Below are 139347 nucleotides of genomic sequence, written 5' to 3' on the forward strand. Positions count from 1 at the left end.
CTTGGCAGCGGCAGCACAGTCTCTGTCCCCAGAGCTGGTCCTGGGAGAAGCAGCCCTGCCCCAGGACTGCTGTCGGGACCCGGTGTCCTCGATGAACACTGTAGGCTTGTGGAGTCGAAATGAGAGATTTCATTTCTACCTTGACAACATACTCTCCCGTTCGTTCCAGGCCACGGAACATTTCAGATGTCCCTGCTACTCAGGACGCTGCATTTACAGCTCTGCAAACTTCTAACATGACGTCTTAGCGCCACCTCCTGGCTAACAGGGGACCTGAGTTGCTCTGCCTCCCTCGCAAGTCCACCAGCAGGGAAGGGATGATTCTCCAAGAAACAGGCTGAATCTCACACAAAGGGTAGCAAAAGAAGGTGTGTGGAAAAAGTGTAATGCAATTCCACTAGGTGACAGTATAAAACCAAGTCAAACTAGGGTAAGCAGTGAGTTTTTCAGAGAAACAGGATATAAAAGGTGTAAAAAAATACGGTGGATGTTTAAATTTTAAAAAAATTATTCTAGTAAAAGACACACTGGATGAATCTCCTTCAAAACACTCCCCCTCACTTCAAATACACTCATTGCTCTGTTTTTGCCACTTTCTAAAGCAGGTTTGAAAGTGCCCTTTCGAGTGTCTTTAATTGTGCTATTGTGGCTGCCTCAAGGGCCCATTCAACTAAAATGTTCTCTTTCATGCTCATCTTGACTTCGGAGAGAAGCCAGAAGTCACACAGTGCCGGCGAATCCCAGGGAACATGGCGGATGAGGACACAGTGCCCTGTTTTTATTTGACATGCATGACAGAGAGCATTGTCATGGTGGAGGATGAAACTGCTCACTTCTCAGGCTTTTGTAGGCATATCATTTATTTATTTATTTATTTTTATTTTTTTGATACCAGGGATCGAACTTAGGACCTTGCGCTTGCGAGGCAGGTGCTGGAACCACTGAGCTAAATCCCCGGCCCTTTATTTTATTTTTTTTGTACCGGGGATTGAACTTGGGACCTTGTGCTTGTGAGGCAGGTGGTGAAACCACTGAGCTAAATCCCCGGCAGCATATCATCTCTTAAAAGCTCTCATAAACTCTTGTAATATTCAGAGTTCACTGTTCTGCTCCTGGGTCTGAACTTAGCACACACTCCCCTCAAGATCAAAAACACAACATCACCTTGTTGTTGGATCTTTTTTCTGTTTTTGGTACTGGGAATCAAACTCAGGGCCTCGTGCTTGCCAGGCAGGTGCTGTGCTGCTGAGCCACATTCCCTGCCCTTGATGTTGAATCTTGATTCATGTGCTTTATTGCACAAGGAGAACTGGGTGATTCCCATGGAGAAGTCTGCACCTTGGGCTCAGGCTCATAACCACAGACCCAAGTTTCATCTCCTGTGATGTCCTTTAACCCTGGAATCTGAAGCAGCAGGATGGAGCATTTGTGGTCCTGTGTGAATTAGGTTGTTGCTGCTCTCCATGACCTTAACCACAGGGCATAGAAACACTGCAGTCTCCCCACTGCCTGGGGGTTAGCCCGTTTTCCCCCAGTAGCCAAGATCACCGCCCCAGCCAGCCTGGCAACTGCTTCTTTGCCTGTGGCTCTGAGGCACCAGAAGCCCAAAGAGCCTTGGTGGCATCTCAGCTTCCAGCCATTCAGAACCGCTCTCTCCTGGCAGACACTTGCCTCCCTTTGGAGCTAAGAAGGTTGGGACAGTGGTTGTGACAGGTCCACTCCCATGTTCACTCTCTGGTTCCAGGCCTGAATCCTGGCTACAGGAGAAGTGGCCCTGTACACACACGCCGACAGTGCCCTAGGAGAACTGGCCCTTGCCCTGCAGGCCTGGCCCTTGTGGTGCTGTACCTGGTCTTCCAAATGCCATCCCACCCCGACCTGGCCAGAGTGGTGGAGAGCATAGTGCGATCAGTAGACCCCACGAGCATGGGCCACAGCCACGCTTCACTGTCTGGCCAGTGAGCTCCCTGATGGAAGCAGGGCTGTGTGGACTGCACCCCACGGTGCATTCTGCAAGTCTGAAGATTATTTCACAGAAGCAGTGCAGGGTGAAGGCAAGTCTATATCCAGAGAAAGTGTCAGGTCTGGGAAGGACAAAATACCGACCCTGCTCTAGCAGCTGGCCAAGTGCAGGAGTGGTGCTGCATCAGGAACTCGGTACTAAGATTAACTAAGTGAATCTACACACCTCTTCCTCAGATTCCCTTGCCACCAGTTTTCCAGTCATGTTCTTTCCAAGTCCCTGACTGCCTGGCCACAGCCCATGACTGGGTATACGATTGCACCTCTTGCTTTATTTCTTGTTCCAAGCAGAGGCATACGGCTCAAATCTGTACATGCTCTGCTTGAAGGAGTTCCCTTCACGACTGCCCCTCAGGCTCATCCCAGGAAGAGGTGCAGAGCTCTGCTCCCCATGTTTGGGGCCGCTCCCACTCTGTGCAGAGCCCGAAAGCTGGTTCTCATGGAGTGGGAATGCAGTACGCCTCACAGTCGCTGCCTCCTTCAGGTCCCCGAAGTTGACACTCATCTCTGCAGTCCCTCCAGGATGTCCCTCACTGGGCCAGTGGATGAACCGTGGTCTGTCCAGATAAGAGAATGTTACTCAGCACTAAAGGAAAGGAGTCACCAAGTCCTGAACAGACAGGGAGGAACCTAGAATGTACGACTAAGAGAAAGAGCTAGGGGGAAAATCCCACGAACCCAATGATGACATTCTGTGACATTGTGGAGACAGTGGAAGCACTGGTGGGTGCTAGGGGTTTTGGGGAGAGGGCTTAACAGGAGCCAGGGGATTTGTTAGGGCAGTGAAACTGAGGTAGGATATGAGAAATAAAGGTAGGTAGAAAGGAGACAAGGAAAGTCAACGTTTTAGGCTTCTCTTACTATCTTTAAACATTGGGACAGATTCCAGCTCAGCTCTGCTGTGGGCACTCCTCAGGGAGGCTGAAGTGCAGAGTTTAGCAGCCCGACGTTTACCTTGTCTGCATCTTCCTCGTGCAAGACCAAGGACACCGAGGCTGGACAAATCCTGACAGGAACTCAGCGGCCAGCCTTCACAACATCCGGTTCCAGACTTCTGGGGGCTATGCCTAGAAGTCTTCAAAAGTAGAATCACTCCGGATCCCATTTAAAGCAGGGCCCTGTGGACCACCTTATGACAGGAACAGAGGCGGCCCCCTTCTGAATAAGGGCTCGGAACTGAAGGTGGCTGATGTGGAGGAGGGGTGGCCTACGAGGAGGGCAGCCAAGGACAGGGACAGCTGAGCGGGTGCCTCCCCTGCTGCCCTCCTCCCCAAAGCCAGCCTCCTCCTCGGCCACATTCCTCCAGGTCCATGACTCCCTGCTCCACCGTGGTCGCTCTCCTCTTCCTCCTCCTCAGACACCCGTTATAAAGAATCCACTTGTCAAAAACAGGCTTTTTGAAAGGAAAGTTTATTCCAGTAAACATGGACTAAAGTCAGGAAGTAAAATCAGGAGATTCTAGCAGCTAGCTGGGAAAAGCCGAGTTCATCAGATCCGTGTGTGGACGGGCTGACATTGGGAGAGAGACAGTGGCAGCTGCCTGGGAGCGATTTCATCCGTGAGGGGATGGGACAGCACCGTGAGAGCAACACTAGCAACTGACTGGGAAAGGGATTAGGCTCGTGTAGGTACTGAAGGGGCTGAGGAACCTGCGTGAAACAGTTATGAGTTGGCCGCCCGGGGACGGTCTGCTCAGGTGTGTGGACAATCCCTGGACTTCTGCAGGCCAGAGGGCTGTGTTCTTGGCTTTGAGTCTATTCGCTCTATTTCCTGAGAAGCTGCTGTTTGCTGAAAGCCCGTCTGCTTTGTCCTGTTGGTTCAGGCCAGGCCTGACAACCCGACTCCGTTGCCATCTTCCGCCTCCTCCGGCGTCTCCTCGGTGGTCCCGCTCCCCCTCAGCCCACTCAGCGTCCTCCAGCGGAATTCCCTCCTCCTGGGCGGGCCTCCTCTCTCCAGGGGTGTCTTCCTCCCCATCTGGTCCTCTTCCTTCCTGGCTCTCCTCCGGTCGGAGCCCACACGCGGAGTAACATCTACACATAGATTACCTTTTCCATCCTCGCAGGCTCCGCTTTCTCCATGAGCTCGCCTTGCCTTCATTACCCTACCAAAGGCTTTGCTGAGGGGGGTGCGCACGCGCAGAGCAGGAAGACGGCGGGCGGGGCGGGCCGTGACGGGCGAGGGGCAGGGAAATAGGGGCGGGGCCAGGCGTGACGACAAGGCGAGGGGGCGGGGCCAGGCGTGATGACGGGAGGGGCGGGCCGTGACGAGCGAGGGGCGGAGCCATCCGTGACGACGGGTGGGGCCTGCGCGGCGGGCTGCTGCGGGCCTTGCGGGGTCAAGGTGCGTCGCCTCCCGGTCGGTGTCTCGAAATTGAGAGCACTGCGGAATCATGTTCGTGGCGCGCAGCATCGCGGCAGACCATAAGGACCTCATCCACGATGTCTCCTTCGACTTCCACGGGCGGCGCATGGCCACCTGCTCCAGCGACCAGAGCGTCAAGGTGCGGTGGCGCCTGCGGGCGGCCGAGGTGGGAGGCGGGGGGAGGCCGCGCAGGGAGCGGGGCTCGCCGCCTTCAGGGCACGATGCAGCCTGGGTCCAGGAGCCAAGGCCGGCGCGCAGCCTGGCGCCCGACCCCGCCACGCCAAGGGACCCCCGCCTGCCCATTGTAGGGTCACGGCCGCACCAGACCGCACTCCGGCCACTGGGCTTTGCGCCTGCGCGCTCCCGGCCTTGGGCCCCGCCCCGTGCGCCTGCGCGGTCGTGAGGCGGGCCCTGCGCTTTGGGCCGGGTGTGCTTGCGCCTGCGCAGGTGGGGCCTCGCCGTGCTCTCGCCGCCGCCGGGCCCGCTCGTGGTCGGTCGCGGAGGCTCCCCTTAAGGTGGTGGGTGCGACGGCACCCGGGCGTCTCTGGCGTCGAGTGCTGCCCCTTCCCCGTGCCCCTCACTTGGCAGGTTCCGGGCCTGCAGTCCAGGGGTTGAGGTTTTTCGCAGGGCCGGCGACGTCTGTTCGGCCCCTGAGGATGGGATGGGACCTGACAGGGTCCAGGGCCACCGTCGGCGCTCCTGGAGATGAAGCCGAAGTGCGGGCTGTTTGAGTTCTGGACAGCTCCGAAATAACTACGTCTGAAGACAGTTTTTTATTCTTGCATTTAAGCTGAATTACCAGTGTCCCGATAGCAGCAAGGTTTCGGTCGAAAAGCCCTGGTGCTTGCCCCGTACAGGTCAGCGTCTGCGACGTCTGTGCGCGGTCAGCTGCCGCCCGGCCCTTGAAGTGCATCTGCTGCCGGGAGCTCCTGATCCCCTCCCCTCCGAGCCGCCTTCCTCTTTATGCTATTCTGAGACTTTGCTTATTCTGGGTACCTCGTATCCGTGGAATTGTTGAATGTTTGCCCTCTGTGTCTGATTTATTTCACTTTGCATGTTATTGTCAGCGTGCATCCGTCTTGTAGTATACATCAGAACTTCATTTCTCTTTGAAGCCCAGTAATATTTTGTTTGTATTGAGCACATTTTGCTCATCTTTTTATCCACCCATCCTTTTTGGCTATTGTGAAAATGTCTGCAGTGACATTGGAGTACAAATATTTTTGAGTTTCATGTATCACATTCTCTTACGTAATTGTAAGTTGGGTGACATGAACAGTATGTATGTTGATAAAAGAGCTCACACTCTATATGACAACTTGAGATCAGCTTTATTGGAATTTATAAAGAGGTCATATGAAATAGGTTTTTTTAACTGAAAATAACAAATTATAGATGTTTATATTTAATTTTTGTTTTTCATTATTTTGTGGCTTACCGTCCACTTTTCATAGTGCTTTTTCTTACATGTATGTGTGTATGCATACAGATTTTTATTTGTGCATGTGATGTACTTTTTTAAAAAAGGAAACATTAGCCGGGGATTTAGCTCAGTGGCACCGTGCCTGCCTTGCAAGCACAAGGTCCTGAGTTTGATCCCCGGTACCAAAAAAAAAAAAAAAAAGGAAAGATTACTCACAGGTTTATTGTGATGGTAACAGTCGTTATTGTTAATATTTTTTGATATCCTCTGTTCTTTTTTTCTTTTTTCTTTTTCCTTTTTTTTTGTTTGGTTTTTTGAGACAGGATCTCACTAGCCCAGGACAGCCTCAAACTCACTGCGATCCTCTTGCTTCAGCCTCCCGAGTGCTGGGATTACAGACCTGTGCCACCATGCCTGGCTGTTGTTGTTGTTGTTGTTGTTGTTGTTTTTAGTGTTTTAAATAATTGTCGCAGCTGTATATTCATATATTTAAGCTTTGCATTCAAAAATTTATTTTTTTCCCATTGTTGCTGCATTGTCTTGCTAATTATTCTGAAGGGATGATAACGTCTTTTAACATAATGATAATTAATGACATTTAACTAAGCAGACTATATATTTTTCCTTGAGACAGGCTGACCTTGGATTTGCAACTCCTCTGCCTCCCTCCTGAATAGATAGTTACACCTGTCCAGCACTGTACCCAGCTTTAAACGTTTTGATTAAGAATTGGCAAATTGGTGTTTTTGTTTTGGCAGTGCTAAAGATAGAATCCAGGGCTTCCCACGTGATAGGCAAGCCTGTAGCACTGAGCTGTACCCCAGTTGAAACATTTTATGTTGCTAGTTAAGGGTATTGATTTCCAAGCATTGTTCCTATGTTGGGGCTTATCATTATGTTTTTAAACAAGTTCAGTGGGCTCCTGTTTTGTAATTGTAATTTTTTTGCAATAATAAAGTTCAAAGTTTTGATTTAACTTTTGTCACATATGTGGGTTGACCTGTGTTATTTGTGGGTTACGTATTTGTGAATTTGCTTAGTAGCTAAAATTTATGTGCAATCTCAAAGTGAACCCATTGTTCTGCCACCATCTACAAGGTGTGGAATTCCAGTTTGAGTTTCTGCACACTTGTTATCAGCCATGGTGGAACAGGGTGGCATTCTGTCTTATTTTTACTTTTTTTTTTTTTTTGGTACTGGGGATCGAACTCGGAACCTTGCGCTTGTGAGGCAGGCAATGGCAGCACTGAGCTAAATCCCTGGCCCCCTGCCTTCTTATTTTAGCATATACTGTAAGCACATTCTTCTCATGGTGGCTTAGTGCTATGAGTTTTGTTCTGTTGGTAATTTTATAGCTTGAAATGGTTCCCAGGTATGGGGTGGAAATGTCTGCCGGTGTTCTTTAAGCACAGGAGAGCTGTAATTGGCTCAGACCTCCTGTGTCTCCTGGGCCCATTCAGGCATGAGTTAGTGTCTTGGCCACAAGGTGATGAACCAAAATACATACTGGACAAGGTGCCTTGAAACATGCAGCAAAGCAGTGTGTTCTGCAGCTCGCTGAACCCAACCCTCTACCTGCCCTGTGAAGGATGTTTCAGTAGTCAGGGGCCCTGGATAAAATGACACCATCTGCCGCTAGAGTTGAGAGGCTGTGGGTGTGGCTCAGAGTTCTTGCCTAGTGTGCATAAGGCCCTGGGTTTGATCCCCAGTACTGGGGAAATACTAGGAAATTGACTGTGGATGTAATTGCCTATTCCTTGTCAGAGCTTGGTACTTGGATCCCTCAGTGCCTGGCTCAGTGTCTGACACGTGTAAGGATCTCAACAAATATTTGATTGAAAAAATATTCCCTTATGGATTGTATTTTGTGAGTTTTATGTTCCCTTCTTTGCTTCTGTACTGATTCATTTTGGGGGTTTTTGGTATCAGTTTATAAGAATTCCTTATATAAAATACCTGTCTTGTTTTCTTACAGGTCTGGGATAAAAGCGAAAGTGGAGATTGGCATTGTACAGCTAGCTGGAAGGTTAGTATTTTCACAGTGATTTTAAAAACATTGAGGCCGGGGATTTAGCTCAGTGGTTTCGCTGCCTGCTGCGCAAGCGCAAAAACCTGAGTTCGATCCCCGGTACCAAAAACAAAACAAAACATTGAAATATTGGGGCGGGGATTTAGCTCAGTGGTTCCACCGCCTGCCTCGCAAGCTCAAGGACCCGAGTTCGATCCCCGGTACCAACAAAAAAAACCAAACAAACAAAAAAACCGTTGAAATATTTACTGTTTGATAGTGTGAAAGACTTACTGATCAGTTTTGAAAAGTTTATAAAATTTATAGGCATTTCTTTTTCTAGAAAGATATTTTACATTTTTTTCACTATTAAAGTAATAGAAATACATGTCAAAGAATTTGAGTGTAAGGAAATCTGTAATTCTCAATCATTCTGGCATAACTATTCTTAGTGTTTCAGCCCACTTCTTTACACATATACACACACACATGCATACATACACACACACACACACACACACATGTGTGTGTATATATATATATATATATATATTTTTTTTTTTTTGGTACCAGGAATCAAACAGGACTTCACGCTTGCCAGCCAGGTGCTGTGCCACTGAGCTCCATCCCCGGCCCTTTTGTTTCTTAGATAGCCCCCACCACCCTACACACTGCTTAGGACGGGACCTAGGGCCTTTGCGCTGAGCTTTATCCCTAGCCCTTTTGCTCTTTTATTTTTTATTTTGAGACAGAATCTCACTACGTTGCTTAGGCTGGGTTTGAACTTGCTACCCTGCCTCAGCCTCCCAAAGTGCTGGGATTACAGGCATGTGCCACATACCTGGGTGTATAGTTTGGGTTTTTTTTTTTTTGTACTAGCAATTGAACTCAGGACCTTGTGCTTGCCAGGCAGGTGTGGAGCCACTGAGCTAAATCCCGGGCCCATTTTACTTCTTGATTTAAAAACAATACCTTTACTCAGAATTTTTTTGCACCTTAAAGACATCAATTTTACTGTTTTTATTTATTTTTGGTTTTTTAAGACAAGATCTCGCTGTGTAGTCCAGGTTGGCCTTGAATTTACTGTGTAGTCCAGGCTGGCCTGAAACTTTCAGTGATCCTCCTGGCTCAGCCTCCCAAAGTACTAGGGTTTCAGGAATGTGCCTCCATGCCCTGGGGGTCATCAATTTTAAATGTGTGGTTCAGTGAGTTTTAGTGAACTTGAAGAATTGTGTGTCTTGTCACTACAATCTAGCTCTAGAACACTCTCCTCAACTTGGAAATTTGTCCTATGCCCATTTGCAGTCAGCCCCTATTTTTGCTTCAGGCCCCAGCAACCACTGAGCCATCTTCTGTCTCAGAGTTTCATCTGTGTTAGGAACTTTCTGGATTGTCCTTTGTGTCTTGCTGCTTTCCTGTAGCATGCTTTTGAGGTTCACTCATGTTGTTATATATCAGTAATTTGTTCCTTTGCAGTGCTGATTCCATTGTATAGGTGCCACATTTTTTTGTGTGTACTCATCGGTTGATGGACACCAGATTATGTCTGGTTTTTAGCGATCGTGATACTGTTGTGTTAGTCAGCTTTATGGTGCTGTAACATAATATCTAAGAAAACCTTGCAGACAACCTCCTGGCTGGCAGGCCCTGGTTTTGGGGCCATGGTGAGGTTGCACCTGGTGGCAGGGGTGTGTTGGGGACCAAAGAGGAAGTGGAAGGCTTTCCAGGGCACAGCCCCCATGGCAGGAAGGCCACCCGCAAGGCCTCAGTCCTTTCTGACCACCCCCGAACCCCTGTGAGCAATGGAGGGCAGTCAGGATCCACACTGTGGTGATGTGAACATGTTGCATGGTTTTGTGCAGACGTGTTTCTATTTCGCTTGGGTAGATGCTGAGGAGTGGAATTGTTGTTCATTTTAAACTTTTCTTTTTTTGTCACACTGGGGTGGAACCCGGAGTTGTCACACTGAGCTACATCCCTAGCCCTTTCTTTTTTTTCTTTTTTTGAGGCGGAGTCTCCCTTTGTAGTTCAGGCTGGCCCTAAACTCATTATGTAGCCCAGGCTGGCCTCGAACTCACTGTGATCCTCCTGCCTCAGCCTCCTGAGTGCTGGGATTACAGGCTTGTGCCACCATGCTCAGCAAGCCCTTTCTTATTTTGAGACAAGGTCTTGATAAATTACTGAGTTGCCTGGGCTGGGCTGGAACTTCGAATCCTGCTTCAGTCTCCCAGAATGCCACCATGCCTGGCATCTATTTTATTTTATTTTAGGGTTTTTTTTTGGTACTGGGGATTGAACTCGGTACCTTGCGCTTGTGAGGCAGGTGACGGAACCACTGAGCTAAATCCCTGGCCCTATTTTTAGTTTTTTGAGGCAGGGTCTTCCTTTGTAGCTCAGGTTGGTCCTGAACTCATTATGTAGCCCAGGCTGGCTTTGAACTTGAGGTGATCCTTCTGCCTCAGCCTCCCGAGTGCTGGGATTACAGGTGTGCACCACCATGCCCAGCTCTTTGCATCTATTTTTTTTTGTACCGGGGATCGAACTCAGGTCCTTGCACTTGCGAGGCAGGCGGTGGAACCACTGAACTAAATCCCTGGCCCCTGATTTACATTTCTTTAATAACTAAGATTGCTTATCTTGTGCTTATTTGGCTTTCATATATCTTTTTTGATGCATTTATCCAAAATTTTTGCCCTTTTAAAAAAATTTAAAGTGATTCATGTATGAAATTATTTTAAACAAGTGACATTCACTTCATTTACAGTGTTATACAGCTGTGACCTGTTTCTAGCGCCAAAACATTTTCCTTATTTCAAAAGGAAATCCGTACATTTTGCTACTTACACTACCATACTACCAGCATATTCCAGAGTACTTGGTATGTCTTTAATGGCTCTTCATAAACACCCATAAATGTGCCCTGTTTTGAACTGTTTTTTGTGATGAACATCTTCATGTGACCCTTATTCTTCACTTGATCTTAGCCAAAAGGCTGAGAAGTGATGTGAACCTTATTCTTTAGATTGCAGGGTTTTTTTTACACAATGAGTATTGTCTTATTTTTTATCATTGATTAAGTTTATTGGTACAATTTAGATATACATTATGATCACATTCATGTGGAATCTGTACCTGTACATATCTTGATTCATATTTTTTTTTCATTCTCTTCCCCTCTCTTCTACCCCTTGTCCCCTTATTTACAAGAGCTTGTTTCCATTTTATCTGCCTTTTCTCAATGCTTTTCTTTTCCCTTTCTTTCCCTCTCCTCCCTCCCTTGTGCCCCTTCATATTTGAACCTTTTCTTCCCATTTTACAATATCTGTTATACATTTTGGTTCTCATTTACGCTTTTATTTTCTCACACCAGAGAAAGTGGTATCTACACACGTATGTCCAATTTATTTCACTTAAGAGCATGGTCTCTATGTGCATCCATTTAGCTAGAAATGTCTCAAGCTCATCCTTCTTTATGGCTGAGTAGTACTCTATTGTATTAAAAAACTCCCACATCTTTATCTGTTCATCGGTTGATAGGTATTTGGGTTGTTTCCAAGATTTAGCTATTACAAACTGTGCTGCTATGAACATGGGTGTGCATAGATCACTGTAATATGCTTTTAATTCTTTTGGGAAGATACCGAGAAGGGGGATAGCTGGGTAAAATGGAACCTCCATTTTTCATATAAATATATGAAAAAATGTTCATCACTGGTCATTTGAGAGATGCAAATTAAAACAACACTGAGATTCCATCTCACTCCAGAAAGAATGACTGTTAGCAAGAAATCAACCAATAGTAAATGCTGGCGGAGCTGTGGAGAAAAACCCTCCACTGCTGGTGGGAGGATTTCCACTGTGGAAATCAGTGTGGAGATTCCTCAAAACACTAGATTGCAATTTATTGGGAATGTAACATTTAACAAAACTTTTGCTTAGTGCATTTTTTACCTAATAGCTCTATATAAGTAGAAATTGAAGTAAAACAAACTGGACAAAATGGTGAAAAGGGTGTAAAGTTTATCCATGATTGGTGGCATTGTTACCATATGGAAGTTATTGAGTTGCCAGAGTGTTTTCATATTGTTCAGTGTAAAACAAGTTAGATGAACAGAAGCATGAATGTAACAGGTGGGAACATCAACAGTGAGAATGCTGAAGCTTTTCTGTCTTCTTTTCAGCCCATAGGCAGAGTCGTAGAATAGGAGCTGGGCATTCTTGTGTATAAAGATGATGGCGGAACCTGGCAGGTGCTCCTCCTCCAGTAACGATGAGGCTGTGACCGAGTGAAGCCGCCACGTGTTGAGCATGCATCCTTTACCCCACCTGCCTGACGCCCTAGCGTGGTGTGTGCGGTGCTCCTCATGCCCCTCTGGTCTCCTGCCTCATGGGGAGCTGCAGTTCTTGCCGCTATTGCCCATCCCAAGGCACAGACTGGTGTCTGTAGCCCAGGAAAGAGCAGGACTCAAGATGTGAAGTGTTAGTTTCGTACCCGTATAAAGTTGAAGAATGTGAGTTGGGGACTGTGCATGTTCTCAGGGTGCAGGGCTATGGGCTCCTCACATGTACTTCTTCCCAGCAGCTCTTGTCCTAGAGGATCACTGTCTAACCACCCATCAGCAGGCTCCTTTAGCACTGTGTGCTGCTGTGGACTGTGGAACTTTTGAAGCAGTTATGATTGTTCTCTTACTGTGGTGCACTCAGCTGGTTGCATGCTAGGCAGGTGCTTTTCCACTGAGCCACGTGCCCAGCCCCAAATATGTAATTATTCTTTGAAGCATAATACTGTACTACTTCTTTATTGACTGGTAATACACACGCCACAATACTTACCTGCTGGAGTACAGTTTAGGGAGGCTGGTGGTATAGTTCAGTGGTAGAGCACTTTGCTAGCATGCACAAGACCCTAGGTTTGATCCCTAGCACTGTGGATCGGGGGGAACTGCATAAAGTGTACAGTTAGAGATAGTCATGATGTGTACTTATCACCATTCTGATTCCAAAACATTTTCATCAACTTAAGAGGAAGCAAGCCCTGAATCCATTCAACTGTCACCTCCCATTCCCCTGTTGCCCTTGGTAACTATTAATCTACTTTCTGTCACTATGAGTTGTGAAGGATATAATTTGAGCTAATCTGATTTATTTTTGTTAGGCTATTTCTTTTTCTTTCTTTTTTTTTTTTGGTACCGGGGATCGAACTTGGGTCCTTGCATTTGCACAGCAGGCAGCGAAACCACTGAGCTAAATCCCCGGCCCTGTTTCTTTTTTTTGAGACAAGGTCTCAGTGTGTAGTTCAGGATGGCCTAGAACTCCTTATAGGTCCATGCTGGCCGTGAACTCACAGTGATCCTCCTGCCTCAGCTTCCCAAGTCCTGGGGCATGCACTACCACACCCCACTGGTATTTTTATAGAAAGAGCTTGCAAGGAAAAAGGTGGAGGACCTGTAGAATGTTAGTAAGCTTGGTTAAGCGAGACTATGAGGCAAGTCTCCAGCTAGGTTTGTCTCCATACAGTGACTTTAACTCCACAAGGGCCACATCCTAAATACTGAGTATCTTCTAAAGTTTAAAACTTTTACTTTTTTATTTAGATGTTAAGTTGATCAGCTTTCTCCTCACACAAGTAAAAAAATACCTGTATTTTATTTAAGTAGAACCTTGAATGTGTGACGTGTGAATAAACTGAGTTTTGTTTGTTTTTGATTCCCCAGACGCACAGTGGATCTGTGTGGCGTGTGACGTGGGCCCATCCTGAATTTGGACAGGTTTTGGCTTCCTGTTCTTTTGATCGAACAGCCGCTGTGTGGGAAGAAATAGTCGGAGAGTCGAATGATAAGCTGCGTGGACAGAGTCACTGGGTGAGCCCCGTGCAAGTTCTGGGGAGGATCTCCGGTGGTTTGGCTTCTCTTTCTTCCCTGTTTTGCGCCTGCTGAATTTGGCCTTGGGCCTGAATGGTGCTCAGGAGCACTTAGAGCACTGTCTAGTTAAAAACTGGTGACAGATCTAGAATATATGCTTTCTATCTGATTTTGGTATATTTTATATGATTTTGTATGGTAATTAGATAACACTTTAGGCTCCCTCTAAAATCTTCAAACACTTATTTTGCTGATTTGTGTGTGTGTGATTTTGGTGGTCCTGGGGTTTGAACCCAGGGCCTTACTCATGTTGACCACATGCTCTGCTGCTCAGCTACCCCAGCCTATTCTGTGGTCACTTTTCCATTCTGGGGAAATCACGCTCTCCCTCATCTGTCTCTGCTTTAAGCTCTGGCTCTGCCTGGACTGGATGATGGATTCTGCACAGCAATGTAGCCTCTGTGCCCTCAGTTTCCTTCCTTATCTTGAAAGCAAAAGAATTGGACTGAGTTATCTTTCAGGCACTTCCCAGCCTTTGTTTCTTGGCAATACTGGGATGTACCATGGAGCTGCATCCCCAGCCCTTTCTATTTTTATTTTGAGGTGATCTCACCAAGTTGCCTGGGCTGGCTTTGAACTTGGAAGGAATCCTCATCCCTCAGCCTCCAAGTACTGGGGATTACCGGTGCCCAACCCTGTCCAACTTTTTATTATTTTGAGACAGTCTAAGTTTCCAGGTTGCCCAGCATGGGCTTAAACTTCTGATCCACCTGCCTCAGCCTCTCGGAGTGCTGGGATTACAGGTATGTGCTACCATGCCCAGCTCCTAACAGTTTTTTTTTTTTTTTTGGTACTTGGAATCAAACTCGGGTCCTTGTGCTTGTGGGGCAGGCGGCAGAACCACTGAGCTAACATTTTTATTGAAGACTTGCCTTGTGTGCACAAAACGGTATGCGCGGTGAGACAGGCCCCTCCTCCCTGCTGCCTGGTCCCTTTTTGACAGTGAGCCTTGTGTGCTGTCGGGTCAGGATGGCTGAGCGGCCTTAGGTGTCAGACTCAAGCTCCACTTCCAGTATTGGTGTGCCATCATCTGGCTGTGTCTGCTGTCAGTTCTTTTGGATACGAGCCTAGGAGTAGAATTATGATAGTAGGCAGTTGTGTGTGTGTTTTTTTAAAATTAATTTTATTGGTACATTTTAGGTATACCTTATGATGACATTCATCATTGGACATTTGTACCTTTACGTGGTGTATCTTGGTTCTTATTTTTCCCCCTTCCCCTGCCCTCCCTTCAACCCCTCCACCCTTTCCTATTTACAAAGACTTTGTTTCCATTTTCTCATGTTAATTCCATTCCCCTCTTTCCTTTCCCCTACCCGTTCCCCTTCCCCTTCCTATTTCACATTATCAATTACACATTTTGATTCTTATTTATACTTCTAGTTTTTCACACCAGAGAAACTATTTGGTATTTACACATTTGTCCTATTTATTTCACTTAAGAGTATGGCCTCACTGTGCATCCACTTAGCTATAAATGTCTCTAGTTTCTCGTTCTTCATAGCTGAGTAATACTCCATTTTCTAAAAAACCACATTTATCCAGTTTCCAGTTGATGGATGGCTGGGCTCTTTCCAAGTTTTAGCTGTTACAGTGGCAGCTGGTGTGCCACTGTGAGCATGGGTGCGCCTGGCAGTGTGTGTTTAACTGTTTCCCACAGTGGCTGCTCCACTTACCACCCACCAGCAGTGTACAGGGTTTCAGTGGACACTGAGTGTGTTTGGATTTTACGTTGGTGGCTGCCCTGTGGGTAGAGGTGGTGCCTTGTGTTCCTGACGGGGTCTCCCTAGTTGCTAGTGGTGTTGACCGTGCTTTCAGTGCTTGCCGGCCACGTGTGTGGCTTCTGTGGGGAAAGTGCATTGTTCTTTTCTTTTTCTCGGTAAGCCCCAGATGTCACACGCTTGGCAAACACTGCGACTAAGCCACGTCCCTAGGCTTTCTTCTGTTTTTTTTTTTTATTTTTTGGTACCGGGGACTGAACTCAGGACCTTGTGCTTGCAAGGCAGGTGGCGGAACCACTGAGCTTCTTCCCCGGCCCTCTTCTGTTTTCTTTGGAGATGAAGTCTTTCTGGTTTCCCAGGTTGGCCTTTCATGGTGATCCTTCTGCCTCAGCCTCGCAAGTAGCTGGGATTATAAGTGTGTACCGTGACACCTTGCTCTATTTTTTAATCCAGTAATTCTTGCTGGGCATGGCAGCTCATGCCTGTAATCCTAGCACTCTGGACGCCGAGGCAGGAGGCTCGCTGCGAGTTCAGGTCCAGCCCGTCCCTGTGTTGTCCAGGCTGTTCTCCACCTTGTGGGCTTAATCTGCCATGCCTCCTGAGTAGCTGGGACTGCTGGTGCGCACCAGGACTGTCTGGCTGAGTTAATTTTTGTGTATACCACGGTGTAAAATAAGGGTTCGTTGGATGGTACAGAGTTACTATGTGGATGTGCAGCTTTCCCAGCACTGGCCTCCCTGTCACTTGTCTTGGCCGCTCACAGATGAGCTGGCCGACTGGAGGGTTCCTTCTGGCTCCACTCCATTCCCTTGGCCTGCATGACTCACTGTTAACAGAGTAGCTTTGTAGCTTGAACGCTGTTCTTTTACATTTCTTGTCTTATGTGGGGATGAATTGGTCCGATTGCTTTTGCACTAGGGGTTCCTTGTGGCAAACACCTGCTTCTGGAGGAGAAGGGAAATCCATAGAATTAGGCAGTTTCAGTATATTTATTTGTATTTAGTTAAATCAACTGCCATTAGCACATTCATGTTCATCAGTGATGTCTGCAGACAAAAGTTGGCTGAGACACTTTGAAACTTATGTGGTATTGTTCTTTTAATACTGCGTCTCCTTAGGGATTTTGCTAATTACAGGCAGTAAAGTGTTTGAGTTCTAAAAATTTTTTGACATTCTCGGTCAAATGTTGTTCAATCTAGGTTTCAGAAAATGGCTTTAAATGTGATGTTGGAATATGTAATTATCACAGGGCCAGGTAGTGATAGGCCAAGTGTGGTTAACTGACATTTGTGCTTGAGAAGAGTTGCAAGTTTTCTTTTTACCATTAAAGGTCTTGAGTCATTTCATTGACTGCTTGCAGCATGCTTTGCATGACAGAGCTACTTCTGTGAAAATGCTAATATGTTCTGGTTTTATGATCATTCTTACATGCAGGAGTTTCTTAAGGCAGACTTTATGCCTTCAAGGCAAGAATTACAGCTTGCTGAATTGTTAGTGATTATTATGTATGTGATATCACTTCTTGGCCTTTTGGCTAAGGTCAAGTGTATTTTGGGTTTTTTTTTTCAAGTGTATTTTGTATGTGATATTTTTCAGGTACTTTGTAGGAAGTTGAGACCTAGATGAGTTTTAAACAACCTACTCAAGATTATGTGCCTAGTAATTAGTGAAGGACTGTAATTCTAGAACCTGTTGTCCTTTGACTCTACCAACTGTTCTTTTTGTATGTAATTTAAGTTATTAACTTTTTTTTCAGGTGAAGAGGACCACACTGGTGGATAGCAGAACATCTGTTACTGATGTGAAGTTTGCTCCCAAGCACATGGGTCTCATGTTGGCCACCTGCTCAGCAGATGGAATAGTCCGGATATATGAGGCACCTGATGTCATGAATCTCAGCCAGTGGTCCCTACAGCATGAGATCTCTTGCAAACTGAGCTGCAGTTGCATTTCTTGGAACCCTTCAAGGTAAGCTTATGTATCAAACCTCTGATGCTATGCTGATGCTATAATCCTAGTAAAAAAAGCTAGTAATTTTTAAGGTAAGACTTTTTCTCAAAAAATGCCTTCTTTTCTCTCTCTCCCTCTTTTTCAGACAGGGTCTCACTGTGTAGTTCAGGCTGGTCTCTTCTTTGTTCTTTGTTTTTTTTTGGTACCAGGGATCGAACCCAGGACCTTGCACTTGCGAGGCAGGCGAGGTGCCACTGAGCTAAACCCCTGGCCCTCAGGCTGGTCTTGAACTCACTGTGTAGCCCAGGCTGTCCTTGAACTTGTGGTGATCTTCTTGCCTCAGCCTCCAGAGTGCTGGGATTACAGGTGTGTGCCTCCATGCCTGGTAAAAAATGCTTTCTTAAATAATGCTTTCTTAAATAAAATATATTATCTAACATAAATTCCCTTATTTTACTCTGTGATATTTTGTCTTTGTGAGAGGATGCCAGCCGTTATAAATATTTTGATGTGAGCTGCTTTTTGTATGTATGTACTAATGTATTCGTAAACAGATTTATTCAAATACAGGCAGATACATAGTAATACATACAGGTAGACACAGAACAACAGACATGTGTAAACTCATGCATTTTCCTTTTTTCACTTACAAATACCTTATGGGTATTTTCTCATTTATGTTTCTAGCCCCTTTATGTCATTGTTTTTTGAGTTGCTGTGTGGGTTGTGACCATATACATATGCCAGTTACTTTTTCTTGGTATTGGGGATCGAACTCAGGACCTTGTACTTGTGAGGCAGGCGGCAGCACCATTGAACCAAATCCCTGGCCTGCCAGTTACTTTTTATTTAACTATTTCATAAAAATTATAAGAATCACTTGATGAAGAAAAAAATTTCAACCTAGAAGAACATAAAAGTCAAAATTCCTTCGGCCCTAAAACAAATGCTGTTAATAGTTCTGTTCTTAGATTTTAATTTTGGTACTCAGTATGATTGATTAATATACATACATATATATATATATTTTTTTTTTTTTGGTACCAGGGATCGAACTCAGGACCTTGCGCTTGCGAAGCAGGCGGTGGAACCACTGAGCTAAATCCCCGGCCCAGTATTATATTTCTTAATGATTTGTTTATACCACTGGCTCTTGCTGTGTTTATCTTTGAACAGTACTCATACTCATTGACATGAAAGATGACTGTAGCACATTTATAAAACTTTATACTTCCTATGGTATGACTAGTAGATATTTGTGGTAATGTTGATAGTTTAAAATTTTCAAATTTATATCTATTACTAATTTTTAAATAATGGTTCCTCTCATAAAAAAGAAATAAGAAGGGCTGGTGATTGAGCTCAGTGGTGCTGTGCCTGCCTCGCAAGCGCAAGGTCCTGAGTTTGATCCCCAGTACTGGGGGGAAAAGTTAGCTTATTTTGCTTCTACTTTACCTTGACCGTTCCATTTCCTAGTATTTGTTGTATTTCATGTATGCTGGCAAGATTTATTTTAATAACATTTACATCCTATAAATGTTTAATATGTGTATAAGTATTTTGTCTTTGAGTGCTAGTTGATTCTAAAAGTTAAGTGGCAAGCAGATTTACATTGGATTATGTAAGTGTTCACTGTAGATGTGAATGTAATCATTTTCATCAAAACTTTGTTGTTTCCAAAGAAAAAGCTGGTGTTACCTTCTGATGGATGCTTTTATAGATGACTTGTTTCCCAAAACTTTAGTAATAAAGAACCAAAACTTACTTTTTCGATTACCACCTTTTGTTTTTAGCTCTAAGAGGTTAGCAGATCATAATGCCGAGGCCCAGGGTTAAGGAAGGGTGCCTTGTTCACCTGGATGCAGAAGGCAGAGGAAGTTGATAAATAGGTAATTTGATGTAAAAACACAAAACCATTTAATTCACCGTCCACGTTAGGAGAACCAGTTCCTGATTACCTTTGCCCTTTGTGAAATGAGGTTGCCTGTGTGTGAGTCCTGAGAGGAGGATGAAGGGAGCCTGACTCCCGGAGGCGCAGTCTTCTCTGCTCTTCTTACACCTGTATTTCTTTCTGTACAAAGCATTGAAAACCTTTTTGTCGTGAAGTTGGCTTCAGCAGGGATCCTTTTATTTCGTAGATAATGACCAGATCTCTCAGGAGGAAAAGTTGCTAAAATGTCTCAGGTATTTTTCTTTAATTATTGAATACGTTTTGGAAGAAAGTTTCCTTTCTAGCCGTAGAAAACGTGGTCCGAGTAACCAGAAGGGCGGCGTCCCGGCCCTCACGGCGACATTCTCGGGCACGCGCTTCGGGCACGCGCTTGAAGGCGTGACTGTGTGGGTGCGCGGCAGAGACCGGCTCAGGTGGGCCTGGCTGGCTCGCACCGCTTCTGCCCTGGACTTCAGTGTCTTGGCTCCTGGTGTACAGTGTGTGTTCCTGTTTCCAGCTCCCGTGCTCACGCGCCCATGATCGCTGTAGGAAGTGATGACAGCAGCCCAAACGCCGTGGCCAAGGTTCAGATTTTTGAATACAATGAAAACACCAGGTCAGTACTGCTTCAGTGTTCGTTATAGCTCAGAATTGCATTTAATTTTAAAATATCATTCCTTTGTTAGCTGAATTGTACCTCATTCGTTGTATATTACTGACTTCCTCTGACTTGCCAACTTTGATAATGTGGGGTTGAAGAGGAGAAGGAGGTTGATCTCCCACTATGACCCATCTTTCAGGGGAAACAAAAGATAATACGAAAACAGAGGGATGAATTTTAGGAACTGACCGATGTGGGTGGTGAAGTTTCTATCTGGGGGAACCTAATCGAGGAAGGGTTAGGGGACCAGGATGGTTCACTGAGAGAAGGACCTGCAGTGAAATAGATGTTAGCCCAGGAGCAGGGGCAGCTGGCTGCAACAGCAGAGGCGGAGGGAGGGAGTGTGCTGAGGGACAGGTGGGCTCCAGGAGACCTGGAGTCCAGTGTTGTGAGTGGGAGTGAGGAGACCAGAGGGGTACGTGCACTTGGACATGAGCAGAGTCTGGTGAGGAGTCCAGGTGGGCGGTGATGATGGCTTTGGAAGAGAATGGCGGAGGTGGAGAGTAGTGGATCATTTGAAATAAGAAGTGGTGTCCAGAGGATCTGGTGATGAACTGGAGCTGGACAGAAGCCTTCAAGATAATGCAAGTCCCATGCGCTTGTGTAGGTAGCAGGGTACCTTCGTATGTGTTAGGAATTTAGATATCATGAGTAGGGGCTGTGGCTTTTACATCAGCACTGGTTTTTTTTGGTACTGGGGATTGAACTCGGGTCCTCGCGCTTGCACAGCAGGCGGTGAAACCACTGAGCTAAATCCCCGGCCCAACATCAGCACTGTTTTGTAAATGAAGAAACAGACCAATAGAGCAAAGTGACGAGTCTGAGTCTAGTGTACGAGTCAGGAGCAGGAACAGTCTTTTATTCATTTCTTAGTTTATTGTCATTCAGTTCCTTCAGATACAAAAAGCTTTAAATAACCCCTATTAAAGTACATAGTTTGTCTCAGGTAAGGGAAAAAAAAATTCAGGCTTTTTTTTTTCCGGTACTGGGGATTGAACTCAGGACCTAGTGCTTGCAAGGCAGGTGCGGCGCCACTGAGCTACATCCCCGGCCCCAAAACTCAGACTTTTTGAGCAGCACATGTGAGCTGAACTGCAGGCAGAGAGGAAGCAAGAGCAAGACCCCCTGGGCATGGTGCTGGTGCCTGGGAGGAGAGACAGAGAGGCACAGGCGTGGGGCTGCTCGCTGGGCTTGCTCTCTTCCTGCCAGCATTTGGGCTTCTGAAGGTGTAGTGCAGCTGCCTGCATTTACCCGAGGAAGACGCTTCTGGCGGCTGTGAGGAAGTGGGGCTGAAGTAGGGAAAGCGCAGCCTGTGTGTGGACAGAGGGCCATGTGTTGGGCAGCCTAGGAGGACCCGTCCAAGCGTGCAGTACCTCTGCTGTGTTGCCAGCCGTGTGTCCAGGAGTCCTGGCTCCTGGCAGCTGAAGGGGAGATGCTCACTGGCACCATTCAGCTTGAGGACTTCGGGACACTGGGTGGGAAGGTCTGTGAAGGGCAGGTGTGTAGAGTAGCTGCCTGGCAGTGTCCCAATCTCAGTGGGCTTCAGTTCACAGTCTCTGGGGTGGAAGTTGGGCCCCGTGGGGATGTTGTGTGTCCTTTGGTTCTTCACAAGGGCATGATGCCTGGGGGTGTCCTGGGGGGTTGTGCAGTCTGCCTCATTGCTTCTATTTCTTGCTGAAACTGGCAGGGGCAGATTCATCCCAGACCCTGCCTGCATGCAGGGTGTGTGCTCTTCCCCTTCCTGTGACTGGTCTTGGCAGTGGGGACTGGACTGCAGGTGATAAGTGTAGGAGTTTTTGTGAAAGTAAACTAGAAAGGTTAAGGTCCAGGTGTATCATCTGAGGGGCTTATTAAAACTCAGAGTTTGATTCTGTGGGCTTGGGGTAGGGGCAGGGGTTCTGCCTGTCTCAGAAGCCCCAGGCTGCCAGGGACCACACAGCAGAGACAAGGGTTAGGGGAGCTGGTCAGTTGATGGCACAGGAGAGGCCAGGGAGGGGCCTCAGGAGCCCTGGTGCGGTGTGGTATTCAGAAAGGATACCAGGCTGGGAAGTCAGCCCAGCGGAATGATGGGTGGGCACGTGGGACACGTGTGTGTCCTGCTGCTCGTCCCATCCCTCATACTCAAAGATTCCAGAGAACCTAGTAGAAAACTCAGGCGTCCCATCTCCTTCATTTCCTCTTACTTTCTGTTTACTGATCCATTAGTAGGATTTAGGGTTACATTATCAGAGCAGGAAACCTGGGAAGTGATATTAGGGTTTTCTGGTGTGGCTATAACAGATTCATACGAACTGAGTGGCTTGACCCAGGGAAAGTTGGCTCACTCGGCTCTGGAGGCAGAAGTCTCATACCGAGGTGCTGAGGGCTGTGCTTCCTGGGAAGCCTCCTTGCTGCTTCTGGCCTCATGACTTCCTTGGTTGTGGCCGTGTTGTCCCAGTCTCTGCCTCTGTCCCCACCAAGCCGTTTCTCCTCTTTTGTCTTTCATAAGTCACACTCCCTGGACTTGGGTCCAGGCCCCCGCAATCCAGGGCTTTGTATCTACAAAGGCCTAAGTCACAGGTTTGGGGGTAGTTCTTGGACTCACCTTTGGGGGCCAGTATTCAGCGCCCTGCAGAGGTAAGCACTACTTAATAGTGAGCAAGCAGTATGAATTGATAGAGTTTTGCAAACAGTATCTCTGAAAATGTTACTTTTTTCATTAGGAAATATGCAAAAGCTGAGACTCTGCTGACTGTCACCGACCCAGTGCATGACATTGCCTTTGCTCCAAACTTGGGACGGTCTTTCCACACGCTGGCAGTTGCAACCAAAGATGTAAGAATTTTCACGTTAAAACCTGTGAGGTGAGTTTTAGAGGTGACGAGTTTGAAATACTCTTGCCTCCTATTATCTGTGGAAGAGAGAATCGCAGTAACTGATCTGAAGAATGGATTCCTTGGGGGACATTTTATGTATAACCATGATATTTGGGGTGGGGAGTTGAGTGAAAAGGTGATACATGTGGTCTGTCTCTCTTTTTGTTCGGGGAGGTACTGGAGTTTGAGCCCAGGGCTTCTGCACTGCTGACCTACATCCTTAACTCTTTATTATTTTTGAGACAGGAACTTGCTGAGTTGCCCGGGCTGCTTGGCTTTCAGTCCTCCTGCCTCAGCCTCCTGAGTGCTAGGATTACAGGCATGGACTACCATACCCAGCTGATGTAGTCTCTTAATTGCTTATTGAGGCTTCTAGAAACGATGATCTGGATTCTTTAAAAATAACTGGTACTGCCCGGGGATTTAGCTCAGTGGTTCTGCCACCTGCCTTGCAAGTGCAAGGACCCAAGTTTGATCCTCGGTACCAAAAAAAAAAAACTGGTATCTTATAAAATGTTTGCTTAAGGAAAAATAAACTATCATTGAGACATTCTTGTAATTTTGCATTACGAGTTTCAATTCTTTTTCTTTCTATTCTTCCTGATGCTGTTCCTTTTGAAATTAATTTTCTCTGATTTTTAAATCTTTTTTTTGTTTTTTGTTTTTTGTTTTTGTACCGGGGATCAAACTCAGGTCCTTATGCTTGCAAGGCAGGCGGCGGAACCACTGAGCTAAATCCCCAGCCCCTGATTTCTAAATCTTGAATGGCAAATAACTTCCTTTTGATAGTCAACTAGTTAAGTATCATTCATGGGCTGGGATCACTGAGGGCCTAGGGATCAAGTGAAAGATGCGAATGACACTGTTATAAAATGATGTGAGGGCACCCGAGACCATTTACATTTCTTTCCCCCTCTCTTTTTTCCCCCTTGGTGCTGGGGATGGAACCAAGGACCTCATTTATGCTAGACAGCCACTGCACCTGGAGTGACACAACTTTCTCCATAGGTATTGCTTATTCCTTGGGATTCCTCAGAATATATTTATTTTTTAATTTATAGGAAAGAACTCACTTCCTCAGGTGGGCCAACAAAATTTGAAATCCATATCGTGGCTCAGTTTGATAACCACAACTCCCAGGTCTGGCGAGTGAGTTGGAACATTACAGGAACTGTGCTGGCATCTTCAGGAGATGACGGCTGTGTCAGGTTGTGGAAAGGTAGGGTGCTTTCCATTTCTCCTTGAAAATTTTCATCTAAAAATATAAGCTCTAAAGTATTTTGAGAAAATTATTTTTATAGTTACTTTAAAATCAGTGTCTTGTATTTGTTTTGACCATTAGTTTACCTAGATCATAACAGTTAATAACTAGTTGAATTGTTGTTTAAGTTTCTCTGTGGAATGAAGCAACTTGCAAAACTTGTGTAATTGTAGTAACTGTATGGCTGTGTTCGGTGGTGCATGCCTGTAATCCCAGGTGTTCAGGAGGCTGAGGAAGGAGGATTAAAGTTCGGCCAGACCAGGCACCATAGGGAGACCTTGTCTCCAAATGAAAAAGAAAAAGCTGAGGAGTTGAATGCTCTTGGGTTCAATATCCAGTTATCACCAAAACCAAAACAGCCCCTAGAAACAAAAGTAAGGCAGCTGTAGCAGAACATGCAGTGCCTCTGATGAGATGATACCATTTACTGTATGTGTACTTGTGTGACTGCTCTGTACACAGAACAGGACTACAGTCATGTGATTTTATTAGATGATTACTTTCCATGACCAGTCCTTCAGTACCTTCCTCACATCCTGTCTGTAACTCCAAAGTTCAAGAACTCTCAGGCGCTCAGTTTCTTCACGGCCCTGCACTGACCCGGCACTGGGTCCAGTTGGTGGCATGAGTCCCACTTTCCCATGGGGGTTTGTCCATCAGGCTTAGACGTCTGTGCTTGTTTTATACCACCAGAGTGGTTGGGTTCCACACACAGCTTGCAAAATTACAGCCATGTTAGCTTGTTTGCCCTGAGCAGTCTTTGTTTCCCCAAGTGTAGTTGGGGAAGTCCTGCATGCCTGCCATGTTCAGGTGTAGGCTGCGGTAGAAGTACCAGGCCTTCCTTTCCTTAATGTATTTTTTTTTTTTTTTTTTGGTACCGGGAATCGAACTTGGGAGCTTGCACTTTTGAGGCAGGCGGCGGAACTACTGAGCTAAATCCCCGGCCCCAGTGCAGTTTTGTTTTAAGGGTTTTGCTGTGCTCTCTGCCTCTGAGGCTTAGTCAGGACCACCCAACCGCACCCCAGCAGGCTCCCTAACTTGGGTTTGCCTTCCAGTACCAATTTTACCTTCAAAGAATGAAGCCATACTTTGAGGGCTTATGGATAAGCCTTTTAACCCCCACTGGAAAGGTTTTATTACCTTCATCTGTGTCCAGAGAAAGGCACTCACATAACTCAGGCTTTTGTAAGCAAGAGGACTTTATTCTAACACAGATTTATCAGAGTAAAGGCAAACATTTTGATTTTAACTTCAGGATGTGATAGGTGGTATGTTAGAGTATTGTCTATACTAATATGTATCTTGTAAAGAAGGGAAGTGGATGGCGAAAACTAATTTTTTAAAATTAGTGATCTTTTAGACAGGTTTAAAAAAGTGTCTTTCATGTTCACCTGGAAAGGAGTTGTAGCCTCTGTCATAGTGGTAGGACGATAGGGGTTTGTGCTGCTGTGTGTAGGTCAGTTGTGTTAACGTATTTGATTTTCCTTTCAGCTAATTACATGGACAATTGGAAGTGCACTGGGATTCTGAAAGGTAATGGGAGCCCAGTCAATGGGAGTTCTCAGCAGGGAAACTCAAATCCTTCCCTAGGTTCAAACGTTCCAAATCTTCAAAGCTCATTAAATGGATCTTCTGCTAGCAGGTAGGCTGTTTGTGGTAAACTAGAAATGATCTTTTTAAATGATTCTGGTAGTCACACTAAAGGCATGTTACTTGAATTTTAAGATGGAGTGAAAAAATTCATATGTAATTTTGACATTAGATTTTAAAACTTCATCTTGTAAGCTCTCATAATTTTTACAGGTAGGTTGTGAAGCCTTTAGAGTCTGAAATGTAGTGGTCTGTCAGTAGAATTATTCCTTGCTTTTGTTTAAGTTCTGCTATATTTCGGCAGCAGTGAGAAGGAGAGGAAATACGGTTTAAGAGGGTTTAGTCCTACATGAGCATTAAGGTTGTCAGTGCTTGTAATGTGGCCTTTGCATCAGGTCAAACAAATTTTAAATAAAATATATTAACTAGTGCTTTATAGAAGAGAGTGAATTAAATGAATTGGGTTTTGTGTTTAAAATGTTAATGGAGGTTATAAAAGGAAATGATAAAATCTAAGATCTTGATTTTTGGAATATTTAGCATATGTTAGATTGTTTTTCATAATAAAGAATATTTAAAACATCTCATGTAATGTAAAGTCATCCTTTTGTTTTCATATTCAGGTTTGAAATACGTGAATTTGTAAGATAAGATTATTAACTTGCCTTTGGAATAATTTGGAAGAGTTCAGGAAACTTCAGAAACATCATAATTGTCCTGTGTTTATTGTTACCCTAAGTGGAAAAAAATTGTATTTGAAGCTTCAACTGCTTTTATACTGTTATATATTTATAAAGATGTCTTGTTATTTGATTTTGAAGCTTTAAGTATTTGGATCCGTTAAAACAGTTTCAGGTTGCCATACAGGATGGCAGGTTATACAGATAATTTCAAGAAGCAAAGAATACTAGGGTTAGTTTTTTTAAATGTGGCTTAGGGTGCTGCCTGTACTGCGTATTTCCTTTTGTACATAGCTGTGATGTTTTGATCTGTATGTATTCTTGCTGTGCCGATGACCTCTGTGTTAGATCTGTGATGCATTTTCCCTTCTCCGTTTGTGTTATGTCCTTTAACAGAAAGCACAGCTGAGCACAAGCTAACTGGATAACTCTGCTGTTTGCTGCTTGTTGCATGCACACAGGAGTGGAGAGTGAGCTCCTCTCCCCTTCCCCAGCGCCTTTGACCTCTCCCGAGATAACCAGCAGCCGCTCACTACCAAAGCGCAGTCCAAAAGGCCTTTAAAAATACAGGGGAGACCTTTTTTTTGTACTAGTCAGTTTATTGACACTATTTGAAACTTTAAATACAAACAGAGAGGCTTTTTGTGGAGAGACAGTCACCAAAACAATTTTTTGAAATGTTGCTGAAACTAACTTGGGTTTAAAAATTAAAAGGATCGTTGTTGTCTTTATAAGTAGTTGGGAGGAGCTAAACTATCATTTTATTCCATTTGGAGGATAGAAGTATATTTCTTTTGTTTTCTAAAACAATAAGCCAAAATGATGAATTTTTATAATTTTAATTTGAATATCGAATAAATATTTTTCATAAAGATTGTTTTGAGTGCTAATTTGTTTATCTTTTGTAGAGTTGTTTTATATATGATATTCTATACAGCTTTGTCACTTCTTTGTAATATTTAAAAAATATTATTAAAAGAGTGGATTAGTAAAGTAGTACTAATATGAAAGTAGTTTGTACAGTTTGTAGCCAAGTGGAACATTTGATATTGTTTCATTTACGATTTGGTAAAGGAAAATGGAAACACCTTTATAAGTTTTCAGTTCATATTCACTAAAGAGATAAATGTTTCTAATATGTGCATGTATGTATTTATGATGTGATTCCACAACTTAAATTTTCCAGCAAAACAAATTTGGAAACATAAGAGAAACAGTTAAAATTTTACTGAATGTGTGCATGCAAATTAACTTAGCATTCCATGGCTCAGGATTTTCTTTAGTTTGCTGTTTCGATGAATTCCTATACTCTAAAGTTCTGACTCCGACAAAGCCATAAATCTTCACATTTGCTAACGTGTGTGCTATTATGGGTAAGTTATAAAATGGCAGAATAATAGTGCGTACGAATTCTTTGAGCCTTTTTCTCATCCAAATCTGCAGTCATTCTGAGGTTCTTGCAGAGGAATGAGTGTGTTCCCGGTTGCACTCTCTCAGCAGTAGGTTGCTCACCAGCCGTGCTGTGCAGAGTGTGCATGGTCCTCGGCGAGGTATGTGCTGAGAGATGCCCGCTGCCTGGCAGCGCAGCAGAGTGGATCTGGGATCACAGCCTCCTCACCTGTCTGAAAGATTGGAGAATGTTTCAGATTTAGGAAGTGGATGTCTTTTCTTTGTAATATTCGTACTGATAATTTTTTTTGACATTTTGAGTTTAACAGATTGTATTTCTTTCTTTCAAATTTCTATATTTGCCTAAGCAATCTTGATTTGAGCAAGGGTCTTGATTTGTGCTATTATGTTCGTTAGTTTTGGCATGAATATACTAAAGCTTTTTTTTCCAGCATGTGTTTTCTTCTCTTTGGTTCTCTTTGTATTTACTACTTTTCTCTTTTTCTTCTGTTTTTTTTTCTTTTTTTTTTCCTGTTGTTTTGTTTTGTTTTGGTGTTTTGTTCCTGTCTTCATTGTTTCAGGTATTTCTTTCCCCCTCTGGACTCCCCACGGGCTGGATCGAGATGGTCCAGTTATGCCCAGCTCCTTCCTCCTCCTCCTCCTCTGCTAGAGCACTCTTGCGATGCTGACACTGCCAGCCTCCAGTATCCTCACCCTCGCAGACGATGCCTCTCTCGGCCTCTTAATCCCTTACCTGAGAATGAAGGGGTTTAAAACACTGATCTGACACCTAAAGGCCTTATGCAGTGCTTGTAAATGCTTCATTCCTGGCTGCTTTTTGTTTTTCTTCATTTTCTTTCAGAAGACTTCTTTTTATTTAGGGTCTGTCTTGCATGTATTACAACGGAACAGTGTTTGGATCGTAAACTTGTTTTTGCGTCTGCATCAAAGGAACATTGGCTTCCCAGTTGATAACCTTTGATGAAACGAGATGCATACAAGTAACATTTGATGTAAGAGTTGCGGAGTAGCTGACTTGAAAGTGCCTGTTGTGTAAATGTATTTTGCACTGTTAACACAGTCTCAAGTTTCTTCTGCTTTGTCATACTGGGTAATGTGAAACCATATCATGGAGTTCGCCCTGCTTTCCAGACACACAAATGTTTCTGATTTTTACAGGTAATTGTCGCAAGTGACTGGTATGTAAGATCAATCCTGTGTATAAAGCAGCAAAACACAATATGGATATTTTTGTCTTTTTTCTTTTTCTTTTTTTTTTTTTTTTAAGGAAATTGCCTTTCATTACTACTTGGAATGACTTTAAAATTTTGTAATTACTGTCCAAGTAGGTTAATAAAAAAATAAATTTTAAAAGTTACAAATCTGTTGCTTTGTAAAAGTAGAATTATTTTAAGATAATTGGTAAGGCTGCTTTTATCATGTCACAAAAACAAGGCCCAGACAAATCTGGAGAAAGCAGTTCCTTTTGATGTGTGTCTGCCTGTGTGTGGCTGTGTGGTACTGAGGACTGGACTTGGGGTGCCGTACTCCTGAGGGCACCTCCTGCCTTTTCATTTTGAGACAGCGTCTTGAGACTTGCCACTTGGGTCTCAAATTTTCAATCCTTAGTCTCACGAGTAATTAGGGATTACAGGCGTGTGCCAGCATGCTCGATGCATTCTGTTTAAAAGATAGTTAAATGTGAACCAACATGTAGAACTGACAGACTGACTTTGAATCTTAGTCCAACAGTAGAATAATTATCTTCTAAAATAGTTTAAAGTTAGAATATACTTGATACTATGGTAAAACTGTTAAAACTGTGGGGGTAGTACTATATTTCATTCTGTTAGCAATGTCAAGGATTTAGCTACCAGGGGTGGAACAGTGTTGTATTTGTGTCCAGTTAATCACAGAGGTGACATAATTGTCCTTACCACGTATATTCTAATTTTCATAGATACCTTTCCTTAAATACTGCCTTATGCCCAGAGCTGCTCAACACACAAAGTATAGAAAGCTGATAAGCCATATCATATTAATTTTACTTTATGGAATACTTGAATTTTGTTGTGTTTAATCATTAAACTGTTTTGTCTATAAAGTTAGCATTCCAATGTAAAATGATTCCTTTCCAAACCTCAGGGGCCTTCCTTTTGTTAAAGGACTTGGAGATGTTTGTTAGTACTAACTTAAGGATTACTGTAGCTCAGAATTGGCAGTTCATGTCTTTGAGTTTCACTTACTGGAGCCAGAATGAGGTAAGTGGCACCACTCCGCAGTTTAATTTAGTGAATTCCAGGCATCCACTCTCTGCAAGATGCTTCTCTGGACGCTGCTGTGTAACTGATGGTAAGTCAGGCAGTCAGCATACACATTGATTGTAGTGGGAGAAGGCATTTCCAAGATTCAAAAAGGTAACAGGAGTTCCACTTTGTAGGAAAAGCAGAAGCTGTAGTAAGCATAAAAGCTGTTGATTGACCTGAGCTGGCAGGATTTGGAAGGGATGTGGGATTTCAGCAGTTTGAGTAATGGAGGTAGAAGGTAAGGGAGGATAAGGTTGTATTCCAGGAATAGGATGAGCGTCTGGTGAAAGAGTAGGGTAAATGTAGGGAACCAGTGGGATGCTGATGTGGAGTCATGCCTTGTGACCACATAGTGGAAAGCTCTGGATGCTGGTGGCTGAGGTGTACTACATAGAGCACTTGGTCAGGCGAGGCTATGGGGGATGGTTGATTCTGAGATGGGTAGGCATCACTTCTAATTCCCTGGAAGCACCCCAGCTATGGGGCAGAGATTTGGAAATCACAATGGCAGGTCTTTCCTGTTGGCAAGGAAGGATAGATACTGTGGTGTAAGATAATAGCGAATATCTGAGTAATGAGCCAGTGCCTTTAGATACCTTAGGTGAGTTAACTGCTAAGATCCTCACAACAAACCACAGAGACAGATGCTAATTGTCCCTGTTTCACCAATGAGGAAGCTGGTGGTTTAGTGCTGTTGCCAAGGCTGCAGTTAGCAAGAGGAAGGGGGAGCCAGGACCCAGACTTGGCAGCTTGGGCCCCAGAGCAGGCTCACTGCCTGCTGCTGCTGGGTTTACATCTGGGTTTAAGTCTCAGTGGAGAACCCGCCAGGTTGCCAAGTGTCGTGGGGAAGAGCCCTGGTGTCTTGAGAGGAAATTTATGGAGCAAGGACACTGTTCTGTGAATTTCCTAGGGAGGCATAAAAGAAGCACCTTCCTCTATTGGGACTAAAGAACAGTGTGGACAAGTCCAGGTTGGCGAGCAAATGATTTTATTAGAAGCCACTTACAGAGGCAGGCAGCCAAATGGGAGGCTGCACTACCAGAGTTGTCACCCACCCCCTTCCAAGCTTCTGCTTATGTAGGGCTCTCAGTTATGCAGGAAAGACAAGAACCAGAACCCTTGTACATACTCCGTTCCCATCCTTGTCGAGAACTCTGCTGTTCTCAGCAGAGTGATGCGTGGTCTTCTGCTGCAGTCTGGCACAGCCTGTGCACCCGGTGAGGTCCCCTCAGGACAGCTGTTTGAGTGGTGGCCCCCTGCCAAATGATGTTACCTTGGCTAGAGCTCAGAGTTACAGGATGTGATCCCAGGAGGTCCTGCCCAGGAGGAGATGGGGACCTCAGTGTGGCCCAGGCAGGTACTGTGACCTTTGTGTCTAGATGCTCCCCCACTGAAGCCGCTATCACAGGTGGGGCTTTTGTAAATGGATTGGATTTTGGGGCTATAAGTGACTTGTTAGGAGGTGGAGTCTAGGTAGTTGGAAGAGGGGGCTCCGTGTGGGCCTGACCCAGAAGGGTGTGTCTCCCTTTCTGGCTCTTCCCTTGACTGCTTCCTGGGTGCTGTGAGATAGATGAGCAGTTTTTCTCCACTATGCCCCTGTGCCATGCTGTCCTGCCTTCAAGCCATCAGACTCCATAGTCCTCTGAAACCTCAACTAAGCCAAATTAAACCTCCTTTAAGTTGTGGGTGTTGAGTGTTTTTGTCCCAGCAACAAAGAAGGTGACAGAACAAAGACATTTCAGGATGTGTCGGAGGCACAGGCTGATTTACTGAGCAGAGTTAGGGAAAATAGGGAGAGGACTGCAGCCTAAGGAAGAGAAGGGGACACAGCTCTGGTGAGATGACACTACCCTGGCAACAAATGGAAGGAACTGCTTTTAAGTTGGGATAGGCTAAGGTCTGGTTCACCATTACTTCAGTTCTGGTTTTGCTGGATGACTCCGAAGTCTTAATTCTTGATGGGCGATTCCATCTCCTTGAGATGACCGTTTCTGCATGCGGCAGCCTTAGTTTTTGGGAGGCTCCTGCTGGAACCCAAGGTGAACTTACTTAGGTTTAGGGCAATGACTAGAGACATGTGGGTGGTGCTCACTGGTAATTTAATGTTCCTGTAAATCTCTTAGTGTCAGTCTTGAAGGGGGATGAACATAAGTCTTGTAAATTAAGGGTTGATCAACCTCCCATTGCGTTTTTAGACATCCTCCCTAAGTGATTTAACATGCCTGTATCTTGAGCAGGGCTGTGATCAAGTTTTAAGGTAATAAAGGAAACATATAAAGTGAAGGTCAAACTTTGTTCTGGTTTTAGTTATGTATTGGGCATCTGTAGGCCCAAATGAAGTCACTATTTTTAGCAAAGTGTTAGTCCCTGGCTGCCTCAGAAGAAAACACAAATCAAGCCTGTAATGAGTAACGGTACGGGCTCCGGAGCTCACTTCCCTTCGCCCCCACGGTGGTCTGTCTCAGGAGTAGTCGTCTCCCTACAGACACACTGAGCTCCTTCCAGAGCTTCCGGGTGATCGGCAGCTTCACAGGTACACACATTTTAGCCGTTCACTTCCAATTTATGGCCCTCCGCGTGAGTATCTTCAGGGGGAATTTGGAGGCGAGCTGGTTTTCCGGCCTCCGATGGGCAGGGATGGACGGGCCTCGCAGGGGCACGCCGCTGGGTGTGACGAGCGCTAGCGCCCGGCTTCCCGAGGAACAGCTGGTGCTGGAAGGCGACCGGGAAGGTCCCACTGCTCCCGGCGACAGCGTCCCTGGGGGCGGTCGGCGGCCGGCGGAAAGCGCGCCCGAGCGAAGCTGGTCGAAGTGTCAGGCGAGCGGGACGCCTGCGCGCGCCCTGACTTCAAACTCAGCTCGAGCTGTCACCGCCAATCGGCGGCCCCCGCTCGCACCGCCCTTCGCGCTGCCCAATCGGAGGCCCACACTGAGGCCCCGCTCCACAGCCCTGCCCTCAACCCCTGCCGCGAACGGACGTAAACCCGAGGCGCGTGCGGTACAGCCTGCCGGAAATGCCGTGGTGGGGGCGGTTCGCGCAGGCGCACTCGGGTGCCGCCGGGAAGGCCCTGCCCTCAGCGTGTTTCTCCGTGTTTCGCGGCTGCGGCGGCCGTGGTGAGCGGCGGTCTTGGTGCGCCTGGAAGGGTGAGGCGTCTAGGCGCCCGGCTCGCCCGGGCTTGGAGTCGCGTCGCCGCTCGGCTCCGGAGTCCGGGCCGGTGGCGGTGGCTGCGCACTGTCTGTCCTCTGGAGAGTCGCTTTTCTGTCTACGCGGCCCGGGAGAGACGGGTTAGCTTGGCGCTGCGGGGTCCGTCAGTGCCTCCTTTCCGCTGTGTCTTCTCGCTGCCTTCTCCTTTATTCTCAGCCCCTTCCTAGCCGTCCTGCCTACGGTTTCCTAATGAACAGAACGCAGAACCAGACACGAAGATTTAGTCACTCTTTTGCTCTGCATGAGTTCCTTTTCCACGCGCTGGTTTGGAGAACAGCTGTGGATGTGACAGTATTCCCATTTACGGCCACTCTTCTGAGGTCTTTCTTCTGGCGTTTTCATTGCTTCAGAATCAACCTTTTTTCCAAGTTTCAGTTCTTAGGGCAAACCTAAGGTAAGTTTAAAAAAACTTTAGGTAAGCCTACCTAAATGCCTGCTTGGTTCTGCAGTATTTATTAAAGTGCCAGGAGTAAATGATGAGTATTGGGAGGACTGAGTAGGTTTTGGGTTCCACAGTATGTACTTTTAAATATCTAATTGTATACGTAGACTTACGCTTAACAACGACAGAAGATATTTATATACCCAGAAGTGTTAGAGTAAATATTAGTAAAACTATGTGAAATTTGACATCATTAAGGACATAGCAAGAGAATTCGAAACATGGCTATTTGATTCAAGTATTTTGTAAGAAAAGACTTATTTGTCTTCACTTTAAATGGCGTGAGAAGGGTAGATAATCTGATACAGAGGGATGTTAAGGAATTTTCCCTTTTAGGAAAGATCTAGGGATGTGGTTTGTCCATGATGGTTTAAAACAGGGTGATCCTTTCTGAAAACAAGTGGAATGAGGTACTAGATTGCATATTGAGAAACCTAGTGGATTGTGTGGCCGTTGCACCCATAGCAGTAACTATAAGTGCATTCTGTGATAGGGATTTTCAGCTCCCTGAGGGGACTACCTTATTTAATTTTAATTGATAATGATTATGTTGCATGAATGATCTTTGAATGACATCTAAATTTTCTTTGGATTTGAGCCTTTCTGAATAGGAATAACTATTGAATTCAGTGTATATTTTAATGTGGTTTATATGTCTATAAAAGGAAGAATTTTTAATTACAAGGCTAGACTTGGGCAGGCTAGTTGGGAGACTTGTTCAGTAGTGGCTTTTTTCAGTAGTTTTGATTAAAAAGTGCTGGGCAGGGCTAGGAATGTAGCTTAGTTGCACAGTGCCTGCCTGGCAAGCACAAGGTCCTGAGTTCGATTTCTGGCCCACCCCCAAAAAATATATATAGAACAAAAAGTGCTGGGCTGCAGGCATTGGGAATACAGTGGGTCTCAGTTCCAGAGATAAAGTTGAAGTTAGGTGCGTTAGAAATTGCTAATTGAGAGAGTGGGGGAGATGAGAATGGTCCTCAGCGTCCAGCATATAAAGCCAGTGAACTAGGGATGTTGTGGTCCAAGACTAAAGGTAACAGGAAGAGCAGGTGAAGGAAAGGTGACAAATTTGGCTTTGTGACCTGAGAGGCATTCGTGGGTAAGGTAGTTGTCAAAGAGCCACTTAGAAATAAAGGTTTAGAACTCAGGCTGAAGTCTGGGCTGAAAGTGATTTAAAGGTGAAGGAGGTGGCATTGATGCACAGGAAAGCATATTCTGGGGCCAGACTTGCCTGATAGGAACCCCCTCTTTCCCTTGCCCTCTGTGGCCTCAAAGTCTCTTGATTCCCTTTCTTGGCCTGGCTTCCTGAATAGTAGGGGTAATGGCTACTTTACAGATTTGATGCAAGGATTACAAAAATTACTTCTTCTGTTTTTTTTTTTTGGTACCCAGGATGAAACTTAGGACCTTGCGTTTGTGAGGCAGGTGTGGTGCCACTGAGCTAAATCCCTGGCTAGATTACTTCGTTCAACACATACTCCCAGGTCCCTAACAGCTACTGAAAATCTGTGGGTGAACAAGGTAGACATTTCCCTAGCAAACTGACCCTCTGAATATAGGTACCCCTGAAAAAAGGTAAAGTCAGCGAGGCCACTCAGTGAGAAGGTTGTCATTCCCTCTTTTATTTCACAAATACTTGAGTACCTACTATGTGCTAAACATTGTTGTAGGTATTGGGAACCAGTGATGGACAGAGAAAAGGCCCTCGACGTTTGTTCGTTTGTTTTCAGACAAGGTGTTATGATGTAGTTCAGGCTGGCCTTGAACTTGGGGTTATCCTTTTGCCTCAGCCTCCCAAGTGCTGGGGTTGCAGGCGTGCACCGCCAAGCCTGATTTAGGCCCTTGCTCTTAGAGGGTAGTTGTTTTGGTGGAAGAAGACAGACAGGTACAAAATGAACAGTGGTAAGCGCTGGAGGAAATTAGAATGCTGTGATAGATGGTGGTTGGACCTGAGCGCTTGAGGGGCTGAGAGATGAAGTGGGAGAGGTGACAGGGCCTCCCGGGTCTCATAGGGCCACTATACCTGATTCCTAGGCCATGGTCTGCTTGGCTGCTGGGTGGCAGGAGCAGAAGCACAGAGACGGGCTCTCAGTTGGGGAAGGTGTAGTGGTGGAGACCTGTAGACTGTTTCAGGGTGTGTTTTGCCTCAGTACTCCACTACTCCAGTAGATGTGCTTTGTTTGGCAGCAGTGTTTTGATTGCGCTTAATTGTCTTCATGTGAGGTCTATATTTCCAGCTGACCTCACTGCCCTGTTTTCCAATAGTATTTGAGCCTGAAGGCATTTGAATTTGAGATCTCTAGGGTGCCTGACATAAGCTGCATGACCTAGAACTGAGGTCAGAATCCTCAGTAGCCCTAGTGATGTGGGAGGAGCAGACAGGCAAGATGGAGAAGTAGCAACTGGAGTGTTCTCGTTCTCCTGGACACTTGGCTGTGCAGGACGAAGAGAAGACGGAGACAGGAGATGCAGATGACCAGTAGCCCAGGTTGTTTTCTGGCTTCTGCATCCTGATGTGGGAAAGTTTTGAGCATGTTTGCAGAAATCCAGAAAGAATGATAGTTAGAAATATGGAAGAGAGGAAAATCTAGGTGTGTCTGCATTGGAAGAGGAGATGCTTATTAATTTAAAACTGGTGATGATTTGCTGCATATTGACGTAGTTAGAAAACGTAACATTTACTCACCCAGCAAACGTGTTGAGGGCTCCTTCTCGCTTGTACTGCTTAAGGAGTGCAGTGGTAAGTTACAGTAGGCAGAGCTTAAATTTGGGAAAAACGTGAAGAGGCGAATACGCAGCTGCTGAGAGGTAGTTTGCACTGTAGAAGTAAGAGGCACAGCGCTGGTGACCACATGCACAATGATGTGAAGAAGAGAAGGCCAAGACTGCGAAGCTGAGCCTCAGCCTGCCTGACACTTCCAGGGACAGCAGGGGGTTGGGATGGGTGGGCAGAGTGAAGGGAGAAGACCACAGCCCCCGTGGGCATCAGGACTGGCTTTCACTCTGAATTCGTTGGGAAACCCAGCAGTGTGGGAGGGTGTGAGTGAGGGAGGATGAATCACTCGAGGTGTGGAAGCTGTGAGGCCTGGCAGGTTCTGGATGCTCATTAAAGAATGGGTTTCGGGTTGTGGCAAGGGATTTGGTGAGGTGTGAGAGTCTGAGGAGATCAGTGATGACCCTGGTATTTGGCTTAAGCAGGTAGAGATTGGTGTTGTAATCCCTGATGGAGAAGACTGAACGGCAGGCTTTTTTTTTTTTTTTCCCCCTTCAGTGCCTCAGGACTTTGGGTTTGCAAGGCAGACTTGGTGCCACTGGGCTAAATCTCCAGCAGAGCAGGCTTTCTTGAGGTAGTGGAAGCTGGTACAGTCAAGGCTTGAGTTTTATGCACTATGTGAGGCGGTGCCTGCCTGTAATCCCAGCATGCAGGAGGCTGAGCCGAGAGGATAGTCAACAGAGAACAGGTGGGCTACATGGTGGGTTGAAGGCCAGTCTGAGAGCTTCTCTCAAGGAAAAAAAAAGATAGTTTTAGGTGCCTGTTAGTGTCTAAATGAAGATGACTTGGCAGGCAATTGAGTATCTGAGGTTCAGGGGAGAATCCCAGGCTAGAGATGTAGATCTCATATGTTATTTAAACCTCTGACACTGAAAGTAGCCCTGGTGGGCAGGGAAGGTAGAGAGATGGCAGCCCAGCCCTGGAGCTTTCCCCTGGGGGAGGGGGTTGGTCCAGGAGATGCGGACAAGGAAAGCAGCTGCTGGAGAACTGGCAGCTGGATCTAGAGAGAGTGCAGGAAAGTGCATCTGAGTGCACTGTGTAGGTTGAGGTAGCTTTCTAGGTTCTGGCAGCGGGGAGGTGAGTGTGACTTTGACGCGCACTGTCTTGGTGGGCAGTGGACGGAAGCCTGACGGGGCTGAATTCAGGAGGACTTAGCCGACAGCACTCCCATCGTGGGAAGAGGCAGAGGGAGGGCTCTGGTGTGCTGAAGAGAGCCCCTTGCTAGAGTGATTGTGGGTGTCATGGAGAGAGGGGTTGGATCAGGCGAAGAGTGGAGAGGTGAGCTTCCAGTAGGAGCAGGGACCCTGTGTGACCAATCTCTGTAGCTCCTTAGTGGTCTGTGAATTCTCTACTTTATTGAATAATTAAATTAGTCTGTACTAGAAGAAATCTATTAGAATAGTCTTACTCTGGGTTGACTGTCAGTCCCAGTGACAAGATGATAAATTTATTGTTGGGTGTTGTTTCTCACCGTAAAGCAGTGAGTTATTCTGAGACTTTCCTTACCTCAGTATTTGCATGTAATGTTCTCTCTTAGAAATGTTGCCAAAAAAAAGTTTCCTAAGATTATTAATTTCCTAAAATTATTGAGACTTGTACTTAACCACTTGAAAAGGTTTTATAGTAATGTTTGATTTATAAAAATATCTTTGTTATTGCAGTGAGATGGAAGATTTTCGAGGCATAGCAGAAGAGTCATTTCCAAGTTTTCTAACCAACTCATTCCTTGGTAATAGTGGGATTTTGGAAGAGGTCACTCTTTCTTCAAAGCTTGGCTTGCCTGTTGCTGTTTCCACACTCGCGAGGAATAGAGCCAGTACTGGTAACAGGTAAGATCCCCAAACCTCATGCCCAGCAGACCTGTGTCTGCAGGACAGGAGTTGGGGCTGGGACCTCTGGGATGTGGTTTCTGCCTCCCACTCTGCTTCTTTGTGTATCTCTGTCATTCTCTCCTCTTTCACTTCACTGGTTGTACCTGCTTTCTTATTCCATGTTGCAGAATATGGCAGCACAGACTCAGAAAAGACACTGAGTCCATTTGTAGCTACACAGGAAGCTAATGAATGTCCCTTAAGGTTGACTTCCTGGATATCCTGAAGCCAGTCCCTGTGGCTGTGGCGTGGGGCCACTGGTATGTTTGGAGCTGTGCCAGGGCTTTGTGCTTCACTGGGCTAGCTTGGCTCGGCCTCCTCCAGCTCTGCCCTGTCCTGTGCTTCTGAACTGACCCAGCTCTCGCTCTGTTAACCCTGAGTTTCCCAAGTCAGGCTTCTCTTTCTTAGGAGCCAAGCCAGTGCTTATTTTTCTTACTATTCTTACTCTAGCTTTATAACGAGACGGTTGTTTGGTTAAATGTACCTTATTTACATCAGTTCAGGTGTGACATGTGCAGTTCATATGTCCATACAGGCAGGTAAATACCTGCCCCTTCTCCATCTCCTGTCAACCTAACCATGTGAGGATTATCATCTTTGCCTTTGGGACCAAGGGGTTGCTAGTTCTTTTAGCCTTACAGTGTCTGTGGCTGAGTTGATGCAGATAATCATTCCATTGCTGTCCACAGTTTCTGTTCTTTGCACAGAAGCTGATTTTTTTTTTTTTAATTCTTTCATTGGTACATTTTAGATATGCAACACATTTACATTTATCATTGGGTGCTTGTACCTGTACATGATGAATCTTTGTTCTTATTTTTTTCCCCATTACCTGTGCGCCCTTCACCCCCTCCACCCTTCCCTATTTACATAGATTTCGTTTCCTTTTTTTTTTAAATTTTCTCATAACTTTTCCTTTCCTTTCTTCCCTTTCCCCTTCCCCTCCCACCACCCCTACGTCTTTGGACCTTTTCCTATTTCAAATTATCAATTATTCATTTTAATCATTTTAATCCTTATTTACACTCTCAGTTTCTCACACTACAGAAACTATTCGGTATTTACACATATGTGTCCTATTTATTTCACTTAAGAGTATGGCCTCAATATGCATTCATTTAGCTATAAATGTCTATAGTTTCTCATTCTTTATGGCTGAGTAGTACTCCATTTTATAAAAAAACCACATCTTCTTTATCCAGTCTCCAGTTGATGGGCACTTGGGCTGCTTCCAAAGAAGCTGATGGTTTTGAACACTGGGGATCCCGTTTGTCTTTTTTCCCCTGGAGGTTGGTGAATTTTAAATGTACATAATTTAATTTCAACAATTTTGTGTAGGTATCCAGATACCCAGACCTCCTACTTAGTAGAGGGGAGGTTCTCAGCTCCATCCGAGTCGTCTCCCAGTTGCTGCAGTGATGCTGACCCGAGAGAGAGATTGCAGCTGAGCTTCCAGGGGGAGGAGTAAGTCTGTGCCTCCCTGTGCTTTGTGGAGTGTCAAGGGCGATTGTATCTCTGATGAATTCTAACCATCTTTGTTTTCTTCATACATTCTAATCACATTTTTAGCTCTTTAAAACATTTTTTTCCTGACTCTAAAAATAATATATGCTCATTGAAAAAAGTCGAAAGCAAAATTATTAGGAAGACAGTAAAGTCCTGTGACCCCACTAACTAAAAGACAGCCACGGGTTACACTTTCATTTATCATATTCTTGTGCAGATATGTATTTATGTTTTTCACAAAATAGGATTACAGCTGGGGATTTAGCTCAGTGTTTCCGGCGCCTGCCTTGCAAGCACAAGGTCCCAAGTTCGATCCCCAGTACCAAAAAAAACCAAAACCAAACCAAAATAGGATTACACTTATGTTCGTTTACTTATGTATGTATGTATTTATATTTCTTTTTTTCTTTCTTTTATTGGCGGGGGCTGATCAGATCCTCAGATACCTGTGAGGGGGAAATAATGGAGAATAAAGAGAAACAGAGACCATATTCAAGGTACAAGGGAGACCTGGAGGGGCTGGCCTCTAGTGGACAGGCTTAACAATCTCTCTGGTGAGCCCCCTTTCATTAGCAAGCGGGAAGCATAGGGGAAGGGGCCGTGCATCATTCATGTAACAGTAATGAAAAGATACTTTGAAAAATAGGGAACAAGTTAAACTTTTACAAGGGGAATGTGTGAAAAGGGAACAGGTTCTTCCCCAAACCCAGATGTCTGCCCAAATTAATAAAAGAGCTAGTATTCTTTGCATTGTCCTCAGCAGATGTTGTCCTGCAGTGGGAGCACTGTGATTGCAAGCATTCCCCACACAGCCAGAAAGCACACGGCTCCATTGAACAGAGTCTGTGTTTCACAGTGTCTTTATCCCAGACCTGGAGTTCATTAATGCTTTAGCTTGGTATTGAATTTAAGAATAAAAATAATTTTCACAAAAGTTTGAATGCATTGCTACGTTGTGAGAAGCCTGATTCTATTTGGTACTTGATCATTTGTATCTGAGCTAATTACTTTCCTCTGGAAACTTAGAATCCCAGGTCCTTGTGGGTGGGGTGTCTCCTTTATTCACCTAATTCTAATTGGCATCAATCTGGAGACGTGTGTGTGTGGTTTTTTTTTTTTTGGTACCAGGGATTGAACTCGCGACCTTGTGCTTTCGAGGCAGACGGTGGAGCCACTGAGCTAAATCCCCGGCCCGAGATGTGTGTATTTTAGTTCTAGATAATTATTGTTACTTTGGGAATTTTCTTCCAGTTTTCTCACTTTCTGGAAGAGAATTTTGGATTGCCTGGGCTGACCTATTTTAATTGTGTTTTTCTAGTTTTTGTTTTAGTGCAAAATGACAGTGTTCTTGACAAATTTCTAATTTATTTTTAACCTTTATTAAATTACTTGGCAATCATAATTTTAGTCATGACAGCTGACTTTTACTTTTTGGTCTTTTATTTTTTAATAGCCCCTCTCTTTGTAGATGCAATAGCTACTTGAATATTTCTGAGGCATCAGATTGGAATTTTTCACACGTGTATAAGTTCTTTCTTGCCTTAGGTTATTTGTTTTGTTTGCCCACCCTTTCTTTGCTGTCTCTTGTTTGCCCTTGCTCTGGGGCTGTGGTCCAGGTTGGTGTGTGGCATCCCCAGCTGCCGTGCAGGTCTCATTCCCACCGGCGTGGAGTACATCGTGGGGAGCCATTCGTGGCCCATGTGGCTTGAGAGAGAGCTTGGGAGTCCTGAGCTTATGTGGGATGCTTTATTCTTTGCAGTGCTTGCTTCTGCATTGCTCCTCCCCCAGGCGTGTGCTGGTGTGCAGCACAGCCTTCTCCCACTGCCCTGGTGGGCTCAGGCCCTCTTCCCAAAGCCTTTGCTTGGTCTCCTCCTCTCCACATGTGGTCGTGAAACATTTATGCAGCTCCTCCTGGCAGGTTCATTTTCTCCTGTGCTTCTGGGCCCTTCCATTCTTACTGTGGGTCATGGCTTTCCTTTTTTCTGCATATCCTGTCAGCTTTTCAGGTCTTGAACCTGGGGTTAGTGTGAGTGGGGCTGCTGATCTGTAGGTGGTTTGCTGTTTTTTTATAGACTGTCTGACTCATAGAAGTCGCTCTTGCCACTTGACTTGAAGCTCATGACATATTTCAAGTGTTCGTGGGCCAGCAGGAAGCCATACTGTGGTTCTGAGAGAGTCAATTTGTCTTAGTGGTGATGGTGAAGGTAGTGACCTGTCTTGCACTATCTCCTCTGCCTCTGTTGTCCTAAGTTCGTTAATGTTCCGCGGTCATGCTGTATGCTTTTCTCAGGGAAGGACTGTAAAATTTAGAAATCAAGCTGAGTGTCCTGATTTATTTTTTATCCCATGTCACCATCTTGCCTCCTGTTCTCTTCTCTTTCTGTCTTCTGCCAAACATGACTTTGTGTCCATTTAGAGTCAGCCCACTCACCCCTGCCATCTTTTCCTAGAGTAAATAAAACGTTCCTTACTTAGCCACGAGTGCACCTTTAGCTTTAGTCTGTGGCTTTTCACATACTACAGCCCCAGTAAAGAGGTAGAGAAACCAGGGAATAAATTGTCCTTAGGGCTGCAGAGTTGGCCACAAGCACAAGGGTCGGGACTTGGGCGCCACGGGAGGGCTGTTTGCACTTTCCGCATCCAGGCTGACTTGGGGCCTGGCCTTGGCATCTGTCTGTCAGGGCATGCGTTTGGCACTGCAGGCTTCTCCCTGCCACTCCTCCCCACCCTCCTCACCCCTGTGAGCTGCAGGACCCGGGAGCAGCAGGAGTTCGGGGGCGGGGGGGGAGTGTCCTTAGGACATCATCAGTTTCATTTTCTGACTGGACCCAGAAATGTTTCTTCTCACAGTGTCCCTTTTTTTTGCTTTTAGAGTGATGAAATATATAACTGGTTAGTAGATATTTTATAAACTTATCTGAGGTAAACAACATTTTGCCACTAATCTGTTCTCTAATAAAAAAACCCTCTTTCTAGAAAAAAGAACAATACGGAAAGTCCACATCTGTCCCATGCGGTCCTGAAACTGTCGTCTCTTCAGAGTGCAGGACCAGGCATGGGAGAGCAGCCGGCTGACACTGCAGCCACGTGCCAGGCTTCGGCTGCTGCAGGCAGGGCTTCGCCTCCAAAGCAAGCACCAGGTCTGAACTACTTGGAGTCATTTCTGATGCATGTATTTAGATTTTGGTTTTTCATTTTCCCTTCTTTGGACTGGTGTTCATCTTATGCTGTCATGTATCGATCTACCTAAGGATGTCATATGCACGGTGCTTTATAGGAAAGGGTCTCCTTGCTAATCCCTTAGCAGGCTTGGCTCACTGAGACCGAGGTCGCCTTTCCTCTGGAAACTGCTGTCAGGTGCCCACAGCACGCTGATGTTTGAGACAAGCTGCCTTTCTGCTACACCTTTTACTCTTCCTCCCACTGATACATTTGTGTTCCTATCGATAGAGTCATTTTTGTAAATTCTCCAAGAAATTATTGGGTTTTTTGGTACTGGGATTTGAACTCAGGACCTTGTGCTTGTCTCAAGCGGTGGACCCACTGAGCTAAATCCCCTGCCTGAAATTATTGTCTTTTGTTTTTTGGGGTTTTTTGGCACTGGGGATCAAACTTGGGTCCTTGGACTTGCGAGGCAAGAGGTGGAACCACTGAGCTAAATCCCCGGCCCCCCGGAATTATTGTTTTTTAAGAAAACTAAGTTGGATATTTCAGAAATACTCCAAACTGAATCATTTGAAAAATTGCTATTAAAATTAGATGTAGAAGTTGAGGAAGAGAGAGATTACGAAAATGTGAGGAAGGTTGTAGAGAAAAATGCAGTCTTCTATTCTCTGATTCCTTATAAGTAGTTTACATTCTCTTTAATTTTTTAAAAGAAATCAAAACTGGAAATTGAAAAGTACATGCTTTTGCTGTATATAGCAATGATATATATAGCAGTGACGTACATAGCAATTGACATATATAGCAATGATAGTGTGTAAGTCCAGCCTGCAGTTCAGTACTCAAAAGACCTTGTGTGGTCATGCTAAATAATGAAATAGGTGGAATGAATAAACATTTGTATGTTTTAATTAAAAAGATTTAAGGAGTACTTGTGTTTCTCTTAATTAACAATGCTAAATAGGTATAAAACTACAGATACCTGTACTGGTATTAGCTCTTCATACTTACAAATAACAAAAGAAAAATAGTTAAATTGTACTTTATCAAAATTGCAAACTTATGCTTCAAAAGGCACCACTGAAAAAGTAAAAGGACAAAGTATGGGAAAAATAATTTGCAAATCAAAATAGGAAATTGAAAATTACATGTTTTGGGCTCATATAGCTGTAATATGTAATTCAGCATTAGTTTTCCTGGTATTTTAAAATTGTAGACGTCATTGTATTTCTTTATATTTTAGTATGCATCTTGAAAAATAGGGACATTTTCTCACATGACCATAGTGCTGTTAACAGCTGACAAACATAATTCTTTTCTTATCATTTCGTGTGGCAGACCTTGGGCTTGTTGTACTGGGGTCTGGGGAAGGCCGCATGATGTTATGGTGCCTTGGTCCTGTCTTGTAGCCGCACCTGTTAGAACCTGCAGGTGGCTCTCTCTGTGGGCTTGTCTGTCTGCTCACTGAAGCCATCAGTGCTCTGCCTTCCTTCCCTGCGTCCCCTGCAGAGTCTTCATTAGTGCATGTGTAGGTGCTGTGGCATGTGTACAGACTCTCCGTCCCAGCGTTTTAACAACTGAATGGACTACTAATGGAGTCCTGTGCCATCATTTGAAAGTACTTCTATTCTGTTTCACAATAAAAATGTTCAGTTCATTAATTTGCAGTTCATAGGTATTATTGGCTATTTAGCTGATAAAATATTTTCTCAGTTTTTGTTTTTGTTGTTTGTCAACAGACTCTTCTGCTGACTTTCATGTAAGATCCCGGATGAATAATCAGGAGTACAAGGTAAATGTTTGTATATTTGTTACCAGTTTCTGGGTTGTCACAGGGGTGGGAAAGTTCATAGTTCACATCATGCATTAGTTAGTATTAGTTGAAAGTCTTCTGCTTGTATATAGCAGAACTACAGTTGGTCTAGCTTCAGCAGAAGTGGGAGTTAATCTCAAGTAATAAGAAGGCTGAAGGCCAGTGCTTCAGTGCCTTGGGTACTTATGAGGCCTGCTTAGCACTGTCCTCCATAAGTGTAAAACTGAACTGAGGTCCATGTTGTGCAAAAAATTGGCATATGTTCTGCAGTCTAATGCTTAAGCTGGTCTGAATTGTTTTACTGTGTGTTTAATATTAGTATACAATAAAAGTGACACGTAGAGGGAAAGGGCTGTGAATGTCCTTGTACATTGTTGGGTGCTCTTCATTGAGTAAATCGTGCCGTTCAGCTCCAGAGCACATTGTAGATGGAGAAATGCTTGCTCCTTTTGTAGCCTTGTCCTGTGCTCTGTGGAGGAGCGAATGTGCTTCTTTTATACTCCCTTTTATTTCTTTTAGGTTGTTGTACCTGATGCTCAGAAACATTCTGAAGACAAGACTCCGAACAGTGACTTCAGCCATCTTAGCTTATTAGAAAATGAGAAACTCGTGTCCTTGACAAGCGTGGAGGATTCTTCTGGTACTGCGGAATGACTCGTGTTTCCCTAGTCCTTGCCTCGCCACTCCACTGTGTGTCACAGCTCTGTGGCAGTAGTCATTATGCCAGCTTCTGGATCACATTTTTCTTCTGCTTGCTGGCACTAGGATGGCCACTTCTGATGAGTGAATAAGATTAAAACATGTATTTCTGTATATGAATCCTGATATGATCATTCTTATTCCTTACTTTGACATCATTAAGTTGCAAAGTGGCCACCTGAAGGTGCCGCTCGTTGTAGGAGCAAGGGTCTAGTTAGCCTGTGCTCTCTGAGATCCCTCAGCCAAGGCCAGGCAGGAGACGCATGGACAGCTCAACTCGAGATTGTATGACGCAGACTTCAGTAGTGCAGAAATGTTCCTCGAAATCATGGGGCTGATGGTTCTGACTGAGGAGGGCATCCATGAAGCTTTCTGGGAAGAGTCGTCCTGGCTGGCTGGAGCTGTGCGATAGAAGGAGCCCCAGCAGTGGCCCTGCCGTGCAGGCCCCTGACCGTGACTGGAGACCAGCCAGTCTGGTTGCATGGCAGCCTCATGCAGCCACAAGAAACCCAGAAAGGCAGCGGTGCCAAGTTGCTGAAGCTCTGAGAGCAGGCTGATGAGCTGAGTGGGATGAAGGAGTCACGTCGTTCAGGGCAGGTCTTACTGCCAGTTGAGTTTCCACACTCGTGGGGTGTGGACTGTAGATAAGGAATTACTGATGTGAACTTCAGAGACCCTTGTTTCAGAGGCTAGATTCTTCAAGGTGAATTGTTGAGCCAGGGATTATGAGCATTAAGGCTCCTACTGTTGACTGCAAAGTCGACTTTCCACCAGTCAGGAACGCCCAAGTCCCTGCATGTCATGGAGAGTTCTTGCTCAGTCTTGCCTTCACTGAGCTCTGAAAACCACTGCCGTGTTGTCTTCTTCCTGCCTCCTTTCCCTCTTCCTGTGATAGGCTTCTTTGTCCTTTTCGACAGCGGTAACTATTCACATCTTCTGAACAGTCTGCCCTTCTTCCACTGATGTGTGATGCTGCACTTACTGCACCCAACACAATGTGCCAGGGTCTGTTTCCACCCTGCCCTCCTGGCACGGTCACTTAGTCTAGTGAGGGCTCATAACTCCCTGAAGTTACAGTCATTTCCCCACAGCAGATGCAAAAACACAATCGTACCATTCATTGACCTCATTGACCTATTTATGTCTTATCAGCCTTCTTGCTTAAAAATTATACATAGGTCTGTTCCTACTTTAAAGCCTGTCCTAATTTTTCTCCACTTTGCGATAGATGATGACATTAATGATGAAGAGTTTTATGATGATCATTTGGAGTCTTATTTTGAACAATTGGCAATTCCGGGAATGATTTATGAAGATCTGGAAGGACAGGAATCTCTAGAAAGAGATTTTAGGTTATCTACGAGAAGTCCTAGTCAGGTATGTTCCAATGTTTATGATATTTTTTAGAAATTTGACTTTATACTGTTGGTGTTACTGGATGTTAAAATTAAATCTTAAGCCCTTTGTTTCTTTAGATTCTATTTTTCCTTGCTGTGGATTGATAAGCAGAGCATGTATTTCCTACTTCTTATTTTCCCCTTGCCTATAGGAAATGAAAAAAGGATAGTACAGTAGACTTTATATACTTTATCTACATTAGCATTTTTTGTCCCTCAAGTATGTAGAAGTTGTAAACATTTTATGATAGTTTTCCTGTACAAAAGAACATTTTTCTGCATAATCACAGTTTTGTTATCTAGCTTTGATATAGTTTAAATTAACTCACAGGCCATACTCAAATTTCCCAGTTTTCCCCAAAATATTTTTAATTTTTATTTTTTATGATTCAGAATTCAATCAAAGATTATATCTGCCCGTGATGGTCATATTTCTTTATTCCTTTAATTTGGAATTCTTTCTCGACATTAAACAGTTTATACAGTTTAGGCTCTTTGATGTGTAGAATGACCCATAATCTAGACAAATCTGATTACTTTTTTCCCCTGGCTGGATTAGATAAACATTTTGGCAGGAATGCTTGTGGTACGCAGTGCTGCCGGGCGCCCCTGCTGGAGGGCCCTGCTCTGCTCCGCTCCACCTGAGTCCTCTGGGCAGACCCTCAAGCTCTGCTGAGCATCCTGTCCTCAGCAGCCCTTCCCGAGCTGGCTTTCCTTTACCCCTGAAGCCTTGTGGAAACAAGATGTCCACCCCTGGCCGCAGTGCTGATTCTTCTGCTCTTCTGTGTTTGTTACCTGGCAGCCCTCAGTGAGCAGACCTCCTCAAGGCCCACATTTCCCTCCTCAGTGTGTTTAATTTTAATTGAACAGATGGCTACAGCTAAGATGTTCTTTCAACAGGCAAATGAAAACAGCAGCTTAAGATGTAAAATTCAATCGGAAGATAACAGCACTCTGATTTCCCATGGCTCAGAACTTTCCAGAGCGACTCACAGAGAGACTGAGGAAAGCCGTGTTTGTTTATCTGGGACCAGTAAGTGTTCACATATGCTTCCTTTCTTCTATGTTTCATGTTTCCCTTTTGCTTGCTTTTTCTTCTTGCGCTAGGGATTGAACCCAGGAAGTGTTGTATTATATCCCCAGGCTGGCCATGAACTCGTATCATCCTGCCTTGGCCTCCTAAATAACCCTGACCCTTTTTTTTTTTTAATGCAAAATTCATTTCTTTCTTGATAGGATTTCATATATTAACTGTCTCTTCAAATCTTTAGACGGTCTAAAACTTCAAAAGAGCTGTTGATAATTCCTGAGTTCCATTTACCTCCTTGGTTAAATTTGCTTCTGTGGTTGTTATTTTTCTGTGTGCTATTGCAAATGAGATTGTTCTCTTTATTTTGTTTTTTTTGGTACCAGGGATCGAACTCGGGACCTTGTGCTTGCAAGGCAGGCAGTGGAACCACTGAGCTAAATTCCCGCCCTTGTTTTATTTTTAACATAGATTTTGAGTAAATTGCTATTAGAAATATTGCAGTATGTACAACTTGGGTTGAGTGTTAAGAATGGTTACATTCTGTGAAGACATTTGAGAATTAGAAACTAATTTTCTGCATGGCAGCAGTTTGCCATGTTTATGGTCTTTGGCCAGTGCTGCTTTTTTCATTTGCAATTTCCTAAATTTGTCATAGGAATGTTAAGTATTAGGTTTATATAAAATAATTGGACTGGCAAAAACCATTTATTACATTACTTTATGCCAAGTATGACATTGTGCCATTAATTTTTGTTTTGGTTTTCAGCTCATTATGTAGGTCCTGGAGATGGTAGGATGCTTGTAGACAGTGTGTTTCTGTTTTCCCCGAATACTTGCAGAGTCGAGAAGGGAAGGGCAGACCATACCAAAGTAAGTTTAGATTCATTTTCTTTAAATTTTCTATGAAAAGGAAAAAAGATTTTTGTGTTTCTATGATATGTTTCTTTAAAAGTAACAATTACTGTTGACTCCTGAAAAATACAGAAGAAATATAAAAATCACTACTGATAATGTTTGTATTTGTGTATAAATATGTTATTGCTAAGATTTTGTTAAATATATAATTGTGTATGTTTTCTTTAAACATTTAATGACTTGGATTTAGATTATTCATTTAAAAGGTTCTTTAGCCCAATATGTAGTCATTAAATAAAAAGCCAAACTAGTCATCTTTTACTTTGCTGAAATGTATTTCTCATTATTTCATCTTTTTATGTTAAGGACACCGCGTTTCTCCTAGGATTGACCTGTGGTGGTCATCTCTGACTGCCTGTTCATTACACTCTCCTTGGCAGCACTGTGCCCCAGGACTGTAGGCTGGCCTTTACTCTCTGGGGGAGCATGTGGTTCCTTACGGATGAGAGGCGGTCATTCCACTTTCAGTGCTCATGACTCTTGTGATGACCTCCTTGTTTCAAAATAATGTTGTGGTTTACAGGTGCTTGGGTTAGGACTTGAATATATCTTCTTGGGGGAACACAGTTCAAGACACTAAAGTGTCTTATTCAAAGATGTATCCATTAGGGAATATAAAACTATTGGCATTTTGTCCCATACCCTTACATCTAAAACTTTATCTTTTATATAATAATGTTGGCAAATCACACCAACTAATAAATGATGACACTAGGATTTGAACTTGTCTTTCTTACTGCAAAGCCAACATGCTTTCTCTTATATGGAACTCCCTGCTTTTAACTTTTGAAGCTGCTGCTGAGGCTGTTTTTGTTATTGCATGTCTCCTATGACAGTGAGGGCTGTTGTTACACCTCTTGTTGGCACTTCAGACCACGAGCAGCTGGATGTCTCAGACCAGTGAGCTTTTCCCCAGCAGTTGTTATTTTAGGAAAGAACCAGAAGTGCCATTTCAGACAGTGCTGGAGAGCATCATAGTTTTGAAGCACTGGCTTAATTTGCTGTCTGATAAAATAGTTACTGGCTCCTTAAGGGCATTGATAGTATCTGATATTTTACTCCTATTAAAAGATGTGAATAGGGCTGGGGATTTAGCTCAGTGGTTCCGGAGCCTGCCGCACAAGCGCAAGGTCCCAAGTTTGATCCCCGGTACCAAAAACAAACAAAAACAAAAAAGATGTGAATATTTGTGTTTTCAATGGCTTTTATTCTTCCCAGCTTTATGAGGCTGGTGGCCACACTAATGGGCTTAACCAATTGTAGAGACTTTATTGGTAACTATAAAAATTAAATGTGCAGTTGTCATCCCATAATGCAGTAGACAAAGAGAAACTACCTTGTCTTCTAAAGCTGATGTGTATATTTGCTGTGAGCCCATTTTAAAGTTAGATTTTGGTAAATTGTGTAATAATGGTTCTATATAGCCTAAAATACAGTAAAATACTGAATAGACTCTTCCTTCATATAATAAATGTCTTATATCAAGTGCATAATTTTCCCCATAAAATTTTAAAATGAGTTTTGACAAATACAATTTTTTGTTTCTCTGTTACTGATTTTTAAAGGAGTGTACGAGAGAGGATGTTCTGGTGCAGAGTCCTCGAGTTATCACTGCGAAACTTCACCCCATTTGCTTCCATGACATGGACGCTGGCAGAGGTGGTTCTGACCCGGCTGACTCTGTAGGACAGGGGGCAGAACCTGCTCAGTGGGCGTCAGACTCTGGAATGATTTTGCCCAAGGATGGGTGCTTAGAGGCTGAGTCTTCTGCAGTGCCTGGTCAGAAAAGTGTGGGCACAACATCTCTGAAGCATGCTGGTGACAATGGAACCAATTCCACTGATACCCTTTGGTCACCAACTTGTGAAAGGAGAACATGTCAGTGTTCTGAGTCCATGGACAAGAGTAAAGACCGTAAGGAAACTAGTTTATCTTTTCAAATAGGATTAAAGAAATATCTAAGATGTTTATCCATTTTGAATACGTATGTTTCTGTGGGGAACTTGCCATTCTTTCATACTGAAGTATTTAAATGTGAATTTTAAAGATTTTTAAAAATTTTTCATTCATTTACTTTTCCGGAACTGGGGATCAAACTCAGGACCTTACACTTGTCAGGCAGGTGCACTGCCACTGAGCGAAATCCCCGACCCAAGATTTTTAAATATTCTAGTATTGGAGAAGTGTTGCTCTGAAATAACACTCTTGGACAGAGACTCACTGCAAGGTCAGGTTGTCCTAATCTTACCTTTCGGCGTCGTAGTATCTTAGTTACTTTTTCATTGCTGAGACAAGATACCTGGCACTCACAAGTTAAAGGAGGAAAGTTTTATTTTAGCTCATAGTTTGTAGAGGTTTCAGGCCATGGTTGGCTCCAAGGCAGGGTGGCATGACAGAGGAGAAGCAGTCCATAGCAGGGCAGGCAGGGAGCAGCAGCAGTAGCAGCAGCAGCAGCGAGCCTTCCTTTTCCTTCTATCCCATCCAGGCTACAAGCCTATAGGTTGCTGCCACCCACAATCAGTGTGGGCCTTCCTGTTATTCACACCCAGAAATATGCTAAACCAGCCAGTGAACTAATTTTAGATATCACACACCCTTAATTCATATCCACACACTCTAGATCCAGCCGCCTTCGAAAAGCCCCACCTATGAGCACACAAGGCTTGGGGATCATCCGGATACAAGCCATGACACTTAGGCTTTTCTGTTTTCCCTCCCTCTCCAGTGTAGACTTCGCAAATAAGGCTGACTCACTGCCATCAGTGCGTTGCTTTTCTTTTGAGGAAATGGATTTTCCTTTTTCTAACTAGTTTTGGCAGACTTTAGTGCTATTGACAACTAAAGTCAACTTCATAAAATTATTTGAGAACATTTTATCATTTTAGTTGTTACATAGTTGTATCATTGGATGTTTTTGGAATTTATGTTTTAGAAACGAACCTCCCACAGAATGTGGTTTATCAAAATGAAGATGGCAGGTGGGTCACTGACCTTGCTTATTACACATCTTTTAATAATGAACAGGATTTAAAAGTGCCTCCGAATGACATGAATGAAGTCTTCAGATCTGGTTGTAAGTATGTGGGTAACCACTTATTGTACCACCTTCGTTGTTCCTGCTGATGTTGAGATGACTCTGTATGTACTGGTCAGCCACATCAGATCCCTTCTGGGATAGACTGTCTCCTGCAAGAGCCTCACTGGCTTTTAGAACGAAGGCTGGGGCCAGTCACTTGTGCTCATTTCCTTATGTAAGGCCAGTGAGCCGGACCAGTGCTCTCGCTTCTCATTAGGACCTTGGCACTGCAAGGTTAGATAGGACTTTAGGGTTAGTTGTTTCCTCTCAATATGCCATCCTGAGCAAAAGAAATGTTCTGGTGAAGATGCTAACAGATGTGGAAATAGTGGAAGAAAAGTGACAGGAAAGATAGAATCTCACAGGATGCAAGCCTCAAAGAAGCAGTGGGGTTTGCTGGCTGGTGTCGCCTCCACCAGTGGACACACTAGCTGGTCTGGGTCTGCAGACACAGTTTGTGGCCACAGCACTGCACCTTTGCCTGCGTACCTCAGCAGCTGGCACGGAGAGAGGTGCCCATTGGCCCACAGTGCCGCACTCATTCTCCGCAGGCCCGCAAGATGCCAAGGAGCGTCACTGCCTCCTGCACTCAGCATTGCAGAGGTAAAGCAGCCAAGTCACGACCTTAGGAGAGGAGGCACAAATACTTTAGAGGAGAAGTAACTTTTGCATGAGTAGATGGCAAAAGTGTTTCACAGAGCTACTTTGGAGGTAGAGTTTTAATGGCTAGTCTTTTGTGGGCATGAGAAATTCCAAACGCAAGGAAAAACTCAAAGGAAAGAGAATGAGCTTAGAAGGCTTGGGCATGTTTTGTGAAGGCATCTGGTCCAGTATGGCTGACACTTGGGCTACAGAGGGAAAGTTAGAAGAGACCAGAGGGCAGGGCAGGGCTGGGAGCAAGGGGTGGTTGGCTTCCAGGTCAGAGTTGAGGCTTGGGTTGCTAGTCGGCCTTGCTTTGTGAGCCTGGTAGTGGAGATCACATGAATGAAAGGGAAGAGTAAGTAGCTAATGAAAGACTGAAGTAGGACAGTGAAGCTTTGATGGCTGGCTTTCAGGAGATGGTAGAAAGGCAAGAGTGAGGTTGGTAGAGTTGGGAAAATGGCATTGCCATTTTGGAGAGATCAGAGGGAATTGTGGGTTTTGGGTGACTGTGGTTTGAGATGGAGGTATTCAGTGGTTGGATTCTGAAGGTAAGTTACTGTGAAGATGTGTTCAGTAGTGCCTTGATTTCAAAGGATCGTGAAGGTCCAGGGTGAACAGTGGATGTTGACTTTCTCATTCCAAGTCGTAAGCCTTGGGATTCCCTGGGTGTGGCGGGACAGTAGATTGACACTGGCGTTTTGGAAGCGACAGGCCAGCACCTTGGCAAGGCAAGCTACCTTAGCTTCATGTTCTTGACCCAGTGACTCCACACCTGAGTGTGTACCTGTGTATTCACCAACACACATGCACTGATTGTCTCTAGCAGCGCTCCTTACTAGCCCCAAACCAGAAACCTCCCACATTCCCATCAGCAGGTGACACAGCCACAGGGTGCTGCGGAGCAATGGGCATGAGACCCGTTCAGCTCCTTGCAGCAACAGGCCTGAATCATGTGGTTGTGTTGACTGAAATAGTGCACACTGGGAATACACAATATGTACTGCTGTCTGTGTGCAGGTTCGCATGCACACGCCTGTGGGGTAAGACTGGGGAGAGTGGTAGTCGGAGGCATTGTGAGAGCCTGTTGGTGCTGGGTGTGTTAACGTTTGTGGATCTGAGGTGTTGGCTGTGCAGATGCATTCAGGTTGTCAGCCTGATGGCTGATGGTGCCCGGTGAAATTTCATGTGTGTTCGTGGGCAAGCACCTACACTCAGGTGTACCACACTCTTAAAAGCTATCAGTTGGGCCAGGGATTTAGCTCAGTGGTTCCACTGCCTGCCTCGCAAGTGCAAGGTCCCGAGTTTGATCCCTGGTACCAAAAAAAAAAAAAAAAGCTAACAATAAACTGGGTGGTGGTGCGTGCCTATAATCCCAGCACTCTGGGAGGCCGAGGCAGGAGGATTATAAGTTCAAGCCTAGTCTGGGCAACTTAGCATCTTAGTGAGACCCTGTCTTGGAAATAACAAATAAAGGGCTGGGGGTTCACCCTAGTGTGAAGGCCCAGAATTCAGTCCCCAGTATTGAAAACAAAAAAAGCTAAAGTCCCTCTTTTGACTGGGGTCTTCCAGGGAGGGAATGGGGATGTCACTGTGTTGTCCAGGCTGGCCTTGTACTCCTGGCCTCAAGCAACCCTCCTGCCTCAGCCTCCTGAGTAGGTGGGACTATGCACATGTGCCACTGTACCTGGCTTAACTGGAATCTTCTAAAAATAAAAAAAGCTTATTATGTTTTAAAGCCCCTTTAACAAATTAGTAAGTATAAAATCAACTACAATGTACTCATTAGCAAAGTCTGACAACCACAGACTTACGTATTTGGTACAGATGTGTAGGTCTCATGAGTGAATGTTTTCACGTCATTTTAAAGCTTGTGTTTCCTTAGAATGTCATTTTCCTGGATAGCTAAGTTTTGTGCACTAGCATAGTGTAATTATATAAACTTCTTTTTTAAAGCTGAAGTATTGGATTTGATTGCAAAAGATGAAGAAGAATTTAATAAAGAGCATCAGTTTATACAGGTTTGTAATTATTTGCTTTAACCAAAGTCTGAAATTTTTCTTGTATTAATTTCAACATAGGCAAAATGTTCATTTCTCTCTGCTAGTTTAGAATTATTTCTTATTTTTCACATTACAACAACTTGTGGCTTTCTCTTCTAAATTATTGATTGAAAAATACTGGCATACCTAAATGTATCTTTGGGCTGGTGCTGTAGCTCAGTGGTATAGCACTTGGCCAGCATGAATGAAGCCCTGGGTTTGATCCCAGAACTGCAAAAATGAAGTGAAATGAAATGAATCTTTATTTTTTTTTGGTGCCTGGGATTGAACTCGGGTCCTTGCGGTTGCAAGGCAGGCGGCAAAACCATTGAGGTAAATCCCCGACCCCTATGAAATGAATCTTTAGTTCACTTTATAATAGGTATTTCCCATTTTACCAACTTATTTCTTTTGAATATTTCCATAGTTTTAAACATTTATTTTAAAATAAACTAACCCTGTTTTGTTGCTGTTGTCGTTGTTTTGGTAACAGGGATCGAACTCACAACCTTGTGGTTGCCAGGCAGGTGCTGCACCACTGAGCTACATCCCTGGCCCTGAGCTAACCCTGTTTTTAGTGAGGATGTGTGCTTTTAAAGGTTCTTTGTGACCATCAGGGTTTGATTGAGTACTGAAGTGTATTAAGACAGTGCATATTATAACTCAGGTATTAAAAAATGAGTTATTCTGTAGCTTTTGTAGCTATTTATATCTAAATTTGTCCAAATATTTTGCCCAACATTTTATAAGTTAATTTTCCAGTTTTCTTTTTTGTGTGTGTGTGAAAGTTAAAATTTCACATATTAGAAGAACAGAAAGTATGCCTGCTGGGAGGGGAAAAAGAAAGAAGTAACAACTCTCTTTCTAGGAAGAAAACATAGATGCTCAGAACATTTCAGCTGCCCTAGGCGATACGTCGTGGGCAGCTACAATTAATTATAATCTGTTGAGGAAATCAGTCAGCACATCAGATCTGGACAAAGATGATGCTAGTTATCTACGGCTGTCCTTAGGAGAGTTCTTTGCTCAAAGGTCTGAAGCTCTTGGTTGCCTTGGTGGTGGTAACAATGTGAAAAGAGTGAGTATGAAAAGTATTAGAGGTGGGTAGAGTTACTGATGTCTTAGTCATTTTGTGCTGCTGTATTAAAATACCTGAGGCTGGTTAAGTTGTAAAAAAGAGGTTATTTTGGCTAACCACTCTGGAGGCCAGGCCCAGGATGTGACTGCCACAGTTGGTCAGCTTCTGATCGGGCTGGAGCTGCTGCAGAAAGGCTACGTGTGGAAGGGAGGAGACTGAGTTCCTTTAGAACAGTGCCTTCTTGGTCACTAACCCACTCTCTCAGGATGGAATTAATCCCCTCATGAGGGCAGATTTCTCGTGCTCCCAAAGGCTGTAGAACCCCTGGCACCTCTTGACACCAGGTTTCAATGTGACTTTTGGGGAGAGCTTTCAACGAGCAGTAATCATGCCTTGAATAAACCTCTCTGGCTGTGGTCCTGCCACTGCTCAGCATGAGTTTTGGGGACAAACCATGTGCTCAGACCCAAGTGTGGGTTTGAGTTTCGGTGTTAGGGTGGGAAGACTGGAACTGTAACAGTGAAGCAGGCAGAATAAGGGACACAGTAGGATTGTGCTTAATAGCTTAGGTTCTTCCTTTTGTCTTGTGCTGGGGATTGAATCCAAGGCTTCAGATGCTAGGCAAGAAATTTCCAAGTTCGACCACTGGGCTATAGCCCCCCCAAGCCCTTTTTATTTTATTCTGAGACAGTCTTAAGTTTTCCAGGCTAGCCTTGAATTTGCAAACTGTACTCAGCCAAAAGCTTATGTTTATGTTTTTTGGTTTTTTGCACTACTGAGGATTAAAGGCAGTGCCTTCCACTGTTTTATCCCAGTCCTTTTTTAAATTTCCTTTTGAGACAGGGTCCCTTTCCAAGTTGCTCAGATTGGGCTTGAATTTGCAGTCTTCTTTTCTCAGCCTCCTGAGTAGCTGGGATTATAGGTGTGCACTTGCGGGAAAGCTCAGGCTTTATAGTCAGTCTGACCTGACTCTGGTACTAGCTGTGCCTTTTCATACGACATTGAGCAAGTGAACTCTTCTCTACCTTAATGTCCCCATTTCTGAAGGGAAGGGCTATTTTATAGGGCAGTGGTGGTGAACCTGTGGCATGTGTGCTGCAGTGGGCTGTTTGTCTCATTGAAAGGTCTAAAAGCTTTGCCATCCGTTACCGGGTGCTGTAAGATTTGGGTATGATGGGGTTTGTAAGGCATTTAGCACCAACTGTAGCGTTTGTTTTTCGGTGTCACATGGTTGGTTGGTGGTGCTGATGTGCAGCCTGGGCCTTGCACACGCTCCGTAAGTGGTGTACCACCGGAGCAGGGTGCTGAGAAGGAGAGTAGAGCCTCAAAGGCAGACAGAGCCATCGTTTGGGTCTGGCCAGGTGGGCAGGTAGGATCAGGATGGCTGGGCACGCGGGCTTCCTGTAGGAGCTGGGCTGAACCTTAGGTGAATGGGCAGGAAAGTGCTGCATGGCACGAGCAGCCTTCTCCTGCCTGGGGGCCTCTCCAGGCCCAGCCCATGCTGCCAACTCTGCCGGGGCTGGGTGGAGAGGGCCAGAGGCTGGAGGAAGAACAGCAGCAGGCGAAGGCTGTGAAAGGAGAGGGCTGTGGAGGCTGGGTCTGGGCCGATGTGCAGACATAGAGCTCAGCTGCTGGTGACTCCACAGAGGAAAGCAGTGTCTGGGGGAGAGCAGTTGTCAAGCCTAGATTTCACAGATTATAACCATGAAACAATAGATGTAGTGTTGGTAATCGCTAGTTGTTAGTTCATTAACAGAACCACTTTCTATCTGCTATGTCCCTGTCTTATCTGTGCATTAATTGAAAAATGGAAATAAATACCTCAGAGAGGCAAATTTTTCTGCCTAGATTGGTTGGGATTTTTGAGATTGCGAGAGAAGTTGAAGAGTAACTGAGTCCCTTCTTAAATAAATGGATAAACAAAGCACTGGAGCCGGGCATGACGGTGCACACTTGTAATTCTAGCCTGGGGAGGCTAAGGCAGGAGGTCACCGCAAGTTCAAGGCTAACCTGGGCTACACAGCTTGTTCAAGGCCAGCCTGGACTGCATAGTAAGACCTTCCCCCAGCAAAGAACAAAGTGCTGGATCGTGGAAAACTAGATCTGTTACTTAGCATTTTAATTCTGATATTAGCTAAGAAATTTTGCATGCATTCAAGTTACTAGATCAAAGGAAGAAATTCCCAGGGGAAGATCAATAAAATATTGAGTATGTTTAATGAATTCACAGTTTAGACCTAGCATGTGAAAGTTGTGTAAGAAACATGAGTAGGAATCCATGTGCTTTCGTAAGCTCTTTGAGCATAACTCCTTCTGAAACTTTCAGGCAAGTTGTAGGAACACAAGTAATCTTAGCATGTGTTTGGGGTGTATTTAGTCTGTAGAAGACATCACTACACTGTAAGTCCTAGGTGACAGGAGTGCTTTTCTTTTTTCTCATTGATGCGTTACTGATGATCAGAACTTACAGTAGGTCCAGGTTAACAGTTGAAGGGATAAAGTGTCATTTTTGCTATTTTAATTGGGATTTCTTAGTAAAGGTAACTTACTTGGTAATATTAATTTTAATAATGGAAAGACAGCTAGCATTAAGGAAATAAAAGGTTCTGTTTCAACATTTACGATCATCTCTACTGGCAGTTAAGTGGGAAGAACAGTTTTGTTGAAATCATTTAGCTGTGTTACCGTTGTTAGCTAAAATCATGTAGACTATTGCACAACAGCTGAAAATGAAGGAAGTAATTCATGTTTACTTATTTTGTAGCCATCATTTGGTTATTTTATTAGCTCACCTGAAAAGAGTGAACCTATTGCTTTAATCAGAAAGTCTGAGGTGTCGAGAAGTAATTTGGAAAAGGAAATGGCTCATCTGAACTCTAATCTGTCTTCAGGTAACGGACTGAAAGTTTTTAGAGAACCTTCTTTTTTTTAACTTGTAACAGTCATTTTGCAGTGTTGTTCTTTATGAGTGAAATGTATGTACTACTTTGTAATTTTTCAGTACTGTTTAGATTTCAATATTCTTTATGGATTTCAGTCTAAAGTAGAAACAAGTCAGCCATAACCCAACTCAAATGCTTTCGTAAAAAATGAAACTAAATGAGATAATTTCAGATGCTCTAGTTAACTGCGGTCTATTAAGTTTCCAAGTTAATGAATAATAGATATTGTGTTTGCTACTTAGATAGACTTGTAGTTAAACATATGTTTTGGAATTGAGATCATGATATATCTATTAAATGTGACATCTATTAAAAGTACTTTAAGCCGGATTTCCCTGGCCAACTTTTAAGTACTTTTAAGCAGCTCTGTGTGCAAACAGTGTCCTTGCTATGTGTGTGGGCTGTGCACGACTTGGTGCTCTGCGTAAAGAGCGCATGCCCCAGCAGTGAGAGGCATGCTTGGCGCTCTGTCATCAGGAACAAGTCCTCACTCTCAGCCCTGTGTGGAACAGGGGTGGTAAAACCGTGCAGTGAGTGTGTCAGCAGCTGGGAGGCAGAGAACGGAGCCCGCAGGCGAGATCCCCTTTGCCCAGCACAGCTGACGTGGGGTGCTAAGAGCCCGCCCGGCAGGCCGGTGGTGTCTAAGGGTCAGCGCGCACTTGCAAGCTGAGTATCATCTCTTCCGGCAGGAGATTTAAACGAGCAATCCCAGGCACAGCTGAGCAAAGGGCCCGTCACCCTGCAGGTGGACGCCCTGGAGAGCCCTTCTGAAGTGGACGAGAATGATGAGACGCTGACTGCCGACCAGGGGCAGACAGAGGTAGCCTTTCCCTACGGAACCTAAGATTGTTTCTTGTGATTGTTCTTGGATGAGAGGAAACAAGGTCCCTGTGAAAAACACGTACTGTTTCTCACGTCTTCCATTTTCCTGGCTTCAGTCTTGTTTTTGTAGTCCCGGGGATTGAACCTGGGCCTCTTGCGCGTGCAGCAGATGCTCTACCACTGAGCTACATGCACGGCCCTTCAGTTTTGTTACAAGTACCTTTTTTTCTTTGCAGTACTGTGATTTAGCCCACGTTCTTTGCACTGAGCATCCTTGGCCTTTTTTTAGTTTTTGTTTTGAGGCAGGGTCTCACTGAGCTGTTATGTTGCCCAGGCTGGGCTGGAACATACAAACTTCCTGCCTCAGCCTCCCACACTGCTGGGATACAGGTGTGTGCCACCATGCCCAGCTTCAAATGTCTTTTAAATTAAAAAAAAATTTTTCCCATCAATTTTTTTTTTTTTGGTACTGGGGATCGAACTCAGGACCTTGCGCTTACGACGCAGGCAGTGGTGGCACCACTGAGCTAAAACCCTGGCCTCATCAATTTTTAGTATACATAAAGGAGTTTATAAAACAAACTTACAGTTACTGAGTGGATTGTCCCAACTTACTTTCTACTTTGTATGAGTTTAATTTGCTGTTTTTCCAACTTCTTGAGATGAATGCCTAGCTCACTGATTTTTCTGCCTTGCTTTCTTAATAGCATCTAATGGAATAAATTTCCCTGAACGCGAGCTTTTCCTTTCATCTTATCTTTTTTTTTAAAATGATTTCTCCCATTTCTACTTGTTTATTATTTATTTATTTATTTTTTTGGTACCGGGGATCAAACTGGGGTCCTTGTGCTTGCCCAGCAGGCGGCGAAACCACTGAGCTAAATCCCTGGCCCTCATCTTATCTTTTGACACGTCATAGTTTCATTATCAGTTCTGTTCAATATATTTTCTAATTCCTTAAGTCCATGACGTGTCTTTGTTTGTTTGTTTTGGGGGTGTTTTGTTTTGTTTGTTGACAGTACTGGGGCTTGAACCAGGGCTTTCACACTGAGGTACTTCCTCTGCCCTTTTTAGTTTATTTTGAAACAGGGTCTCCCTGAAGTGCTAAATTGCCCAGGCTGGACTCGACCTTGCAGTCCTTCTGCCTTAGTCTTCCAGAGTGCTGAGATTACAGGCCTGCAGCACCCTGCCCAGCTTCTTAAGCCTGCCACTTTTTGTTTGTTTTTAAGTGTATTACTTACTTTCCCAGCACGTAGGAGCTTTTCCAGTTTTTAAAGTGTTGACGGTAGCCCAGTTGTACTGTAGTTAGGAGTTTTGGTTGTGGTCCTGTGAAATGTGTTAGATGTGGTGCATGGATCAGTGTGTGCCGAAAATGTCGCTGTGCATTTGAAGGGAACACCTTTCGTGGCTGCTGGCTGCATGTCTGTGTGTTTCATCCAGGTGAGATTGATAAAGTAGGGTGCTCAGTCTGCCTTAAAATCTCGAGCTGTTCTGTTAGCTGTTCAGGGCCTGCCGCCTGCCACTGTGAGGTGTATTTGTCTGTTAACTGCTATGCCGCTATCTGTGTCTGCTGTGAACTTTTCAGAGCTATATTTTTAGGTCCATACAAATTAAAATTATTTTCAGGTGAGTCAGGTCTTTTCCTGCTGTGCCTGACCCCTGTCTAGTACTGTACTACTTTTTGCCTACATCTAGCATAGTTAACACCAGATTTCTGTGGTTAATATAGCATGCCATATTTTTCCCATTACTTTACTTTTAATCTTTTTATATCCTGATATTTTAGATGCTTCTCTTTGAAGGACATAGAGGTGGATTTTGTTTTTCAGCTATTCTCACACTCTGTGTAGGCCAGGGATTTAGCTCAGTGGTTTTGCCGCCTGCTGTGCAGGCACAAGGACCTGAGTTCAGTCTCCAGTACCAAAAAAAGATACACTCTGTCTTTCTAATTTCTTTAACAGAATTATCAGTACATGGGAATTTGAATATACTCTCTTTATTTGATGTTTCACCTAGACTTCCTTTTTCTTTTGACATTCTTTTGCATTATTTTCTATTGTACTTCTAATCAGAAAGCAAATATTATATGCACACTTTTTTTCATGTTTGTTGTACTGATTACCCAAGAAATTTTAACCTGTCTTTTTTGGTTTATTAATGTTTAGTAAACTTGTATTTTTGTCACTTTTTGAAAACCTCTTATTGGACATTATTATAAGGATCATAAAATACTCAGCTTATTCTACTTTAGAGTTAAAAGGTACTATTGCTTCATGTCTTATTTATCTTGTGTTTAGATGCCATGCTGTAGTTCAGTGAAGATTACCATTACCTACAAACAATATGGCCTTCCAGCTGAGGTTAATTTTATTCTGCTTAAAGAGTACCTTTCTATTTCTTCTAGTAGAAGTCTGCTGATAATAAATTTTCTAAAAATGTCTCCATTTCCTCATCATTCTTGGATTGTATTTTATTGTTATTATTATTATTTTTTTTTTTGGTACCGGGGATTGAACTTGGGTCCTTGGACTTGCAAGGCAGGTGGTGGAACCACTGAGCTAAATCCCTGGCCCTTCTTGGATTATATTTTTACTTGGCATAAAATTCTAGCTTAGAAACAACTTTTAGCTCTTTGCATTACTATTTTACATAATTTCATTTTAAAAGTTTGCTGACACAGTTTTACTGATATTTCAGTAAAGATAATGTGTCTTGTCTCAGGCAGCTTTAAAAAGTTTTTCTTTATTTTTATCCATATTCCTGTAATATACTCAGGTAGCCTATTTTACCCTGTCATTCATAGGAACATCGTTGAAATAACTCCAGGCCCAGGGAGAAGGTGTGTTGCGGCCTGAATGTGTTTGCTTCTGACAGGCCAGGGATACAAGTGACCTCAGATCTGAGGCTTATGTTGTTGGGACCGCGCTGACTGGTCTGAGTCGGCCCTGATGGGGCCAGTCCAGGGGCGCTTACCCTGCCACGAGGGCGTGTCCAGCCCATAGCCTGCTTTTTTGTTGTTATGACAAAAATATATACATTTTTAAACAGGAGGCGTCTGTGTTTTTATTTATTTATTTGATTTATTATTTTTGGTGCCGGGGATCAAACACCAGACCTTGTGCTTGTGAAGCAGGCGGCGGAACCACTGAGCTAAATCCCCAGCCCTGACAAAAACATTTTTTTTTTTTCCGGTACCGGGGATCGAACTCAGGTCCTTGTGCTGACAAAATCATTTTTAAAGGGAGTTCTACTTACCTATGAGTGTGGCAACTGTAGTGCATATTGGATACGTTGCCCAAGACTATCCCTCTTCACTGAAAACACAAGGTGTGCCACCGGTTGAACATGCCTGGATGGAGCCCCCCGAAGTCTCATCCTGAGGCGTGTGTGTTTTACTCGGTCGCACACCCCCGTCACTCCCCAGCCCCGGTCACCAGCAGATTGGGAACTCCCTTTCATTCCCCATCCCAGGAGAACAGCCATCTCACGGTCCTGAAGCAGCAGTGACCCTGGGAGAAGCATTCCGGTGTTGGGCCTGCCTCTCTGAATTACTGGATTTCTTGTCTTAGATTCTGGCCTTGTGTGGTCTTTTTCTTTTGAACACCTCATAAAGCCTTTCTTAGCTCTAAGAAGTCTTTTTTAATATACTGTCCAGTCCTGGTTGTTCTCACCAGGAGATTGTGTTACCTATTCTACTGGTGGAGACAAAAGTCTTAGAATTGTACTTTTTTGTTAAATAGTTTCATAGTTCTTTGCTTTTGGGCCCATTACAATTTTCTTTTTGGTACGGGGGATCGAACTCAGGACCATGCCGTTTTGAGGCAGGTGCCAGAACCACTGAGCTAGATCCCCAGCCCAATTCCCATTTCAGTTTTTTATCGATGGTTCTTATTTATGTCTTGCTTATAAATAATTTTTTTTTTTTGGTACTGGGGATTGAACTTGGGTCCTTGTGCCTGCGAGGCAGGCAGCGGAACCACTGAGCTAAATCCCCAACCGCTTATAAATAATTTGAACAGCTGAATGAAATTGCCAAGAATTGTACTTTAAATAGGGGCTCAAAGGCTTATCTGTCTCAGTATTTGAATTTTTGATTCCTTATTATTTTCTGATTCAATTTTAGCATTGCTTTAAATCATGCGGCTTTTTAAAAATGAAATTTGTGAATTGCATGGTGCTATATGGTTAAAGTTGGTAACAGGTGTCTTTTTTGCTAGTCTGTGCACTGATTTGCCACTGGGGTACCTGGGTCTGTGTGGCTGAAGTTTGCGGGAGACGCCATAGCTGACTTGCCGCTGGTTTTTGCTGTTGCTGGAGCTCGTGCTGTTAGTGTTTCTGCAGTGGTCACCTCTCACCTGCAGGTTCACTCTGCGTCCTCATATAAATGGAAAATTGTAATAGAGAAACAGACTTCCTGTATCTTTATTATAGTGCATTATGATTGCTCTATTTCTTATCTACTGTCATTGATGTCTTGCCATGCCAAATGTACAGTTCAGCTTTATTCTAGTATGTCTGAAAAATACGCTGTGTGTTGGGGAGGGTTCAGGGCCACCCAGGGGGGCTCTTCTGTAAGTAAAGCTTGCACCCACGTGCACATTCCGTGAAAGTGGCGTGAGTTTTCTGATGTACACTTTCTGATTTCTAGGACACGTTCTTCAGGAATAACAAACTCCAGGAACGCAAAGAGGAGCCGGCCGACCATGGTGATTCAGTGCTCAGGATCAGCACCATCGCCTCAGCCATCGCAGACGCCTCAGTCAGCACTGATCCCTCCCAGTTTGCCACCATGATGAAGGCCCTGAGAAACAGAGCCAGAGGCGGGGCGGCTTGGGAGCTCGGGGAGCGTGTGTACTGTGCTGAGTTGTTCCGTCGCTCACCCGGTGACTTGGAGAGGAGTGATGGCTTCGGTGCCTTTGATATGGAGAAGTACCTCACAAAAACAGAAGTCAGTAGGTGTGAAGCTGGCTTAGAAAGCATGTCAGGAGCTAGCCCGTTGGACGTTTGGAATTTATCTTTGCCCGAAGAACAGACTATTCCGGGTACCCACACGGTCAGCTCTTGTGCTACCAGTGTGAGTGTGCAGGAACCAGGAGAAAAAGCGGCAGCTGCCTTTTATGGTGGAAATGGAGAGAGTGAGAATCAGGACTCCTTCAGAACCACAGACTCTTCAAATTCTGCTCTTACAGATCGGAGGGAGAACGAGCGTGCAGCAGTGGACAGGCAGACGCCCGCCTTTGACAGCGCTTCACCAGACACTGGTTACGGTGCGAAAGCTGCCTCAGTGTCCACTCTGGCACCGAGCATTTACGCCTCGGTTACGAGCCCCACAGGAACACCCCTTTGCCTCGTGGAGGCGTGTGAAGAAACACAAAATCGGAGGCAAAAAGAGGGTGACAGCAAAACAAGCAGCGGTGACACACACGTGACTTTTGAAAAACATTGCGTCTCGCCCAGAAGTGTTGGTAAGTGTGAGTAATTGCCTGCGTCCACAGACCTGCACAGAGTGTTTTCTGTTCTCACTGGAAAATGTGCCTTCCCGGCAGGCTTGAGGAACACCTCTCCTGAGCGTGGCAGGGCTGGCCTGGAGGAGCAGGAGCAGGAGCAGGAGCAGGAGAGCTTCCGGCCCTCCACTCCCCCACTCAGCCACTCTTCACCCAGCGAAGGCTGCAGGGCAAGTCTGTCGGGGTGCGTGCTCTCCCGTGATGCAGTGTGTGCTGTGTAGAAAAGCTAGAAAGAAGCTTAAAAGACAAAAAGTGCTCAGTCTTAGGGTCATTTCTCAAAGGTAACCATTGTAAACATTTTGTGAATTTATGTTTTTCTTGTGCAGATTTTTGTACCCTGCTATTTTGAGGAAAGTTTTTTGAGGGGGTCACATTTTCTTGTCTCCATTTGTTAGAAACACACTTGCAAGTGTTTTGATACCATTTAATTTCTAAGTCCAAGATTCAAATTTGAGTTTTCTCTGTGTGTGGATTGCCTAGGTGAACATTCTGAACTCTGGAAAAAAAAAAAAAAGTTGATGTAAAATCAAGCCAAGTTAAGAACTGAATTAAATAGAATAGTGTTCAGTAGATGAGGAAACTATCTCCAAAAACAGTGTGACCTTATTTCCTGGCCGTGTGCTCTTCTGCTCTGTGATGGTGCTTTTCACCTCTCTTCCCGTGTCCGGGCCGAAAGCCCTAGGACAGGTGCTGCAGAACAGGATAAGGTAGAAATAATGTGCGTGTGCACATGCATGTGTAACACGCATGCACATGCTACAGGGATGTGGGAGTCTCAGATCTGTTGCTTCTCATTCTTCTTTTTTTACTTAACATATCATGAATATCGTTGTGAACCATTGATAGCATCTGTCAGCCTCGCTTCTTGTATTTTTGTCATGCTGGGAGTGGAGCCCAGGGCTTTGCACTTGCTGGGCCAGCACTCTACTGCTGAGCTGTCCTAAGAGCTTGGGCTTTAGTGGCTGCAGAATGTTCTGTTATAACCTCGATCCTCCCATAAGAGAGCTTAGATTTCCACTTGTCATGGATAGCACTGTGATGAAATACCCTTTTTGTGAAATCTTTATCAGTAATTTTTTTCTTGAGGAAACATTCTTAGATGCAGAACATTTGGCTTAAGAGGACTCTTGCTCTGCTGAAAGTCACCCCACTTTGTGTTTGTGTGTATTTCTGTCAGTGCATCTGACTCTTCCGTTGCTTTCCTCACCCCCATGTTTCTCCTTTTCATCTTTGCTCTTTGAGGAAAGGAAATTGTAATGCTTTTGTTCACTGCTTCATATTAAGTACTCAGTAAATTTTTATCGAATGAACTGTTAGATGTCTGTATATTATATTTATTAATAAAAATGCTGCATTTTCCTTCTACTGTAGCTTGCCAGATAGGTCACTGAGTAGGAGGAGACAGCTTGTAGGTAATTAAGTGTAAACAGTGAGTGCCTGCTGGAGCTGCTTCCCAAGTGAGGGCAGGCAGCATGATTGCCGGTGTGGATGATGGTGAGTAAAGGGTGGAACCTGACACTGGGCTCTCGCTGTCTTTCAGGGGTGCTTCAGAGTCCCTTAATTCGGCAGCCTGTCCCCAGAAGTCCCCTGCTGAGAGTGAGCTGTCCCGGCTGGCATGTTCCCATGCTGACACGAGCAGACTGACTTACGTGTCTGAACCAGAGAGCATCTGTCCTGCCTCAGCCACTGACAGTCCCCGCCAGGTGGGCCACACTTGGACTGGCGCTCAGGCCGGCTGTGGGTTGCTCTTTTACCTGTAGACTAGAGAGAGACAGAGACGGAGGGAGAGAGAGAGAGAGAGAGAGAGAGGGAGAGAGAGAGTGCATGTGTGTGCATGCTCGTGTGCTGGTCCTGCTGGGTGGGCATGGGAGGGCCAAGAGTTTCGGTGTCGCCCCTAAGAGCTCTGTTGGTGCAAGGCACGCTGTGTAGTGAAGTGACGTGGGTGTGCCCTGAGGATTCCGAAGAGGTGATAGACCCTGATGGCAGGGCCAGGTGGCTCAGCAGAGGAGCACGAGGGGTTAGGGTGCGGAGGCCTCAGTTAGCACAGCGATGTAGAGTTAAGCAGGGAGGAAGCCGAGGGACAGCCGGAGGATGGGTGGACGGATGAGGTGGGAATTTGAGCTGTGCACTGTGCTGCAGGCGCTTTGAGAGTGAGGGTTGCTGCAGTGAGTCTTACATGCGGGGCCAGGGAGTGGCAGTGAAAGAAGGCAAGACCAAGTGCTGGGGCGGCTCGGCTGTCAGCTTCCGGAGTTTGAATGCTTGCAAGCTGGACAGAACGGGGTCGTGTGGATGAGGTCAAAGCCCAGGGAGCAGACACACGCACCAGAGCTCCTGGCTGAAAGATTGACCGGGCAGGGTTGGAGGCCCTGGGCTCGCATCCTGGGTCTGCTTCTATTTTAAAGGCTTGCTCCAGCTGGGCTTGGAGGAGCAAGGTTGGAACCAGGCAGGTTTGACCCAGGGCTGTTGTCCTTCAGGTCAGAGAAGGCGGGGCCTGTGCTGAGGTCGGGAGGGAGCAGCTGTTTTATCATGTGTGAACGTTCAGCTTTGCAGCGAGCTGAGCGGCCTGCTCTGTGTACACTGCACAAGGCACTCCACCGCACTGCTGAGCGTGTGCTGCTGTCATGGAGCCCCACATTGCGAAGGTCTGTCCAGTGAGGCCAGCTTCTGAGGTCGCTGGATGTCGAGTCTGCTCCTGACATGGCTAGGAGCCAAGTGAGCCTCCTGCCACGTCCCCAGGTCCCTGACTTCACACCTGCATTTTCATCTGTGAGGAGCAGTGCTGGGGGACCGTGCCGGTTACCTGGTGATGCACCCTGAAAACGTAAATTTTCACTCTTATTAATAACCAGCAAGTGATCTGGTCTCGGGCTGTCAATACTTTTATTTCTAAAGCTTCAGCCCAACAGAAGTGTCCAAACCTAGAGCCAGGCCTGATCAGTCGGGGTCAGGATGTTCCTGAGTATAAATGCCGCCTGGTCCCTCCTGCAAGCCGTTGGTGTTGCCTGCAAGTTGTGCATGAAGAAGCACGCATGTGAGCCCCAGCCAGGACTGTTACTCACTGCTGCAGACAGCAGGCCCACACGGGCTTAGAAACTGGAGCAGGCTTGGCTCACACACAGCCTGAAGTGTGTGGCCAGCTGTGGACGCCAGTGGTGTGGGGACCCTGGGCCTGTGCTGGGTCAGCTCCGATCCCATGTCCTCGTCAGTTGGCAGCTGGCCTGTCCCTCATTCCTTGTTACTAATTTATATAGATTTTTTTTTTTTTTTTCGTACCGGGGATCGAACTCAGGACGTTGTGCTTGCGAGGCAGGCAGCAGCACCACTGAGCTAAATCCCCTGCCCAATTTAGATTTTTATTGTAAAGTTTACAGAACTAAGTCTCTGAAATTTGCACATTACTCGACTCTGGTCATTCATGTAAGGTTTTTGGGTATCACTAGTATATGTCACCCATTTCTCTTCCTCACACTATAATTATCTTTACAGAACAGGGAGCGATGTTTTCTTATGTAAGTCTGTGACTTTTTGTTTTGTTTTGTTTTGTTTTTTGGTACCGGGGATCGAACTCGGGTCCTTGTGCTTGGCGCACCAGGCTGTGAAACCACTGAGCTAAATCCCTGGCCCAAGTCTGTGACTTTCACCGGTGTCAGGCTGCTTTTCTGTGTGCAGGCCAACTCCTCAGGAGTAGTGCAGTGTGGATCTCCTTGCTCTGTCCCTTGGTTACACCGCTGTGTGTGTTATCTGTGGATGACTCTGAACACTTGTCACATGCAGAGCGAACTGGCCAGTGAGCTGAGCACCACCATCATCCGCAGCAGTCCAGTGCCCCCCGAGGAAGATGCAGCACTCTCCCTTGGGCAGCGCGGGGTCCAGAGCGAGGCTGCAGCTGCTTCTCTGGCTGGCGGGCCTCGGGACACAGAACCTCACTCCAACACGAGCCAGGACCCTTCCTCTGTGAGCGGAGAGCAGTGGGAAGCCCGGGAGGCAGTGAGGACGTCCCGCTGCGGGAGATGCCAGGTCCTGGGGCAGCCAGGCCTCGGCCACTGGGCAGGCCCAGCTGCTCCACAGCCCGCGGACGGAGGCCAGAGGCCAGCCTCTGGCGAAGCCCGCAGTGCATCTAGGGCCCAGGCTCCTCATCGGAGCGTCCCCACATGCCAGCCTGCCCCCGCCACTGCACTGCAGAGCGCGTCCTCTGTGTGCCCTGCACTCTGGGCCGGAGCCCCTCTCGCCACAGCTGCCTTGGCCCAGCAGTGCATGGGGACGAGTGTCGCCCTGCCTCCTCCAGGCCATGCAGGCAGCGCCCTGGTCTGCAGGCTCCCGGGCTGCCCCCCTTACCCGGCCACGGCAGGGGAGCATGTTCAGAACCCTGTGGCAGTGGGGCTTTGTCTAGGGCCGAGTCCCACCTCGGGACTGCTGGGCCCCTCTGCCCTCGGCAGCCCGTGTTCTGATGCATTCTGCCAGCACCTCCTCGGCACAGTGCAGCCTTTGCCCGCGCACCCTGCCCGCGCAGCCTGTGGGACTGAACACTGGAATTCAGGAATGGCGGCAGGGTTTGGTAAGGTGCTTTTTCTCTTATTGTAGCTTGTTATTTATTTATTTATTTTTTGGTACTGGGGATTGAACTTGGGACCTTGCGCTTGTGAGGCAGGCAGCAGAACCACTGAGCTAACCTCGGCCCTTGTAGCTTGTTATTTAAAATTTGAATTTTCTCAAATGGGCCACAAACCTAGTTTGTTTGAAGAAGGTATTGGTTGACCTTATTTTTTTTAAGACAGCCTCTTGCTATGTAGTTTAGGCTGGCCTTGAACTCACTATGTAGACCAGACAGGCCTCAGATTCACAGCAATCTTCCTGCCTCAGCCTCCCAAGTAATGGGATGAACACCTTCTCACCAGCTTGAACCACTGGGTACATACACAATTGTCCCAACTGGTGGTAGAAGTGGTACAGTCATACATGAGACAATCCTGCAAATACCACTGGAGGTTCAAGCTGCCCGGCAGTGAGACATAAAAGTTATGGCCCTGTGGTGAATGTGTTAAGGCGTGCACCACCATGGCCTTAATGTCTTATTACTTCTTTGTCCGTATTGAGACCGTACTATTTCCAGGCAGGGGTCCCTGAAGTTGGTTTAGAACAGTGCTGATACTTAGGCGGGGGGACAGGCCCCTGTCTTCCCTGTCTCTTTGGCTCTGTACTTGGATTTTTTGGCATTCTTTTAACTGAGAAGTGTCCAGTGCAGGGTGAGGGAGCGGGTGCTCCCGTTGGTGGGGCTGTATCTTCCCTGGCAGCCATCTTTGCAGCAGAGTGGGGCCTAGGCTTTTCCTGGCCAGCGTGTGTAGTCCGTGGAGTGCTGTCTTCCTGTCTCATACCCTTCAGAGTCATCGTGCAGTTGAGGATGGGGAAGATCAGTGATGGTTTTCAGAATCTGAGCAGGCAGACATCTGGAATGTGTGCTTCTCTGGGGGCTTTTTTTTTGGAGACGGGGTCTCGCTGTGCAGTTCAGGCTGGCCTTGAACTCGCTATGTAGCCCAGGCTGCGAGTCTCAAACTCGAAGCAGTCATCCTGCTTCAGCCTCCTGAGTGCTGGGACTGTAGGCCTTTGCTGCCATGCCCAGCCTCACTGGGATCTTTTTCACTTTGGCAGTGGATTTTGGAGAGAACAAAGGTGAGGTTACCAATTGGAAGTGAGAGCACAGGATTGATTCGCTGTCACTTGCGAGTCCCACCAGTTTTAATCGTTCTGGTTTTCTTGGCTGGATGGAGCAGGACCCTGCATTTCTGGGGCCTGGGTTCCCGCAGGCAGCCACTGCAGTGATTCCTGCTTGCCCAGTGGTACTTTGCAGCAGGTGTTTGACGAGTACGTGTTTTGCCTCTTCTTCTACAGCAAGCGTCAGGGTGCCGGAGGAGCTGAAGTTCCCTTCCACTTGCTGCGTGGGCATTGCCTCGCAGACCCGCCTCAGCGTGCTCAACCCCTCTGACCGCTGGCTCCAGGTCAGCGTCGTGGCGCTAAGCGTCAGCGTCAATGGTGAGAAGGTGAGAAGGCCCTGCCCACATTGCACTCTGCGAGGTGCTGCTCTGTCCCCACCTGCCTGCTCTGCCCCTGCCGCCTTGCAGCTGTTCCTCTGTCCCCTGCCCAGGGTCTTCTCAGGCCCCCTTTGTTGCAGTACTTACAGTGTCAGAAGTGCAGTAAAGGCCAGAGATGCAGCTCAGTGGTGCCACCATCTGCCTCATGAGTGCAAGATCCTGAGTTCAATCCCCGGCACCCCCCATGCCCCCCAAAAAGTGAAGTTCAAATGAGCTTATATTTTCTGTCATTTATTTATTTATTTAGTACCAGGGATAGAACTCAGGACTTTGTGCTTGAGAGGCAGGTGCAGTGCCACTGAGCTACAATCCCTGGCCCTTCTGTCAGTTATAATTTATCATTGACTACTATAGTTTATTGTTATGTATTTATAAAATCCTTTCAATTTGCTTTTAGCGCTGTTATTTAAATCACCAAGTGCTCTGAGTTTCTGGCCTCTACTTGCTGATTTTGACTTTATTAAATGTGATTGACTATAAGTCAGGAAAAAAAAGAAAGAAATGACACTTTCTTGAGGCCCGTGTTCATTTAATAAGCAGAGTCTTTTTGACTAATTTATGTGGTCGTATTCTTACATAATCTTTTGAAATTCCTGGAAATGCAGTTTTAACCAAACTCGTATAGCCGTGGTCTTTCACATGAGCAGTTACAGGTGCTGTAACTCTGGACTTGGATCTACTCCCTTCTTCCAGCTAGGAAGGAGGCTGGGCAGCTGCATCTCTGTTGCCCTGGCCAGAAGCCTTTACTCCTGGTAACATGAGATCATCTCCACCCTTCCTCTTATTTTCCTTGCTTTTGCTCTGCTTTAAAATCCTTGGGTGATGAAAAGTAGGTGATTAAAGGAAAGGTTAAGGTTGGAAGGTGAGATTTGAGGGCTTTGGGATCCTCTAGGAGTTGTATGTGGATGTTGGGAATAAGATCCCGTTTCAAGAGAGGAGGGCCAGAGCGATCAGCACCGTGCAGGTGAAGCACTTCGTCTGAGGGAGTCTGGTGTGTCACACCGTTGACAGTGCCATGTAGGAAAAGTGAGTGAGATAACCAGGCCTGTTCTTTTTTTGGTACTGGGGATTGAACTCGGAACCTTGCGCTTGCAAGGTGGGCAGCGGCACCACTGAGCTAAATCCCTGGCCCCACTAGGCCTCTTCTAAAATAGACCAGGAAGATGCAGTCTTTATGTAGCAAGGAAAATTTGGCTTCTGAAGCATGTTGACCAGTTATGCTTTATAGGCAATGGATTAAAAGCATGAATGCTTTTGAAGAGGTGGAGTCTGGATTGGGCCATGCATCCGGCTGGGAAAGGGACCCTTCACCTGGTGATGCTCCTTGATTTTCGGAGTAAGCCGTTTCTTAACAAACCATGTGGCTCTTTTTTAAAGGTGGATCTTTCAACATATCCTTGTTTAGTTTTCAAGAATAAAGTCATCGTAAGACCACATGCAACAGAAGAGATAGCAGTGCTTCTCTTACCCCTGGATCCCGGGCTTTTCCGATGTGTGTTCAGGGTTGCTTCGTGGCCGTTTTCGGCGGACCCTGAGACGATCATGCAGGCAGAAGCCTTGGCAAGCAGAGTTGTCCTTACTGCCATCGCCGAGAGCCCTGCTATTGAGGTAACATTTCTAAACAGGGCTTTGTCCTTCCTGGTGTTTTAATCCAGGTTGTTGCACCTCAGAAGTAGTATCTGGGAAAATTGGGGTCAGGGCCTGTGTTGTGCTGTCCCCAGTGTGACAGCTGAGCGAGTGTCACGTCTGCCCCACCTTAAGGTCAGGCCCTGTCTGTGGTGTGTTTCTGGCTACTTATGATCCCTGAGGTACTAGTGCTCTGCTGGTTACTTCGGCTGAGTCTTCTTGGTTATTTTGTTCACATGGTCTTTGATTTTTATTTGGTGTTTGGAAGTTTCGTGAACTTACATCCAGTGTGGCTGCTTTTGCTCCGGGACTGTGAAACTGTCCCCAGAGGGTGTGTGGCTGAGGAGCACAAATGAGGGAGGCACCAGGGCCCCCCGGGCTTTGTTCCGGGCTGTCTCTGGACACCCACTGAGTCTCTCCTGGGTAGAGTCTGTCCCACCCCAGCCGCACTCTGCCTACCACAGGCTTGAAGTCTTCTCTTCGATAGCTAAACTCTGTCACCCTGGGGACAAGCTGGACTCAGGCCTGCATGGGCCACTGTGAGTCAGCTCTCACTTGCCAGTCTGCCTTTGATTTCCTTGTATTTTATGTTTTGCTAGGGCAGAGGGGGATATATATACATATACGTGTACATAGACATATGCATATGTCTATGTGCACAAACATATGCATATTAGTATCATCCAGTGTTTTAAACTTTTACTGTGTCTATTTTTACATCACTTCAAATACCTTCCGTCGATCAGAAGTTTGGAGTAACTGCAAATGCCGTGGTATTCATGATGGTTTTGAAGGGGCCCGAGGAGTTGTTGCTCTTTGAAGGAGAGCCAGGTGTTTACCAAACTGCCTTTTCAGAGTGGCGACAGCTGAAGCAGTGTTTTATTCTGTAGTATATTTAGGTGCATAGACTACTTCAAAGGACTAGTTTAGTGTTTAGTTTTGTAGGAAATAAGCAGTTGTAAAGTAGCCTGGGAGAGCTTAGGTCTGAGTTTACTTTTAGCACTGATTCTTAACTTGTGGCCAGAACAGGTAATGATATGTGGCAAGTGTGGTATTTATTAATGTCTCTTTGGCTTTCTTAAATCAGTTTCTTTTTCTCATATTTAGGTAGAAACAGAAAGGAAAGGTGTTCTTGATTTTGGTGACTTGACATACGGAGGCTGGAAGGCCCTCCCGCTCAAACTGATAAACAGGTCCCATGCCTCCGTGCCCCTCAGACTGAGCATTAGCGCTGTAAGTACCGGCTCGAGGAAGAGCTCGCAGAGGATGTGACCGGGAGGGGCAGGCCCTACTAGTACTCATGGCTCCTTTTCCTGGCGAAAGTCAGTTATGGTCCGGTTAACAGCATCAGTACAGCACCGTGCTGCTTCTGTTCCTGCACAGAATGCCGTAGCCTGGTGCTGCTTCACGCTTTCCAAGGAACCGGTCCCTACTTCCCTGAAAGCTGCTCCTTATGCCGATGTGGTGGCTCAGCTGGCAGCTCCGTCCGTGGTCAGCCACGTGATGCCCGCCAGTTACGAAGGACAGGTAGGCCTCGTGGGTTGACGGGTTCCCTTAAAGCCATCAGACAAATGGACATTAAAACAACACTGAGATCCCGTCTCACCCCAGAAAGAGTGGCCATCACCAAGAAATCAAACAGTAACAAGTGCTCAGGGAAGGGAACCTTTTACACAGTTGGTGGGGATAATGTGGCAGTTTCTAAAAAAACTAGAACTAGAAATTTCATTTGACCAGCTATTCTTCTCCTAGGTGCCTTCCCGAAAGAGTTAAAAACATCATATAACCACGATCCATGCACACCCATGTTTACAGGAACACAGTTTGTAATAGCCAAATCTTGAAAGTGGCCCTTATGTCCATCAGCAGATGACTGGATAAAGATACCGTGGTATTTATACACAATGGAGTATCACTCTGCCACAAAGAAGAATAAATTTGAGTCATTTGTAGGAAAATGGATGCACCTTGAGACCATGTTAAGTGAAATCAGACATACAACTTTAAATATCACATAGTTTCTCTTACATGAAAAACCCAAAGTATAAATAATTTTTAAAAAAAAAAATAAAAGCTAGACCATAGGAAACAAGGAGGCAGACCGTTTGCAAATGGAAAGGGAATCCAGAGATGGAGGGAGAATGGAAGGAGAAGGGAAAGGGAATGAAGAGAGCCAAGATGCGTCACGCACCTGCATCTAACCTCCTAAGACGGCTGTAAGCTTTAAAGGTTGCAAAGATGGCTAAAGGAGAAACTCACTTTGAATTAAAAAGGAAGTTTCCAAATTGTTTCTTTTTCCTTATTAAGATTTCAGGCTTGGGCTGGGGATTTAGCTCAGTGGTTCCGCCACCTGCTGCGCAAGCACAAGGACCTGAGTTTGACCCCAGTACCGAAAAAAAACAAAAAAAGATTTCAGGCTAAATACCAGTGTGTGTGTGTGTGTGTGTGTATAAATATATATATATATTTTTTTGTATCAGGGATGGAACTCAGGACCTTGCACTTGCCAGGCAGGTGTGGTGCCACTGAGCTACATCCCCGGCCCACCAGTGTATATTTAAAAAAAATTTTTTTTTTCATTTTGTAGGATCCAAAATTTCTGATAATTTGGGTTCTTTTCCATACTCCAAAGAAACTAATTGCTTCTTCAGGTAACACATTTACCTTTTTGGGGAATGCTCTATAGCTAAATTAACTACTCATTTGAGCTTATGTCTTGTCACTAAATGTTTTTTGAGTAATTTGTCTTGAATTGTGTGTTGTGTAGAAAACGGGGCAGTGGCATGATCATTTGGGTCAAACTTGCCTAAGTGTGAGATACTCAAGCAAGTGCTCAGAAAACTTGATCTTTTTGCCGAAGTTCCCTTGTGACCCTAGGAGGGTGGTGCTGGACCGCTGGTGGCGTTCTGGGTTAACCAGCTCTTGGCTGTCTGAGCTAAAAGACTGGACTTCTGTAGAGATTCTAGATCCAGCAGAAGAGTTCGTGGCAAGAGTCGATATCGAAGTGGACAGCCCGAACCCCAGCCCAGCTCTCAGCAGCGTGGGTCTCCGAGCAAGAGCAGGCACCGCCAGGATCCACGCCCCCAGGGACCTGCAGGTGCCTGGGTTCTGATGCTGGGGTTTGCTAGGCTGATGTCCCTTGAAGTGTGATTGCTTTTTAAATAACTTGTCTTGTCCCACCTTCTAGACTGTGCATTTGTTGGCCAGTGTGAATTCTGCAGCAAAGCAGCCCTTACCTCTGAAAAATGCTGGAAATATCGAAGTTTATTTAGATATCAAGGTGAGAGCTTTTTTCAGAGCGCTGCCAAGCATCTCCCCTCTGCTTCTGTGGGCTGCTGGGCTGCTCACCCTGCCAGTGCCCGGAGGAGCAGGCCGAGCAGCGTGAGACGAGGCCTGGGTGCTCGTGTAGAGCCGCATGTTTGGAAATGAGAAGCAGCTTCTAGGTTAGCTCCTGAAGGAATGAATTGGTCACCCGTGGCCAGGAGAAGTTATAGGAAAGCGAGTCATGAGCCACATGCGTAGATGTTGTTTCTGAGACTCATGGGGAGTGAGAGGGTGGTGATGACAGGTGCTGGGGCTGGGGTAGGAGATGGGATTGTTAGGGAGCAGGAAGGAGGCGGAATACCCTTTCCAAGACAGGAAGAAGATTCGAGACGGTGACAGAAAGGAGAAAGGGACAAACGGGACAGGAGAAAGGCGCTGAGACCAGAGTGCCAGGGAGAGCCCTTGCCGGCCTCCAGTTCAGTCATGTCATTGTTTAGGTCCCAGAGCAAGGAAGTCACTTTTCAGTGTATCCGGAGAATCTGTTCCTCAAGCCTGGAGAAGAGCATGAAGTGATGGTTTCCTTTACACCGCGGGACCCCAAAGCCTGTGAAGAAAGGTAATGTGAAAGTATTTGTTGAGACAAATCCATACCCGTCTCTCGAAACAGCACTCACTTGAATGGGCTTCCTGTCCTGCCTGAATGCAGAGCACGCATTCTGCTTCACCACATTCACAGTCCAGCCCACTTAGTCTCTGACTTTGCCTGTTTTTCTTTTTATTGTTAAAAATACTCTTAAACCAGCTGAATAGAAACGAGAACCCAGTGTTTTGAGTATATTCTAACAATGGTGAATAAAAAACATCGAGTTCGATGTTTTCTCCTAGGAAGCCTGCAGGTTACCTTGTCGTGGGTGCATGTCAGACTCCTCTCCATCCTTTCTCCAGGCCTCTGACTGGTGCCCAGGTTGTGGTGACACCAGCTTTCGGTCAGCTGTTATCCTTGACACTTGGGCTGCGTGCACAGGCCTAGCTAAACCAGCCTCTTCTGGGCGGCATTGCTTGTCTGCTGTCGACCCGGCAAGAAAGGGCAGTTGTCAGCCCGCCAGTGCCACACCTGTGCCTGGAAGGCTTGCCCTTCGCTCAGGAGAGCAGGCTTCTTCCGGAAACTCCCTGATGTTCCTCATAAGTAGGCTTCTGGTAGCCCTGTGAGCTTTTCTCTTTCCCACCGTGTAGGTGGACTGACTGCCTCCTCCTCGGTCTGTGTTCCTCCCGGGGTACAAGCTCTCCGAGTGTGAGTGTTGCTGTATCCCAAGCCACTTTGTCTTTTGGACACAGGAGGCGGATAGGAAATGATTGCCTCCGGAATTGAACGAGGACATTTGACTTAGTCTTTTTGTTGCTATTAGGATCTTGAAGATATTTGTGCATCCATGTGGACCTCAGTATGAAGTAGTGTTAAAGGGCGAAGCTGTTTCTTCGGGAAGTCAGACTGTGCCCCCAGGCCCTTGCTGCCCAGATCTTCCGTCCCTTCTGTCCAACAAGCAGTTCCTGGCCTGGGGCGGGGTCCCCCTGGGCAGGACACAGTACGTATTCGCACCGCGGCCTGCAGGCCAAGATTTGGGTCGGATCACTCAGCTGTCTCCTGTGCTGACTGTGGCTGTGTTGCTGCTTTTAGTGTTGAGAGAAAGCTGTCTTGTATTCGTTTAGTTTTCCTATATTGAGTTTGAAGTTTTGAATTTAAAAATTTCCCTGTCTTAAAAATGCATCTCAGAGATAGGTTTCAGTTAAAAAAAAATTAATAAAGCTCTTTGGTGAATTCTCTGCTGACCACCAAATTGAGGCAGGTAAGAACTTGCTTCTGTGGCAAGGTGAGGGGAGTGGTCAGGAGCGTGCGTCCGTGGGGTGGGCGCAGCCCGTCGCTGGCCAGTGAACTGTAGCTCTGCTTCATGTTTGATTCTAGTAAGTACATAAACTATTAATATAGTGATAACTGATAAAGTGAGAGTAAAACTGATGGGATTATGTAGTAGGTTGTCCTTTTACAAAGGGAAAGCTTATAGCATAGCAATGTACGCTTTTACAAACATCAAATCAACACACACTTCTAATTAACAACCTAAGTATTAAACCTGAATGTTTCCTCATTTATATTTTGCATTTTTGTGTTTATCCTAAATGTTTTCCCCATATGTTTATATAATGCCTGAGAGATAAGGAACTAAGGGATGTGTGGCTGAATCTCTACTGCAGGTGTGAAGAAATTTCTTCTTTAAAAGTATAGTTTTGAGCCAGTCATGGTGCACATGCCTGTAACCCCAGCCCTCAGAAGGCTGAGGCAGAAGGATCGCCATGAGCTCAAGGCCAGCCTGCACTATATAATGAGACCCTGTCTCAAAAAAACTGACTAAATAAATAAAACTAGTTTTGCAAGTGTCAGAGGATCTCAGTGGCCCTCCTGCCTTGTGGAATTCATCCCTCTGCTTAGCTCTCCAGACACCACCTGTGCCTTACGTTCCCCAGGCAGCTTTCAGAAGGACACAGGAAGGTGGAAGAGTTAGGGCAGAGATGGCCCTGTGGGAAGATGAGGCACGCTGTGATGCTTGTGCTGTCAATTCCTGCTGGAGAGCAGTGTGCCTCTACTTTGTGGGGTGTCCTGCAGTTACATCTGTGGGATGCAGTGAACCCAAAGCCAACCCAGCAGCCCACATGGCACCACGTACCTCAGGACTGCCTGTCCCAGACACCTAGGCGTGGTGGAGCAAAAACACCTGGGTGGCCACAGCCACGTGGTGGTTGGCGATCATTTAGGTCACTTACAAGAATGGATGGATGCCAGCATAGTGGTGTGGACCTTATAATCCCCTGCCACTTGGGAGACTAAGGCAGGAGGATTTCGAGTTTGAGGTCAGTCTGGGCAACTTAGAGGTACCGTCTCAAAAGCACTGAGGCTGCAGTTCAGTGTAGCATGGCACACAGGAGACCCTGGGTTTAACCCTCAGTGTCACAGAAACAGAAAAGCCAAGGAAAGGAGTGCATGAACCTTTCTCAGCTAGGGCTTTGACAGGACCCAAGTGGTGGTTTGAGGTAGTGACTTGTCTGCAGAAGTGCCTGCGTCCTGGTCACACGTGTGCCATGCTCCTGCGCTGGTTCAGGTAGAGTCAGGCTGGGGCGCAGGCAGGGGCAGGGCTGGACAGCCGCATGCCCAGCAGGCTCCTACTGTCCTCCGCAGCTGAGACTCAGCAGCTCCCTTGTTCTTTTTCTTTTTTTTTTTTCTTTTTTTCTTTTTTTTCAGTTCTGGGAATTGAACCCAGGACCTTTGTACTGAGCTAGATCCTCAGCCCATTTTTTATTACTTATTTTGAGACAGGGTCTCATGAAGACGTTAAATTGCCCAGGCTGGGCTTGAATTTGTAGTCCTCCTGTCTCAGCCTCCTGAAGTGCTGTGAGTACAGGCATGCGGTACCACGCCTGGCCATGTGGTTCCTTTTCAAAGCTAAAAGTTGTGCTTTTCCCTTCAGCATGGTCGCTCTGCTTCTTAAAATAAAAACCACATTTCTTTAAAAGTTAAAAAACAAATAAAAAAGCTTTACCACATGATGTTTCTTCGGGTAAATCTTCCTAGTCAGTGTGCCTGGGGAAGGTGTTTCCCAGGGGTTCTCATAACCAAAGGCCTCGGCCCTTCTTTCACAAGGTGGACAAGGCGTAGGACACAGCTGACAGGGTTAGCGGCTGACTTTCACCTTTGGGTAAAATGGGATCTGCTCAGGTACTCTGTATTCCTAAATGAGGAGAGGATCTGTGTAGCTCTTGCTGCAGCCCGCCGCTGTTGAGTGTCCACTCTGCTTTCCTCCTAACGTTTCAGGCAGGGCTAATTCACCCTGATTAAAGATGGCTTCCCCAGGTGAGCCGCTGAGCTGGGAACCCTTGTTTTCCTGAGAGCACATTGGGCCACGTACTCCAGCAAGGTGCAGTATTGGCTCAACGAATTTCCTCACTGATTTTCACTCATTGGTGATGGATAGATAGAAAAAGAAGATAGGCAGTGTGATCAACAAATACTGAGTGTTTAAATTTAAAAAATTACTACAGTAAAAGACACATTGTCATGAATTCTCTTCAAAATACTTGCTTCAGACACACTTATCCCATTGTTCCTGTCACTTCCTGCAGCAGCTCTGGAGTTCTCTTTCCTGAGTGTCTGTAATTGTGCTGTTGTGGCTGCCTCGATGTCCTGAGTCGATTCAAAATGTTTCTCCTTCGTGGCCGTGTTGACTCTGGGGAGGACCCAGAGTTGCATGGTGCCAGATGTGGTGAATAAGGCTGCTGAGTACACAGGGTCATGTTCTTGCAAGCCTGGCTTCCCATTGGATGGCGCTTGGCAGCAGTGCTCCCCATATTTTTATCACACCTTGTAAATGCACCCATGAAGGGGAACTTCCAGAACTGCTTCAGGAAGGGACAAGAATGATGGGATGAATGTGTTCAGAGCGAGAGGGAGTACTTGGAGGGAGATTAATCACAATGTGTCTCACCGTAATAATTTTTATATAGTTTTTTTCCTTTTTCTTTTTTTTTGATACTGGGGATCAAACTCAGATCCTTGCATTTGCACAGCAGGCGATGAAACCACTGAGCTAAATCCCCGGCCTCACTGTAATAATTTTTTAAAACTCAGACACCATTTACCTTAGTCGCACTCCGTAGGTAGATGTGGATATGCAGAGTAAAGCCTGTGGGGAGCTTCAGCCTGAGAGAGCGCAAGCTAAGAGGCTGCTGTGCTGGGCCGAGGCTGGAGCCCTGTGTTTTCAGAGCCACATGTTGGAGGACAGGCAGTCCAGCCTGCTGACAGGGCCTGCTCGAAGGTCCCTCTCTGGGCACTGTGGTTGGTTTTAAAATTGGCTGTGTTTTTATAGCTGTAGCAACATCCACGGAGGAAAACAACACTCAGTGTGTCGTTGTTTGTAGGCTTCAGAAGCTGGTTTTAAGAAGCAGTTGTGCCTCCACAGCCCAGCACTTACGACTGCTCATCAGAGGGCAGGACCAGGACTGCTTTCAGGTTCGTGATGTGCTTGCCTTCTGTCTGTCCCACTCCTTGCTTTGTAAGAGTTCCTGTTAGTGGTGTTTTTGGTGCTACCTTTCATTCTTTCTCTGTTGTAGCTTCAGAACACTTTTGGCTCAGAAGAGCGATTGACCAGTAACTGTGAGGTTAGAATTGGCCCAAAGGAAGACATTGTCATCTCTGTGTTATTCGCTCCTACTCGATTATCTTGTATGTTGGCCAAACTAGAAATCAAACAACTCAGAAATCGATTACAGCTCGGTGTTAAATTCATGGTAAGGCAATTTCATTACCTTTTTTTCTTCCTATGGAGTTTATTGTGTTACAATTATTGATTTAATGTTGGTAAATTATATACTCTGTTTTTTTTAAGTGTCTAGACCTAAAAACAAATTAAGGAGTGATTGTCAAATTATAAAGGAGCTGGGCATGGTAGCACATGCCTGTAATTCCAGTGCTGGGGAGGCTGAGGCAGGAGGATCGCCACAAGCTTAAGGCCACTATGGGCTACCTAGTGAGTTCAGGGTCACCCTTAACTATATACATAGTGAGACCCTGTCTAAAAAAACCACTCAGTGTGGTATCTTGTGACCACCAATGTCTTCTCATGACTTCCAGTGTCCACTCAATTTGAGATTTCTGAAATGTACCCAGGTTTTCAGAAGCACATCTGTGGACAAATTCAGGTAGAGATGTTTAAGATACTAAATTTCTAAATACATCCTTTCATCACAGAAATATTGTCTTAGTCAGTGTGGTCTGCCTAGCGGAATACCACAGACTAGGTAACGTGGCACTCACAGTTCTAGAGGCCGGGAGTCCAGGAGCGAGGTGCCAGCAGGCAGTGTCTGATGGGGACAGCTCCGCTACACAGCAAAGGTGACGTGCAGGGCCCAACGCTCGGTCACTGTGTGGATTTCCCTTTCATTCACGGGAGCCTTCCGAGATGCTGGTGCTGTCTGCATTCCACACGGGGCAGCCAGCCAGAGACACGTGTCCTTGGCACCCATCTTACCCAGCGAGGGCAGAAGCCGAGTGCGGGTCAGGCCACCTGCCCAGGCCTGTACTGTGCTCCCCAGAGCCGTAGCTGCCAACCGGGGTGGTCTCCCCAGGGAGACGGGGTCGGAGTCACCCCTGGGGCAGGCACAGGGCTGCTGGCACCCCGGTGGAGGCAGGGTGCTGCTAAACATCCTGCAGAGCACAGAAATCACTCAGCCCTGGACTTCACGGTGGTGAGGTTAGGAGACCCTTTGCTACAGCTGTCTTTAACTATTGGCATTGGTTGGGTTTATTGTGTTTAATTGTTCTTTCTTCTAAAACTTTCTACTCAATTTGTGATTTCTGAGGCTTTGAAAAATAGAGTTGGTCCCCCATCTCTCCAGGTTCTACATCTACAGAGTCAACCAACTGCAAACAGAAAAATTTAGGGGAAAAATGCATCCATACTGAGGGTGTACAGACTTCCCTGTGTTATGTCCTAATACGCACAAGTGTGAGGGAGCTGTGCAGGCCTCTGGAGGGAGGACACCAGCCACACGGATGACTGTAGCAGGAAGGGCCTGGTGTCCCCAGGGCGGCCGATGCAGGACAGTGCTATGGGAAGACACACGCTGAGGGTTTCAAGACTGCCTCTTCCTGATACTCCTTCTACTTAGCATCACAGAGAATTTGCTGATACGATTCTGGATTAAAGGAAAACTTAGAAACGTTTTTGGCTATCAGAAGTCATTTTGAATGAGAGTGGCTTTGTAGGGGTTTCTGAGCTGAAGCCCTTTAGAATGTGATTAATTTGTTATAAAAGCAAGCAAATTTATGAAGAGCCTAAGTTCAGTTTTTTAAATGTTATTTTATTAGGGAATGCTAACTTTTGCTCTGAAGATCGAACCCAGGACCTCACACATGATAAGCAAGCCCTCAGCCGCAGTGCTGCATCCCCAGCCCTTGTAATTTATTTGGAGACAGGACCTCACTAAGTTGCCCACATGAGTCCTTCGGTCTCGGCTTCCCCCTTAGCTGTAGAAAGTTGTGTTTTGCAGAGTGCGGAAGGTTTGTTTTCTAGCAAGGTGAAGTATTTGCTTTGCCTTGTCAGTGAGAGGCATCTGTGAGCCCAGCTTCTGGGAAGGCTGGAGCCCCTTGGACACAGCCCCAGGAGCACCCAGGCCCAGCAACCGTCAGTGGCTTCTCTGTCGCCAGCTTGCCTGGGCCGGCAGAGCTCCTAGGCTCTTCTCCTTGGCTTTAGCCCCTTCTGTGTGCTTCTCTCCAACACTGGCTTGACCAAGTGCTAAGACTGTGATAAGATTTTTCCCCAGGCAGGGGAATGGGGGAAAAGTAAGAACCACGACATAGCATCTAAAGGTACAAATTCCCAGTGATGAATGTCATCGTATTGTATACCTGAAATGTACCAATAAACTTAGTGAATAAAAAAATAGATTTTTCCCCCCAAATGTTATTATGACAATTTTCAGAATCACTGAGAAGTTGAAATGATGGCACACATGGCACTTGGTCTGTAATTCATGCTGTGCTGTGTTTCCTTCACCACACATCTCACCATCCACCAGCTCTTCTCTTTTCATGCATTTCAGAGTAAATTATAAACCTCACTGGGGCCGGGGATTTAGCTCTGGTTTCGCCACCTGCCGTGCAAGCTCAAGGTCCCAAGTTCGATCCCCGGTACCCCCGCCAAAATATTATAAACCTCAGCGTGTTGTTGAGCAAGCATATTGGTAGTGATCTTTTCACTGTTCCTCTGCATCTAAGCTTGGCGGTTACAGATAACAGTGAGGAAAGTATTCTTAGTACATTGGAAGGTGAGTAACACCTTGTTTTCCTGAAAGATGAGTCTTTATATCATAGTGGACTAAAAATGGGTAAGTACTCACCCAGGCATACAGGCATTAAAGTTTTTAATTGTATTAAATGTTTCTGTATTCTCTTTGAAGTATAATTAAATCTTCTGCTTTCTTACATAGAAATAATTTTGAATGTGTATTTTTTTAGATACCTTTGTCTGGATATGGAGGAACAAGTAATCTTATTTTGGAAGGAGTCAAGAAATTGTCTGACAGTTACATGGTAACAGTGAACAGCTTAGTACCTGGCAAGGAGAGCCGAGCTGTATTTTCTGTCCGCAACACTGGCTCACGAGCAGCTTTCATTAAAGCAGTAGGCTTTAGAGATTATCAGAAAAAAGTTCTGTTGGATCCTAAAGTATTGAGGATTCTTCCAGATAAATTTGTACTCAAGAAAAGAACACAAGAAGTAAGTATAAAAGTCTATCCTCTAAAAAAAGTAAGCTTACATTTTTAGGTTAATAATTACGTATTTTATGGCCAAAAGCTAAAGTAATTTTGGAAGGAATGTAAGAGTAGAAACCCTGGTCTAGCTTTCTTGGGAATGCATTACACGCGCTGTGTCGGTACTGAATGTTTAGGTGCGTAAGGCCGTGTGTCCAGACCAAAGTGAAAATGCCTGACACTTGCTCCTGACCCCTTTCTTGGCAGGATATTACTATCATATACCGCCCTCCAGACCGAGGGCGTGACCACAGAGCTTCAGTGGAGCTGTCAACTGTGTACTTCTTTGGTGGAGATGAAATTTGCCGACAGCAGTATCGAAGGTAGATTTTTGTATCTTAGAATGGAGTATGTTCCGAAGTATTGGTGCCCATAGTGAAGGCTTGAACAATATGTGGACCTGGAAGTTTTAGAACCTGTCTCACTATCAGTGAACTCCTAGGTAAAAAGTTCCTGGTTAAGACTGTGAGACCGATAAGTTGCCATGAAGGGAGGAGGCAGGAATGAGACATCCCCTGCATTTTCTTGCCTGTGCTTCTTTTCTCCCCACGCGTACCATGCCTCTTTGCTTTTACGTGGTAGGAGCATCGTGCTCCCTTGTGGGGCTGTGTCGCTGATGTGTTCTTGAGGGTATATCAGGTGACAGTAAACCACTACCAAAGAAAGAACTCCTGTGAGCCGAGAACCACCGAAGGATTAAAACCCTCCTAATCTGGAATATTTCTGGGAATGCTGTGAATTACTTGGAATGTTTATCAATGTGTTGGATGTTTTATTTGTAGCTACCTTTTTTTTTTTCCCCAAATGCAGAAATATTTATTTTGGTTTCCTTCATTATTTTTGGAAATTCTGATTTGGTTTATAAAACATAGAAATACCCAACACTTAAAGCAGGCATTCCAAATCCCAGTGTGACAAAGTACTGACTTTTTGTGCAATTAAGAAAACATAGATGATGGGCCGGGGATTTAGCTCAGTGGTTTCGCCGCCTGCTGCGCAAGCGCAAGGACCCGAGTTTGATCCCCAGTACCAAAAAAACCCCAAAAAAACATAGATGATGGGCTGGGGATTTGGCTCAGTGGTTCCACTGCCTGCCTTGAAAGCACAAGGTCCCGAGTTTGATTCCTGGTACTGAAAAAAAAAGAGTACATAGATGAAGTTAGGCTACCAATTCCTGGTACTGAAAAAAAAAAAAAAAGAATACATAGATGAAATTAGGCTACCAATAGTGTTATTACAATGGCAATTCTTGGTGTAAGCCCTGTTGTGCTTGTATAATACATGCACTGTCACACATCCAGCAACAGTGGCTGTAAATGTATAAATGACAGTTCAGCCAGATGTGGCAAAGGCTTGCAGTAAAGTGAAACGCTGTTCATTTCCCAAATTAACTTTAAAAAAAAATCCCTTAAGAAATTAACCTTAGGAAATGGTTTTTCCAGATTTGGGGTTTTTTTTGTTTTTTGTTTTGGGGGGCGTTTTTTGGTACTGAGCTAAAATCCCCAGCTGTTATTCCGGATTTCTGCATCCCAGAATTTGGGCTTGTCAGATAGATTTCGTAGAGATCGAGTAGTTTATACTATAAGACAACTTGCTTCTTACCCTCCATTTCAGTGATCACCTGCCTGTGTGACTAAACCCTTAACCTACTGAAGACATGTACTTTGAGAGTTTATTTGGGGGGGCCACTTGTAGCTGCTTAAAGCATGTACTTCTGTAAAATTTAATACCTCCGATTTACATGTAGTTTTCTATGCTGCAGTGCTGGCCAACTTAGGATACTGACCTAGGCCTAGGTGTGGTTTAAACATATACGTTCTTTGGCGGTACATTCCGGATTCTTTTACTATAACATTTGGTTTCCTGGACCAGAGGACCCAAATCTAAGCTAGCTGAAGCTCCTGAGTTCTGTTCACTGGGGCTCTGCTGTGTTATTCTGCTAGAGAACTTGGGAAATTGTTTCTTTTAATTTGTTCAGACTCATTGGAAACTTTAAACAGAGGGGCTAATGATGACTTGCTTCATGATATTAGAAACAGCCAGATGTGAGGAGATACCTTTGAATCTGGCTCTGCTTTTCCTAAAAGAAGCTGACATTTGCAGAAATAAGATTACCAAGTTTCCTGTTTGTTTTTTTCTTTCTTTCTCTCTACTAGGATATAAAAATTACTGTATTATTTCAGAATGCCTGTTTACCATAAATTTATAGTAATGAATTTCCTTTGGTGGTTAATATCTAAATATTATAGAAATATTTATATTTCTGTTCTTACATCAAAATTCTCAGGAAGAGGACAGATATATGTGGTTTTGGTTTTTTGGGGTTTTTTTGTGCTGGGGCTCGAACTCAGGACCTTGTGCTTGCGAGGCAGGTGACGGAACCATTGAGCTAAATCCCCAGCCCTTAGATATATGGTAATTTAGATATTTCCCTCTGATGTCTTCCATTTTTTTAATATGTTCTTTTTTTCCCCCTGAGATAACTATCTGAAGATGACCAAATAATTAAAATGTAAGAGCTGGAAGGAATTTAACTTTACTCCGCTTTCTACTTTTACACTAGTGTTCTTGCTTTGACATTGTCAAACTGATAATTTTACTGCAATATATAACTTTCAAGGAAACTTCCAAAACAAGTTTTCCTTTTAAAAAGAACTTATGCCTGGATTTAAACACAATACACTAATGTTAATGTGCAGTGGGTGGGATTTGCCAGATGCATCAGTGAAGGCAAAATTAAGGTCATTTTATTTGTCACGTCATTTTTGAATGAAAATCTCTCCTGGCAGAGCCGTGTCTCAGAATCCAGGGGTTGTCAGGCGGATCCTTCCAGCACATAGTGTGCTGCACAGCGTTGACTTTGCCGAGGTGTTTCAGGACGAGCTGCTCGTGGATGAAGGTGAGCGCCTATCTGTCTTCAGCCTTCTGGGCTGTCGGGCTGTGGCGTGGGGCGGCAGGAGCCGTGTTTGGGCCTGGCGCCAGCTGACCGAGCCACAGCCCTGCTGCGTGACTGGACGAAGCTCATCCTGAGGCGCGGTATCCTTGTCTCTCGTGTGGGAAGAAGTGATGTCTGGCAGATCTTGCTTTGCTTTCTAAATGCATTTGATGTTAGTAGTGTTAGCACACTTGTCTGTGTGTGCTTGTCACCAGGAGGTAGGGCTGGTCACTACTAAACTCAGGTCAGTCGCTACTTCAGCCTGAGTGAGTGAGTGAGCTCATGCTTGCCTGGAGCTTTCCAGGTTCTGTGCTTCCTGGAGGGCTTGTGGGGATGGGATGAGGGTAAATGTGTGAAGCTTCACTCCCCCAGACAGCCAGCCCTGTGTCCGTGACACATTCAGATACTGGATAGTGGATTTTTGCTCATATAACATAAATACATCAAGATACACCAATTGTGTAAAACTATATGCCTAAATTGTTACCATAGTATTGTTTATAGCTGAAGAAAGTGAGAAGTAATCTAAATGCCTGAGAATAGGGGTGGTTCAATTATGCAAAATATTTTTAAGCCATTAAAACAATATGAATCTATATTAAATGACATTAAAATAAGAAAAACATTTTAAGAGAATGCTGATTTTTTGCTGGGCATGGTGGGATACACCTATAATTCCAGTACTTAGGAGGCTGAGGCAGGAGGATCTTCATAATTTTGAGACCAGCCAGGGTTAGTGAGTTCGAGGCCAGCTGGAACTACATAGTGAGACCTTGTCAAAAATACTTTTAAAGGGGAGGGGGTATCATTTTAAAATTTTGCATAGTAAGATCTCATTTCGGTAAAAATATCTCCAAAAGTAAGTTGGTTAGAGTGTCACCAGCACAGTATTTAGTGGTTATGTTTCAGGTGATAGCTTTTTCCCTCGATTTTTATTTTGCATCTGAACTACAAGGTGAGGCATGAAAAGGGTATTGCTGTAGGGTAGTCTGCTGGTTTCAGTATTGCAGGCTCCAGGGTCCTCTACACCAGGGCCGGTGTGTAGCGGTTGAGGGGTGTTGGGCCATGTCCGGAACCTGAGACCTCTGCACGGAGCCGAGGGAGAGTGAGGCTGAACTGTGCTGGGACGGTCACGTGCACACTCGGGAGCACACACAGTCTGCAGGGGCGCAGAGGCTGGCACCGTGCAGGGCCCGCAGCTTCCCTTCCCAGACAGTGGGCACATTTGCCAGGCTGCACGTGCACACTCATCCTGAGCCGCTGTGTGGGGGCTAACAGTGCTGGTTCTGCGAGTGTCCGTGAGACTCCTAACCACTCTGCGCCTCAGCTCATCTGTGAGGAAGATGCAGCCTTACCTACCTCAGAGTCCTAGATGAATACAAAGGGACCAGAATAGTTCCTGGCCCACAGTGAGTTTCATATGGATGTTCGTTGCCATGCATTTATCTTCAGAAACATTCTTGTTTTAAGGCTCACAACACCCCCTGAAGTAGACAGTTGTTCCAGGTTATAGTGGAGGAAACTGAAGCTCAGAGAGACCCATGAGCTTGCCAAAGGTCACACAGCTCCTGAGCGGCAAGGGTGCTTTGCTTGCAGACTCAGAGCTGAGCTGAGCATCCATTCCGGACCTCGTGCCCACCCATAGTCGTGACAGTCAGGGTGCCACCTGCCCCACCTGGAACGGTTCTGCCCCGTGGCTGGTGACACGTAACTGTCTGGTGCTCTGTGTTCTTGTGTGGAGTTCATGTATTTCACAACATTGTTTTCTTTTTCAGTCTATGATCTTCCTCAGCGGCCTAATGATGTTCAGCTCTTTTATGGAAACATGCGTAAAATTATCCTTTCGGTACTTGGAGAATTCCGAGATTCCATTTCCAGTAGAGAATTTCTTCCGCCTTCTTCCCAAGCTAGCTTGGAATCCAGAAGGTAAAACCAATATGCAAGCAAACATCCTTTCACCAGATTTCTAGATTATTTGATTCATAGTTGAGCAGATCTTTTTCTTCCCTCCACCTTATTTTCTTTCAAATGTTTATTTTACCTTTATTTTTTAGCTTAATTGAATCATTTCAAACTTGGAGGAAAGTTTACAAATGGTACAGAAAAGCCCTGTAAGCCTGTGCTCGGGTTCCCTAGTGGAAACACTTCGGCACATTGACCTTGTCGGTCTATGTGGGTGGACTTTTGCTGACCCGTCTAAGGTCCCGGGCTGATGACTGGCACGCCCTAGATCTGCTGCAGGCTTCTCCTGCCCCTGCCCAGGAGAGGGTGTGGATGCAGAGTGAGTGCTGGTGTCTGCACAGTGGCTCACTTTGGGAGGGCCTGGTCTCAGAAAGAGGAAGCCAGAAGCAGCTCTGCATGGGTGTTTGTGACATGGACTGGGTGCCTCCGTGTCTCGCAGGCTGAGAGCATGGCAGGAGGGAGGGACGGGAATCTGTCTGCTGATGCTGGCTGAGATGAGCCAAGCTGGGGTCCACCACTCTGCAGGAGAGGCTGGACACTGCATAGCTAAACTCCAGTGTGTTATGTGCTGTGGTGATTACAAAAACTTTTGTTTTTATTTATTTACTTACATAACAATACTGGGGATTGAACCCAGGACCATCACACTGAGCTACATCTCCAGCCGTTTTTAAAAAGATTTTGTGGGCCGGGGACTTAGCTCAATGGTTTTGCCGCCTGCTGCACAAGCGCAAGGACCCGAGTTTGATCTCCGGTACCAAAAAAAAAAAAATGAAATTTTGTGAAGACGCTGAATTGCTCAGGCTGGGCCCTGACTTGGGATCCTCCTGCCTCAGCCTCCCAGAGTGCCAGGATTGTAGGTGTGCAGCAAAAACTCACTTGAACTACAGTCTTATAATCCAAGGCTCATTAGAAAACATACAAGAAAAACCTGAACTAAGCTGCCCTACAGTGTCCCACCAGAAGACTCCCCTGCTTCCGTGCGCGTGCGGTCAGTGTTGGAAACCAGTTATCACTGTGCAGTGACAGATACATTGTGAATTTTGTTTTTCTTCTTAATATTTTATTATTTTATTATAAATCTTTTCAGCAACGTCCGAGGCAGAAGTCAAGCAAAAATAAGAAAAAGAGGGAAATGACTGCATTTCTAGTTAAAAGTTTGTTATGCTATCCAACCTACATTCTTCACTTTTCTTCCTTTCAAAGTGCTGGCATTGAGCCCGGGGCCCGGCATGTGTGGAAGATTTTCACTCGCTGTAAACTGCGTGGTTTACATGTGATGCCCTTTTAGTTTTGTCTTAATGTGTTTAGGTTTATGCACTTTATACAAAGTACATGAAACAGTGGCTTTTCAGCATTTTTAGCTTCTCTCTGTGCTGACTGTAACTCTTCCCAGGGATGAAGGACTGTTTGGAAGGCACAGTGGCAATGTCTCTCTGGATGTCCTCCCCGTCAGAGGTCCGCAGGGCTCTCCCTTTCCCCCGAGAGCCGCCCGCCTGCATCAGGCCGCCCTGGCCTTGGGAGAGGCGTGGGCCGTGCAGCCCGAGCACGTGATCCTGCTGGTGCCCTCGGCCCGTGAGTATCTCCCATGCCCAGCGGGCCCTCATCTGTGCACTTGGATGGGGCTGCCCAGCAGCCCAATGGCCACACAGCCACTCGCCTCTTACTCCTTAGCTCGTGCTCGGCGGCCAGAGCAGAGCAGATGGGGCACACATCTCAGCTTCTAGCAGCACCCGTCCTAGCTTTCTGTTCTCTTGCTTGTTCATCAGTGCCAGTGTCTTTGTAGTGTCTAAGATGTGTCTAACAGAATCTGAAATTCTTAGAATTGAGCAGTTGAAAGAGCAAGATAAGCCGGTGCACTGGGGATTTATTAAGGGTTTGTCCTTTTACTCATATTTCTTTTTCACTGTTGCTGAGTGTGCATAACATTTACTCATCTGACACAGTAGGTGACAAGGCCAAAACCGGGCATTTCCAGATTGTGAATGACTCTGCCAGGACACTGAAGTTCGAGCTGTACTGGCCAGCACACTGCTTGACGGTCACTCCGGAGCATGGGGTTGTCCCGCCAGAGTAAGTAGCCTCCCGCATGGGTCTCCCTTGGACGCTGTCACAGTGACCTCTGTCACGCAGCTGGTTCCGGGGCTGGGGTGCCGCTTAGTGGTGGAGCACTTGCTCACACTGCAGAGTGAATTGACAGATGGCTGTTTGGTGATAGTGGAGTGGCGTGAGCTCCAGGCCCATGTGGGAGCGGAGGTCCCTCACTGTGAGGTGCTGTCCCCAGAGATGTTTGGACACATTTGAGTGGCATGGCGCCCGGGAGCAAGGACGCCCCATGGCTTCTGACACAGCTGGCTGTGCGCAGCGGCCACAGCCAGGAGTGAAACGGGCTGTGCACCGAGTGCCGGTTCTGCCTTCTGTTTTCCCAGTTTGGGCTGTGTGTTGCTGGTTTTCTGGAGGACATTTTTCCGTCAGCCTCCTGACTTGGCTGTGTCCGAGCTGTGCTCTGGCAGCCTCAGGGCCAGCCACCCTGCAAGCTGGCCAGTGTACGCAGCCGGCTGCCACAGTGCCAGGAGGACCCCCTCAGCAGGGAGCGCTTCCTGCACTGGGCGTGCAGCTTTGCTGGACAGCGCAGAGCTTTACTTTTGCAAGATGCCAAGTGTGTGTTCTAGGAGAGTCTGCTTGCCTGAGACAGCAAGGTGTGGCCAGGTGCCCCGGGAGGCCCCGCAGGGCTGCGCTGTCCACTGCCCTGAGCCTCAGGCTGCTGAGTGCAGTGAGTCTTTCCCATGGCCGTGAACAGAGAGGGCGTGGCAGGACAGGCTCTGCAAACACCAAGCAGCCTGCACGCTCAGCTGGGAGCTGTGGGAAGCAATCCCAGCCGCCCTTCTGACCTGTAACTGGAGATTTCCGAGTTGCAGATCCGGTCACCTTAACCGCATTGAAGAAAACACTGAGATCAGTAGTAGGGTGTGAAGAAACAGTTTTCTCTTCATTTCCATCTCCCCGTTCCCCCCAAATCTCAGTTCTCTTGTGCTGTGACTGAGTCACCTCTTATTACCAGTGGCTCCTTTTGCTCCAGGCAGTTTTATTTCAGATTGCTTTTGAAATGCTGTTTTTACAGCATGTTTGTGTACGAGCTCTGCCCGTGGCAGGTGTGGTCTGTGTCCCCCTGGTGCTGGCCGTGGGCTCTGGACCGAGGCGGGATGAGCAGTGCGGGCCAGTGCGAGCTGCTCTTGCCGCCCCGCCGCTGAAGGCCATTGGTGAACAGTGCCTGTAGTGCCTCCTGTTGGTCTGTTCTGAAAGTACAGGCTCTTTACGGCTTTTATTATTCTTTTCTTAAGGAGTAAACAGCAAATTCTTGTGAGTCCTAATCTCTCCTTATCTGCAAAGCAGTCGATGTTCCCGTGGAGCGGTCTGGTCTACGTGCACTGTGACGATGGGGAGAAGGTACTTGGGGTCTTCTCTGTGCTCCTGCCCTGTGGCCTCAGCTCCTGGTCTGTGCCGCTCCCCAGCCCGCCTTCCGGGTGCGGCCAGAGTGGAAAGCGGGTGGAAGCCACTGCTGATTTATGGAATTTCCTTGTGAGAAGAGAGGGAACAGAGTCAGAGATTGGCTTTCTTTCAGATCTGAGCAAACTTTTATTTCTAACTTCAGTATTTTATTGTTTGGCATTTCCTTTCTTTTAAAAATTAGGCCTGTTTCTTTTTAAATGGTTGCTGTATTTGTGCCTTACCTGTTTAACTTGGCTTTTTTCAGAAAATTGTGAAAGTTCAAATCCGAGAAGATTTGACTCAGGAAGATCTTTTATCTCATTTGGCCTCGGGCATGTTTGGAATTCTTGCCCCGGCATCTGAGCCTCCTGTGAGTCACTGGACAAAACCTGCGACAAAGCCTCCTTCCACGCGGGTGCAGATCAGAAGCAAGACCATTACTTTTCCTGCCACGGCCCCTGGAGAAACCTCAGGTACTGTGTGTGCCGCAGGATGGTGCGGGTCAGACGGCCCACACGGAGTCTGGGCTTGTGCGCTTCATTTTCAGTTCATTTATTCAGGGGCTGCTGAGGACTGAACCCAGGGCCTCCCTTGTGCTAGGGAACCTTCCACCCCCAGCTCCCGAGGTTCTGTGCTAGTCCACCCAAGTTGGGTAAGAACAAACTCCACGTCAGGAGAAAATCCAGGCCTCCTTGGTCAGTGATTTCAGCAGAGGGCTGGGTTTGGGAGCTTAATCTTTTCTTTCTTTTTTTTTTGAGATAGGGTCTCACTGTGTAGTCTAGGCTGGCCTTGAACTCACTGTGTAGCCCCAGCTGGCCTTGAACTCACAGTGATCCTTCTGCCTCAGTCTCCTGAGTGCTAGGATCATAGGTGTGTGCTGCCATGCCTGGCTCCTGGGAGCCAAATCTTGAAATGTGAAACCTGGATGCCGAATCACTGTGTTCAGAAGGCCCCCAGCCCTGACCAGGGCTAATAAGGTGGCAGTTAGCAGATGAGGGAGAGAGGAGAGAGGTGGAAGATTCATGCTGAGGCCCTGGAGAGGCTGCGTGGCCACCCTTGTGACCGTGTGTGGTGCGGCCACTGTGACTGCCCCCTGCACAGTGGCATGGATGCGGTGTGGCCCAGGGCTGTCGCCATGGGGCTCTGCATTGTCGGTGCTCCACACAAGCCCGGTCATCCCTCCCCATCTGCTTCCTGTCCTGTCCCCATCTCCGGCTGGCCGTGGGCACCAGCTGCTTGCCTCCTGCTGCTGGTGTCGCCAGCCCCACTTTCCCGCTCTGTGGGCCCCCAGCCTTGCCCCTCTGGACAGCAGCCCCGCCCGCTCTTGGGTGTCCAGCCTGCTCCACCCCACGCAGGTCCCGTAGACTCCGAGCCCACGCTTGGTCTCTGCTGCTCCCACCCAGCCCAGAGTGGCTCTGGGCAATGCTCCCCTCGTTCATGTGCCTCTCCCTTGGAGCTCCGTCTCCGCCCTCCTGGCTCTGCTCGCTCTTTCCCTGTCGTGCCCTGCCTCACGTGGGGAGCAGAGAAGCCCAGAGCCTGGCTGAGACCAGCGGCCATCCGCCCTTGTCTGTGCCTGCCCTCTGCCCGCAACCGCAGCGTCCCCTCCCCCGAGCCACCTGTTCCTCGCAGCCCCTTCCTGCCGCCAGGTCATGGAAGAGCCCCGTCTCGCCTGCCCAGGGCTCGCTCTCTCCCTGCCCCATGCTGCTGGCCCCTTCCTCTGTGAATGCTGCCTCCTCGGGGTGCCCACAATGCTCCTGGGTTTCCGCCTTGCTGCTCTTGGATTTGCCTCCTAACTGCCTGTATCCTGGCATCCAGCCTCTATCCCCATGCACCCCCTACGTCTTCTCCCAAGTGGCCGTGTGCTCCGGCGAGCTCACCTACTGCCCTGTGGCATCTGTGTGGCCCTGGCATGGGTGTCCTGGGAGTGATGTGTCTGAGACAGAACCCACTTTAGCATCTTTGCTTTATGCTTAGGGTAAAAGCCAGGCAGAGTGTCTGGCCCTGATGCTCTAGACAGCCCACTGTTCCTGATGGACCTCGATAGGGGCCCTTACGGGGGTCCTGGGCTGTCACCGAGGACTGTCCCACTGAGTTGTGCCATGTGTGCCTTTCAGAGAGCTGTCTGGAGCTGGAGAACCATGGACCCACAGATGTGAGGTGGCATGTGTCGTCCTTTGCCCCGCCATACGTCAAGGTCAGTCCTGCGCCCTCACGGGGTGAGAGTCGAGGCGGTGTCTGCCCCCAGCATCTTCCCCGGTCTCCCTACAGGGGGCTGAGTGGTGAGCGTCAGAGAATTTGTGTGAAAATTCTGCTTGCTCTATTTAAGTGTGTTCTACTTCTGATTCTTATCTGAAATAACTATTTTGAAAGTCAAGAGGGGCTTTGTTACTCAGCACTGTGTGTGCACACAGCTGGCTCCTCTCCGTGCTCTAGAGCTACCCAGACAGGAGGTGGGGGGCCCTTGCCCTGTCAGCCACTCAACACTGCTGCGTTTAGAATGCCAGGGCCTCTCTGCCCTAATAGCCTTGAGGCCTAATACTAAGGAAACATGCACAAAGGACAGTTACGGGACGAATGTGGAGGAAAAGCCCACTGCTGCTGCACAGAACATGGACGTGCACCTTCCCCAGGGCCCGGGAGTGCTGATGACAAGATGGTCTCTTGCTGTGGCCGGGGAGGCTGTATGACTGCCACACTGCCTCCGTGTGGGGTGACAGCCAGCTCAGCCCTGACGCCCCGGGAGGGGTGGTGTCTGGGGCAGGTCCGCTGGCCTTCATGGTTCGGCAGCTGTGTGAATGTCTGCCTTGCAGGGTGTCGATGAAAGCGGAGATGTCTTTCGAGCTACCTATGCGGCATTCAGGTGCGCTCCTCTTTCTGGCACGCTGGGAAGCCACGGGACTCAAAAGGTGAGCTTCAGCCGAAACACGTGGGCAGAGCGTGGCGCTCTCCGGCCAGGGCTCAGTGGGCAGGCTGCCCAGCATCCCTGTGGCAGTGCTGGTCTTGGAGCCAGTCTGCCCTTGGAGCAGTGCTGTCCACTGTGTGGCAGTGGGAGGGGAGGTCTTGCTGTGAGGAACTTGCCAGCCGCATAGCTGCCGCTGCAGGGGCCACAGCACACTCCGCTGGTCTAGCTGACAGTTTCTCCTGCTGCACGGCCAGAAAACCTAGCAGTGGCCCAAACTACTGGCATTCATGGTGGCAGCACTGCAGTGTCTCCACAGGCAATGGAACCCTCCAGCTGCTGCAGGCCTCTGAAGTCTCAGTTCCTTTCTGGACTGGCACGGTCCCTTCAGAGCCTCCTGGTGGCCCCTGGCACCACTTGACTTCATTAACTGGCTTTTCATCCTGCTTGCAGGTGCTCATAGAAACTGTCACACTTGCATGACACTGGCCCATTTAGCAGACCTTCGGACTTGAGATCTAGAGCAGAACTGTGAGCGCATGGCTGATCAGGAGTTGGTGTGCAGCTGCGCCAGTGGCAGTGGCAGTGGCCACAAACTGTGCTCCCTGGTCTGTGTAACAGGCTGTCAGCTCCTTGCTGCTTTTGAAAGACACAGTTGTACAAGTGTGGCTTATCCCATCTCCCAAACCACAGCAGGAGCAGAGCAGAGCAGGGCACAGACTCACTGCTCAGGAAAAGCCCGCCCAGGGAGGGTTACCGCAGAAAGACTGCCTGGGCGGTGGGACAGAGTTGCCGTCTTACAACAGCGGGGCTCCCCAGTTGCGCACAGACTCAGGACAACCCCAGTCAAAACCCCAGATGGGCTTTTTAAAAACTAGTGTTTCACTGTATTTCTTTTTGAAGTTGAGAACCGATTTTATGAATATGATTCATTTGACTATGCAGGGAACCCAAAGAAAACAAAACAACCTTGAAAAACAAAACTGAAGGACGCACATTGCAGGGTGATGGCTGAGGCAGAGGACTGCAGGCCTGAGGCTGACCTAGGCAACTTCTTAGCAGCCCCCTCAGAATAAAAAGGCTGGGCATAGGTCAGCCACAGAGCACCCCTGGGCTCAGTCCCCAGCACTGGGGAAATAACAAACCAGGGTACCCTAACACAGGGTAGATACAGAGTTCCATACATATTTGGAAGGAGGGCCGGGGATATAGCTCAGTGGTTTCGTTGCCTGCTGTGCAAGCGCAAGGACCTGAGTTCGATCCCCGGTACCAAAAAAAAAAAAAAAAAAGTATACATATTTGGAAGGAAATTGAGCATCCCAGAATGAATCCTCATACCTACAGTCACTTGACATTCTTGGTATGGGTACTAAGGTAATTCAGTGGGGAAATGTTTTTCAGCAAATGGTGCAGGGTCAACTGGATATCCAGAGGTAAAACAACTAGATAGGTCCTGAGCTAGCACCATATAATAAAATTAACTCAAAATGGACCCTAAATGTAAGAGAAAAGGGGATAAAGCTTCTAGAAAAATAGGTTATGTGTTGGCTTCTTAGGTGTGACACCAGTACAATAAAGCATAAACTACAAAAGAAATAGCACCATTAAAGTAAAAAGACTATCCACGGGGTGGAGGAAATATTTGCAGACATATATATTTGACAGATGACTTGCTTCTAGGATATGTAATGAACTTTTACACCTGAATAAACAATCTAGGTTTTTTTGAGAGAGTCTGGCCTCGAACTCACAGTGATCCTCCTGCCTCACCCTCCTGAATGGTGGGATTATAGACATGAGCGACCATGTCTGGGTGATCCAGTTTTTGTGTTTTTTTTTGTACTGAGGATCAAACTCGACCTTGCGCTTGTGAGGCAGGTGCCAGAACCACTGAGCTAAATCCCTGGCCCCGGATCCAGTTTTTAATATGAGCAACTGGGCATGCTGGTGCATACCTTAGCTACTTAAGAGGCCGAGGCAGGAAGATGCCAAGTTTGAGGCAGCCTGGCCATCTTGGAGAGACCCTATTTCAAAATTTAAATGAGAGCGGGCCGGGAACTTAGCTCAGCGGTTCCACCACCTGCCTCACAAGCGCAAGGTCCCGAGTTTGATCCCCAGTACCAAAAGAAATTTAAATGAAATGGTGGGGTGGCCTGGGGCTGTAGCTCAGTTGCAGAGCAACTGAGTGGTTGCTCTGCCGCAGGTAGCACTGGTGCTTGCCTGGTTGGGGCAGGGGGCTGTTTCTGGACAGAACCCTCCTCTTGGGGCCCTGTGCCTGACGCCACTAGTACTTCGAAAGCATATTTCCTCCAGAAAAGCACTTGCTGTACGTTTTGAGGGGTGTGTTCTGTAAAGCCTTAAACAGTAGTACCATATGTTTTGGAACTGGTGTAGCACTAAGCCCCCTAGAAATAGAATTGTTCAAGTTCTCTTTTCACCTAGTGGGACAGCTAGCCCGTGTGAAAGCGTTTGTTCCCTTGGGGTCTGCACACGGAAACTTGGAGCTGGATCTGGCACCTGCTGTCGCTCAAGGTCTGGTCCGAGGGTCTCTTCCGCTGTGTCCTCAGGTCTCCGTCACCTTCCTGCCGAGAGATCGAGGGAATTATGCCCAGTTTTGGGATGTCGAGTGCCACCCTGTTAAGGAGCCTCACTTGAGACACACGTTGAGATTCCAGCTCTCTGGACAAGTGAGTATTATGCGGGATTAAACAAATTTATGCATATTAAAAACCTCATGTGACCAATGCTTGCATATGCAGAATATTCCTGGCACCATTTCAGTTTCTCTCATCTGTACCCCTTAATCTTCATTTTCCTGCCTGTGTGTAGTAATTGGCATGTTTGAGGTCTATAGGGTGCATAAAACCAGTGGTCGTGTCAGTGGTGTGAAATACATGTGTGCGCGACTGAGATTAGCGCCCCTGAATAGCGCTTGGCTTCAGGGCATTTAGACATAGTGTCTTTAAAAAGCAAGCGGGGCCAGGGATTTAGCTCAGTGGTTTTGCCACCTGCTGCGCAAGCTCAAGGACCCGAGTTCGATCCCCGGTACCAAAAAAAAAAAAAAAAAAAGCAAGCGGGTCTCTGCTTCCTGTCTCTTCTAAGGTGAGCAGCGTTCCTCCGTGCAGCTCCTTCTACCCTGCTGTGAAGGCCTTGGAGCCAGTGGAGCAAGGGCTGTAACCATCAACAAAAATAAACGTTTTTTAAATTTTTGGGTATTGAATATTGTGTCTCAGTGGCAAGAAAGCAACTGAGACATCCAAGATTTAGTCCATGCTTGAGAACTGCATTCAACCGCACGAGTTGCTCATTGCGGAGTCGAGAGTGTTCCATGCTGTGGATGTACCGCCACGTTCCTCTATCTCACTCATCTACCCATTGGGTTTTCTCGTCTTTCGGTTCTTGTTAGAGTAATAAAGCTGCTCTAAGCATTCCACAAAAAAAATCAAGCGGTAGCATTTTGGTAGATAAATGTCCTCCGTTTCACACGCATGCTCTTTCTCCACAGAGCGTCCGAGCAGGGGAGGAGCCGCCTGCCCACGCGGCCACCGCCACCGGCAGCCTGGCGAGGTTGGAGGGCAGGCCTCGCAGACGCGCCGCCTCGGAGCCCGCCCTCCCGCCGGGGTACGCTGCGCCCCGTCCCGCCCCGAGCCCGAACGAGCAAGCGCTGGGGGCCCCGCGCTGTCAGAGGTGCTCTGGCCGGTCTCTGGCCGCAGAGCTTAGGTTTGAACTTCTGTGTGCTCACCCGCTCTGTCTCTCACTGGTTTCATAACGTTTTCTAGAGGTCATCTATTTTCTCAGGTATCTGCCCTACCGTTTGTTTCTTTTTATTTAGTATTTCATTACATGAACCCCTTTCTCTTGACGTTAGGTGTCTTAGAGTTGTGGAGTGTTACAAACTAAGGTGCTGTGAACATTATTGTATGTCCGTTTCTGCGGGTGTTTTATTTATTTGAGGTAAAAATGCCAATTTTTCCCCTAAATTTCTGGGTCACATGGTAAACGTGTGTGAAATAAGTTGCCAAGTAGTTTTCCCAAAGCAGTGGTGCCATCTTACATTCCCGCAAGTAGCATATGAAAATAGATTCGTAGTCTTTAAAACGTAAATTTACAGTTCCCAGCTACTGCTGATACTTAAGTGGCCTACTTGGTAGAAAGGTTTCTTATGACCCTAATTAATAGTCGGGTGCAATTTAATTCTGGAAGAAGATGCTTGGCAGAAAGACGCCTGCCAGTGCCGGCTGGCTGCTATGCAGACTCGGCCGTCTGTGTCCTAGCAGGGCGGGAGCCTTCGGGAGGAGCTCAAGCCCTGCCAAGAACATGTCCCGGGCGCCGCGGAGGGGTCGCCCTGCCCGCCCTGTCCCTCTTCGAGCCGGCCGGCCTGGGGAGCCGCGGGGGTGGGTGTCCGGAAGGGAAGGGCCGCCCGGTGTGCGGGTCGGCTGGGGGCCCCGGCCCGCGTGGGCGCCTGCACGGTGGGCGCCTGCCGTGGGAGGGAGCGGAGCGGCGGGAGGGCACCCGGCCCGGCCGGCCCAGCCACCGCCCGTCCCCCCCCCCCCCCAGGCCGCCGGAGCCCCCAGCCAGCGCCAGCCCGCGAGGCGTGTACACGCCGCAGGACGCCTACACCTTCCCGCCCACGCGCGTCGGGGAGGCGCGGGCGCTGAAGGTCAGCGTGCGGAACAGTTCCTTCGTGACGCGGGCGGTGAGTGGACGCGGGCGGTGAGTGGACGCGGGCATTGGCCTCCGAGCCAGGGTCGTGGGGGACGGGACGTGTTCGCAGTTCCCGCGGCTGGCGACCCTCCCCTCTAAGTCAGGCTGCTCACTTTCCTCTTGCTGTCTGCCTCGGGAAGGGACGAGCGAGGCCGCGCTGCAGCCTGCCGCCTGCCGTGCTGCCTCGCGTGGTCGTGGGCGTGCCGCTGAGCTGAGCTGTCCGCTCCCTTCCAGCTCAAGTTCGTGCCGCCCCGGGAGCCGTTCCACGTGCGGCACTCCAGGTACTCCCTGAGGTGAGCGGCCGGGCCGGCAGGTGGGGGGCGGCTCTGGGCTTCCGCTCCCCCGATGGACGGATGGACGGACGCCCCTCTCCCTCTCGCGCAGGGCCCGGCACTACATCCACATCCCCGTGCACTTTCGGCCCACGGCGGCGGGCAGCTTCCAGGCGCTGCTTCTCATCCAGACGGACGGGGGCCGGAGCACGGCCGTGCGGCTGAGCGGCGAGGCCCTGGAGGACGACTGACGACTGACGCGCCTCTCCGTGCCTTGTGCCTCGTAAACTGGTGGGGCCGACTAAGTCCTTCCGGGACCAGCCCTCCAGGCCCAAGCCAGCGTATCACGTGTCTCCGCCCGGCACCACTCACCTCTGCGGTTAGGCGAGCTCTGTTTTTGCATTATGGTATTGTGAATAAATGTGGCATTTATTTTAATGCGGTGCATCCAGAAATAAATGTCCCTCTGCACTGACCGGCTCACGCGTCGTGCCAGCCGGAAGGAGTAAGGGGTAGCACCTCGCTGGTCCTCCACCTCCCTCGCCTAGTCTGGTCTGGTCCGCTCCGTGCCCTCCGTCCCCACTTCGGCGGCCGCAGAGAAGGAAAGTACGGGTGTGGAAGGGGCCTCGGGGCAGCCGCCCGTGCTGGACCTCGGTCGGTGGGGCCCACGCAGAAACACGGAGCTGGTTTCACAGGTCAACCGGTGGCTTCCCTGTCGGCTGTCGGATGTTTGCTTGACAGCCTGCAGCCGCAGTTTAAAGCAGGAGTGTGCTTTTTCCAGGGTTTACCGTGGGCTCTCCCTTCCCAAGGGTTTTTCTGTGTAACTATGGCTTTGCTTCTTACGCAGTACCCAGGAGGTAAGAAAGGAGAAGTGTTACATTTAAAGAACATTTAAAAGTGACTCTTCTGGGCCCGGGATTTAGCCCAGTGGTCCCGCCACCTGCCTTCCAAAAACAAGACTTCTTCCCAAGGTCAGGTGAGCGGCTCATTGATTGACTTACTGACGTTGGAGATAGGGCCTCCCCAGTTGCCCAGGCTGGTGGAGCCCCTGCCTCGAGCAGTCCTCCTGCTTCAGCCCCATGGGTGGTGGGACCGAGCGTCTTATGGATGTGCAGCCCTCCCGGGCCATCGTTTTCAGAGCAGTTGCAGACCGGGGGTTCCTGGGCTGGTGTGCGGAGAATGGCAGCTCCTGGCCGCCCGCCGACCTGTCCTCCGCCCGCTGACCTGTCCTCCGCCAGTGCGCCCGGGCCTGGGCTGAAGTCCTCCGAGCCTTGTCGCAGGCTCCGCAGTCGGCGAGGGTCCCAGCCAGCGCCACTGCGGCCCCGACACAGAGACCGCGCGCGGGCCTTCTGTGGGGCGCTGGCGCTGCCTGCCGGCCGGAGCCTGTACCACCTCTGACTCCTCCGTGGTTCCTAGATCTCGGCGTGTACCTGGGGATTCCTTCACTTTGGAGAGGCCTGAAGGAGGATGTGCTGTTCTGGGGCCAGAGCTGTTCCCAGCCTCTCCCTGGCAGGCTCATCGCCTGTGTCTCCCAGCTCCGCGCTGCAGCTCCGCTCGCCCTTCAGATTTGATGCAGGGTGCGTGGTTGAAGGCTTGCTCCTGTGGTCCTGTCGCTCACGCGTGCGGCGTCACTGCCTTGCACGCAGGACACCCTGGAGATGCTGTCAGCGTCCCCACTCCGCTCACTCGACGGGCCAGGCACACACGGCAGTGAGACACGGTTTAGTTTGCTTTTTAAAGCACATTTCCTTGGCGAATGAGACGGCCTACCTGCTGTCTGTGTGCCATCCCCCGTCTTGTCCCATACTCTGGACGATAGAATGACGGCGGTGTCTGGGTGTGCCCGGCCGAGTTACACGAGAGTGAGCTGCATGTGGCTGACGGGCAGCACCCCGCCTCACGCTCCGGCCTGCGGAGTCCTCTTCCCTCCGTGGTGGACAGCGGCTCGATGAGGACCTCACTTGCTCTGCAGCACTACCTTGTTGCTGACATCTCCCTAGTTGGCTTTTTTTGGGCAGGGTGCTCATTGAACTGCTGAACTGCCCAGGCTGGGCTTCAACTTGCAGTTGTCCTGCCTCAGCCGCCCAGAGTGCTGGGACTGCCGGGCTGGGCCACCACCCCGGGCTTCCTTTGCTGGCAGTAGTGAAGCAGTTGCCATCCTGGGAGGCCCATGTGGCGGAGAGTGGGGGGGTCTCTGGCCTTCCCCTGGCCACCCACACTCAGAAGCAGTAAAGCTCATTATTTTGTGCCACAGTTTATGGTAATTTAGGTACAGGAATAAGTAACAGTAGGCACTGCCTTAAAAATACACTCGAAAGTTAAAAAGCTCGAATCAGCCACATTGGCAAATACATGTAAAATAGTCCAGCAACCATTGACCTTTTTTTTGCTTAAATTCTTTTATCGGTACATTTTAGGTATACAGTGCGTTTACATTTATCATTGGGTGCTTGTACCGGTACATGATGCATCTTGGTTCTTATTTTTTCCCCATTCCCTGTGTGCCCTTCACCCCCTCCACCCCTCCCTGTTTACAAAGACTTTGTTTCCATTTTTTATTTTTCTCATAATTTTCCCCTTCCCTCCTTTCCTTTCCCCTCCCCCTCCCACTTCCCCTGCCCCTTTTTATGATTAATTCTCCTTTGGAACCGGGCCTGGTGATGCATGCCTATAACCCCAGCACTCTAGGAGGCTGAGGCAGGAGGATCACAGATTCAAGCCCACCCAGCCTGGGAAGCATCAATTACCAAGGTACTGTCTCACAATTTTAAAAACAGTCATAAAAGAGCTGGAGATGTAGCTCAGTGCAAATGCCTTGTGTTAAGTCCTAGTACCACAAAAACAAAACAACCACCTCACGCTTGGGCCAGGCTGTCATGGTGAGGACAGAATTGCCCAGCCCCTCACAGATGCCCTGTACCCAAGGGGAGGCCAGCCTGGGTGCTCTACAAGGACCTGCACCCGTGCCTAGAGTTTCACTTTGTTTTGTTTTTTTTGGTTTTTTGGTACCGGGGATCGAACTCAGGTCCTTGTGCTCATGAGGCAGGTAGCGGAACCCCTGAGCTAAATCTTTACCTGGCCCTAGAGTTTCACTTTTAACATGTGAATCACCAGGAAATACTTGGGATACACAGGAATACTTTCCCCCTGGAACACCAGGGCTCCCGTGCACTAACTCTGCCAGCTGTGTTTGCGTCTTTCCTGATCCCACTGTTAACTGCTCTGCCTGAGCGGTCCCAGCTGGTAACCATGGCTGTCAGCACTGGACCTGGCCACCCCCGCGCCCCTGACAGAGGCCTGGGGTCTGCCCAGGGAGGTCGTTTCCTGGCACTTCCTGTCCTGCCAGGAGTGGCAGCATTGCACCTCCCGGAAGGGGAGACAGGGACCCTGAGACAGGTCACTCCGGGGGCCAGGAGGGTGACAGCAAGGCCACTGACCTGTCCTTCAGCCTCAGCCGTCTTCTGCAGTGAGCACCGCGAGGGCACGGTGATTGGGGTGCAGCGTGTAGTGTGTGGCTGGGTGGCTGTCATCTCCCAAGGTGGCTCCTAGAGCACTGCAAAATGTGCCACACGAATCCTGCAGTTCATGAGCCACGGTGGGCAAAGGGGCGAGAGGAGTGGGCTGAACTCGGCCTCTTAGCGCTCTGGCATCGGCCTGGGTAAGGCCTGCTCCTCCCAAGTGAAGACACCCAACTGTAGGCAGGCATCCCAGGTCAGGAGGGCCGGCCGGGCGGCAGGCTCTGGAGGCTGAGACAGGCCCACAGTCTGGCCGTGTCCCCCAGGCTGCAGGCCAAGGCCGCTTTGCCCGGTTGCTCCCGGCTGTGGCTGAGTCCATCGTGGCAGGGGGCGTGGCAGAGAGGGGGCGGGGCCCCAGTGCCCGCACCTCCTCCAGGCCCCCCCACTGAAGGCTCCACCTCCTCAGCACCGCAGGCTGGGGACCATGCCTTGGTCCTCTGGGGCACCACCGTCCAAGCCATAGTGGTCTGACAGGCCTGCGGGTCGCGGGAGGTGGTGGGCTGCCCAGGTGGCTGCGAGTCCCTCAGACTTTGGCTAAGAGGTGTTCAGGTCTCCTCAGGACAGAGGAGAGAGGGGGCTTTGGACATCGTGGCCTGGAGCGTGGCTCGCCCAGCATGGGGTGGGGTCCCCTGCAGCACCCAGAGACCCACGGCACCGGGCCCCAGAGCGGACCGCGCCCAGCCTGGGTGTGCTGTTTGAACGGCAGCCTGTGCACACCATGGAAGCTTGTGCTTCGAGAGCAAGAGTCTCCCTCTCTCTGAGATGGGTTAGCACCGCCGGAGCTGGGCTGGGGACCGTCTCCTAGCAGACAGGTGTGCTCCGTAAAGAGGAGTGCGCTTCTGTGTGTCTGTCTGGACACCTTTGTCAGTGCTGGGACCTGAACCCCACCTCAGTCTCAGCCATCCCACTGAGCCGGGCTGGCAGTCATGACCCTCCCACCTCAGCCTCCTGAGGAGCTGGGAGCACAGGCATGGGCCAGTGCCTGGCTAAGTGATGTTTTAAAAAGAAAACGTAAATACAGGTGTTTGCTGAGAGATTCTAGAGTCTGAGCACCACTTCCCGCTGACAGGAAGCCCTCGGTGTGCTGCTGAGACAGGTGCTCACCACCAGGGCCTCCTCGGAGGCTTGAGGGAGTCCGGGTTGATTTCCCCAGAGTTCGGCCCCTGGAAGTGCTCATGGTGGCCCTACCGGACCACAGGGTTGTCTGTCTCCCCGATGCTGTGTGGACTTGATAGTAGCCTCTCGGGGTGGCACACAGGTGTGGCTCTTCGGGCTGTATTCCTGCTGGTGTCCACAGCAGATCCCTCGGGGCATTCGGGGCTGAGTTGCCTTCTGGCACTGCCAGGTGGGGATCGGGTGGGTGTCCTGGCAGTGCCTCCCTCGGCCCCAGGCAATGGCAGAAGCACAACCAGGCTCCGTGGTGGTCCCTGTGCTGCATCCCAGGTTGGTTTTCCCGTTTGCTCTTTCATATCAGCCTGGAAGCCACTACAAGGGCTGCAGGTCTCAGGTGTTTAAGTCTTTAGGCCTTGAGGAAGCCACTGTGCTCCTGGTATCTCAAGGTGATGGGTGGAGTCCCTCCCAGAGCCTGAACCCACTGTGAAGGCCAGTCGAAGATCGGGCAGAGGGCCCAAGGTAGGTGAGAGCCATGTGGCCAGCGGCGTGTGTAGTGCGTTCTTTTCAGTACTAGGGATCGAACCCAAGGCCTCACACTAAGCTACTAAGCCACACGCCTCACCCCATCTTTTCAGTCTCACGAAGTGGCCTGGGCTGGGCTTACATTTGCAGCCCTCCTGCCTCTGCCTCCCAAGGGCTGGGATTAAAGGCTTGCAGCCCCACACATGGTTCATAATCCTTTTGTAAGGGGAACCGCTGGTGCTGGGTGTCTGAATGTTCGGGGAAATGTGCCCATGGCCAGGCGTCTCCGGGACAGTGGTCCTGCCCTGTGGCTCTTCCTCCAGGTGCTCCTGTCACACAAGCCTTAGTGGGAGAAAAGACTGAGTCGGGCTGGAGCAGCTGTGCCCAGAGCTGGGGGCATCCTGATGTTCAGCCCCAGGGGGTTTGATGGCAGTAGGCAGAGCTGGACTGGGCTGGACCGCATGTATGGCTTTGTGCACCTGCTGCTGTTGCGGTGTCCACGCAGCCTGCCCTGCGGTGGCCGGTGCACTGGTGGGCCAGGCTTCCTGGCAGCACCGGTGCCCGTGCCCCTCGGCTGCTCCAGGAAAGGATGCCGCCACCCTGGCTCGCTCCTTCCCGCCATGGCCCTGGGGAGGCTGCGGTGGGACACTGCTCACAAAAGCCACCTGCAGGGTGGCCGCTGTCAGCATCCTGGGGTGTCAGGTCCGTTGGTCATGCTGCTTTGTGGCTGTGTGACCCACACAGTCGGTGCAGCCTGCGAGACTGGGTGGCCACAGGGGCCTTGAATGGGGTGGTAATTGCGTTCAAGGGAAAAGAGTGGAGAAAGACTTTCTCACCAGACCTGTGAAAGAGTGACAGCTAATATTTTAGAGCTGGAACAAGAGACTTGTGGTAAGAGATCTTTGTATATCTCGGCAAAGCATGGCCTGCTCACAATAGCTATTCAGACCGCATTCTGGGTTGTGAATGCCAGGTCGCCCTTTACACAGAGACTGTTCCTTTGACCATTCGAGCTGCTCAGCCCAGGCGTGCGCTGTCAAAGTGCGGACCACACGGCTGAAGGACAGGACGCCAGCGTTGCCTGAGCCCCGGGATGGCGTGGCTTTCCCGGTGAGCATGTCCCAGAAGGAAGCCTGCCCAGGGGAGTCCCCTTCCCAGATGGGACAGGTTAGCGCAAAACAGCACAGAAGCTGTGTGCAGCCACGGAGTGGAAAGAACAGTGACCCCTTTATCGGCATTGGGGTGGAACCTGCCGCAGAAGCTGTGATACAAAGCTCTCCAGGTCTCCTTGAGGCGAGACCCTGTGTCGCCCTGGGCCAGGCTGGCCGTGTGTGCGGCTTCAGGTGATGCTTCCCTGTGCAGAGGACACCGGCTGGCCCTCCTGCTGGGTCTGGACCTGTGGCAAAGGAGACCGAGCCCCAAGCATGCTGCAGACTGGCCGCCAAGTCTGCCTGCTGGCCTTGTGGTCTGGCTTTGTGGTCCTGTCTCTGTCCCTCAGTTCCTTTCTTTCCTCTTCTCTCTCAGAGCTGGTGTCTCTAAAGTTCCTGCTGACAGGACCCATGCAAGTGTCAAAAGCACACAGATTCATTGAGCACGAGCAGACTGCAGTGCCCTCTGCAACTTTTACAAGCTTTCATGTCCCGGTTTATAGACATAAAACTCTGGGGCTCCACTTACACCTCTCCCAGCGCTCGGAGAGGAAGGGGCTTTGCAGGCGGAAGAACCCATTCTTCCAGACAGTAAGGAGCTGTCTGCTTCTGCTCTTGGGCAAGAAGGCCCAGAGGAGCTGGCCTCGCCCACCAGAGCCCATCCCATCCCCATGACGGCCGAGCGCTCAGGTCTCTGACCTTCCAGGCCAGAGTCAGGTCTCCACACAGACGCTAGGTCTCCCTATGCCCTGCCTCAGTACAGAACTGCAGAGGAGACCAAAGGAAAGGGCAGACTCCGCAGTATCGCACTCAGCCCACGGGGCTCCTGCCTGTGGCCTTCGCTGTCAGCCCCATGGGGCCCAGTCCACCCATGCCCTGGGCCTGCAGCAGCCCAGGCAGGGGTCCAGGCATTGGGTGGGCAGGGCCGTGCCTGCTGTCCCCTGGCTCAGCCGTGCCTGGCTCTTGCTGTCTGCAGCTCAGCAGGTAAGAGAATGGGGAGCCAGTGTCTGGGACAGCACCTGCCTCCCCATGACTTCCGCCTAGACTCCCGTGAGGTGCACAGACTCCACGCAGGCGGCCACTCAGCCGTGTGTCACAGCTGAGTCACTCAGAGAAGTGTGAGTGGGTCTGTGCCTTGACATAAATCTAAGCTTGAAACCGCATCAAGGCCAGGCCGTTACGAATGCACAGCTTCCCTTTCCCGGAAGTCAGGCAGACAGCACAGGGGCAGCGGTGGGGAGAGGAGCTATTGTCCTGGAGACGCCTTCAGGAGAGCAGCTTCATCTCCAGGCGCAGGCTGACAGCCGATCTCATCTTTCCTCCCTGGGCTGGGCTGGGAGGGCTTTGCTTTATTTCCACAGCTTTAGTAGTATACACAGTTGGCACAAGGTGGCTGCACTTACAATTTGACGAGTTCTGCGTGTGTCCGAGTGCAGTCATAAAGCGTCACCGTGGCCAGGTCCTGAGCATGGCCAGGAGCCACAGTGAGCCATACCGTGACCATGGCCAGTTTGGGGAAACAAAGGGGGCGATTTTACGAGCAGCAGAAACACCTGAGCGAAGTGCACGGCGTGTGAAGAGCGACGCTGACACCGCCAGCCACCAGGGAAACGCGGTCAGTTATGTCAGAAACCCAGATTATAACAAATGTGGCCAGGTGTGGAGAGAACAGAACCCGTGGATGGTACTGGGCGGACGGTAAGTGTTGCAGCTGCTTTGGACACAGCCTGGCAGTTCTTCAAGACGTTAAACATCGATTCACCCAGTGACTGAGCCATTCCCCCGCTACGTGCATCCCCGGGAAGGTGGAAACAGCCCTGTGGCCCCGAGCTGATGAGGGGACCCACAGGCCCCGACCCACACAGTGGGTCATAAAGGGCAGTGAACAGGAAGCAGGCACGGATACCCGGGCAATGCAGGAGGGCTTTGAAAGCGTGCCAGGCAAAGCATCCAATCACGAATGCACACGTAATCCGATTCCATCAAAGAAAAAAGTCCAGAGAGGGTGAACCCGCAGAGAGTCCATTCGTGGTTACTGGGTGTGAGGAGGGAAGCAGTAACCAAAGGGTGAGGATTTCCTTCTGGGGTGATGCAAACATTCTAAAGCTGATGGTAACATCGATGGTGCCCAGCTCTATGAAGACAGCAGAAGCCACTGGTAAAAGCCAAGCCTTCGCTGGGCGAGCTGCAGGGCTGAGACAGGAGCCCCGGCTCCCGCTTCTCACTGTGCGGTGGAGGGGCAGCTGGGCTGGCGGCTTGCCGCCCCCCCCCCCCGCCCCGCTTCCCTTTGCCCTCCTCCAGTGCAGGAGAGTTTGGTCAGGGTTCTCCCTTCGGTCAGGCTTCCTCTCACTGCAGTGTGACAGCACTGGGGCGCCCTGGCTCATGCCTTCTGGGAGGAGGAAGGGGGCACCCTGGTGGTCTGAGCCAGGGAGGGAGGGCTGGCAACCCCACACACCTTCCACAAGATTCCCTGGCTTCAGCCCCGCCTGCACTGCCTCAGCAGCACTTCCTGCCCTCCTCACGTTGCTCTAGAGGCTGCCTGCTGTGCGTACACACACCCCGCGGGCCCTGTCAAAGACTCACCTTGGTGTTCCATAAACCTGCTCGTTTTTCCTCAGGTAACGTGGGCTCCAAAGGTCCAGTGATCTACTCAGAATTTTATCCTGAGCAGTGTGGACAGAGCAGTCATTCAGAGCAGTTAAATCTGAAGCGCTGCAGAGGCCAGCACCCACCAAAGACCGGCAGCAGAGACAGCACCCAGTGTCCGGCAGAAGTCAGCCTGGGGATGACGCTCGGCAGTGACAGAGACCGGCAGCCCGCTGTGTCACTGGCTGGCACCCAGCACTATCCAGTGTGACTTGCGGACGATAGGAGCTGCACTTGGCCAGTTCATGACTCTGTCTGCGTGGAGCAGAGAAGCCTGGGCTGAGGGCCACATCGTGTGTAGCTTGTGTCCCAGGCAGAAGCAGCGGCGGCACTGACCACTCCCCACATGGGCGTCCTGCGCTGTCTCTCGGGGTGCCTGTCCCGATACACTGTCACTTTGACAGCTGCTCCCATGTCCCGCCACTTCACCAGTGAGGGCAGAACCAGGTATTTCAAACAGTGTAACTGACACACACAAGGTGCAGGTCCTGAGGCGAAGTGGAACACCATGCACACCCCGATTCCAACAGGGCAGAGCTGCCTCCGCCTCTCTGCTCCTCCACCCAGACTACCGCATTTCTTCATGGCGATTGCTTTGCATTGTAGAGTTCTGTATTAAGTAGGATCCCACAGCGCCTACCCTCTCATCTGGGTTTGCCATTTAGCACAGGTGTTTTGAGGTTTGTGCATGTTGCCTCTCTCAGTGACTCAGGTTTTACTGCTGAGAGGTGCATCATTGGACTGACACACCAGTTTGTTCATCTACTCATTTATTGGCCAGTGTTTGGTTGTTTACAGTGTGGGGCTGTTACAGATCCAGTAGCCGTGGACATTTGTGTTCAAGTCTCGTGTGGGTATCTATCTTCTTTTCTCTTGGGAAGTGCCCATGAGTGGCCTGACTGCACCATTTGCTGGTGAAGCTTGGTGGTGAGCATTTCCCCACCACCTGCGAAGTCCTGGGTCCCATCCCTAGCACTGCAGAAAAGCACCGGAGAGGTCATCAGACTGTTCGACACCTGGCAGCGTCCGAGAGCACAGGACCCGAACTCACTCGCCCGGCTGTCCCATGAAGAGGACCGTAACACTGATCACGCCAAGGCAGGCTGTGCAGTTAGCCCCACAACTGGCTTGTTTATAGAACTGAGTCTGGCTGAAGCCTACGTGCCGAGGTCAGGGTAACTCGCACCCGAATTCCATTCCCACAACCAAAGCCTTCTGACTAGGACAGTGTACTAATTACAACCATATATTTTGTCTATTCTGCGCCTAATTTGAGACTGCTTTGTCTTGTCCTTTAAGAGCCTTGTTTACATTAATTTCCATAGAAACCACACATCGCCTTCACCCCAGTTGATTGCCAATAAAAGTCAGTGCTGGGCCTGGCCAGGCCTTTGTCGGTTGCACCGGCATTGGTGGTCCTGGAAGCCCGCTTTCTCTCTCTCAGTTCTGTCTCTCAGTGCATTCTTTTTCTCAGGCTTGCGCCACACACTGGCCAGGCGGGTACTGGAACCTGACTGCAGGGGTCTCTGGCTGTCTCAGTCTCTGAGAGCAGGCAGCGCTGGGCTGGATTGGCTGGCGATGCCCGAGCCTGGGTCTGAGAAGAGGCCGCTGCTCCTTCCCAGGGTCTTCCCTGCGGCTTCAGGGGCAACTTCTGCTATGTAAACAGATGAGCCAGTAGCAAATGAAACGGAGTTAAGGTGAGAAATTCACATCTGATAGGATGATTTGAAGTTTTCCATTAACATCACCTTCCCTTTACGTCTTTACACTTAACACAAATAATGTCCTGACCTTATGTCTGCACAGAGCTCTGCCGGGTCCCCTCTGGGCTGGGGGTGGACACAGGAAGCCAGATGGGGGCTTCTGGAGGGCAGGGTGGGTCGGTGGCTGCGGGCCTGTGTGCCACACTGGGCTGAGGGCCAGAGGGGAAAGTTACACACAGTTCCTGTTTTCACCATTTACTGGGGAGGCCGAAGCTGACAATAAAACAAACAGAAGTAGATGCACATGAAAGTAATTGTTATGGAAGAGCATTTGGATAAGACATGAAAGAGGAGCTAGACAGGACGCCATTATAATAGGATGCTCATGTAATTTACTTTCCAAACTGGAATGACTTTTTGAAAACTTTGTATTTGAGATAATTGTAGAGTTGCACAGTTGCAGAACTGGCCATGAGTGCTCCAGGGAGCCTCAGTTTCCCCCGGGAGCATCTTGCATTCCTGTGACCTGGCACAGTGGCTGCCCCTTGGTGACACAAAGCCATTAAGCACAGCCAGGAGACAGGAGAGTGCAGACAGGGGTGTGGCTGCTGTCGGCAAGGAGACCAGGAGGACAGCTCCCACCCAACAGCTGCCACAGGGCGCTCAGGATGGCGCTCGCTGGGCAGCACAGGTGCAGCGGGCTCCACCCTGGGCCTGCTGGGCTCTCGCCAGGGGTGGACAGGGTGCCTCTGAGGAGAGCGGGGTCTCATGGGCAGTGCAGAGGGGCTGTCGGCCATCCGATACAGACACAGTGGAAGCCATGCCAGCCGCCAGCCACATCCTCCACAGGTGTGCCTGGGCAGACGGACAAAGAGCCCCGTGACATGAAGAAAAACACGCACTGAGGTGTCTTGCAAGCTGAGTTTATGTCAGTTACTAGCTTACACTTCAGATTTCTAAAAAACCTGCATTTCTGGCTCTGTCTTCTGAAAATGCCCATCACTAGCAGTGATGCCCTAGAGGGAACGGAGATGGCACTGAGACAGCTCCTGTGCATCTACGACACAGGGCATTGCTGTCATTTTAACTGTGTTATATTAAACAACAAATCAAGACAATTAGAACCTGGGCCGGGGATTTAGCTCAGTGTTTCCGCTGCCTGCCTCGCAAGCACAAGGACCCAAGTTCGATCCCCAGTACCGAAAGAAAAAAAAAAGAAAAGAAAATTAGAACCCAATGCTAATGTTTAAGAGTCATGTGTCTATGATATCTGAGCTAATCTGTAATGATTTCAGATTAGCCAAAGTGACTAATTCAAGGCTCAGCACGCATTCTGTTTTATTGTTCATAATGATTAATTAATCACCAAATTTCAACTGCATTTTTGTTACAAGGCTGCAGACTTTTAGAGTAATGCTCTCTACTGCACCAGCTGAATCCACGTTGACTATGGACAGGACAGTTTCGCTGGGGCTGATTTAATATGGACATTATGTATTTACTTCCCTGAGAAGAGTGAGTGATTAGTGTGCAACAGCAATTTCTAACTATTAAGTCAAATTAAAACCAGAAAGATATAGCAATGGAAATAAAAATATCAAGACGATATAACTGACTAAACAACTAGAAGCCCTCTGCCTAGCATCATACTTAAAAGTAAACTTCAGATGGAGTAAAATTTTTAAAGTAAAAAATGAAAGTATAACGTTAGAAGAAAATGTCTAACTTTGAATGTGTGAGAACTTCTTAAGCAGGAAGGAATCCCAAAGTTTATAAAGGAAAAGGCAGATTGTTTCACTGTGATAAAATATACATAACACTTATGACCCTTAGCTGCATGTGAATGAGCATAGAGGTCATGGCCCCAAGAGACCTATTTCAACACAAAATTTAAATGCTGCACAGCAAAAGACACAACAAGCAAAGGGGAGAGTTACTAACATGTTGTGTAACACTTTGCCACTCGATATTTCTAGCACACAAAATTCTATAAATTGGTAAAGAGAGTCCTGTAGAATAGTAGATGAAAGAACATGAACAAGCATTTCACACATGCACACAGGTGGCTATGTAATTGTGGAGGATTAACTAGTGGTCAACTTGGAACGCCCAGCTGAACTGAGTCAGCGTGGGTGGGCATGGAAGACCCACCTGAGGATTGTTGCCAATGGCACAAAAACAGAACTGGAGGGGAAGGTCGGGGCTGTTGGTGTTCGAGGAGAAGCTTGCTGCGGACGGTTTTCCTGATGTGAACTCGGCTGTCCTCACTGGAGAAGGGGCTCGGGGCCTCGCTGTCATTGGGAACGGCTGCTGTTCTCATTAGGGGGCTCTGGTCTTCAGCATGAGCATCACTTCCTGGCTCCAATGTGGACCCCTCACCTGGTGGCACAAATCCTTCACCTCACAGGCACAGGTTTTCTGGCTTCCACCCCTGGCCTTTGGGCCTTCTGGGTGCAGATCCTCAATGTGGACAAGCATGGGACCCTGCCGTGAGCCCTAGGCCTCTGGCTGGACTTGTGGAGGACACTGCTGTGGGATCCAGGCCCTTGGCTGGATTCTTTGGGTCTCTAGTGTGTGGCTGTTCTCTTGCTCTCCTCCATATTTGACTTTTTGGGTAAGTATCATAAAATAATCCTATAAATTGTGTCCTATATTAAATGTATTCCCTTGCCAAAACCCTGACTACAACAGTAACAGAGATGTGAGCGCTAGAAAGAAGACAGCAGAGACTTGCACCGGGCCGGAGGTCAGTGCCTCAGAGCGGGCAAAGACCAAGACTCGGGGCTGGCCAGCGTTCACCAGGGACACGCATCCACTGGAGGGCGCCCCGGGGCTTGGGGGCGGTGCTCTCATGCTGCTGGGGGCGGGAAGGAGGGTGCTGCCACAGCAGGACGGGGGTGAGCCGGCCCAGGTGAAGCCTCTCACTTCTGCCCCACCACTGGGCTCGCAAGGAACCAGGACGTCTTCAGCAGGGGCCACTGCGCCGCTGAGGCCTCAGCTGTGACCAGAAGCAAACGGGGCTGTTTCCGCGCGTACAGCTCAAGTGCAAGGCAGCAACGGCCCTTAGCTGTCTTTTTTTTTTCCGGTACCCGGAATCAAACTCAGGGCCTTGCACTTGCCAGGCAGGTGCAGCGCCACTGAGCTACATCCCAGCGAGACAGCTACAGTCTTACCTTAATCATGAAATGATTTTTCCCAAACACGTATGCAGAGCGGCGCTGCTAGAGGGTGCCGTCCGACCGCGCCTGCTCAGTCAGCTCGCCCCTCGTCTGTGCGAATCACCCTCCGTCTTGCCTGAGGGCGGAGGGGGGGGTTCCGTTTTCCACGCACGCGCCTGGGCGTCCTCCTGCACACCTCCACGCACCGGCGAGGGCTCTCCTCCGCGGGCATCAGGGAGACTCTGGGTGGGGCTGCGCTCCGATCGCTGCTTTTCCGAGCACAGCCCGCTGAGCTACATTTGCTGGCTGTCCGTGTGCGCTGTCCCCACCTCCCTGCCACCAACTGCGGCCCCTTTTTGTGCAATGTCCGCGCGCACCACGGGCCGGGGACAGTGAGGGCCTGGGGCTCAGTGGTTCAGGATGTGGAGGGTCTGCGGCCAAGCCACCTGGGGATGCCGGGCCAGGCGGGGGCTCATCCCCTGCCCACCATGGGGAACACGCGACAGTTGCCCCACCCCCACCCCCGCCCAGACAACAGGCGAGGATACCACAACTCATGCTCTTTCCTCTGTAATCAGACAGGAGACAACGCCGAGCAAGCAGGAAGCGCCTCTCGTCAGTGCATCAGGACGCCTCTGCTGGCAAAGTTCTGAAACACATAAAAGGACAATAAAACCGAGCAACTGCATTGCTGTACCTAATAACATAGAGGCAACCTAGCTTATTTTGCAAAAAACCCCAATGCTTCTGGTTGTGGTCTTTCCCGGAAAGAAACTGCAGTATTATAAGACAGATTTTTTTCCTTTGTCTCCTGTTTTTAGATGCAACAGCAATTCACTGAAGTCTATCAGTAAATGGGGCAGAGCTTCGATCTCAGAAACAAAAGGGAAAGCAGATTAATGTTTTATATAAAAAGGAAATAAAGTATGGGAAGCAATACCAGAATGAAATTTTTTTCCCTGTAAAACCAAACCAGTTATGTGCTTTGCCCATTGATGGTTGCACAGAACCCTCTAACACTCAGTGCCATAGAGTAACTGCTGTGTTTTATGCCCACTGTTGTGGGCCAGGAATCTGGGGACATGTGAGTGGCCTAGTGGCCTCTGACCCCCTGTGCCAGCCGGGGACCAGGCCAGGACCCCCTGTCTCTGAGGCACTTCCAGGAGATTCGAGGTCCTTCCTCTGGAGCAGAGCCTTGAGGCAGCTCAGGGCCGGCTGCACCTGCACAGCATCACAGCCACCGATTCCAAGCTGGGAAACAGGTTCCAGGCCAGAAGGGGCACAGCGAGCTCCCAGAGAGAAGCAGGGAGACAGCGGGTGCTGCTGTGGCCAATGTTAGAAGACAAGCTCAGCCGCGTGGTGAGATGATTTTTCCACCCATCCATCCACCCATAGGGACTGGGGATTGAGCACAGGGCCTCTGCACAGAGCTATATCCCAGCACTGTTTAAATTTTGAGATGGGGCCTCACTAAGATGCCAAGGCTGGGCTTGAACTTGTGATCCTCCTGAGTCAGCCTCCCAAGAGTGCTGAGATTACAGGTGTGCACCATTGCACCTGGCTAATTTTTCCATTTTATTTATTTATTTTTTTATTTTTTTGGTATGGGGGATCAAATTCGGGACCTTGTGCTAAACCCCCAGCCCCCAAGGATTTCTCTTTATTTTTACTTAATTTTCTTTGTGTAACTTCCTTTTGAAAATGGAAAAGTCAAGTAACAACTGGTAACTACCCAGAGAAAAATTATAATTTATATAACTCTGCAGCCCACACTCACTTTCCCCTTGCATAAGCACTGTGTCATCCTCATGCTGCAGAACGTGACCCACAGATGCAGACCTGGGGTCTCAGCATCCACCCAGGCATCACTCTGGGCACAGACGACCCATCCTCAGGACTTCGAAAACCACACAGCTGGGCGGGGCTGGGTCACTCAGCTCACCACAAGGCTGGGTCCCACAGAGCTCCTGGCTGCTCGGCCCACAGCTGCAGGCTCCCGTTCTGCTCTCCGATGTGGCAAACGGTGGCCCCTGCAGGGAACCAAAGTCTGGCGCTGGACCATCCTGTGAGCAGAGCAGCCTGCTGGTGATGAACAGGAAGAAACTCCTGCTGTTGTAAGCACTGGCTTCTACTTTTCCATCTGTCCTGCTTCTCCCCTTCGGATGGACCAGGACATCCTCCTGTGTTCGGCTCCGCTGATGGGCAGCAGGTCGGGGACTTTGGCACTGCCCTCATGTGTATGTGTAGATACACAGATGCGTGCACACTGACACTCTATGTCACAGCACAGACTCCCGAGGGCCAATTCTAACTTCTAGCAGGGACTTTCAGATGGCATCCTCCAGGCCCTCCTCCAGGCCCTCCTCCAGGCCAGGTAAGGGCGCTGTGCTCGTTTTAACTTTCAGCAGATTTGATGAGTAAGCAAACTGTCTCATCGGGAGTCCAATTTGCATGCCCACACCAGTGTCCCCAACTCATGGTCAGCAGCACCAAAAGGACCTGAGGCCATTTCAACTTTTGTCAGTCTGATGGGGTAAAAGTGGCATTTCATTACTGCTTCAATTTGCATTCTGTCAACTAATTTCACATCTCTGTTACTGTTGTAGTCAGGGTTTTGGCAAGGGAATACATTTAATATAGGACACAATTTATAGGATTATTTTATGATACTTACCCAAAAAGTCAAATATGGAGGAGAGCAAGAGAACAGCCACACACTAGAGACCCAAAGAATCCAGCCAAGGGCCTGGATCCCACAGCAGTGTCTTCCACAAGTCCAGCCAGAGGCCTAGGGCTCACGGCAGGGTCCCATGCTTGTCCACATTGAGGATCTGCACCCGGAAGGCCCAAAGGCCAGGGGTGGAAGCCAGAAAACCTGTGCCTGTGGGGTGAAGGATTTGTGCCACCAGGTGAGGGGTCCACATTGGAGCCAGGAAGTGATGCTAGGCAGTGAAAAGGAGGAGGGACTTGTGGAGGACGGCAGCCACCGACTGGACCAGGAGAGCCGGCTTCCATGTGAGCACGGTGGTGGTGCCTGGGCAGCCCTCCCTGCACTCGCAGGACAGGCAGTGGCGGCTGCTGCCTCTCGGGTGGGGCCACTATGTGGATCTCGACAAAAGGCATGGCAGCAGGGGCCTGCAGAGGCCACACGGCCACCAGCCTTGGCGCCCTAGTCCCCTGGCGTTGGGCTGAAGTCTGAGAGGTGGCAGCCCCAATGCCGAGGTGAGTTTCCCACGCTGCAGGACGCAAGGTCAGGGGCAGAAGTTACACCGAGTTTAGACAACAGACCTGCCTTTCTTACTTTCTGGTGTGGGGCCCAAGGGTCAGATTCCTACCCCACCCATGCTGGTCCTGAGAAGAACGCCATGATGCTCTGGGAAAACACGCTCACAGCGGGGCGTGGCTGGAGGGTGAGTCCTGTTGCCCTCTCTGCCACACAGAGACATGGAAGGCTCCACTCTGTAGAACTGGCCGGCCCGGCCCGGCCCTGCCCCGACCTGCGGGCACTCTGACCTTGGCCTTCCTGCTTCCAGGCCGTGTGCAGCACCGTCTGTGGTGTGAGCCAGCTGGTCTCCCCTGCGTCGTTACAGCAGCACGAGCGAGCTGAGCCTGGGCTGGTGCACACCCCTTGCAGCAGTAGCACTGCTGTATGATACGTCCACGGCTGTTCACACCGGCTGGCTCTTCACTGTTTCTGGCACATGCAGCATTTAATCTCATCATCACTGTCTGAGTAACAGCCAGCGTAGTCAGCTTTAAACAGGACAGGTGGTTCTGGAGTCTCCTGGCCCGAACTGGACAGGTGTCCAGGCCCCAGGCCTCAGGTGTAAGCCAGCTTTCCCACAGTGGCAAAACCTGTGTAATCGACTCACAAGGAGAGGGAGTTATCTTGGCTCATGGCTTCTGAGGTCTCAGGCACGGCCACTGGAGCCCACAGGCTTGGGCAGCGTGGGCCATGGTAGAGAGTGTGGTACAGGAGACTGCTCACCTCACATGACCTACAGAGGGTGACGGCCACCTCTGGGCCTCTGTGGCTGGCAGCAACGGGATTCTGGGGACACAGACCCACCGTGGTGCGGCTTGCAGGGTGACAGTCACTGGGAGCCTGGCCTTGCTTGTAAGGAAGTGAACAGGACCAGAGGCAGCTAATGATTGTGGCCAGACACTGTGCTGAGCTGGAGCTCCTGCCAGTCTATGTCTCGACCAGAAAGCAAAACCTCTGAGGTTCTGTACCCAACTGCCAGTCACCTCAGTCACTGCAGAGAGCGGAGAGCAAGCCCTGAGGCCCAAGGTGAGGCTGGCAACCCGAGTGGTTCTCAGGCCCCAGGGTGTCAGAGGGCAGACCTGGGCCACTGCAGACAGAGGAGCTGCAGGAGCCTTGGGCTGTTGGTAACCCAGGGTGTTCAGTGCTGGTGAATGGGCTGAAGAAGGGACCTTTCCTGTATTTTTTAACTAACGTATTCAGGCCACTCACAAATGGGCTTGGGTGGAACTCTCTGAGGTTGTGCTTTTTCTTTTTCCTTCGCCCCTTCCTCAGGAGAGAGCAGGCACTGGTTTTTTCTGGAGGTGGGGGTGGGATTAGTTTTGCCCAAGGGAAGTACAGCAGCAAGGCCGGGCAGAATTCCAGACCCAGAGCAGTGGGGGTGTCGGGGGTCTGGGCAGTGGCTGTGGGCAGAGGTGACCATCGCAGGGTCCCTGGGGCAGGACGTGGTATGGCCATCACAGACTAAATGCTGAGGCAGAAGGAGCGAGGTCACGGGAGCACAGGGGCACTGGGGGCACAGGGACAGCCCCTCACACTCCATCTCCCTATTTCTTCTGCTGTCTCTGTTTAAACTAAAGGGCACGAAGAGCAGGGCAGGTCATGTGGACAGCTTAAGCTCCACCTGAGTGAGACATGACTGCAAGATCATGTTCTCTGATGCACATTTCATTGTGAGGCCAGTTGGGCCTCAGATTCTTTTTTTCTGTGGTGATGGAAGCTCATGTCTGCCTTTTCTGTTTTTGTCTCCTTGGATGACTGACCAGAGCCTTCTACACAATGAAAACATTTGCTCCTTTCTTACTCCTTGAAGTCAATTTCAGTTGCTTTCTGCCCAGTGTAGTGAGTCAACCTCAACATTGTTTACTTGTTTCCCCAACACTAGGCTCTGTTTATCCCTTAGTATCAGGCCCTGTTCTTCGTAGTGGGGACAAAAATTCTCCTCTAGACTGATAAATCAAAGCTCTGGTTCCTAAGCCTTTGTCTGGGCTCTAGGGCCCCAAGGAGTCGATTGTTGAAGTGAAGCTTGCTTCACAGATGCAAACCTCAGTACCACAGCTCTCCACTGCTGTGATGAGCACGTGCATGTGTCTGCACCTGAGTGTGTGTGCATGAGTGTGCACATGACTGTGGAGGACAGAATAGAAAACTAGCGATGGCGCCCCCCATCTCTCTTTTCTAGAAATAGAAATAGAGATTTGCAGTTTCTAGTTAAAAATTAGAAAAGACAAAAAAAGGCAATTCAAGATTCAGACTCATCACAGATGGTAAAATTGAGGTTATAATTTTAAAATTCAGCCTTCAACTTAAAAGGAGTTAAATCATATGAAAGGAAATTACGCACAGGAAGTAGAACAAATGATTTTATGGATTTGGAAAAAAAAGTTTTCTTTTTCACTGTCCATTAGGGGTTTGGAAAGAAAAGGCCCGCACTCCCACCCCGCGGTGTGTGCGTTGCTGCTGCGGAACACTGTGGACGTAAAACAGAAGCGAGTACGCATACGCTTCCTGGGCTCAGGTGTCTGGATTAAGCACCGATCCATCAACTCCCCGTCCATCTAAGAAACCCAGCAGCCAGATCCTGGTTCCCACCGCCTGCCCACCTCTCCTCGGCGGCCGGGCTTCCCCAAGTCAGGCTCCGCCTGGCTGAGAGCGCGAGCCGCGTGGGGCCGGCGTGTGGCAGCTGCTGCAGGTGGGTGGCACAGCGCACTGCCGCTTCAAGGCCCAGCGTGCAGGCAGCTGGTCAGCAGTGTCTGGGACCACGACCGAATCTGAGCCTCAGCTGTTCATCCGCGAAGTGGCGACGCCCCACTCTGGAAGCTACGGTGCAGATGGGTCTTACTGCGAGCCGGGCTGGTAGCAGTTCTCGCCCTGGTGGTTACCGTAGGGACGACTTGAGCATCGCCAGGCGCTGCCTAGCGATGATGCTCGCTGGGTAGAGCGGGAGACTTGACCAAAAGGCGACTGATGAGCCGATCATAGATTTCAAAAGGCTATTTCACTGCTATTAGGGGCGTAGAGCTGCACTTCTGTTTGTGAGTGAGGGTTTGAAGTAGTCATCCCTTTCGGAATCTGCGGCGTGTTACCTCGCCTAAAAGCCCACGCCAGCCTGTTTCGGTAGTCGCAGGCGTTTAGTTTCGGCAGAGGTCTCCAGTTTCGGGGACTGAACTAAAACTGGGTTATGACGCTGGCGCGCCAGGGCGCTGACGACGCCCCAGGCAGGGCTGGCGCGCGGGGAAGACCGGGCCTCGGAGGCGCAGTCCCGAGGACGAGGACGGCCGCAGCTGCAGGGAGCCGCCGTGCTCCTCGCCCGGAGCCTTTCCCAAGAGCAGGCGGTGGGCGAGCTCGTCCTGCCCATCGTCCAGTGCCCTGCTGTGTGTCCGAACTGGCGCCCACGCGCTGGCCCCGAGTGTTGGCCCGCGGGGGTCCGGGATCCCTAGGGTGCCCGCCCCAGACGCCCCGCCCCAGACCTCCTGCCGCGCCCACTCCTTTCCCACGGACGCCCCGCCCCAGACTCCCCGCCCTACCCCGACTCCTTTCCCACGGATGCCCCGCCCCGAACTGGTTTCCCACGGCCGCTCGAGGCCCCGCCCCTCGTCCCGCCCCGCCCCTCGTCCCGCAGCTGCGCGCGCCGTACCTGAGCGCCCGAGGCCGGACTCATCCGCCGGGCGGGCCGGAGGGTAGAGGTAAGGCTGGGGGGCGGGGCCGGCGGGGAGGGGAGGGACGGAGCGGGGGGAGGGACGGAGCGGGGGGGGGCGGCGGGGCGGGGGCGGCTCGCCGGGCGCGGGCCCCGGGAGGTCGCGGCTGCTAGAGGCCCCGGCCGCGCTCCCCGCCGTCCCGCAGGTGAGTCCCCGCGGGGGCGCTGTCGCGCGTGGCGGGCGGGCGCCGGGCCGGGTACCCTGGTCCTCGGGCTCCGCCGTGAGCACCGAGCCGGCCGCGTCGCGGGAGGCGGGGGCGACGCTGTGTTCAACTTCGGTTGAGCGGGCGGGGCCGGCGGGCAGGGCAGAGCGCTCACCGCCACGCGGCCGGGCTCTGCGGCCTCGGCCCTCCCGACCTCCGGGCGCCGCGACCCCGCGGGGCGGGTGGGTTCCTCTGCCGGGGACTTCGTTTCCCCGAAGAACGTTTTGCTGGGCTGGAGCCGGGTGGTCGCGGCCGCGTCCGTGCGCTCCCTCTTGCTAGCCTGGTGCTCGGCTCGGGGCTGCAGCTCGAGACTGAGGGGAGGCGGCGGGAAGCGCTGAGCGAGCGAGCGGGCCGGGCACGGGCCTAGCCTCACCTCGGGGCTGGCGGTTTCCGCGGGGTCACCGTGGCGGGCGGCAGGTGGGGCCTGCACCGCCCTGCGTGGGCAGCGAGCGCGGCGAGGGCTCGGACGCCTCGCTGTCTGCGGCGCAGTCTGTTCGGCAGGGCTCGCGGCGTGGAACCCGGGTTCTGAGGAAGGTGCTGCGGGCCTGAGGAGTGTCCAGCACGTTCGCCGGACCCTTTCCGGCGCTTGGCCTGTCCTCGTATGGTCCTGCGGAGCAGTGCCTTTTCGGACACCGCGTGAACCCCTGTGATCTCGGTCGCCTCATTCTGTCGGGCGCTGACTCGGCGCGCAGTCGACGTTGAGGTCCCCGTTGGGACTCTGCCGGGAACTCGGCGCCCTGGCGGGCCTGCTCCCTGCTCCTGGAAGACCCCGCCGCTCCTTGGCAGCCTCTGCTGCCGGGAGAAGTTGGCTTCCTGCCCAGGGCCGGGTCCTGTGGGTTGTTGGGGCCGACTCTGGCCAGCAGGTGTCCAGGCTGTCCCTTGCCCGCACCCGGCCTTGGTGGCTCAGTCTGCAGGAGCACGGTCCTGCTGGGAGCCCGGCCAGGGCCAGCTGCTCGCTCAGGGATCGTGTGCCAGTTTGCTGGCACGATGTTCGGGATCCAGCCCTGCCCTCCCCCCAGGATGTGTACTTACACAGACGAATATTTATTCCCCCAGCTGCTGACAGGCTGCTAAGAATAGTTCCTCGCCTACCCAGAGCAGGGCCGGTCTGTAGAGGTGTTTACGGCTTAGGGCTGCGCAGTCTCGGTTGGCTCAGCGGCTGGGCAGGGCTGCCTTGCAGCGCAGGGGCCACTTGTCTGGGGCTGGAGGGCAGCGTGACCTGCCCCTGGGCGGTTCCTGTGGGCCCACAGTCCCTGTGCCGGGAGGTAGGCTGTGTGTGTCCTGGAAACCAAAGCCTGGCTCTGGGCAGGTGGTCCGCGCTTTGTGGTGGCCCCCGGGTCTCTGTGGCCTCTGCAGCCCCTGGACTGTGCTGCGCGCCTGTGTGGAGGAGAGTTACTGGAGAGGAGGACCCGGGAGCGACGCTGTGAAAGCAGAGACCATTTTAACCCGGAAAAAATCGTAGAACTTAACCTTTCCAAAGGCACGTGGACGTTACATGTGAATAGTAGCAAAATTATGTAGTCCTAAATTCCTCCTTCGCTTTCTTTCTCTTTTCCCACTCCTTTCCTCCCTTCCTCTGTATCTTCATATTTTCAGGACTCAGAAAACTCAGTGACTTTCTGCCAACGTGGGCTCTTAGTAGGGAATTACATCCTGACCTGTATTGTGGGTGTTCACAGGTGAATTTTCAGTTTTCAAATACGAGTGTAGAAAATTCAGACCACAAGGGCCGCCACTCTGGGGGAGATTTTTAGTGTGTGGCATTGTTTGCTTCTGTGGTGAGCAACGAAAGGGAAGAAACAAGCACCTATACTGTTAATAGCTATGGGAATGTTGGGCTCAGGTTTCTAATTAATATTGTTTTCTTTCTCTGTGACAAGAAGACTTGAAAATAATGCGTGTGTTGTCACATATCTTTGTGATTTAAGTATGGATTGCTTTTCTTTGAATTCCCACTAAACATGGTCCTTTGGCCTCTGATGCTGTTTTTGTGAGGACTTTTCTTCCCACCAAGCTTGTTTTCCGGCTAGGTCTTGGAAATTACAGAGAACATAGCTGTAATTTCTCTCTTGATTGGCAGCTGAGAGCTTTCCCGAACAAAAATAAGGCTTCACTGTGCCAAATGGTTGACTTTTCTAGAATAAAAATTCTAAAGGGTATGCAGAAGTCCTTTGGTTAATATATTGGCATTCCCAGAACCGACTAAAGCACCGGCAGCCTGCCAGGCTGCACTTAATGAGGACGCAGTGTCTGGCACAGATCCCCACGGCAGAGCAGAAGGGCCCTGGCTGTGCATCCACACCCTTTATTCATTTTTTTTTTTTTGGTACTGGGGATCGAACTCGGGACCTTGCGCTTGCACAGCAGGTGGTGGAACCACTGAGCTAAATCCTGGGCCCCCTTTCATCATTTTTGATGACGCACTTGTGTTTTGCGGGTTTTCCTCCATGCCCAACGCACAGCCAGGACCCCATCTCGTCAGCCCCCCGCCCCGTTTATTTCCTCATTTACTTGACATTGGCAAAAGCTCGGGGTGGTCAACGTTGAGGAGCCTGCAGAGGGACCGTTTCTGTTTGCGTGGGTTCTTTTGTTGCAGGTTTGTTTGCTTTCTTTGTTTTTCTTGGAAAAGGAATAGAAAAGATGACAGCGTTTTATAAAAATGGTACTTTATTGTCGTCTGCTGGAAAGGAGCAGCATTTACAGAACCCTAGTTTGTCAGACAGTTTGTGTGATGGTGCAGGTCGGGGCCTGCCTAGCTGCAGACTGTTAATGGTACGTGGCGGGGGAATGGATTACTGCTGTCTGCAGCACGCACGCTTGCACCCAGACGGCTCTGCAGCAGGTGCTGCCTGGGGAAGGGAGGCCTTCCCTTCGGAGGTGGGAAGGGTTGTCTCGTGCGCTTTGTTTTTGCGGTGCTGCAGGAAGCAGAATCCTTGGAGCAGCTCTGTGTCCCTCTGAGGCGAGGCGGCTCCCTCGCCCCCACCCTGGGGCTGCGGCCCGTGCCGCATTCTCCTCTGCTCGGGGGAAGAGGACACTGAGGAGGCCAGCCTGCTCTGGCTGCTCAGACCTAAGGCGCCCCAGCAGTGCGGAGCTGCTCTCCCAGCAGGTGCAGACAGAACCAATTGTGTGCGAGGTAAGTGTGGGCGGCCGGAGGGGCGGGGCACGCTTGCGGCAGGATATGCTTTCGAGACTCAGCTGGCTGAGTGACAGGTGGATGAGCTCAGAAGTCTTGTTCTGGTTCTTAGCTGGCGCTGCTCCTCTTACCCCACCCCACAGGCTGCCGGTCGATTGCTTTTCCTTTCACAGACCCGCTGGGGCCTGGGCGTCCCAGGGACACTGAGGCCAGGACTGGGTGGGAGTAAGTGACCTGTGTTTCCAGGTGGCCTGGAGTTTGTCTGCGCAGGGAGCCCTGAGGAGCAGGCCTGGGCCCCTCAGCCCACCCTCTGCCGGGTGGCGCAGGCTTCCCGAAGTGGGGTGGGCACTGACCCATGCCTGGGGCATAGGAGGGAAGTCCTGGGTGAGACCTCGTGAAGGCCAGCGATCAAACGTGGGAACCGCCCCGGGAGGCCCCTGAAGCCCCAGGCTGGGTTGGACGTGGAGAAGCTGCCCCTGTACCGTGGGGGTGCTGCTGAATCCGCGGTGTGTTCTGATTTAGTGACCGGTGGATCCGCCCGCACAGCGGCCGGGGCAGACACAGCTGCGGTGCCCCGTGTGGCCCGAAGCCACCCGCGTGTTAATGTGGCATGGCGTCTTTCACTCTGCACACGCCCGGCCACCCACGCACCCCAGGGCAGCAGCGGCCTTCTCCCCTTGGGCTCTGTACAGGCCTAGGGGAGGCGGTCCAGGAGCTGTCTGTCTGCCCTGTCCTCTGCCTGTCCAGGCCGCGGCGCCTGTGGGCAGTGGCTTCCTCTCAGGCCACTGGGAAATGTGGAAGAGAGCAGGGGAAATACGAACGACTGGAGTCGCCTGTGATCCCACTGTCTCTAGAGATGGCTGTGGTGGAGTTTATAGGCTCTTTTTGGGCCTAAGGCTGGATTCGTAATATAGTCACACACAGTAGTTTTATTAATTATAAAATCATGTACAGAATCTCATACCCTTTTCTTTTTAGACCGAACATTCTATCATGAACATTTTTTCATGTGATTCAATATTGTCCCCAATTTTGGATGGCATGGGGTGTGTCTTACTGATGTTATATTGTTACTTTCCAAGAGCTGCTTAGCCCATTAATAATGCTACATTTAACATGTTTCTGTATCTTCTGAGTGGACTCCTCTTCCAGAGGTTGTGGTCGAGCATGACTTCAGGGTCATCCGAATGTATGGCCAGACTGGGGTCAGAATCTTTTTTTTTTTTGCAGTACCCAGGGCCTTTGCACGGAGGGACATCCCCAGTTGTATTTATTTTTCATTTTGAGACAGGGTCTCACTGAGTTGTTAACTTGCCCAAGTGGGACTCGAACTTGTGATCCTCCAGCCTCAGCCTTCCAGAGTGCTGGGATGACAGGCATGCACCGCCGTTACCGGCTTCCGGTCCCTATTTCTGTGGGTTTCCTGTGCAGTCTGTGTTCCATGCTTTCTCTGTTCCTGGACTCCTGGTGCCTTTTCCCTGGTGGGCACTGTCTGAGTACTTCAGGGTGAGCCAGAGCTCCAGCTCAGGTATGGAAATGCTGGCAGAGCAGCAGCAGTCCGGGTGTTGAGGTTATTCATGCTCTGAGCAGGACACTTTCCTGGGGTCCGGATATGTTTAGGAGTGGGACATTGGCCAGCTTGGCTCCTCCATGTGTCCAGGGTGCACGCAGGACACTGGATGTTTAGGGGAGAGTGGGTGAGGGAGGAAGGAGTCTGCCGGGAGGTGACGGTGGCAGGTCAGGACAGGTGACAGGAAGCAGGTGTGACAGGTGTCTGGGCAGAGGGGAAGTGGAGGAGGGCAGCAGGGCCAGGCCCAGCTCAGCGTGTGTCACGTGACCTTCCTGCTGTGACCTGGCATGGGGCTTGAGGGCAGGGCTGGATCTGGGTGCAGTGTTCCTCGCTCCTCCTTGGAAACCAGGCAAGCCAGGCCTGGTAGGGATCGGGTGGGACCACCACCTGGGGCTAACCAGCCCGCAGTCGGCTCTGAGAGAGGAGAGGCTGCTTCTGGCTGCCAAGTTACCAGTGATGGGTGGGCCTGCTGCTCGAGGCCCTGCAGGGCAGCACGCCCGTGGGGGCCCCACTGTCCCCTCAGGTGGATCCCAGGACCTGGGGACCCCCACTGCACCCCACCTCCCAGTAGCACCGCTCGGGGCCGCACTGCGCATCCAGCCGTAGTGCCTGAGATCAGGGGAACTCTGTCCTGACCACCCCAGGGTGTTGGATATTTATTCACATTTTCACACTGTGAGGTTCACCCCAGGAAGCGCTGCGTGGCTTTAAGGAGAAATCACTCGTGAAATGCACACAGCCTGCTAATGGACCTGCCCCTCCCGGCTGCACACGACCTGCCTGTCCCTGTGACAGGTGAACCCCGAGTGTGGGCCCAGGCCAGACAGAGGCTGCAGCACCCGCTCCTGCCGACCTGGGGTGGCTGCCGGTGGTGCGGGGCCCTTGCCAGGGTTGCCCGGGCTGTGCCGCCCAGCTCTGTGCAGACAGAAGGTCCTGCTGGAGGGCTGAGGCTTAGCGGAGAAGGGACAGGGTCATCAGGGAGGCCGTGGTCTCAGTGTCCTACAGGGCTGTGACCAGCCTCGTTCTTTTTGTTGCCTGGTGTGGTGGCGCCGATCCGTGATCCCAGGGCTCTGGGAGGCGGAGGCAGGGGGGTGGCAAGTTCAAGCGCAGCCTGGGCAACTTAGCGACTTAGTGAGACCCTGTCTCAAAATGTAAAATAAAAGGGGGCTGTGTATGGACTCAGTGGGAAGCCCTGGGCTCAGTCCCCAGTCCCAGAAAAAGGATCAAACGTCATGCTGGGAGTTTGCCCCTGCAGAGCCACCGGCGGCACTGAATTCTCGCTCAGGGCTCCCCGAGATGGGCTTGACCGCCCAGGGGAGCCACCCAGCCCGCCTCGGGCCTCCCTTTTTCCTCCCTCAAATTTAACTCGCTGGTGGAGCGAGTCCTCAGTGAACTGGATGTCACCTGTGTTTAGCTCTCCACGCCGGCAGCGGTGCTCAGACGTCTTCCTGTCATTAATTGGCCGGATCGCCATGCTTTGCCTTGTTGTCTGCTGTCGCCCCGCTCCCGGCTGCCCTTTGTTCTTGGGATCAGGAAAGTTTGCAGTAGGCACAGTGGCGGTCTTCAGTGTCTCCCACCCTCCAGCGACGTGAGTGTGCCCCAGTGGCACTTGGAAGCTGGGCTCTCCTCCCGGCAGCCGGCTGCACTTTCGTCCTGTGTGGCAAACACTGCCCGAGTAGGGTCCTGTTGCCTTGGATTTGAAACCACAGGACTGTGAGAAACACTCCTGAGGGGCAGGGAGATCCTGAAAAGGAGGCTCCCCACAGTGGGGCCAGGCTCCTGGGGGCTGCGGCCTGGGTGCAGTGGGCCTTCGTGTCCCGGCCTCCAGGTCAGCCTCGCGGGCCGTCACCCCCTCCAGCAGAGGCCCCATCCCATCATCAGGACAGGGCCGGTCCAGGCCACGTTCCGCCCTTGCCCCTGCTGGTCATCGGAAGTGGACGCAGGGAGACACTGGGCATCAACAGAAGGCACCTTCTGTCAGGTTGGGGCCCTGTGACCCTCTTGTCCACGTGATCCTGGACCACCTATGAAAATGTAAGTGGGCTGAGCGCCTGTGGAGTGTGGACCCAGTCGCTCTGAATGCTGTGGGACAGCAGCTGGGGCCTTGGAAGTAGGATGGGTTGCCATGGGCAGAGAGGGTTTGGCTGGCAGAGCAGTCGCTCCGCAGAGGTGGAGGCTGGCGGAGCTCCATCTTCTCCCGATCACACTCAGCTGTGATGCCATAGGAGGACATTCCAGCAGGCGGCAGCTGGTTCCAGGCCACTGCGCTGCGGGCGCTGGCTCCGAGCAGTGGCCGGTAGTCCGGAGCTCTCGGGACACGTGGGCTCGGCCGCCCTCACAGGTTGGGCATCGGTCCCCCTGCAGGGGCTGAGGACTGGGTGTGGGTTTTCGTGAGCTGAGGCGGCTGGCGCCTTCCTGCCCCTCATGTCCCTGAGGGTGGTAGGCGGACGGCAGGAGACCAGTCTGTGCTGCACGGGCATCAGGCTGCCTTGGATGGGACTGGGCCGTCTGCGCACCGGCGGAAGAACTCCAGTGTCTCTCTTTGTGTGCCCCGGGTTGGCTGGTGAGCAGGGCGAGCAAGAGGGAAGCCGTGCAGATGTGAGTTGCACACACACAGCCGGAGCACGCGGTTGGATGGGTGGGTGGATGCGGGCCCGTTGTCCGCCCCCCCCCGTCAGGTGCTCCCCGGCCTGGTGCTGCTCTCCGAGGCTTCCTGACTGCGTCCCAGCCTCAGCATCCCGGGAGCCTTGGACAGCGGCTGCGTGAGGGCCGCACAGCAAGGCCACGCAAGTGGCGGCGGCAGTGTGGCTGCACGCTGTGTGCAGCACACGCCTCTAAGCTTGGCTCTGGAGTGTGGCCGAGAGGGTCCTGCCGGCCCCTGGCCCAGCCTTGGGTGCTCGGTGCCATCCAAGCGCTGCTTCTCCACAGCGGGCCGATGGGCAGACGTTTGTGTGTGGGCCGCACTCACTGGTGGGGATGCAGGGCGAGGATGCTGGGGCTGTCACACTGCTCCCCAGGGAGGCTGGAGGGGGCAGAGCTGACAGGGGACCCTCAGCCTTCAGCGGACGCCCCTCCTGTCCCCTGTGCTGTGAGGGGTTCAGTGCTCCCGCTTGCACCTGCTGGGTGGTGGGTGCAGCCTGCACCTGCTGATGGGCAGGGGCGGACTGGGAGGAGCTCTGCTCAGTCAGCGAGCTGAAGGCAGGAGGAGTGAGATGGACGTAGGGCTGTGGAAGCAGCGGCTGGCCGGCGGGGAGAGGCTGTGGCTGCTCCCAAAGGCGAAGGCCGGCCGTGTGAGCTTTGCCCATCACCCTGCCTCACGCCTCCCTGGACACAGTGTGGGCTGAGAGGGGATGTGACCCCTGCAGCGTGAGGGGCCTAAAGGTGCAGAGCTGTGGCCTGCGGCTGGCCGAAGCCCGTGGTGTCCTCCTCCTGGGTAGCACAGAGCTCAGCTGTGACCGTGCTGTCCTCACTGGAGCAGCTGCCCGGCCCAGGGCCACAAGTCTGTGTCTGCAGTGGAGCTCTGGGGGTGACATCTTCGGGGCTCTTGGGCACCCTGTGCAGCCTGGGGAGGACTCGTGGGCGCGTGGTGCTCCTTTGGCATTGCCTTGTTTTAGGTGCCGTGAGCTGACATTTGCGAAGACTCCATGGGTCCCTGTGTCCTCAGTGGAAGTGGGCACAGGCTGGGGGTGTGGAGTCACAGGTCCACGTGGCATGGAGCCACACAGTGTCTCCAGCGTGCGAGGCTCATGTCCCTGAGTGTCCCTTCCATGTGCCATGCTGTCCCCTCCCTCCAAGGCTACTCCCTTGGCCTCCTGACTTGCAGTGCTGGGACAGCATCTCTGAGAGCTCGGCCATGGAGGGCCTGTGTGTGCACAGGGGTGTGCACGAGTGTACACTGGTGCCCTTATGCGGTTGCCCACCCACCACGGACCATGAGCCCTAGCTGTGGGAGGAGCAGTGCTGCCCAGTTGCACGCTGCTGTGCCCAGCGCCTGTGCAGTGGATCTCCATGGTTGCTGGGGAGTGGTAAATGAACATACGTCGGCCGCCTGTGTGTGTGCGCGCCGGGGTTGGAACCAGGGTGTTTGCACTGATCCACATCCCTGGCCCTTTTTGTTTTTTATTTTGAGATGGTCTCACTAAGTTGCCCAGGCTGGCAACTTGTGGTCCTCCTGCCTCAGCCTCCCGAGGTGCTGGGATTCCAGGTGTTCACCACCACGCTCATGGACAGAGCAGCTCTGAGGGAGGGATCCCAGACTTGTCTCACCCCACAGCCCTGCCTTGGCCCTGTCTGGTGGGCGCGTCCCATGGCTCCTGTGGGTGCTGGTGGGTGAGAAGCGGGAAGTGCCACGTGAGCGGTCTCCTAGCTCCTGGGCGTGCCCCGTGGATCTGCAAGGGCTCATGGGATCCCCTTCAGGGAGCCCTGGGAGCCTGAGAGGGAAGCTGGTGTTGTGCGGAGGTGGAGCCAGGGCAGAGGCACTGCTGGAGTGGACAGCAGAGCTGGCCGTGTGGTTGTGGTGGGTGGGAGCAGGCGTACCTGAGGGATTGCAGGAGCAGGGGGACAACAGGGACAGGTCCTGGGGCGCTGGTGCCCGAGCGGCTGTCTGTGCCAATGCATGGCCTTTGCCGTGTTGGCCCCGTGGCCCAGCAGGCTGGGTGGGTGCAGCTTCCGTGGGATGTGTGTCCTCGTCACCCTGCTGGAGGCTGGAGAGTGACAGCGACTGTCACAATGCCCAGCGTGTCCAGCGTGTCTTCCTGTAATCGGAAGCCAATGCTGCAGGTTCACCGAAGAGACCCCGAGTCCTGCCCGTTAGGAAGGGGTCTCGGGAGGGTGGTGGCCGCTCCATCCTCACCTGCTCTGTAGGAGGCTGGGCCACCACTCTGAGTGTCCCCTGGGGGCTGGCTGGTCCTGCTGTGCTGGGGATGGGGTCAGGCTTGAGTTGGGGTCCTCAGAGCAGTGTCCAAACAGCGAAGAGACCCCCGGGCCATCTGGGTTTCCTCTTTCTGTGGCGCTGGACGCCCCTGCTTATTTCTTCATTTCTGCCTGGCTTCCCCCCAGAGCGACGTGAAGACAGCTTCCGCTGACTGCCTGGATGATTCGTGTATGGCTTCGGGAGGGTCGCTGCAAGGACATGCAGTTCCTCCTACAGTCTGGGTTTCGGGCTTGGAGCTGTGTTTGGTGACTGGTGACATCTGGTTAAGGCAGGGGAGGCAGAAGTGTTAGAGCTCTACCCTGGTGTAGACAACAGCCCACTGGCCCAGCTCAGCTCTGGCTGCCAAACCCGTGGAGTCCCTTGGGGTGGCGTTTGCATGCTCGTCGCGCGTGCAGAGGGCTTCCAGTGCTCCCTGAGCCCTGGGTTCAGGCCATCCCCTGCTGGGAGCACCAGGCGTCTTGTCCGACCCCAGCTGATTGGCCTCCCCCAGGCTGCCAGGCCCTGGGCAGCGACCCCAGCCCCTCTGCCTCTCCCTGAACCTCGGGTACAGTGGTTACCTGGGTGGAGTGGGCGAGGGTTAATGGGCCAGAAGCTGGACGGCTCCCAGGGCCCACCAGCACCCGACCTCCCGTCTGTTGTCCTTATTGGAGTTGATCGGAAACGTGAGCTAACTTCAGGAAAGGCCTTAGGTTTCCTGTTACCGACTTCTGCTTCTCTTTGATTTCTGTAATTACTGGTTGATCTCTGAAGCCTGAGCTCATCTATCGACCCTCACGGAAGGCGCTGTGGTTAGTACTGTGGTGTTTGTGTTTGCACCTCCGGGTGTTGCTATTGAAATTCAGGGCTCCCTCCCTTCCCTGACACACACACACACAGCAGGTCTTCCGGATGTTTCCCGTGAAGTTCCTGCTTTGGTGGTGCTTGGGGCTGATGGATCCACTTTTGGGACATCTGTTTCCATGGACACGTGGGAACACACATGTTACGTGAGGTCCAGTGACAGCTTGGAAGGCACGAATGTGATGGCACTCGGGGGACAGACGGCCACTCAGGACAGCCGTGCCCTAGCTCTGGGAGTCACCAGGCATCCCCTGTGGCCAGCAGGAGTGGTGTCCTTGCCCTGCACCCGTGGAAGTGGTGAGTCCCCGTGGACGCTGTGCCTGAGTCGGGGCCACACAGGGAGGTGAGGAGAGGCCACGTGGGGCGACCGGCGAGTGGGAAGCGGGGCGAGCAGCCCCTGGGTCTTCAGGCTGCTTGACACCAGGGTGGGATGGGCCTGGGCTTTGCCTGGCTCTGATGAGATCCCGGGAGACCTGTGTGCACTTCAGTCTGTGAGGTTCTCGGCTGGGGCTGTGAGGCGCTCCTGACGCCTTTGTGCCCGGGATCAGCCTTTTACCAGGCAGCTGGGGTGTGGGGCAGGCGGGCAGTGTAGGGCCCTGCATCCAGCTCCAGGTCCGCACGCTGGCATCGGCCACAGCCTGGGCTACAGCTGCTTCTCAGAGAGCCCCTGCCTGTGCCCTGGCATGTGCTGGCGGGATGGATGGAGCCCGAGCCCTAGGAAGGCTCAGAAGCAAGTGCACCTGCTGGGACGGTGGGGCTGCCGGACGTCACTTGGCCTGCGTGTTTGGCGTCCAGAGGTCTCGGTTGCCTTCTGTCACATTTCTCTTGGCAGAGTGGCGTGGAGAAGTGCAGGCTCTGGATGCCTGTGTGGACAGTGACTGGCTTGCACAGTGCTCGGGTGCTGTCACAGGTCCTCGGCTGCACAGGCAGCTGTGGCGGGGTGGGCAGTGACGTGGCCTGGCCCCCTGCGGAAGGGCTCCGCTGTGAAAATCTCCCTCTGAATGACCTTCGGAAGCCCCACCTTAAGGCCTGAGTTTGAGCCCTCACCTTCTTTAGGTGGCCAGGGAAGGAGTGTTCAGAGCTGGTCCTGTTCTTTCCTGCAGGCGAGACTCGGGCGTTGCCCCACTCCCCGTGGAGTGGCTTCTTCATGGGGAGTGGTGTCTGCTGCCCACAGCCATGTGGCTGGCCTGTCAGTGTGGCTGTTGGGGATCCATAGCCTTTCTAAAATTTTTTGTTCCAAGACAAGGTCTTCCTAGGCTGTCCAGGCTGGGCAACTCGAGTTCCCCCCGCCTCAACCTCCCAGTGCTGGGATGACAGCCCTGGGCCACCACACCTGTCCAGAGGCGCACTTTTCATGGGCCTGGGTGTTTCTCGCAGTGGTTCTTACTCGGGATACTCGACACAGCCTGGAGACGTTTCTCTTGGCACAGGATGTGGTGCTGGCATCTGGCGGGCAGGGACCGGGGTGCTGCTGGTGCCTGGATGCCCGGATGGCGCACAGCAGAGGACCTCGCAGCCCAAGCCTGCAGGGCCCGGCAAGGAGCCCCGTCTGCCAGCAGTGCAGTTCTAATAGTGGACAGCGTCGGGTTCAGGTCCTGGTCCAGAGGAGTCAGACTTCCATTGTCTGGTTCTCTTCCTGTTGAGTTTTCACCTAATATTCAGAAAAGAAATCCCGTTGGCCCTGACCTGTGTTTTTCTAACTGAGAAGACAAGTTGAAAGTGGCAGGGTCTGGGCAGATGCTGTCGGCTGTTAGGTGTCCTCACTTCCTGTCCCTGCAGTGCCTTGTGAGGGCTGGAGGAGGTTGCTGAACTCCGGTTTGCAGTGAATTCTGTGGAATTTTTTCTTGTTAGCCTTAAAATGGAGCAGCCATCAGGATCGGGGTGAAGACACCTGAAATGAGACGCAGTTTATTAACGGGTTTATGATCACTAAATTGGCTGTCTATTTTGCTTTTGTGATTTCAAAATTCCTTAAACTTCCATAAATAAATATTTGGCAGTGATGCAGGAAACCAGGATGTGCAACATGTGAGTTTAGGTTCTTTCCCGGGGTTGCCCTGCGTCTGTGTCCAGGCCCCTCGAGAGCTTTGAGGATCCTCCATGCCTGGTGGTTGTGCGTCCTTTGTTTTGCCGGGTTTCAGTCAGTGCCTTTCTTTCTGCTGCGGTGTCATGGCATGGCAGGGTCTCTCGTGGTACAGATGTCCCTGCTCCTTAGCCAGGTTGCCCCTGCGGGTGTGGCTCAGGGTGCGAAGGGCGGAGAAGCAGCTCCCCTTGGCACCCCCTGCTCCTTCCGCTCAGGCCTGGACCTCTCCTTCCCTTCTCCTCTGGCCAGTTCCTCCTCCATCCCTCTCCCTGCTTCCTGTCCCCGGCCTCTCCCCTTCCCTCGCCCTGTCATGTGGCTGCTGTCCTAAGCACCCTGAGCTTGCCCCCTTGGGCTTCCCTTTCTCATGCCTCTGCCTTTAACTTCAGATCACATTGTGCAAAGGAAAACCCTAAAATGTTGAAATATGCAGTGTTACGCTGTAAACCTGCAGAAGTTCCTGACAGAGTTAGTGGCTTGGATGGATTTTCGGGAGAACTCCCTCAGCCGAGAGGGAGTGAAACAAATGCCTTAAAATAACCAAACTCTGACTCCTTACGGGGCCGGCCGTTGTTTGGCAGCGCCTGCTTTTTAAAAACTTTCCAGAGCTCAGAGGAGGAAATAATTTCAAAGTAAAGCAGTGATTTAAAAATAAAGACAATGAGTTAACTAGTGACGTTATTTGCCAGCAGCTGATTTCTTGTCCTCCAGATTTTTACCGCACATTGTGAATAAATTGGACCATGTGAAGAACTAGATTAGCATTGCTTTTTTTTTTTTTAATTGAAATCAGTTTTGCAGAAGTGGAAATCTGGCGGCAAGTATGGAAACTCGCAAATCAGTTTACAGTGTTGTGGGCTTCTTAGAGTGACGAAACCCACAGGGTGAGGAAAGGCTCTCCTGGTGCAGGCTCTGCCATCTCCGCTCAGCAGCGTGCAGAGCAGCCCATCCGCACTTCACCTGTTAGCGGTGGCGTCTGACGGGTTCCAGCTCTACAGTTGTCTACTGATGGTCTGGGAGAGGGCAGGCAAACATTGCCGAGAGTGGCGTGGAGTGAGGAGGGACCCGCTCACGTGTTGAGGAGCCCGTGGCCTGCAGACCGGGAGTGACTGGCGTGTAAGCCGCTGAGGCTCTTGGCAGTTGGAGCTCGGCTGAGGGCCGGAGAGGCTCATGTCCACTGTGGTCACAGTGACCCATCCCCGTGGGTGTCGGAGGCTGCCGTGTCCTTGCAGGCTGGACGGTCACCCCCAGAGCCGGGGACGCAGGGTGCAGGGTGGGACGTGCTCCCGCCCACCCTGGACGACACCTGCCCCATGTTTCCCGTGCTGCTCTCCTCGGTGCCCCACTCTGCAGGTGGCCCTTTCTGTCCAGGGCTGTCCCCAAGCTATCACCCATGCGTCTGCCGTCACAGCAGGCTGGGTGCTTGGCTGAGGTGCCTGGCACTGTCCCCGTTTCCTGGGCTTGTCAGGGCCCAGCCACCACTCTGGAGGGCAAGCTGTGCGACATCCTGGTTGGGGGGCCAGAGGGACCATTCAGAATATCGGAGAGAGCCAGGGCAAGGCATTTTCGCAGTGCAACGTGTTTCCATCCGGTTATTTCGGAACGCCGGGTTCCAGACCTCGTTTGGAAAGTGTAGGCACCAGCAGAGAGCATTCCGCTCCCTCCTGCTTCCCAGCTAGCTCGAGTCCTATGGGCTGTGCTGGAAGGGTCATCCTTCAGGACATCATAAAGTTTGCCTGGTCGGCAAGATCTTGCTCCTCTCTGCAGGCCAAAACCACCAGCCATGGAGCCCTCTCGGGAGGTCATGGCTGGCCTAAGAGCCGTGGACAGCAGGAGCAGCTGACACTGCTTCACATGGGTTGCCAAGCACTGTTTTCAGAGATTAAAAGTGTGATACCTGTGATCTCTCTGTGTGTTTAAGTGTCATACCCTGAGTGTGTAAATGTGCACAAACACATGGACACACTGCATTGAAAGGCTGGGCAGTCCAGCTGACAAGCGTTAGGGCCTTACAGGGCCACAGCGCAGAGACGCCGCGCAATGGAATGGAGAGTGACTAGCTGTAGGTGTTACCAAGTCTGCTCACGAAACCGCAGATGAATGCATGCCTAGGTATCAGTGCGCAGGACACATTCTGCCCCTCACAAATGCTGGGAAATAGGGAATTACGGTTTTTAAACTATCTAGTTAACATGCAAAACCACGGACAGGTTGAAATAATTAGAATCTAGTGAGGTTTAGTTAAGACTAAAACAATTTTGAAACTCATTTTTTGCTGCTGATTTAAACAACTTTGGGATCCTCTGTTTCTTTGGCAGAACGAAAGGAAAGTTCAGGATCTGTGTGAGTAGAGGGAGGGCAGGGTGCTCATTTCCAAGTGCTCACTGAGGCTTCACAGGTGCTTCTCTAACTTTGTCTGCTAATTCTTACTTTGTCTGTGCGAGGCAGGTCCTTAGCTGCCGTCACAGACTGAGTCCGACTTTGCCTATTTAACCCTAACCTTCCTCTTGTGAGCTCAGCATCGGGCACAGGGCTGGGCGCTGCAGCATCCAGTGCAGTAGGTCCTGGCTGAAAGCATGCAGGTCCCTTCCGAGGTTCCTCATGTCTGAGCGGAGCCGTGTCCTTACCGTGGTGTTTAGGGCCCTAAGACGCCCGTGGCCTCCCAGGCCCAGTGTCCTCCTGCTTTGCTGCACCCATCCTGCCTAGCTGCTTGCTTCTGTGTGGTTCCTTCGCCTCCAGACAGTGCGGCGCTTCCAGCCAACCATCAGGCCGTGTGTCTGGGCTCGGTTTCCACCCCTCCACCCTGCTTCCCTGCCCTGAGGAAGGTTCCTGGTTCTGTTTGCTGGTGCCTCGGGGTGAGAGTGTGTCTTCATGGGTGACTTGCTGCCGCTGAGGCCCAGGAGGCCATGGTCTCACTTTTCCCTTTGCTTACCCGGGCTCTTCCTGGCACGTCATCTTAGCTTCTCTCAAACCTGAGCCACGGTGCGCAGAAGCAGCCTGTACCGGAGTGAGGTCTGTAAAATGAGGGTGAAGATCTTCATCTTTGGCTTTTGAAAACCGGGCTTGGCATTCTGTCCTAACAGCGCATAGTATCTGCATGTGCTCTGCCTCCCAGTTTAGGGTTTGAGGGTCACAGAGGCAGAGCAGCGGAGTTCCTGTGGTAGGGACTTGGGACCCCATACGTCTTCAGCTTGTTTGCTTGCCAGCCTGGGGTGGAGCCGTGCTATGGATGCTGGGAGGTCCTGGCTGTGGCTCTGCCTCTGCAGAAGCGGCGTTCGCCTCTGCCGTTCTGTTCCTTCCGGGAAACGACCAGAAGCCTCTGACGAAAGGCTGTTGTTGGGGAGTGGCTGTTTCCAAATGGATTGCTCAGTCTCAGGGCAATAAAACAATAACAGTTTTTTAATATGGTCCCAAGAACAAAATGTATCCACGTTTGATGGCCCAGGTATGTTTTATTCATTGTAACCGTTTGTTTTGATTGCTGGGTGGATCTCATTGTAGAAGCTGTGTGATCCTGGACATGCTACCTAGCTTCTCTAGGTTTTGGTTTTCTTCTGTCAACTGAGGGTAACGGTATCTGTGCAGCGCTGCTATATCGATGAGACAAGCGTGCAAAGTCAGGATGTGGCTCAGGGGCAGGGCCCTGCCTAGTGTGTGTAAGGCCCTGCATTCAATCCCTAGTGCTGCAAAAATAATAAATACATAAAAGAAAGTGCTGAGTGAGTGTTCGCTTTATCGTTATTTTTATCATCTGGAAACGAATGACCCAGATGCTCCTCTGATGCCCGTTTCTTCCTGTCCTAATTGCCGCAGCTGTCGAAGTTGGCAAGTGGAGCTGGGGCCAGAGCTGAAATCCTGGTGTGTGCTGCACGTGGTCCGACGTCCCAGCTGGAGTCTTCAGTCTGATGGCAGCGGAGGCCCAGCTTGGGGCTGAGTGGTCAGACGCGCAGGTTGTGACATCAGTCTCGGCGTGCCAGAGGCAGGCGGCATCCGTCTGTGGGCTCTGGTGTGCGAGAAGGTTGACAGTAGTGTGCGCCGTGCCCTGCCGTGTCCCCACCGAAAGACCCTTCACCTCGGCCTTTCTCGTCACGGTAGGGGACAGGCCTTGAGCTGAGGGTCTCAAGATGAGAGGCTGTGCCATGACCTTGGGCGTCTGCCTTGAATCGTCTTCTGAGGCTGCTGTGGGGGCCGCTGGCCATGGAGGTGCAGAGGAGGGAGTGGACTGTGCCAGTGAAAACCCAGCCAACATGGGGCCTGCCCTGCAGGGCCGGTATTCCTGGGGGCCCCACGGAAGGTGAGGGTGGGGTGTGGCCAGCTCAGGCCTGAGGCTGTGTGGGAGCGCAGGGAGGACGTTTGCAAGATGCTCTTGTAGATCGAGTCATCTGCACCAGCCCTCAGTCTGGCCCCAGGTGTGCTGTCCTCGCCTCTGGGTGTTGTTAGTGTCCACGAGGACAGGCAGACTAGAGCCCTTGTGTTCATCTGTTGCCCCGAACCTCAGGGGTGATGCCTCTACTCAGTTGTGTGGCCAAGGCTATCTAAGTCCTGCCCTCGCCTCCTGGAGGACAGAGGCTCCGGGACTCCTGCTGCGGGCAGGTTCCTGTGGCTCTGACAGACTGGGTTGCATCTCCCATGGATTCAAGCAGAAATAAAGTGTTGCTTGTGGGTTCAGGGAATGCACACGTGCATTTTCTGAAATGGATGTAAAGATGTGTTGGACACGAGAATACAGGTGTGTTCCTGTCCCAGGGTGGAGGTGGCCCTCCTCAGCATTCCTGAAAACCTGAGGTTGAGCAACAAGGGCTTGGGACATGTCTCTGCTTCCTTCGTCTTTCTGCAACGTTAGGTGTCTGGAAACAGCCGTGGTTTTTCCTCTCCCGAGTTTCTGCCAAATGCTTCTGTCCTCCGTCTCAAGGCTGTGTGTTGTTTTCCATGGCTGTACTTCACAGGGCCCAGGCCCCAGCCAGAGGAGTCTGCTCCTGGGAAAGGGAGGAGGTCTGCGGCCGGGCTTCTCGCTGACCTTTCTCGGGAACGCGTGTCTCCCTTTAGTTTGCGAAGACATCACATGCAGCTCAGGGGCCTGGGTCTGCCTCTTGCTCGAGGCCCTGCATTCCACCCAGCACTGCAAAAACAGCAGCCAAAACACGCTCACCTCCCTGTTGTCTTCCGTTCTCTACCACGCATCACAGGAGCCCATGCTCCAGGGAGTCCTCAGGAGGCCAGCCCATCCTCCTCT

At 49.4% G+C, this 139347-nt stretch overlaps 3 protein-coding genes and 1 long non-coding RNA gene across 25 annotated transcripts in view; 3 read left to right on the top strand and 1 right to left on the bottom strand.

Moving 5' to 3' along the window:
- The first annotated feature begins 4292 nt into the window (after positions 1 to 4292).
- Seh1l (SEH1 like nucleoporin) lies at positions 4293 to 29155 on the top strand. 3 transcript variants are annotated; one of them, XM_004853279.4, is made up of 9 exons: positions 4293 to 4522; positions 7782 to 7832; positions 13529 to 13675; positions 17213 to 17424; positions 19854 to 19952; positions 22700 to 22840; positions 23914 to 24071; positions 25605 to 25755; positions 28354 to 29155. In XM_004853279.4, the coding sequence occupies exons 1-9, from the start codon at positions 4412 to 4414 to the stop codon at positions 28544 to 28546; spliced, it is 1263 nt and encodes a 420-aa protein (XP_004853336.1). In that variant the 5' UTR covers positions 4293 to 4411; the 3' UTR covers positions 28547 to 29155. The 3 variants fall into 3 exon arrangements, with proteins under 3 accessions (XP_004853336.1, XP_021120959.1, XP_004853337.1); XM_021265300.2 differs by lacking the exon at positions 28354 to 29155 and adding an exon at positions 26327 to 27257; XM_004853280.4 differs by lacking the exon at positions 28354 to 29155 and adding an exon at positions 26780 to 27257.
- Positions 29156 to 29332: 177 nt separating this feature from the next.
- Cep192 (centrosomal protein 192) lies at positions 29333 to 101029 on the top strand. 13 transcript variants are annotated; one of them, XM_087195173.1, is made up of 46 exons: positions 33085 to 33676; positions 38159 to 38326; positions 39707 to 39832; positions 40294 to 40371; positions 42851 to 43014; positions 44779 to 44831; positions 45372 to 45492; positions 46780 to 46928; positions 47849 to 47981; positions 48745 to 48848; positions 50459 to 50807; positions 51826 to 51966; positions 54565 to 54629; positions 55519 to 55728; positions 58493 to 58619; positions 59360 to 59490; positions 64141 to 64957; positions 65039 to 65180; positions 66537 to 66699; positions 68771 to 69551; positions 70883 to 71031; positions 72460 to 72690; positions 73816 to 73941; positions 74092 to 74235; positions 75296 to 75359; positions 75666 to 75805; positions 75896 to 75988; positions 76470 to 76588; positions 77379 to 77555; positions 80938 to 81028; positions 81130 to 81306; positions 84035 to 84295; positions 84538 to 84653; positions 87120 to 87229; positions 89041 to 89191; positions 90624 to 90802; positions 91177 to 91300; positions 92569 to 92674; positions 92982 to 93189; positions 94831 to 94910; positions 95527 to 95622; positions 98183 to 98302; positions 99121 to 99236; positions 100173 to 100311; positions 100554 to 100612; positions 100704 to 101029. In XM_087195173.1, the coding sequence occupies exons 2-46, from the start codon at positions 38163 to 38165 to the stop codon at positions 100840 to 100842; spliced, it is 7533 nt and encodes a 2510-aa protein (XP_087051299.1). In that variant the 5' UTR covers positions 33085 to 33676; positions 38159 to 38162; the 3' UTR covers positions 100843 to 101029. The 13 variants fall into 13 exon arrangements, with proteins under 13 accessions (XP_087051305.1, XP_087051310.1, XP_087051299.1 ...); XM_087195175.1 differs by lacking the exon at positions 39707 to 39832 and adding an exon at positions 39571 to 39657 and having other exon boundaries at positions 33087 to 33676; positions 40309 to 40371; positions 91174 to 91300; XM_087195172.1 differs by having other exon boundaries at positions 33088 to 33676; positions 91174 to 91300.
- LOC101697631 (uncharacterized) lies at positions 92668 to 114980 on the bottom strand. Of its 4 annotated transcripts, none has more exons than XR_015445007.1 (4): positions 114412 to 114980; positions 109473 to 111511; positions 98054 to 98197; positions 92668 to 92803 (listed from the first exon to the last, which is right to left on the bottom strand). It is a non-coding gene; the product is annotated as an uncharacterized LOC101697631 (long non-coding RNA). The 4 variants fall into 4 exon arrangements; XR_001183994.3 differs by lacking the exon at positions 92668 to 92803 and having other exon boundaries at positions 95621 to 98197; positions 109473 to 111186; positions 111327 to 111511; XR_015445006.1 differs by lacking the exon at positions 92668 to 92803 and having other exon boundaries at positions 95621 to 98197.
- Positions 114981 to 121243: 6263 nt separating this feature from the next.
- Ldlrad4 (low density lipoprotein receptor class A domain containing 4) overlaps positions 121244 to 139347 on the top strand; it is a 250063-nt gene continuing 231959 nt past the window's right edge. For 2 of the 5 annotated variants that reach the window (XM_087195241.1, XM_087195247.1), the window contains exon 1: positions 128989 to 139347. This exon is cut by the window's right edge. The gene's annotated coding sequence lies outside the window, so the exon portion shown is untranslated. Of the gene's footprint in view, positions 121345 to 121421; positions 121502 to 128988 lie in introns of those variants that run through there. The other 3 variants (XM_087195240.1, XM_087195278.1, XM_087195255.1) reach the window with 3 other exon arrangements.

The sequence above is a fragment of the Heterocephalus glaber genome, unplaced genomic scaffold (genome assembly GCF_053883595.1).
Source record: "Heterocephalus glaber isolate CG9 unplaced genomic scaffold, H.glaber_assembly_v1.0 deba00000331, whole genome shotgun sequence".
Classification (NCBI taxonomy): domain Eukaryota; kingdom Metazoa; phylum Chordata; class Mammalia; order Rodentia; family Bathyergidae; genus Heterocephalus; species Heterocephalus glaber.

What these genes read in the sequence shown, in the direction of transcription:
- Seh1l (XM_004853279.4), top strand. Translation starts at nt 4,412, where the DNA reads ATGTTCGTGGCGCGCAGCATCGCGGCAGACCATAAGGACCTCATCCAC. An exon ending in ATTGTACAGCTAGCTGGAAG is followed by an intron (nt 7,833 to 13,528) that starts GTTAGTATTTTC and finishes TTGATTCCCCAG; the next exon opens with ACGCACAGTGGATCTGTGTG. An exon ending in TGCGTGGACAGAGTCACTGG is followed by an intron (nt 13,676 to 17,212) that starts GTGAGCCCCGTG and finishes CTTTTTTTTCAG; the next exon opens with GTGAAGAGGACCACACTGGT.
- Cep192 (XM_087195172.1), top strand. Translation starts at nt 38,163, where the DNA reads ATGGAAGATTTTCGAGGCATAGCAGAAGAGTCATTTCCAAGTTTTCTA. An exon ending in TGCAGGGCAAGTCTGTCGGG is followed by an intron (nt 65,181 to 66,536) that starts GTGCGTGCTCTC and finishes GCTGTCTTTCAG; the next exon opens with GGGTGCTTCAGAGTCCCTTA. An exon ending in TCAAGAAAAGAACACAAGAA is followed by an intron (nt 84,296 to 84,537) that starts GTAAGTATAAAA and finishes CTTTCTTGGCAG; the next exon opens with GATATTACTATCATATACCG.